The sequence below is a fragment of the Clupea harengus genome, chromosome 21, assembly GCF_900700415.2.
Source record: "Clupea harengus chromosome 21, Ch_v2.0.2, whole genome shotgun sequence".
Classification (NCBI taxonomy): domain Eukaryota; kingdom Metazoa; phylum Chordata; class Actinopteri; order Clupeiformes; family Clupeidae; genus Clupea; species Clupea harengus.
In genome coordinates this window covers 13,094,318-13,238,110 of record NC_045172.1, presented here as the reverse complement: position 1 = coordinate 13,238,110, position 143,793 = coordinate 13,094,318, and the positions used below count along the sequence as shown (strand labels likewise).

General features: G+C 42.8%; 7 protein-coding genes across 11 annotated transcripts; 6 read left to right on the top strand and 1 right to left on the bottom strand.

The window, feature by feature from the left end:
• Nucleotides 1-32,694: 32,694 nt before the first annotated feature.
• spryd7a (SPRY domain containing 7a) lies at nt 32,695-36,745 on the top strand. The gene is made up of 5 exons (XM_012840617.2): nt 32,695-32,955; nt 33,191-33,307; nt 34,368-34,534; nt 34,816-34,918; nt 35,629-36,745. Exons 1-5 carry the CDS (start codon nt 32,850-32,852, stop codon nt 35,724-35,726), a joined length of 591 nt encoding a protein of 196 aa, XP_012696071.1. The 5' UTR covers nt 32,695-32,849; the 3' UTR covers nt 35,727-36,745.
• A 1,138-nt stretch (nt 36,746-37,883) lies between these two features.
• kpna3 (karyopherin alpha 3 (importin alpha 4)) lies at nt 37,884-61,119 on the top strand. Its single transcript, XM_012840699.3, has 17 exons — nt 37,884-38,328; nt 43,149-43,193; nt 46,732-46,821; nt 47,081-47,110; nt 47,376-47,428; nt 49,347-49,442; nt 51,416-51,501; nt 51,764-51,850; nt 54,236-54,405; nt 55,524-55,568; nt 55,735-55,866; nt 56,082-56,210; nt 56,329-56,433; nt 57,285-57,356; nt 57,896-58,058; nt 58,339-58,433; nt 58,627-61,119. Exons 1-17 carry the CDS (start codon nt 38,260-38,262, stop codon nt 58,723-58,725), a joined length of 1,566 nt encoding a protein of 521 aa, XP_012696153.1. The 5' UTR covers nt 37,884-38,259; the 3' UTR covers nt 58,726-61,119.
• Nucleotides 61,120-62,778: 1,659 nt separating this feature from the next.
• ebpl (EBP like) lies at nt 62,779-64,746 on the top strand. The gene is made up of 4 exons (XM_012840641.3): nt 62,779-63,029; nt 63,113-63,182; nt 63,471-63,609; nt 64,011-64,746. The coding sequence occupies exons 1-4, from the start codon at nt 62,841-62,843 to the stop codon at nt 64,249-64,251; spliced, it is 639 nt and encodes a 212-aa protein (XP_012696095.1). The 5' UTR covers nt 62,779-62,840; the 3' UTR covers nt 64,252-64,746.
• arl11 (ADP-ribosylation factor-like 11) lies at nt 64,575-65,852 on the bottom strand. The gene has a single exon (XM_012840512.3). It carries the CDS (start codon nt 65,624-65,626, stop codon nt 65,096-65,098), a length of 531 nt encoding a protein of 176 aa, XP_012695966.1. The 5' UTR covers nt 65,627-65,852; the 3' UTR covers nt 64,575-65,095.
• Nucleotides 65,853-66,217: 365 nt separating this feature from the next.
• Nucleotides 66,218-81,025, top strand: rcbtb1 (regulator of chromosome condensation (RCC1) and BTB (POZ) domain containing protein 1). 5 transcript variants are annotated; one of them, XM_012840795.3, is made up of 13 exons: nt 66,646-66,772; nt 66,861-66,893; nt 68,014-68,242; nt 68,664-68,814; nt 69,207-69,373; nt 71,550-71,708; nt 72,296-72,403; nt 72,687-72,829; nt 73,974-74,164; nt 74,582-74,708; nt 77,077-77,228; nt 78,545-78,675; nt 79,625-81,025. In XM_012840795.3, the coding sequence occupies exons 2-13, from the start codon at nt 66,874-66,876 to the stop codon at nt 79,763-79,765; spliced, it is 1,719 nt and encodes a 572-aa protein (XP_012696249.1). In that variant the 5' UTR covers nt 66,646-66,772; nt 66,861-66,873; the 3' UTR covers nt 79,766-81,025. The 5 variants fall into 5 exon arrangements, with proteins under 5 accessions (XP_031414455.1, XP_012696250.2, XP_012696249.1 ...); XM_031558595.2 differs by lacking the exons at nt 66,646-66,772; nt 66,861-66,893; nt 79,625-81,025 and adding exons at nt 66,218-66,398; nt 79,552-79,597; XM_012840796.3 differs by lacking the exons at nt 66,646-66,772; nt 66,861-66,893 and adding an exon at nt 66,219-66,398.
• Nucleotides 81,026-82,823: 1,798 nt separating this feature from the next.
• Nucleotides 82,824-88,041, top strand: si:dkey-1h24.6. Its single transcript, XM_012840511.3, has 4 exons — nt 82,824-83,334; nt 85,181-85,480; nt 86,028-86,197; nt 86,761-88,041. The coding sequence occupies exons 1-4, from the start codon at nt 83,235-83,237 to the stop codon at nt 86,869-86,871; spliced, it is 681 nt and encodes a 226-aa protein (XP_012695965.2). The 5' UTR covers nt 82,824-83,234; the 3' UTR covers nt 86,872-88,041.
• Nucleotides 88,042-88,134: 93 nt separating this feature from the next.
• On the top strand, nt 88,135-114,279 carry LOC105911679 (cholecystokinin receptor-like). The gene is made up of 5 exons (XM_012840510.2): nt 88,135-88,693; nt 93,759-94,007; nt 101,708-101,969; nt 108,189-108,316; nt 112,031-114,279. Exons 1-5 carry the CDS (start codon nt 88,534-88,536, stop codon nt 112,597-112,599), a joined length of 1,368 nt encoding a protein of 455 aa, XP_012695964.1. The 5' UTR covers nt 88,135-88,533; the 3' UTR covers nt 112,600-114,279.
• Nucleotides 114,280-143,793: the final 29,514 nt, after the last annotated feature.

Sequence of the window (143,793 nt, the reverse complement as noted above, 5' to 3'; positions counted from 1 at the left end):
TGTGTGTGTATGTGTGTGTGTGTGGATAGCGAAAGAGAGAGAGAGACGTTGTGTGTGTGTGTGTGTGTGGAGTATGTGTGTGAGAGCCAGTGAGAGAGTCAGTCAGTGTGTTTGTGTGCATGTGGTAAGGGGTATACTGTATGTTAGTGGGGGCCGCACATCTAAAGGCTGTCCCCACTGAGCACAAAGAAGAGCATTTTCAGCAGCATGCCTGGAACCGCTTCAAGGGATTTCCCCCCCCTCGTTTCCACACTGCCCATTGCCACCACTTCTGTTCATCCTCTATCTCTTCTCTTTCTTTTCCATCCTCTCTCCCCCTATCTCTCTCTCCCTCTCTCTCTCTCTCTCTTTCTTTCCTTCTTGATCGCCTTCCCTATTTTCTCTCGAAACTCAACACATGCTTATTTTCTCCATTCTTATTTTTTTCTCTCCATCTTCTGTTGTTTTTTTCGCTCCTTCTTTCCCTCCCTTTTGTGCACTCCCTCTCTATCTCTCTCTGTCTTTCTCTCTCCTCCCTCCCTCCCTCCCTCCTTCTCTCTTTCCCTCTCCATTTAGAGCTCTCTATGGGCAGTCTCTCAGGCCGTAGACCTTAATCCTCACTACTGGTTCTGATCCAGTGGAGTCAAGAGCTGCAGCCTCTCCCCCTCCTCTCGCTCCCTCCCCCTCCCCCTTTTCCCTCTCTCTTTCTCCCTCCCTCTCACACCCTTTTCTCTCTCTCTCTCCCTCTCTCTCTCTCCCTCTCTCTCTCTCTCTCTCCGTCCCTCCTGTAGTTTGAGGGACTGTTCCCTGTTGCTTCCACAGGGCTGTGCTGTGTGCTGCTGTTAGCACTGCGCTAAGCTCAACCCAGGCTACCACGAGGCTCTGCAGTCTCCTCCTCAGCTCTCTCTCTCTCTCTCTCCCCCTCTTTATATCTTTTTGTCACTCCCTTCCTTTCTTTCACTCTCTCTCTCTCTCTCTCACAATCCAGCCATCGTCCAGCCACACTCATACCTTCATAGTGCTAGAGTGCTTCTCCCTCTCCAAAATCTCTGTCAACACGTGTAGCATTTATGAGCATTTTTTTGCAGATACTGGTTTTCAAAGTGTCAAACAATGCTGGACAAGGATACAGTTTATCTCTACGAGAGCCTTTTGGGAATGTAACCATTTCTGGAGACTCTTGTAGGAACAGTATCATAATGCTCACTCCCTGTCTCATTGTCTTGTTTCCAGTTGGTGGTGTTACATTGACATTATACAAAATGAATTTGTTGCTACATGTCTCACCGCCTGTATGTCAAAATACAGGACACACTTGGCATCCCTTTTAAATCAATGTTTCATAACACAGAGTCAGCTAGGTTATGCTACAGGTCCACTTTAAGAAGTGTGACAAAACATTCCTTGTTTTCATGAACCTCCTCCTGGGTCTTGTGTTGCCCTGTTGGATCTGCAACAGACCCAGTGAAGTTCTCTGGAGAGCAAATCATGCAGTTGAGAAGCCAACTGGGTCTGCATAACTATTGTTTAATATTCCATAAAAAATAGGTATGACAAATTGAAGAACCAGACTGACCTGAACAGACTTATTTTTTACCACTCTGAAGGCCTTAGTGGATTGACTCAAGCCTCCGGTTTCGAAATCTTGCACACACACACACACACCGCTTGGATCAGTGTTACTCAACCCTACCACCCACACACACCACACCTTACACCCTGGGTGAGCACATCCTCCACACAGCGCTTTCAGCTATGGCTATATCACTTTCCGGAAAATTCTCATCAGGGTTGACGTCTCCCACTGAAAGTCTTTTTAGCTTTACTTTAGCCTGTTAGCGCGCCACCGTATGATAAGAAACACGTACACATACCCTTCACATGTTCCATAGGCATTGCGGGGAAAGTCCAGATGTAATTGTTGTAATTAAAGGTCTGTTTAATGTTTAATGATTTTAATGATTTTCCCTTGCATTTCCAAAAAGTTTCATTTCCATATTACATTTGTGCATGATAGCATTTGAGAACTCATCCTCATCCACACAGGATGGCAACAAGACTTAGTTAAAATGCTGTTGTTAACCAGGTCATTTTAAAATCACATATATTTGCATAATCTATGCTGCAAATTATAGGCCCTAGTTTACAACTAAACCAGATTATTATCAAAGCAATGTCACTATGGGGGCCAGATAGGTCCTATACATTGTTTCTTTTTGTCAACATCAGCAAAACATGGTTTGGGCATACAGAATGTCCCTAGTGAAGTGAATTTGCCCTGTTTAGTGTTGCTAGCATGATTGGCTATAGTTGTAGGCTGTGTTGGCATCGTTTTCAAAAGGTTCCATAGTCGCCTGTCTACACGGTAACGTGAGGTTTGCATTTTCAAAAGATTCCACTCTGGAATCAAAAGTTTGCATTTTTGCATTTTCAGGCCCAAAAAACGCCGTTGTCACGTGGACGAAAGACCAAAACGCAACAAAACTGTTGTGTGGACGACCCCTAAGACACTATAAGCCCATTAGTGAAACTGGCCCTGTGATTCAGACCTATTAGGCTGGGCATTCACTCCGCCAAGGGTACAGCTTTGCCCCACTTGGCCCCGGCTGATAGGGAGAGGGGCGCTCGTTACCCCCTCAGCTCCAACTTCATTCCTGCATCGTCAGTATTTCTGTATTAACCCCCACACACAGATGCACAAAAGCATACACACACACAAATGAACACACACATACACACACACACCCCTCCCTGGAGCCTTGATTTGCAAGGCAGGGCCAACTGTTATGTAATCTCAGAGAAGCCATATATGATGTAATGAAAGCCACTGCAAGTCACACAGGAGAATATTTGATTGGCAAAATCTCCCTGTGACAGTTTGAATAGCACTGGAATAGAGTACACCATCCTGTCAAATGTTAAAGTTCCCTCTACTTAGTGTGAAAGGCTAAATTGCAGAGTGATTGAGACCAAATCCTGAGATGTGCTTCATTGGAGGTGTTTCCTCACTGCATCAGGGGTTTCATTCACTTATGTCTGATACTGCCCTTGCCACAGGAAGTATAGGATGCCAGTCAGGATGGTATTCAACCTGTAAGAGATGAAGCAGAGAGTGGAGGGTTCTGTTTAGGTTGAAGGTAAAGAGGAGTGTTCCTGCGTTGGGGTTGGGGTTGGGGTTGGGCAGGGTAAAAGAGTGTGCTTCACCAGAGACAGACGTCCAGTGTAGCCGTGGTGTTTCCACTTTGAGGCGGAGCATGTCAGGGCACAGGTGCGAGTGAGAACTAGACTGTCTGGCATTTTGCGCTGTGTTAACACACACTACCCTCCTGCATGCCTACCAGTGTGTCCAATGAACAGTGCCTTCTCTGTCTGTGCGCCTCAGAGAGAGAGTGAAAGAGAGATTAGAGGGAGCCTAGTGGGACAGGCAGTAATGTGGAGCTTCTCACGTCAACGCGTGTACGTTTGTAAATCAGAGGATCTTTTAGAAGTTTTACACACTGGTGCCTGGTCATCAGATAAGTATTTTCTCTTACCAAAGGCCTCTGTTCTTTGACCACCCCCCATCCCCCATCAGAGCCCACTTCTGTCTTCTACATAACTTTCGCCGCGCCGCCGTCTCGCCAGTTGTACTTGCGCTGAGCTATTTACTGTTGCAGGCCTGAATCCGTTTGTCACAGCCGCCCAGTACGTGTCTTGTGCTCTTGAAAAAAAAGAAAACATCTTCCAGTGTTCCGCAGTGCTGCGCTGGCAGCCTGCTGCCACAAGTGCACATGTTTGGGATGCCGATCGAGCGTGCCGCACCCCTCTGCCCGCGCCCCGTGAGTTGGGTGTCTGACCCGCCACGGACCCCCAGCTAGCTCAGGGAGAGGGGGTGGAGGGGGGGGGGGGGGTGGATGTTGCACAGAGAGTTGTTTTGAGAAGGGGGTTTTGAGGGTGGGGCGTGGTGCGAATGTGTGTCCGAAGTCAGAATTCCGAGCATCTGCGCCACTCTCGTTGGACATGGCACCTTTTTCATGCATGCTGGGAGCAGCTGGTGGTAGTCGCGGCGCATGAGGGAGGGAGGCAGACAGTGCCGATGGGAAGGGTGGAGGGGGTCTGTGAGGGGACGTGGGTGTCTGTCTGTCTGGAAGAGAGAGACACGCAGCTGTCCCTGCCAACAGACTAGCTTCTTTTCTATGCTGACCTATGAGGACGTGTGTGTGTGTGTGTGTGTGTGTGTGTGTGTGTGTTTGTGTGTGTGTGTGTGTGTGTGTGTGTGTGTGTGTGTGTGTGTGTGTGTGTGTGTGTGTGTGTGTGTGTGTGTCTGTGCATGCTGTGTGTAATACATGTCATACAGTCAGCAAAACTAACACCACACTACAGTAGCCACGCTATTCAGGGCAGGGGAAATATCTAATACAGTGTACAGCTGTAAGGTCATCATGAGTAATTAGAGTCCCAGGGAATAGATAGAAAGTGGGTGGGGATGGGTAATGAGATCAGGTACAGTATGTTAGTGAATGCCTTACTGTGGTGTACTGTCACAAATTAAGTGCCCCACTCTACATGGTGTATTCAAGTGGTCTGTTTTTGTACTGCAACTGTTACACTTCTTACACTTCAGCTCACTTCTCACTAATGGAGAAGTATTGTCCCCTGAAATGTTTTGTGACTCCTATTTGAAATGCTTTCTAATCTTAGTTCATCCGTTCCTCTGTCGACAGTCTACCAGGCTCTGACTGCAGTACATCCATGGCCCTGCTGTTTACCTATCTGTCTCTCCGACGCCTGGTGAATATCAGCCTAAACAAACACAATGTAGTTCCCATTATGTGTGCCCTGCAAACAGGTTCAATCGGTTCACCCACCGATAAGCGTCACATAAACATGCCAGCCTCGGCCACCAGCACTACTATTGATCTTCCCATCAGCTCAGAGCCCAGTCCAGCCCTGCCTTCCACTACCAGGGGCGCCATTCGAAACAAAACTACCGGTGCCCTCAGGGCAGGGGGCTTGTAATGTTCCCCAGTAACAGACCAGGACGTAGGTTTCTCCAAGCAGTTCACCAAAGGTTGAACAGGGAAATACACGTCACGCATCAGTACATAAAGCACACCACAATTGTAACGAACTTTACAAACCTATTTCCATATAGTGTGCGGCAGACATGTGCGAAAATAAAATAAATGGGCATAATGCCAGCTTGATGACCCCCTTAACCCCAGCCGGCACAGTAGAGAGCTTGACATGCCAGTGGAGAGTGAGCTAGGGGCAGAGCCCAGCAAACAGCTTAACAATTCAATAGACATAGACAAGCTGTCAATCTCAGTGCCTTCTGGGTGTCATTTAAATGTCTCGTTAAGTTCTGTGGCAAACCCAGAGAGAACATGATAAACCAGTGGGCCACATTACCATCGGACCCAGCATACGTATGTGCTGGTTATCCAAAAGAAATAGTGTTCCTTTCATTTTATCACAGACAATGCGTGAGACATTCGACAGACATCCAAAGCCCTACATCACTGAGATGAAATGGGTGTACACAAATACACACAAAACAGATTGAATTACTATCTGCTTTGTGGGTCTTGGGGATCCTTCAGCTTCATCATCTGTGCACAAGTGAAATGTTTGGTAACAAACATTATTTGGGTATGGGTGCCTACCTGGCATGGAATGGCGAGTATGGGTGCCTACAACAGTTTGTAGCATAACAACCCAGTTCTATAGACAATATCCTTCACCTAATCTTTGAAATAATGGATAATTCATCATTGGAAGTGTCCTCCAAATGTTGGTTAATGTTGACATTTCTTGATTCTTTCATGATGAAAGCCACAGAGCTCGTCCATTCATTCATCTCCCTTTTTGTGCATTACAGATTACTGTCTTCAGTTTCGAGGACACCTCCTTGCTACGTCAGATCAACTCCTTGCTACGTCACTGCGCTGACCAGGTGGAGAGAGGCATCAAAAAGAGAGAGAGAGGAAGAAAGAGAGAGAGAGAGAGAGGACAGTCCAGCTGAGCCTAGAGGCTCAAGGCTAGGCTGGACAGATTTTACACTTAAATTAGGAGCAGCAAACTATTTATTACAGAAGCAATGAGGTCAAAGCCAGTATCTAATTATCATTCCGGCAAGAATCAGAGAGAGGAGAGAAAGAGGGAAGGACAGAGAAAAGAAAAGGAGACTGAAAGGAAGCGAGTGAGAGGAAGAGACAAATGATGGAATGGTGTATGGGGGGTTCAATGAAAGGTGTGAAATAGAAAGAGATCAAAGAAACCAAAAAGGAAGCATGAAGAGAGACACGGGGAATGGGTGAGCGAGAGAGAGAGAGAGAGAGAGAGAGAGAGGTAAAAGAGAGAGAGGGTTCTGTAGTTGAACACTGTTCCAACTCACCAACCCCTGTCTACAGATGACCTACTTCTGAGTAGTCAACAGGAGGCAGCTGCCTAGTGAGGAGACGGCTTTATCATTAACTTACTGAAACTAATCCACACACACACACACACACACACACACACACCCACACACACACACACACAGCACCCTCATCATTATCTTATTGTAAGTACAGGTAGAGCATATAAAAACATACAAAACTCACTTGTCATCAAGTTACAAAAGCTACGGTAAAATACATACATGCACACACACACACACACACACACACACACACACACACACACACACACACACACACACACACACACACACACACACAACACACACACACACACACACAAACAATATCTTATTGATATTGAAACATAATGTGAGCAGTATTCCAAAAGCGTAAGATTTGTTGCTTAGTCAGATTGTCTGTTTGCTTCCTGTCCATTTCAGGAAGTGGTGTTCTATTTGGAGAACAAGGGTCATACAGGGCCTTACGTGTTCTTACACAAGCTGAGAAATACAGTGTGCTACCCATGCAAGTACATACTGTTGCACATTACTGACCTTCATCTTAATCCTGAAAACTAGAAAACATAGCATAAGAACACACCCCTACGCATTTCCATCATCAATTTACACTCGAAACAAAAAACACACTATCATGTCATCAAATGCAGAATAACCTTTTATTATACAGGCCTAGTTTTGTGTCCCTTTTTCACTTTCACGTCAACAGGATTTACTCTCCACCACTTTCCACGCACAAATGCATGGCGTCTTTAGATATATATTCTGCACTGAACTGTACAGTAAAATCAGGCCCTGTACATAACTAACTGCTAGTGCCTAGTAGAGAGAGTGTGTTTCGGTTCTTCTCCCTGAACAATGCTGAGGGAGGGACCCATGGGATACTTTCTCTCTCCTTTAATGGAGTCCACTTCCTCCTCTGGTTCCGTCTAAACAACACTATCAATGAATTCAGATTTAGCTCCAGATTTAGCTACTCCAGCAACAGCAGGACAATCATGAAAACGAAAGGAAAGGGAAAACACTGTTTAAAATGGGTGGATACCATGGACGGCAGACAGAGGGCAGGGGTGTGTGTGCGTGTGTGTGTGCGTGTGTGCGTGTGTGTGTCTGGGGGGGGTCTATGTGACACATTCAGCTACTCTGCTCTGAGCTGGGCCTCTGTTGTCCTCCTTAAGAGTTGACGACAACTCAGTCTTGTTTTATTTCTGTGATAACATTTCCCCCCCATTTATTTCTCCTGTATGGAGTGAGTGGCAGTGCGGGGGGCCTGTTGGGTGTGTTTCAGGTTGCTCAGGGAGGTGTCAGGTGGGGTGTCCGGGTGCCTGGATACTGCCTGCGCCCCCTGGGCCTGTGGTGGAGTGTGACCCTGTGTAATCGTAGAGGGTAGCAACTTCTTTATAAATAGGAGGGAAGCACACACTTGGGATGATTTCTCAGAAATGCCGGCAACCATTTAACTTGACGGGACATGAAGCGGGGATATACATAGCCCCAGGGTGAGAGACGAGCGGACAAGAGACACCTCGGCCCTCTGTTATCTGTAAGAGTGTCTGGTTGCTCAGGTCGCCAGTGGCAAAGCAAGGGGCAGCAGCCGAGGAGATAGCAAAGCAGCAACGTTTCCTGTCGTGAGGTCTATTGAGAAGGAAAATGTGAGACGTTCATTTCATCCTCAAAATTACTTTACTGCTGCTTAATATGACTGATCTTCTTGCTCATATATGCACCCTATTACTCAGTCTCTCTCTGTCCCTTATCTAGCTTTCCTACTCTTTGCACTGTCCTCTGTCTTTTTAGAATACCTTTTTGTATGTTACAAAGTTAAACCAACTTCCTCATAAAACTCCACCTCTCTATATTTTGTATATGGTAATAAATTGCACATGCAACTCACAAAAAAAAACATGTCTGGCATGAATCAGCTGATTCATGTTATGACCTTTGAGTAACCCCAGAATTCAGTAATTTCCCGACTGCCAGAGTATATATCACAGTGGTACAAAATAAGCCGATTCTACATTTAATTGATGACAAATGAAATGAATCATATTGCATTACTTTAACTTTGTCTGTTTATCCAAAGTACAAGTATTTCAGACCTAAAAATGAGTTCGACCTGCGCACAACCTATTGTAGGCCTGTACAGGTTTTCAGTTTTGTCAGAATGCAGGTCGACAAAATCGTTTTTATAGGTAAATACCTTTGTTTAAAATGTATCACTAGAAGTAGCCTATTCCAGCCAACTCATAGTTTATGCTTGACAATAAGGAGTCGTAGCCTGCTATCTAATTGGATACTTTAAATGACGACATGAGTTAATAAGTTAACCCTAATTCTTACATGAAAAGTGAACGTACTCTTCTTTCACCATATACCAAACTAGGATACATTAAAATAACCTCCAAAACAAGCTCTGGGTCGAGCGTTATGAACGGCTGATTAGCCTAAACAGCATGAATCGGAGCCAAAGTGGAACGCAAGGATGATGTGTCGAGAAGCAATACCTGCGTCTACATTTTTGGCATGGTTGCCTTGAAAAGGTAATTACTGTCCGAATTGGGTTACTTACGACCCATTCAACTCGAGACTGAGAGGGTGACTCATGCATATAGCTACTCTACATGGTGACGTCAGACAAGGATTTATTTTGTCTTGTTCGTTCCAAGACGTTTTATTTGATGAAGTTGAGCTAAATAAAAGCAGTGCCACACTGTTTACAATTAAAACATGATGTTTTTTTCATATGTGTTGGTGTCCATTGTTTGAGAAAAACTTTTCTCCGCATAGGTCCTTTGAAGAGATTGCATCACGGGGGCTTCTGATATTGCAGGTAGGCTCTGTCAAATTTGTTCGCGTGAATGAGTCGTTGTGAGATGTGTCTCTGTGACCGTTAAAATATTTCTTATATTTATTGTGTTTTATAGGGATTACCATCTGTGATCTTTTGATTTACATATTTTAACAGACATAGGTTAAATCTCGTCGTTCAGATGAGCAGCATGCCCCCTTTTAATCGAATTGGGAAAAAAATGTGTTGTCTACTTAAAGGTGTAATGTTGTATTAAGTGGTTTCATTGTTTTAGAGAGAGGATAATTCTTTTTGAGTTCATCTGTTTTAAACTTTGGTTAGAATGTTCTGTACATGTATGTTTTGTAGCATTGGCTGTCAGAGAGGTGCAATAATCTTGCAGGGAAGTAAAAAATATTTTATGAGTCTTAACGCAGGAAATAAGATGTGTTGTGGCGTATTTATGGTCTAACAAATTGTCTTGCCTTTGTGTACGTGTTTGTTAATTGGTTCCGTGCCGCGTTTTGGGTTTTTTGAATGGTCGTGGCTGTTCTTTATGAATTCGTTTACTGAGATGATAAATACATTTCTGGCAGGTCCACGATGTCTCTGCGCTACTGCTTTTGTTTCTTCTAAAGCAACATGTGCATATTCTATTGCTCTTTTGTAATGAATGTAAAGCGCTCAATTAATGTCAATTTGCAGGCATGCATGGATGCCCACGAGTAAAGCCTACAAGTTTTAATTTGTCTGAAATGTTATAAAACCAAAGCTTACAGAATTCTCCAAGTTCTCGAAAGATGGAGACTTGGATTGTGACTATTTTCTTACAATAATCCTCAATTCACCATAGTTTACAAAATTAGGTTTGTGTGCAAACTCGGAAAAGAAATCCATGTTTTGTATGTCACAAACGTGGGATATAGACTTTTAATAATAATAAAAAAAACAGAACTGATGCTCCACTCTTTCACTATGAGTGCGTCCGTAACACTTTTATATAGTCCGACAGTCCGCTTAGAGAGACTTAACAGATGATTTGTTGAGATTCAAGTTCAGTCTTTCTAATTGTTCACTGAACATCACCTTAACCGAACCCAAACCTTAACCATTAACATAGTTTCAACCGATTTGTTTATAATCTGAGCATCTGTATATAGTCTATAGAGGACTATCCAAATGCAATGTGACCACTGTGACTCTTAGACAAAAAAACTTTTGGATTAGAAAACAGCCATACCCTTCAATTACGTATTTTGTTGTATTTAAATCTAGGCGCACGTCACAGATTTTAGAAATTTCGTCTCCGTCAGTAATATGAATATAACCTATCATACTGTGAGTTTTACTAATTTTGATCGCTGTGACAGGAGCTGTTGAAGAGTCCACCTCTGTTATCAAATGAGTCAGAGTGGCCAAATGAGTCACTTGCTATACAAAGGGCACTGGATGACCTCCAGAGAAGTTTGATGCGAGGTGTTGCAGCAGGCCGTCAGTTCGGTGAATCATCATTCATTTTGACTCGTATTTTTGCCAGGTGTAAAACACAGAATATCTACTCAGTATCAAATGGTATAAAGCATAATTATTTGACTCTGCCTATACTTGGCTGATACTGTTCGCACACAGATCTCACGACCTCGGACACGAACAGCACGAATTAATGACAGGTGAACAATTTATGACCAGGCCCTATCAGCAAAATCCGTTGCATTGTGCACTGTGTGACAAGTCAGATGGTTACACAACAGTGAAAAGTTAATTTGTTCAGCCTTTTGTTAATTTGGATAACTTAAACCTACAACCATCCAGGCGACCTATTGACAGTGTAATGGGTCCCTGGGCATATCCAAATGGTTATCAATAAACCTACAATAAGTTGTAACTTTGGAGGTATAAAAGACAAGATGAAAAACACTAAATCACACAAACATTTCGTCTTTCGTTTTATTTTATTAACAAAGTGCTTGTAAGGGTGAAAAACATTCATTCACTCTGCATCTGGGCCTTCTGCGTCCAGTTGTCCACATTTTCGCTGCGCTAAAATAGTATATTCTTGAAACAAGTTTCTTTAGAAACAATGTATTATAAAAATAGGGCAGGACTGGTGTCAGTTTAGACCTATACATTTGACTTAAATTATGTCTTATGTGTAAGAACCTGGAGCATGGGGTGTATTTGTAAAAATAATCACAAATACCTGAGGCACAGTTGGCACGTTTGCTACTCGAAACAGGAGATCAGAAGAGCAGTGCACAAACAATACACAAACTTCGTGATGCAATTCTGTGGTAAGCGGGGCAGCGGGTGACCATAATTAAACCAACACAAAGCCGAGTATCTATTCGTGAGTCGCGGCAAGGACATCCTCAGACATACTTATAATAACTGATGTCTAGCACTGTAGAAGGAGCGGTCTCTCCCCCTCTCCTTTCTTGCTCTTTCACTCTTCCCTCATGACAGTTTTCCGACCTGCAGACTGTGCGCTGAAACACAAGCAGACTGCAGTCTATAGGAGTCCCGCGTTTCGCCCGGGCAGCGCAGTGTGGAGCAGAGAAGACTTGGCACTTGGAACTCCTTTCAGTCTCACCAATCCATATGGCCCGTCAGCACGGACCCATACTCGTACCAGCGTGCGTATCTCTCTCCAAGCGCCTGGGCACATCATTCTGTTGTTTGGTGGATAGGTTAGTTGTACGAGAACACGTGATCTAATCTGATCTGTCGATTTGGTAAGGGTGGAGGGTCTAGTTTTGTGTACATAAGGTCGTGTGCTTGCTTTTTTTCGCCAAGTGCCACCGCTCCGCCTTCTCTCCTCGCAACGTTGACGCAATGTATAAATACTGGAACAAAAGGACAACTTCCTTGAAGCTTGCCGTAATTGCAATAAAAACAGACGCGGTCCGGCATTGACAGGCTGATGGTCCTGCTACCTCACGGAATACAATTACTGTAGAGCGTTTTGTTGACGTACGCAGGGATGAACGGCGCTTTCCAGGTTTCGGAGACTCAAGTAAGTGTCATTAACCACTCGTAGTAGGCTATTTTGTAATCTCTTATCTATAGCCTACACATCGCCCATCGTCCTATATCCACTGCTCCAATTTCTGGCGAGATCACAAAGCGCGACAGCGCGATTTTGTTTTCTCCAGGCCGTTTTAATTACTGAAGATTAAAGTTGGTGTGCGCTGTTTTTCGCGGGCAAAACCAAACCGAGCTACGTTAGCCAACATTATTGACCTTTTCATAGCTGATTTCCTCGCACCATGGGGAACAAATGATCAAACCACGGTTCACTGGCTACTGAGTGTAAACTATAAAGAATGGCGCTATAGTCCATTGAATGTATTTATGTTGAGCTGCGCGTGGTGGTGCTTGAATCAAATAGGCTACAATACATTTATTTCACTTTATCATTCATATTGTAAAATAAATATAAAGCGCATTGTAGTAGCCTGTTGATAACGCGTATTTCGCTTGACTACGAATACGGAATATCTTTGCCTAACAGTGAGTCTAATATGAAATTTCCCGTCTCTCAAGGAATGCTTTGTGAAGCCCAAACACGAAGTGCCGGTTTGATGTGATTTCTTACGGCTGCAACGAGCTGTGTGATTTGTTGTCCAGGCGCAGCTCTAAATGATATAGCCTAATTATTTTGCGATATCATAAAATACACGCTCACATGTTGCTCATTTAGAACATTTACTATGATTGCGTACATTTGTAATATTGCAAGGGCAAATGTGCTGTGTGTGACTGGTTCGGTGTCGATTCCTCTACTTTGTGAACAAAGAGCCACGGAGAATTTGGTTAGGTGGAGGGCGACAGTGCAAAGCAAGCAGGCAGACTGTTTACAATAATAACAGGATAGTTATGACGTCGAGTAATAGACAGCAGTCTCAGCCAGAGGAAAAAACTTCTGAAGCATCAACAACATGCTAAATTTGGAGAGAGGTTACATCATCGGAGTAAAGCTGAGGGGCGGGACTTCCGTTTGGGTTGGAAACAGCGGGTCTGTGAAACCATGGAGGCAAGTGCCGCTACTTTCTCGTTAGCCTTACTTCACGCGGTCATGTCCTAAAGTTGAACTGAAACTGACTATCAAACTGCGATTAAACATTAGTAGGCTATGCAAATGTTTCTTTTTATGTTTCGTATTTTATTTGAAATGGTAACGGAAATATATTTGTCTGTTTTTTGTCCACAATGCCACTACAGTTGAATAGGCTATAGGTTTGAAATTGATTCAGTATATTGTGTCATCAACATAAGATCATTTTATGGATTGGAGGCCTACAAATGTCTCATAACCTCAGCCTTACAGCTTACACCACACACCACACAGCCTCAATTGAGAAGATCTAGCCGAAAACACTGTTGCATGTGATAACAGGCTTCAATTGTAGTGTGAATGTAAGGTGGCAGCATATGTAAAGGAATGAGCCAGTCAATGTGATTGACGAATAGAAAATCCAAGTTTAAGAGGTCTTTGCCATAACTCAAAAGATGTCACAAGTTAAAATCCTCTTAACCCGCCTGCCCTCAGAATCATAACACATTGCTTTAGCATGGAAATAAGCCCATCCCTCTCTGTCACATTAGGCCTTTCCATAAGTACAACAGTGTTGCATGACTATGCAAATGCAGCTAATATCTTAATGTCATGAGTGGTAAAGAGGTTTGTGTCTTCAGAAGATGTTCATCTTGCTCGGGCCCAGGGACAAAATTATCTCAAGAATCTTCTCATTGGGGATTGAACTCTGAATGGCACCACTGACGCCCCCCACCCCCACATTGCTGACTGGCCATTTGCGCACGCCAATAAACACACAACGCATGTTCAATTTCCACATGACAAAACAGCTCTCTTCTCTAACACACTATTTAATCAAAGACCTTTGCATGGGCCCCCCCTGGACTTGTGTCCGGGGTCATCTGTAACCCCCCCCATGGCAGACCTGATAAGATGCAAGGTAAAATACTCCCCCAGTGGACTGTGTCATATCAAAAATGAGCAATTTAAGTGTGCAATTTGCCATCATATTCTTTTTCTTTCTGGCGGGGGGCGTTGTTTAATAGGTGAGTAAATCAGCACGAGAGGCCAGGAGCTTATGAGACCAGCTCACTTAAGGGGTCAAAAGGTCACTGTTGTGTTTTCAGGGTGACCTCACGGCTACTGTTGGCTTTTTGATAGATGTTGTTGCCTAAGTGTGCAGGCTTTGGCCACCATAAAGGGAGAGGCGGCCCTACACACACCCCCTCACCCCTCCGCACCCGGACTGAGGCACGGGGGCCAGGGCAGCAGCTGCTACAGATGTCTGAGGGCACGGGGGAGGAGCCCCTGCCACTCCTGAATGGGAGAACAAAACCCTCTCCTCACCCCCCTCGAGTGTCCCCCTCCTCCCATGCCGCTACCCCACTTTCACACCACAACAAAACTCTTTGACAAGTGATGGGGTGCAAGCAAGTTCCCCCGGAGAATTCTTGCTCTGCAACTCTTGCTGCAACTTCTCCAGTGGGGTCATGTTCATGTGTGGATCTGGGGGTGTGAAAAAATTAGGTAATGGGAGTGAATGCAAATTTTGTTAATTTACAATATATATATGAAAAAAATAAATGTTCATATAGGCATATTCATTTTATTTTATCATGTAGCCTGATGAATCTAAATAGGCTAAGGTTTCCGGGTGTACCTCAAGAAATAAAACAATTATGTACAAAAATACAGTGACGATTGAAAGAAGAGTCTTGTCTTTACTTGTGAAGTTTGATAAAGAGCTGGCTTTTCACATTTACGTCATGTCTCCTCAAAAATGATTTCTGTTGGGGGGCTAAACAAGGAGACTGGCAATCAGTAATTAAACAGACAAATGAGTGTTTTTGTAAAAAAAACAGAGGTTAGGGTACTGTGTTAAGTAATACAAAAGTTTAAATGTATCTCTGGCATGATCATACCATGCAAATGGTGACAATAAAGGCTACATTTGTGTAGCTAGGTCAATCCACAACATTGTCATCCGGTTTGCTGTCATGGTGTGCTGGACAAAGTAGCTGGTCCCATGTGAGTGATTTCTTGGTCATTACACTTACAAATATGGTTGCTGTCAGGTCTTTTAGTTAAAGCCACATTTTGTCATCATACTTGATATTGAAGTGTATCAAGGGATGACATTTATTTATGGTAATTTATATAAATACCTCATATCTCAGAAGTATTATTATTATAAGTAACACATTAAGCAAGATAACAATAATACATAAAGGTTTACAGAGCTTAGTGATGTGTTTTAAACTGTAATGAAGACAACTCCTGAAATAACTAGCCACAGTAATGGCCTGTGACTGAATGCATTGGAATGAACACATTGCAGACCAAAAATGCAAAGCTAAGGTATGCTGAATAACCCATCAGTGATATGCACATCACACCACATACAAGTGGTTGTTCTCTTCTTTCTTAAAATCCTTTAGACATTTTAGTTATATTCTCAGTACTCACACATTCCCCATGTACCTTTTAGAATTCAACCTTAACTTGCGTATTCAGTGTGATTTGCTCTCTAAAATAAGAGTAATTTCTTTATTAGACTTTTGTGCAGACTGAAGTTGAATTGTCTGACTCAACACTTCCTGTAGTGAGCCAGTCGGTGTGTTCTTAAACAGAACTCATTGTTCCCTCTGTCCTCAACTCCAAGTGCAGTGTGCAGTGATGCAGCCTCTCCAGGAGAGTCTCCAGCAACCTTCACCTCTCTCCATTCTCTGCTGCAAGAAATCCATGATATTCAAAATATCCTCTAGCCATAACTAACTGTAACTAGCTCCTTTAGTGTAACACTTTTCTGAATGGACTTAAGAGTATAGAGTGGGATATTCTTGTCAGAACCACACATTTAGATGTTTAGATATCTTGTAATATTACAGAAGGGCTTGTTTAAAAGCCATGTCCACATGCTGCTAGGTCACTTGGATTTTACAGCAAAATAAAGCGACATCTTTCATGTAATGCCACAGAAGTGTTGAAGAATTTTGACATTTTGATTGTTAATTCTGAGTGTCCCACAAAGACAGAAGGGAGCATTACAATAGTGGGTGAGACAGGAGAGGGGAAAGGTTTTGCAGTTTGTAATTTCCTTATTTTTGATCAGGTTCATGTCAGTATTGACTGTGTAATGTGGTAGGGCTGAGGCAGTACCATCTGTGGAGGCTTAGCCCACATGGTGTAAAATGAAAATGTACTTTTGTATATGTAAAGGTAGGCCTGTACACCTAAGAGCACTGTGATCATAAGAAGCTCAGGGGTGATGTTAATCATATCCAGATATCATGAGTTAAATTGTGTAAATGTGAATTCTGGCCCACAAAGTGTGTCACATGGCACCTCTGTTAAATCAGGTCAGCTTCCTCTGTCTAGAATGTCCATTTCAAAGTACTGCTGACTGAGGCCAACCAGTTTGTACGGGTGTACTGTTAGAATAGTGTACTGTTTTGTACTAGTTTAGCCCCAAAGTACTGAAGATTTGCTTCTGGTTGGGACATGGGATACGTGTAGTCGTATCGTTACCTTACGGGGCTTAAGTTATCATAAAATTAGACGCAACATTTTGACTGTAACTCATTTGGGTTCAAACCTATCCTACTTGTCAAAAATTAAGGACTACGAGTCTAACTGAACGTCACATTTACATCGAAGAAGAAATTGTGTCGTGCTGTATCCAAATTCATCCACAAGTTTCAAGTGTACTATTCTGTAGAGTATGTTCTTCTCTGTTAAGAAAAAAATTCCCTCCTGTTTTTCATTTGCTTTAAATCATAATAATTTTGCCACCGTTTCTTGTCCACTAGAAACGTCCGTGTATGTTGCTAGCGGTGTTCTCCAATCCCCATCGCTTTTCGTGTTCCCGGCATGCTCACGCTGGGAGGGGGCGTCTCTAAGCGGTTTGAATGAGGAGAGTCACTTTCGGCGCCATTTTCGAGAGTGAACAGCGATATTATCAACAGCAGCTGCGAACCGACAAACAGAGCTCAGGAAGGTTAGATACGATTAAATAAAACTAGAAAAATATATTATCATACAAAATAGTTGCGGTTTACACAAAGTTAATCAAATGTATTGTCGAATGAGCGATTGACGCGAACTTAGAGTGGATGAAAGAAGCGGAGGAGGAAGGTTCCTGTATTTCACCCTCCGCGAATATTTTTCAAAAAAATATAAAAAAATCTAGGTCGATCTTATACATTTTTTTAAAAATAATCAAAAATTAGTGCACATCATTGCGATTGAGCGAAAGTGCAGGTCATCTTTGACGGTCTTTGTCGTGTATCTTTATACAGTGTTTTTTGAGCGGGAGTAACGTTACAGCTGGAGCTCCAGTCTGTCTGCTGCCTCTTGTACAAGTCTGACAGCGGTGCTGCATAGACGTGCTTACAGCTGGTCTCTCTACGTCTTTAGACTTTTCAACCGAGTTGTTTGTTCGTAATTATAGCAGCGTTGTAGTAACATGTATAACTGCAGTGTACATCGAGTATTTCACGCTCGTTCGATTATTTGGCGTATTCTGAGATTTGCGCCATTTTAGCTCCGTATAGTTGCGTCTTCAGGAATGGGCTAGTTGTCGTTAGCCAGCTGCTGTTAGCATTATGTAAAGTTCCCAAGCTAACCAGCTAGCCATTTGACTCACAGTATTAAGTTTTAGAAATAACGGCCATTGCTTTTGTGACAACTAGTTTTCAAATTTGTGTAACATCTACCGTCTGAAGAAAAGAAAATAAGAACTTGAGCTGTGCGTCATTTTCGGAAAAGGTATGGGACATTTTATTTCCTCATGTTGTTTGTCATTGTTCATGCAAGTAATGTTAACGTTAAGTTGGCTGTATAGTGCTGAATGTGCAATATTTCATTTGTCTAACTGTTACTTCTGGTTATTTGCACTGCTCTGGCGTGTGTGGTGGCGCTATGTTAATTTCCATGCACTTCTTGAAAAAGTAGTATTAGTTTTCCTGTTTTCCATTAGGGTCATTTTGGAAATTGTACGTTATTCTATTTCTGAGAGTCTGCAAAACGCTAGATGTGTATTGCATTTTCTTCGAACAAGATGGCTAACTTAACAGATGGGGAAACTTGGTGGCAACGTGCATTAAGTAACTATCACGCATGGAGTCCAACCATAGCTTTTCATGAGTTATGCATATGGAATGAGACACTTTGTAGTCTGATCAATATCAGTGCGCAGTGATCTTATTATGAATGGAGTTGTTCTAGACCCGTGAGGATTTTTATAGCTAGCCAGCTAACTTGGTTGGCCTAATTTCTGCGCACACTCGTAATTTAACCTCCTTGTCTCCCTCCTCTCACACCCACGCTCATTGTGGCCTGTCTTATGTTGAGTCATTCACCATAGCAAGATCAATAAGTAATGCTTCAAGAGTCAACTTTTTCAGATTGGTTGCTTTTAAATTTCAACATGACCGCTTGTTTCTGCAAACGTTCACGGCATCTACATGCAAGTTAGGCCCAGAAGTTCCAGCTAGCGACTGTATTAAAAAAGGCTATAGAGAAATAGTAGAACACTCAGCGACTGTTACAAAATATGTGCAGAATATGGACATTGTTAGAAATTGACATGTATGTGTGGGGATTCCAATACGCGTTTGATTTGAAGATTTAGTTGAGATGTACCCGGGTAGCCTGTGCCGTGAAGTGGGCCCGGGGTCGGATGGCCTGTGCGAGCTGGATGCTCCGGAGGGCGTGCCGTACCTGGTGCTTCGCGTAGGAGAGCCGAGCAGTGTTGTCCGGGCATGGCTAAACTCGTGCTTCACATTAGCGAGGCTTTCTTCCAGCTGACTGTTTCATAAAAGGGCCCTCTTAATCGTTTTCTACTGCATCGTGTGGGCTTCTGTAGCGTCTGCCGTTTTCCCCTCGGGCTGAGAATATTGATGTGACATGAGTTAAGAGTAACCACATTCGGTTCAGTTTTTGCTGGAGTGCGACAGAAGTAGTAATATGAAATCTTGCTGCAACTCCCAGTATCAGTTGTCTGATCATAATTACCCAGTTTTAGTACTTTTCAGTACTCGAGTTAGCCTACATAAGCAACTCCTATTCAATGGATGCCATATTACATCTTAGGTCTAGCTGTTGGATCGAATGGTTAGAAAATTCTGGAATATGTGCTGACCATATTCTCTATTAAATTATCCTCATGCCTAAGTTTTAGTTGAATTATGAGCATCACTAGATAAATGAGTAGAGTGGAAGTGGGAAAAATGAACCCTATCTAGAAATGGACACGTATGCACTTTTGATCTTTAGATGCATATATTTAGTCCTATTTCTTATCCTGAAGGAGTTTCAGTTAAAACTTACCATGTGTGTTGTATGTAAGTTTTGTATGTGTATTAGGAAAACTGGTAGATGATGACTGCACAGTAGCTTGATTTCTTTTATTAAATATTTTATGTACAATAAGGAGTGCAGTAGAATAGGCCTCAAAAGGTTGTGTACAGGAGAGAAATGAAGAATGAAAATTATATTCCTAATAATTCATGATTTATTCAGGAGTATATGCAAGTGTACTTTATTCTTGTAGACAATGAAAGTGATGACTGAATCTCTAAAAGCAGAGCCTGTAGAACAACAAAACACACACACACACACACACACACACACACACACACACACACACAGAGTGGATTAAAATGTCTGTTCTTTGGCTTTGGGTCCTCTATACCAGCTGCATGTTAAGTATCACAAAATGTACAGCATTGTTTGGACAGTTATAGGCTACTTGTATATGTATTAGTACATGCATGAATATCATTGCTCAGCCCATAGTCATCTCCAGGCATAAATTGGAATGGTTCCAGGTGTCCTAATCGATATATGGAGAAATGTTAACAATGGTTTCTGTTATGACTGACTAACCACTCCCCACACTTCTCATCAAACCCTAGTAGAAATGTTGAAAGAATAAGAACCTCAAAGAAGTGTTTATGTACACTAGTGTAGGGCAGGGTCTTAAAGTGTCCAGGACAAAAGTGCAAAATACACTAGTGTAGACTAGTTTTGTCCTTAAAACAATGAAAACGAAGGTAAATAAATTATGTATAAATGTATATCTAGTGAAAATAAGTGTATGGAATTGTTCCACATATTCCCACTTTCCATATACATTTTTGTAATATTCTATGGAGTTGAAGTGGGTAATGCCAATAGATCCATGATCTAGCTTTTTTCTTTTCTTCCATCTTATTTGTTAGAAATTCTTCCTTGTTTTCTTTCTTTTATACTTAAGTAGAAGTATCCAGTGGTTATGATGGGAGTTTGTGTTAACCAAGACATTTCTGTAGCAAACGCCTCTGCAATAGACAGGAAGCATTCTGTCTGAGTGTTGTAGAGTGTCTTATCATCTACAGAAATTTTCTCTTGAAATGTGTGACTGTGCAACAAGTAACATGTATAAATCACAGGAATGTGCAAAAAATTCTCTGGAAAAAAAGTATACTATAAAAGTTATAGGTATCTTTTCTTTGAGTGTGTGTGTACGCTGTAGAATTGTGCAGTAGGTGTTTTTGGAGTGTAAATGTTTGATTCCAGTGGACTAGAAGCATTTCTCTGAAATACACACTCACTATTTAAAAAATAAATAAAAAATACACTCACTCACACACACATTAGATCTGAGTGCAGTATGGTGGCAAGAACACCTGTTCACCTCTGGTAGTGGAGTTTACTTTGAGGTTATTTAAAAACTAAATAAATTCATGCTTACTTATGGGCAGCTTTGTGTAAGTTGCTGAACAAAACGAACCAAAAAAAGGGAGAATTGGCTCCCATCAATGTGCTGCTGAGGTGATGTGGGGTTGTGTTGGGCTTTTGCCTCTTCTTGCCTCTCTCCCCCCTTGTGCTGTACATCTAACACTAGAGGTGAGAGGGCAGGGCAGAAGTGGGTGGATTCTGAATGAAATCCAGAAGTGAAAGTTTCTGTGTGAGTTCCTGAGTGGAACGTCAACTTGGGATTGCCTAGTACAGACCTGGGCAAAGTGCGGCCCAAGGGCAATTTGCGGCCCGGCGGCTGTCCCTGTGCGGCCCGCGGAGATCAATTGTAAATTAGGAATCAAACGTAAATACCTGTACTTATTATACGGCTCTTCAGAATGTTCCAAAAAGTTCCGTTGATTTGAATGGGCCATCCCAACGTTCGCAGGTCTGTAATTTCTTTATATTCACTGCTGCGAAAAATGTATGACTGGTGTCATTGGCAACGGGTTTTGTGCTTTTAATTCACATCTTTCATATCATTCCGCAACGCAAGTAGTCCAGTCATTTCACGTAACTGAAAGTCATTGAAACTTGAAGTCAGAAGGTGGGTTGCTCGCATTTGCGTGAAGAACTAAACGGCAACAAAATCATTAAAAAGAGGTATTTTGGAGAAATGTCTTCTATTATTTTGGCAAGTAATCGTATAATAAGCGGGATATTTTTTTATTTCCGTAGGCCTACATTCGTGCGTGTGGGCGTGCGTGTGGGCGTGCCTGCGACCATTTGCGCTGATAAATAGTTATATTACTATTAATTTGTATACTTATACTATTGCATTGCAAGCTTGCTCTCGTGTGCGTGTGTGTGCCATGTGTATTGGTCGTCTGGGAACACCTTTAATACTACAAACGTGCTCATTTTCAAAATCGTTTTGGTGAATGTTGATTACATGTTGATTAAATAATGTTGGCGTTTTTACTATGCCTGCACCAAATTTTTTTGATAGCCTAAATGCAACATCTACTCTTACCAGTAGCAGTTAATCAAAACTATACATTTTTTTTAAATTTTTTTTTTATAAAGAGATACAACTTATATTGAGCAGAATTGAGTTCAGCCTATTGGTCCGGCCCTCCACAACAGTCCCACTATCTCATGTGGCCCCTTGGGGAAAATAATTGCCCACCCCTGGCCTAGTAGGTGCAAGAGTTTCACTCTACACACTCACATTCACACACACACACACACACACACACACACACACACACACACACACACACACACACACACAGTCAGTGTCACACACACTCACTCACTCACACACATTCTCACATTCACACACACTCACTCACTCACTCACTCACATACACTCACAGTCTCACACATACAGTTACACACACTTCATCACAGTCTCACTGCACTCTCACACAGAGTGCATAAATGTCCTTCTTACTACAAATACACTCTACTCTACATGCCTGGTGGAGGGAGGTGAACATCTACTAGGCTCTTCCTGGTGACTCGTAAGAATATTGAGTTATCATGACCTTTTACTTATTTCTCTCCCTTTCTTTATTTCTTTCTTTTTTTAAATAACGATTTGCTGCAGGATTAGCCCTTTCATAGTTATTTTTGGTACTTCTGTTTTTTCCCTCCTAAATTGTGTGTGTTGGGGACGGAGTGTTGGTCCCTTGTTTTTGCTGATAAAATCAAGTAATTGTCTGTAATTTTGTTTGTCTGGGTAGTTGCTTGTTTTCCAAATATTTAATTAAGGTGGTCACATAGCCAAAAAGACAGAAATAATTTGTGTACTTTTTGCTTACAAACTGCATATGTTGACATTCGCTATATCAATGTGATGTAGTAGTATTATTATTATTATTATTTTTTTTTGTCTGTATTTATGTGTGTCTAAATTGTACCTGTGTGCGTGAATGTGTATATTTCCATCAGTCAAATGTATACATTTTCAATGGTCATTTTAAGTAGATGTAGAACTGCTTGTACACACAGAGTATTTTTTTTTTGCCCAAGCATATGAAAATTTGGTAGGAATTAAAATAATTTAGCAAATAGTTAAATGATATTATATATATATATATATAATTAGTTTGATTTTCATTGTCCACTTATTTTATCATTGCTTTTGGGTCTAGATTATGTTTGCTGCCTGATGGGCTACTTCAGATTGACTTAAGTCTGTGTTTTAAAAAGAAAAAGAGATATATTTTTGCTTGGAATTACTTGGTTGAGTGTGCACTAACTTAATCAGTGTCTTATCCTAGTTATTTCACACAGAAGGAGGACAAGCACATGCACAAATGCACACAGCATGTAGTTAGTGAGGCATCGTGTGTGTGTGTGTGTGTGTGTGTGTGTGTGTGTGTGTGTGTGTGTGTGTGTGTCCACTGCTGCCGGACAAGGAGCTTACAGCCCTCTGTCCAAGAACTACAGTGGTTTTGACTTGACCAAAATGTTGGTAATCAGGATGATGGAAATTAATAAGTGACCCATGATCCTCAAATGGATAGTTTTACTTTTTTAAATGATTGAAGGGCTACATTTATGCAGCTTGTAGAAATACATCGTCACATGGTTGACCTTTGGTGTAAACTCATCAGCTGTCATATAGTGCTCAGGTGAGGTTTTATTTCACGAGTATTTTCATGAAATAAAAGCTGTTGACGATGACCTATGGTGTCAACAACACACACAGGGAGCTTGCCAACTTAATAAAAGTACTTTTTTAAACCTGTATTTTCTATTAGAGGGTATTTTATCTTCCTGTCTGTTTAAGTCTGATGTGGGAACATACCCACTTGAAGACAGTCCAGAATCTGTATCAATAAAATGTGTGTTGGTTTCCACGCAAGAGGAGTGTAACTTTGACATTCTTGGGTAGGAGGTTTTGTTTACTGTCCTCCTGAGAAGCATTCAGTTCGCAGTTCCTGTTGGCAGCCAGTTTTGTAGGACAGCAGTGTTGATGCCACAATTTGTAAGATGGTCTGAACATTTATGTATGTGTGTTGATAGCTGAATATTTTATCAAAGTCTGATGGTTAAGTGGTGACTTTTGGCTACAAAAAATGATTTTAATTAACAACAAGGTATTTTCTTTTCCACGTGGGGATTGTAATTCATGGGGCTGTTTAGCTGACTCCTCATATTCACTGCATCCTTAGAGCACGCTGAACTTAAGTCATGTGGGCTACAAGGAGGAAACCTGCCATTTGGTGGATCAAGCTAAAATGTATCGTCAGTAATCCTTTAGGCAGTTGTTAACGCACAGTCAAACACCAATATTCAGGTTTTTATGCATTTTGACTGACAATTCACCTTTCTCACTTTGTCATTTTGGTGTGGTTGTTGAGCACTATGTTGAAGTCGGAATTTGAGGTACCTAACCAAATGTTATAGTTGGTACGTAATTACTTCTGTAAGGAATTTGCTGCCCTGATCTTTAAAATGCCATTGTATGCAGCTTACTTATTTTGGTGATTGATAACCTAATTATTTTCTTTTTATGATTCCCCCCCCCCTTTTTTTTTTTTGATAGTAGCTGAAGAATAGAGCATGTCACCCCTTGTTTAGAGTTTTGTGGTGCCTCACCTCTAGTAAATTGACAAGTGACCCCCCTCCCAAAAAACAGACCTGAGGTCAGATGTTGGCTTTGTGACCTTTTAACCTCTGGCTTTTATACTAAGGGTTCCCGCAAACTGAGGTCACCTAATACCCAGCTGCCTTCCTCCCTGAGCCCAGACCTTTCTTGCTGTCTCTCTCTCCCTCACTCACTCTCTCTCTCACACACACACACACACACACACACACACACACACACACACACACACACACACTAGCCTCCGGCTGCAACACACCAGAGGGAGGAGAGATGTGTGTAATTAAGGACTGTCCAATGACCTTTTGTGATCTAAATGGTGTCTCAAATATAATATATATTTAAAATATTTATTAGGAAAGTAGAAAATATACCTCGGTTTCTCGAAGCATACTCATGCATATTCACTATCCACAGCTTGACTCAACTGACCCATCTTCTGTGCTACCTAAACAGACACTTTGCCATGTTAAAGTTTAGTTTTGTATTTAATATTGCCAGCCATTTTTTACCAATTGCTGAGAAACTGCACATGGGTACACACACAAACACACCTCTTTCGAACCTTTCAGCATTTCTCCTCTAATTTTGCTTCTTGCTCTTTTTCTACCAGTCGTCCTGCCACAGGAAAGAGTGAAAGAAGCTGGGCTTTCAAGCAGAAAATGATCCGGGTAAGAACAGGAGTTTAAAGCGGTCATGTATTAACCTAGGTATTTAATTGAATATAATTTCTGTAGATGTGTGTAATGATGGGGATTGCTCAACAGGTGTGTTATTACCGCAATAGCCCTAGTTCACAATTAATAATAAATAAACAATGCTGCATTAAAAAGTGATGTGATACCTGAATCACAAAACTGATTGTTCCACAGTATCAGTACACAATAAAGTGATGTATTACAGTGTGCGGTCTCTTTTATATTTATAAATACCGTAGCTATATAATTTCTGGCGAATTAAAGGTCAGATATATTGGTGTTCAGGAAAACTAAAAATCAAGTAAAAAGCTGAATGTGCCCAAACTCAATGTTTGTATCTTGGTATCACCTGAGATCTTCTGGCAAAAAGTACAATTTTGTAATGGAAATGTAGTAATTTAGGAATGTAATGTTGGATGAGAACCTTCAGACTGAACGCACACATGTCACATATAAGCATTTAGCAGAAAGGACTGGTTGTCTGCAGAGACTAAGTACAATTAGAACTTTTGGGCAGCTATTAAACAAAAAAAATTTGAGCTTTACCTCACTGTACACCTTGCTCTCTTGCGATTTAAGCCATTTGGTCAGATGGGATGACTGGAAATCCGTGTTATCTTCCTGCAGCCTTTTAAGATTTCCGTAATGAATATTAAGGCCTTGTTGATCCGTAAGCTGTTTTTCAAGCCTTTTTTTTTTTTTTTTAAACCTGCCTTTCCCGCCTGTCTCTCCTCTGCTGGTGTGGATGCAGAGCTGAGGAACCTGTTTGTGTTGACCTGCCTTAAGCTAATGTCAGACGCCGCGACTTCATGAAGTTTTCATTACTAGTCTTATTAGACTCTTGCCTTTTTAATTTTCTTACAATTTTCAGTTACACCTCATGCTTGGGGAAGCTGCAACGACTGCAAGAAAATCATACCTTCGTTTTTTCACTCAACATAACTAACCCTGTGACAGAGAGTTCTGCTAATTGGTGAAGTGTATGGGCACTATACAAGCTCGCAGCTTAAAGTATGAATTCACAGAGATATGAGTAGAAGCAGGGTCATTCTCGTACTCCCATGTCTTCGTCTCCCTAGTTATGTTGAATAAATAGGTTAATAGACGTGTGGTGGGGAGATGTACTGCTCGTAGTTTTTTTTTTTTTTTTTAATGCATGTGCTATAGGTTTGTGCTCATTAAATGTGGATCTTACGAGAGTAGGAACACCCACAACTGACCATTGTGAACCCATGCCGGTTCTTATGTGTCCGAGGCCAATTTCACACATACAGCCTTTACGTGTGACATTTCACCGTTTTTGAGTTTGGAGAGTTGGGGCGTTGCTGTTTCTCAGAAGCTCTGCGAAAGCAAAGCAGCATCTAGAGTTTCCGCGCTGAGCCTGTTTTCTGGCCGTGGTGCTTTGAGAAGCACACTGCCACTGCTCCTATTTACTCGCAGTGAGTGTGACGCGCCGCGTCTGGGCCAGGTCACAGCCAGAGCCGTTTCAAACTCGGCCACACAGTGGCAAGCGTTACATGCTGAGTTGAAGGCGGATGTGTAAACCCCACCAGAGCCCTTGATAGGTGACTGGTTGTGGGAACTTATCCCACCCTTCTCCTAACCCACCAGAGGTACGAGCCACACAGGAGAGCCTGTGACTCCTTCATCATTAGGTCGGACATGTCCAGAGTTTTGTATCTCAAAGGTTCTTTCAGTATAACAGTGAGCCCTTTTCTCTTTACTCTCTTTTTATTTGTTTCCCGCTGCCCTTCTCTGTCTTCTCCTGATCCCTGGCTTGCCTGCTCACATCTGATCAGCTGATTCAGTGTCCTTGTCTTCTGTCATTTTGGACTGCTCTCTAAAGCATTTACTTGAATCTACCTGTGTGCGACCTACACACACTGTAGCTGTCGGTCACGCAAGCATCAGGGGAGTTGAGAGGTGTGCAGGAAGTGCCCCAACTGAATCACCTATTCGAAGGGTCAGGCATGCAAGGCCTATCAACTGCTGAATGCCACAGCATCCTGTGAATTATGAAAATGCAAAAATAAAAAAACAAGTTCCACTGTCAGTCAAAAAACCAAAGCTTTGCCTATTTCAATCGTACCAAACCGTCTATTTTCAGAAGACATGCAGATTTTACATGAAGTTTCAATGAGCTCGACTGTTATTCTGGTAGACATTGCAAGTTCAGAGATAAGAATGCAGCTTTACATTTTTATAACCAACACTGTTTGAATCTCTTGAATTTGTTGATGAAGATTCTTCCTGTATGTTTAATCTCTATTTGTGATTTTCTGTGATGCTTTTTCTATTCTTTTTTTTCTGTCCAGGAGCATGAAGATGATGGACTGGTCGTGTGTGTGTCAGGGTGAGAGGCATGCATCTGACAATGCTGCAATCAGAATGAAAGTGAGCGAGTTTGTGTGGCCTGCGGTGCTGTAGCAGCACAGAATGGTTTGTGGGTTTTAAGGGGATGCAGGCCGTACTGTGCTGCGGCAGTAACGTCTGGAATAAGGTGTGTTCCTCTGTGTGTGTGAGTGAGGAGGGGGGGTTTTCTTGTTTGTCTTTGTCTCTCTGTGTGTGTGTGTGTGTGTACAGGCTTGGAAGATGAACTTTTGTTCGAGGCTGACTTACGAACATGTAAAGCAGGTGAGTGTCTGACCTGAAAGTATGACTATAAAGACAGAGTGTGTGCGCGAGAGTGTGTCCTTTCATGTTCTCTTGCAAGTGTGTAATCTAAGGATGCCTGTATGCTGATTTTGGCGGCCTTGCTTTAGCAGCACGTAAATATTGGAGTTAATCCTGTACCGAAGCCTCCAGTATTGATCGTGCTGCTGTAGTAAGGCAGGCCTCTCTCCACACTCCTGCTCCAACACAGACTCAGTGCCCCGCTGCGCAGTGAACAACACCAACGTGACCCACTCAGGTCTCCTGGTAGTTCACATAACATCAAGCTAATTACACTACATTTATCCTGATTGCATGACCTGCGATATTTAGGTGTCGTCCAGGAATTGGCATTACTGAATTTGGGAATACAAAAAAATGTTTATGATCTTTTTTTGAATGTGGATGTAATGCACGTTTTTGGCAAGGTTTTGAATTGTACAGTTTAAGAAATAAAAGTTGAAAACTATTGTATGCAAGCGTTTGACATTCCCTCCCTCCCTCTGATTCATGTTACTTGTTATTAATACTAAATAGGAACATGGCATTTACATATTCAAACTGCATTGTTTAAATATGTATAAAGTAGTCCTTTAAGCATGTCGGACAGATCGCAGCGCTTGGCTCGTCTTAAATTTTCTACTCAGAACAACACTTCATCGCCATCTTCTGGGGAGCTTTAAATCGCCTGCAGTCTAAATGTAATTCTCCCTCACAAAACGAGTTCGGGCGGTTTTGTATTTCGCTCTGTTGCCTGCTGCAGCATATTGTTTAGGTGTGTCGACTAGTTTACTTAAATTAACAAGAAAACAATTGAAGTCTATTGCTCACGTAACTTCTACAGAAACATTTCTTGCGATTACAGATTAAAATATCAGCGATGCTCATCTAACTGCACGCTGAAGTCCAACTAAAGTGTCTTGCCTAGCCTATATTTCCAAGGGTGGCCTTTTTCTTTTAACCTAGTTTATATTTCCATGGGTGGTCAATCTGATATATATTATTCATCACAGTTTGTTAAACTGACAATTGTACGGCTGTATGTCGACAAAGTGCATATTAGCCGGTCTGATTTCTTTATTTTTAGGTCTAACTCAACATTAGGCCCTCATAGCATTCGCAAACGGCTTGCTTAATGGGTTAAATTAAGCGCATTTCCTTATTTATCGTTTTCCTTTTAAACGATCAAGCTGGAATTTCTAAAGGAGTTTGAGCTCACTCCTTAATCACATCAACTTGTTTTCTGAGGTGAGTTACATCCACAGCATCACCCCAGTTAGTATCAGTCACTTAAACGGTGACCTTGTGAACAAGAGCATGTGAGATTATTTTTGAATTGACAATTATTTTAAACTGCTGAATCTGTCTATTTAAGGAAATTTTCAGTTTTTAAACAGGCCTCAACCAACCCGTCACAATGGCTCGTGTTTTTTGCAAGAGTGTGTCGCAGACGCAACACTGATCATGTTCGTTCTTTATAAAAGTTACAAGAACTTAGAGAATTTGACCAGAAAAAGTGAAAGTTTTTAGGCGTATCCTAATTATTCAACATTAATATCACCGGCTGTTTAATGTTGATTAGGTCGAAGTGCGTGTCTTGAAAACAAAGTTTTTAAGATGGAGCATGAATTCCAAGGACGACTTGATTAATTTTACATTCAATTGTTTCACATAAATTATGTTTACACTTCAACAGAAAAAAAATAATTTCTACAACCAAGTCTGCTGTTTTTAGCAAGAAGACAAGCACAACACTTGAATGTCAAGCGGATAATGTTTTTCCTTAAATGCACACTGCGCTTAAATACCCACACAAAGATTCGATGAAAGCTAAATTCAAATTATTCAATGCTACCACAGGACAATTCACAGAACATGCAGCAAAAATATGCTTTGGAAACTTCAGGTGAAGATGAAATTCTGTTGGATTTCCAAATGCACCACTCTGAGATGCCCCTAGGCTTGTAGGCTACCTATGAGCGGAATGATATGCGCTCCTAGGATACCTACTTTAGGAATGAGATTAAACACTCAATGAATTGTCATCACACTCCAAGCACTGTCAATGGACAGGTTATACGCTTTTTGATTTTCTGAGATTAAGCAAGTATTTAGGATAAATGGCTTCATTGGAGATAACAGTCCAACCCTCACCAAGCGCTAACAGTTATTTAGGGAGTCACAGGTAAACTAGCGATATTTGAATAAAATCTAGGCAAAACTGAAAATCGCGCTAGCCAAGCTTACCAAGTCGCGTCGATTTGCGCTGAAAACCTGGAAAATAACGATGCGATGCAAAATAAATGGAGAGAAAGTGTCTTCACACAAGTACCCTGTAATTGGACCAAAAACCAAGCGCGCAAGCGACTGACGCGCACAGTTAAGTGCGATCGTGGCTCTTGTTGCTGTGCAGATTTCACACTGGAAAAAAATAATAACAAAATATTAAAAAGTCTTAAATTTGGACCAGAAACAGAGCCTTCTGCTGTTATTAAGAATGTAAAAAGGTTCATATTATCCTATTTAGAACAGAAATAACGACCGGGTTCACCAACTTCATTCGCAAGATTTCGTTTTTCTCTTAGTCACAGAAGATATAGAGGGTCCCTTAAAGAATATGTCAGGAAGCGCTGTTGCCATGTGAAAGAAGACAGTTTCCTAAATTGACCGCCACAGTGTCAACCGACCCAGGTACCGCTGCACACAGCGGAATACTGCTTATTACGAACATACGGTTACTTTGGTTTGACATTCGAATGACCGTACACGGAGATGCACCACACACGTGTGAATCCCGCAATGCAAGTTCAGCATGGTGAAAGGATTGGAACATCGGAGCTTCATGTTGTCAATGTATGTCCTCCCATAGTCTTGCACACCCCTTGTCTGTAAAGAGACGTATATATCAGTGTACCACAAGAGCAGAGCAGTGCCTGACAATATAACAACATTTAAGATGCGTAGTTAAATATTGTCAGAGGCAGAAATGTTGCGTAGCCTACTCTAGACAGCATAGTTTTGGATAGTTTACTCCTCAAATTGACGCAGTCTGAGGAGTCTATTACAAAGTCATCAGGGGCAGTTGTAAGCTCAGTGATGTGATTTTGTCTAAACCAAACGAGTCTATAATCCCTATTGTCTTCTGGAGGGCTAATCTTGAACATGACCCTGACCTTGACCTCTGCCCATGTCAAATTAATAAAAGTAAATGCACAGTTGGCTGTTACAGTCCCAAATGGCAGCAGCCACTGAATAGGTATTGTACCACCAGTACTTCAAAATATGTGTATTAACCTGATTTGACTTTATGAGGTTCTTGGGTATGTAAAGCATTTAATGAGATCCCAATAGCAGGTGGAATCAACACAGCTCTTACTTTATACCTGAAGTGTGCATCCTAGTGGTAAACTTTGGACATTCTGGGTATAAGTGGTAGGTAATTCATCTGGTTATCCTGGATTATACTGTGAAACGGAAACCTTAATATCGTGGAATTTTCTAGGTCGGGCCTATATTGAGTTGGCCTACATGTACATGGATTCAGTGATAATTAGCGGGTTAGTTTCCACAAACCGAAAAATAAGGGGAATTCACAGACCCATACTCATTATAGAGTGTTTAATGGGGAAATATAAGTGATTTGACTATGTTTTAAGCTCTTTCAAATGCTTGTGTCCAGAGCTGGTAGCGAACGATACGTGCAATACATTTAAGAGGTTCTAGATGGCGCGTGTGAGCGTTTCTGAAGGACGGGGTGAAATAGTGTATGGGAGTCGACCGGAAGTTTGTAGTTTTTAGTGTTAGCATTTTAACACTTTTTGGTTCCAAAGAAAAAAATCCTATGGAAACATGAATGGGCTTTTGCAAAGTTGGCAAAAATGAGTTGTGAGCGTTCAAATCAGCAGAGGACAGTTCAAATCAGTCGGTCTTTTGTAACGAACTGTTGTCTTGTCTCGTTAAAATAAAGCAGAAAAATAATGAACTACATTGTGTCACTAGAGTGGTATCCATGGTTACCGACAACTCTTAACTCACACCCCGTGGTTTCTTATTAAACTAAACGTTACAGCTCTAGCGCCTAACACGTCTGATTTATTTTATTCACCAAATTGTCGCTTAGGTAATTGATGTGTTTACTTAAACTGACATCGTGGTTGTTGCGAGATAACTTGCCACCCCTGATCAGCCTTCTCACTAGCTTTAAGTGATTTGTCTTATAGGCTATTCTGTTATTTTTCACTGGTAGCACAGGGATAGCAACAGCCATATTTTAGATATATAATTGGTCTATGGTCTATACAGAGACGACATACACGTGCATTTTAATGAACACAATCGAATTCGGGGTCTATCAAGCAGTTATTGAACTGCCATGGGTGTTATCTTGTCGATTTTCCAAACCCCCATTAATTCTCTCAGGGATTTTCATTTTGAAATCGGAATGTGCAAGACTGTTAATCCGCCGCATACAAAATGCTGACGGTCACTCCCACACTCTGTAGAGCCAAAATGATTAAAATCGTGTCCAGAATGTTGAAATACTGTGTCTATTAAGCTAGAGTTGAACATAAACACCGGCACATATTAAAATAAAGTGTTAATTTGGGATTTATGAGGGGCCTTCTATTATTTGCGCAGATTAGGGAGCAAGATCTGCACTGTAGTTTATACTTGGACGATACGGGTCGTAGGCCTATTTCTTTCAAGGCTCTCACGTTAGTCTAAGCGTAGATGTACGTACTAACAATTTCAGCAGGTGGCGCCGATGGTCGTTTTTCATATCCCTGTCTCCAATGTGGAAGTCCCATCATGATGTCATATCCTGACTGTTGTGAAGCTACTGTCACATGAGAAACACTGACAATGTAACGTTACATGTGTAACTAGAAGCTTGGCCCAGTTGATAGTCCGGTGATATTTCGGGTATTGAAGAGGCTTTTTGTAAAGAAGTTAAAATGACGTCTTTGCTCTCCTGTTGTATGGGATGGTGCGGTGATTCGGCTTCTGGACACGTAACCCTCAAGGAGATGCCAACTGTCCAGTTGGACACCCATCACATGGGTAAATATTTACGATACCTATCGAACGCTTAGCTGCCTCGATAGTTGCAGTTGCTGACTAGTCTGAACGTGAAGTGTGGCAACCTTTTAGATTCCGTTATATACGCCAGTCTGTGCATTGTAGCTTAGTGACTTCAGTTGTTTTTAATGGTGCTCAGCTGGCTGTGGAGTATTTTGTAACAGGTCTGACTCCACAGACTGATTACATTGAGTCTAAACACTTTTTGATGCCACAGGCACAGATGTTGTCATCGTTAAAAGTGGAAGGAGGATATGTGGAACCGGTGGTTGCCTTGCCAACGCACCTCTGCATCAAAATAAGAGCTACTTCGAGTTAAAAATTCAATCCTCAGGTAAGTGAATACCCGTATGACACCACATTGATGCTGACTTCACTTGATGCTGGTTCTCTTTGAGCACCTTGCCCTGCATGTATTCTCCCCACCACTGCTCCAAGCAACACCTGATTGAAATCCTTGGGATTTAAAACTTTCCTCCTGGTTAGCTTAACATGGTGTGTTCAGTTTATCAAATATGCCACTGACAAAGTCAGGTATGCAGTTTGGCTGGGGGGGCAGAGCCAGGATTGAGAGCTATTGGCCTAAGGGATTGGTTGTGTGTGGTTTTAGGATTTGCATAGTAGACATTGTGAGCAGGTCACAACCCCCATGAAGATGCAACTACATTCCCAGTAAAGAGTGCTGTATCGTCATCATAACCTGAAAGGCTGTTCCCCAAGGAGGAAGCCACAGCTCCAAAACCGGTATAAAAGAAGACTTAAATTGAGCACTGATGCAGATGAGCACTGCGACCAAGCTCTGACCTTTTGGAAGAATGTTCTATGGTCAGATGAGACATAAATAGAACTGTTTGGCCATAATGGTTTTAATAATTATTGGCAATAATCTTTCAGTATGCCGTTGATCGTAAGCATACCTCCAAAAAAAAAAAGCCTTGTCCTTAATCCAATAGCCAGTTTGTGGGCTGAACTGTAAAAGCAGGTTTTCACAAGGTGGCCCACAAACTTAATTCAGTTGCACGAAGGCCAGTAGGAATGTGCCAAGTGTTGTGCAAAGCTTGTGGAAGGCTAGCCCAAGTGTTTAATTCAAGGTACACAATTTAAAGGCAGTGCCACTAAATATTAACAAAGTGGATGTAAACTTTTAACCCTCTGAGAATGTGATAAAATATATAAAAGCTGAAAGTAAAAATCCCCTCTACTATTATTCATCAAAATAAATTAGTTGGATTAACTGAACTAATAGAGGGAATAACTAATAACTAATTGTGAAAAACTGAGTTAGAATGTATTTAGCCAAGGTGTATGTAAACTTCTGACCTCAACTGTAGCTGTTCATGTTGATGATGAGAAGAATGTATTAACTTAACTGTAAGGGTGTTGTGTATTTACAGGGGTGTGGGGGGTTGGGGTTGCCACTCAGAAAGCAAATCTAAACCAAATGCCCATGGGAAGGGATATCCATAGTTTGATCCTCCGGCACGATGGCACCATATACCACAATGATGAGGAGAAGAACCGACTGCCTGCCAATAGTCTGCCACAGGAGGGAGATATAGTGGTGAGTGTGTGTGTCTTTGAGAGAAAATATTTTAATGTCTTAGGAAATGTGGTTTTAAGTTGTATTTGTGTGAGTGAGATGGGAGCTGGTTGGAGGAGATAGAATTGGTCTGAAGAAACTTTGTCAGAATATTTTAGTTTACTTCTTTCACCACCCTAAATATATAGTTTATAATATAAGTCAGTTATTGTCGCATTTTGTCTTCTGGTGCATTGTGAGTTGCCATAACCTGTTTTGTCATATGCTATAATAATGCTTACAAAGTTCTGGGCTTGTTTTAGGGTATCACATATGATCATGTGGAAATGAATATTTATCTGAATGGGAAGAATATGAACTGCCCTGCCTCTGGAATACGAGGGACAGTCTACCCTGTTGTCTGCGGTGAGCTAATGGCCTTTTTTATTTTTTCATGAACTGTGACAGTGGTGTGAGAATATATGTGTATTCTTTAGGAAAGGAAACATCCTTTATTTAACCAGGTAAGCTCAGGGGGTGGGTGGGGGTTGATGGGCACCAATGATAGGGCATTATTTCCCCTAGATGGCGACATTTTCCCAGTAATAAAACGTTTGCTCCAGTGATTTGCCAGTCTGGTCAGAGAGACCTAAAAAAGATTCAGGACTTTTCAGAAAACTTTAGGGGCTTGAGCTCCTAACCCCATCCCCCCGCTGTGCCCCTGGGTAAGCCTCTATTTCTACATAACCAAAGCATTACTGCGTCTATTCACATATTATAATCAATGTGTGTCACCAGTAGGAGGCAGAATACAATTTAACAGAGAGGGTTATAAATGTGCTATGATGAAAACAGGTCACTTGTGTTAAAATGTTAACCAAATGTTAAATGTTATCTATAGAACATTTAATCAAAAGAAAGTAAAAGTCACACCGTCTACTTTAATTTGGTTTATATTTTGTATTAAGTTTAATTTGGTTATTAAAGGCTTACTTAAAATAAGTTTATATTTCGAAAACAGAATAACCCTTTACTTATTAAGTTGTTACCTCTTAAATTCCACCAGTCAGTCATGCAAACACTTTCCTATATTTGCCTTGATATTAATCATAGCCACTCCCTACTCCTTTCCTCAGTGGATGACAGTGCAATCCTTGACTGCCAGTTCTGTGACTTCTATCACACTCCTGCAACTGGCTTCCAGAAGATTCTGTTTGAGCAGCAGATCTTCTGATGTTCCATGCTGCATCATGTGGAATCCGTCCATCAAGTGTTTCGTCATTCATGAGGGAAAGCTGAGATTCCAGGATATAAAAGCCATGTGTTCCAGTGTTGCTCAATCCAATTACAAATTTCCATTTCAAGAATACTACAGTAGATATTTTGTTCTTCCTTTTCTTCCAACACTGGAGGTACTGTGATTCTAAGACACAACCTTCATATTCTGTGTGCTGCAGAACATTATGAAGGTCCTTTTGTGTTCCAAAGGTTAACCTCCTCCTTTGTTTTGCTTTAAAACAAACAAACACACATATATATACATATACTCACACTCCCCCTCTCTTTTTCTTTTTGCAATGAATGTTTGTGACACAGTGTCATTTTGTTTGGAGACAACATAATGTGTGGCGGTTGTTATGCTCGTGATGCCTCATGTGTGACAGAGCTTGCAGCATTAGCTGCTGATGGCAGCATTAGCTGCTGATGTCATCATCTGTGACAATGTTAACCACTGGTGTAATCAAGAACATGCCATGGGAAGTGACACCTACTGTCAAGTGTGACTGGAAAGGTGGAAAATGAAGAGATAAATTAAACATCAAATTCCAGCTTTGATGGGCAAATATTGGTAAATAAAACAAGTCCTGAAAGGAAAACATCTGGATTTTGTAACCTGGGCCCTATTTTCCTAACTTTTCTAGGTCCAAGTTTTTGCTAGTGACAAACGATCAAAATCGGTGCAGTATTGAGTTAGAACGCTATAGCCGGCACCCGCAAAACGGTTGTACAATGTAATCCCATGGGGCAAGCATATGTGTCAAAGTAAACCACTTGTTTTCGCCACTTAAAGGCTCATAATGTTATTATAAGTGTCTTAACAAAATGGAAAGGATCCCTACAGAGATAGACCTGTGTCTGTTTACCTCAATAACTATATAAAAAAAGCTGCGTTAAAATTTAAACCGTGAAAGATGGGGAAATAGGGCCTAGGTTAAAAAATCCCAGAATTTTTCTTTAATTTTAAGAAAAGGTTGAATTGTTTTCCCCAAGTGGTGTGAATTGGCAGTGTCTTACATATATTTTCTGTGGTTTATGTTTGGATTTAAAATCATATCTTAAATCTGTTTGTGTTAAGATGTTTGGTCATAGCTGAGGGTAGCTATTCAACAACACAAAGGAATCATCTCAGATCATGTTCATTAATGATTGAGATGGATATACAGTATTCTTTGCTTAAGATGTGTATCTGTGTGTTTTGATCATACAGAGGTGTTTAAAAATCTCATGTGCTTTCTGGCACAGATATTTTACTGTATTCTTGATAATGTTTGGTATGTAATCAACACTAAATATTTATGTATTACTATATGTATTCTTGGCTTAATAAACTATTGTAACCATCATTGTAAGTATTTTATTTTGGTAAGTCTTAGAGATATTAGAGACGAAAATGTTTTATGTAAAATTTATTATAACCCTTCACTAAAGCACATGCCAAACACCTTGTCCTAAAGTAGGCTATAGCCTAGGATTAGTGTGACAAGTTAAATGTACCTTAGGCTGCATTAGATTTAGGTAGTCTAGAGACCACAGGACCTGTCTAGTCTCGTATTTAGCCATTTAAAAAGGAATACCTGAAAAATGGATAGCCTAGCTGATACCTCAGATTTATGTTGGAATTTAAGTAAAGATTATATATACCAAAACCTCTATAAAATGTTTCCCCTGTGGTTCTTTAAATGGAGCAAAAGGGTTACAGTTGCTCAGTTGATTTATGACAAAATGCTGCCGTTACATAAATCCAGGCATCGCTGGGGGCCTTACGTTCAGGGGCGCAGATAGCACTGGGGACGGGGGGGACATGTCCCCCCCCAGATTCATAGTGACCCCGATCCGTCCCCACCACTCTCCCTACGTAAGGCGACAATCATCAGTTAATAACTCTGCACAGCTGATTAGGCGATGTTAGGGTCCCCCCCAGTTCAAAAATCCCATCTGCACCGCTGCTTACGTTATCTGCCCCGATTACTGTGACAGTAGTTTTTTGGAGCTGTGTCCTTTGGCGCAGCAGCACGTTGAGTTTTTAGCGTATGATGTATCTCTGTATGGGTGGGTCAGTGGATCATGCGCAAGTTTACGTAGACTGACGTAAATACACTTAGCAAAGAACTCCTCCTTTCCCTTTGGTGCAAATTAGCGTCGTGGCTAATAGCATTTGTTTCAGATCTACAGTAGTGAAACAGTCTGTGTTAGTGTAGGTATAGCCGAGTAACAGTGATAGGGCTTGACATGGGTCTTATCGCCTGCAACTGTGTTATGGGCGATGATTGTGTCACGGATGTACCTAAAATGTAATGAGTGCTAACCAGCTAGCTTAGGTCTTGGGTCTTCCCCCAGATTGAGCTCCGTCGCTTGACTCCTCCTACTGGTTGCTCCTGCCCCACCACGCTCTGTCACGTTTGGTCGTCCACCTCTCGGCTTCACAGCAGAGCTTCTCCCTTCCCTCGCCGGAGCTCTGAGCGTCGGAATAGACACAGAACACAGCCATGGCAGAAAACGCCGGCTTGGAAAACCACCGCATTAAGAGCTTTAAAAATAAGGGGCGAGATGTTGAGGTGGGTGAAGACAATATACAGTTTGTAGCCATGTGAAACTGCTTTACTTCGGTAGACTTAAGGAGATATAATTCACTATTTGTAACAAGTGTGTATCGGATGCTATCTGTCTACGATATGAGAAACCCTGATTCCGGAACACCCGCCACCATCATGCGGAGCGGGTGCGGCCTACCTGGAGGCCTTTAATCGGAGTAAAATAACGTTTGGCTTAGTTCACTCTCTTTTCCAAGTCGGGTTGCTATGTATCTAGCAAGCAATCGTCGGTCATAACCAACACCGTGTTCTCCGAATGAGAGAACTCGGATGTGTTCAAGATAATCAGTTGCGGTGTTTTAACTCAAACCGTTCAGCTTCTCGGACTGTTAGCTAGAGCCGTTAGCTATCTAGCTAGTTAACTATAGTATTCGCAAGGTCGCTTGCTTGGTTAGCGATATGGTCTGGGTACCTTCAGAGTATTTAAGTCATTGGTAGTAGCCAGTTTGATGACGTTAGTGTTATGGAACCTAGTTGCTGGATGTGTAATGCACGATGCCATCTGTAATTTCTATGTTCGCATCACGTTTTTATTGATGGGCAGCTAACACTAGTTAGCTAACTTGGCTTATAACAGTGTAGCGTTAGCATAGATGTGTGTAGCTAAATAACCTCCTTTATCATTAACTAACGTTAACTGTCTGACAAGCCTAGATTAAAAGTAGCATCATAAACGCAGCCGAACATTTTTAAAGTGTGGAATACCCTTCAGTATTGATGGCTGCACAAAGTGGTTCTGGAAACTACTGTCTGTCTTTATCCAGGTTACGATTATCTGGGTTAGTTTAGCTAGCCAACATCTAAAAATGTAATCGCAGTCTTGCTATGGAACGTTAGCTAATGCCACTTCGCAAACCACTTTGCTAGCTATCTGACACATTTAACGTAAGGACGTTGGTTACGTTTGCTAAAGCTAGCTAGTTGTACATACGTAACGCTAGTCAGGTTCTTGCTGTTACACAAACAATCTCAGTTTGTAGGTCGTGAGAGAAAATGTCAGTGTGCATAGTGCACAACTAACCTTACCTTATGATTGTAACGATAGTTTAATTTAGCTATCACCGACATCTTAAGTAGCCACTTGCCTATTTTCGACAATAGCTAACGTTAGCTTGTCATATAAACGTAATATTAGCCTGTAAGCTCTTATAAAGATGCATTCAAATAATGTAACATACGGTCACATTGCTAACTTACATTTGCCATAGTTCATGGAAATACATACTGAGTATCAACACGGAGTTGGCGTTAGCAAACATACTGTTATTCTTGACATACTATAGTCATGTAACGTTAGCAAGCACAATCCATCTTTAGCATTAGCTCTTATAGCAAGAGCTAACGTCATAGCAGCTTGTTAAATAAGCTCCAACCGACCAATCTTTTGCCAAATTGATCAGGTTCTGGCCAGACTAATAATACTTGGCAGGTTAACTTCATTCATGTATCTTTTTCCCAAGCTACCGCGTCCCACGAAATATAAGCACGTTGCTAGTGCAATTTAGGAGGTGCTTTTTTCTTCTTTTTAGATTGATGCGTGATGGAAGCAGTCGGTATGTCTTGAGTGTAGAAACTCAACTCGAATTCTGACCATTTCAACTTCATTTGGACGGGCATGTGTTTTGATTAAGTAAAAAGTTAGTTTCGTACTCGAACATACAAGCGGTGTTTCCTTTTTTTGAGGCGCTGGATATCTTAGTTTAGGGCCCTTCATGGGAAAGTACAGAAATTAATTTCTCCTAGGCATCACACACTCAATATAATTGATCATTGACACTTCCGAATGGAAAGTAAGACTTGAGGTGAAGCTTCTGTTGTTCCTGGTGCATCCCCTTTCAGCTGCTGAATCTTGATGCAAATGTGGCCTAATATTACACATCTCTTGCCATGGATGTAATGGCGCCTTCTTATAGGTCTGGATTTGCTTTTTTTCATCTTAAAGGTGTGTTTTGAGTGAGGACACGGTTAAGACCTGACTGATGAACCCTCTGACAATTCATCAGGTTGATGGCTGAGTCTAAGCTTCACAAATTGTTGCCCTGAGTATCAATTGAAAATCCAAAAGCCATTCAGCAGTTAAGAGCCTTTTGTGGGTGTCCTTTGATTGCTGTTCATTCAGATAACAGAACGTAGGTTGGCCTAAAGTGGGTGAGACCTTTGATAACATAAGTAATGGCTGACTGCAAGGGTTAGTTAGATTGGCTGTCTGGAACTGCTGCCTTGTGGGAATGTTAGCCGGTCATAGAAAGTAAACAAAGCCAAAATGTTAAGGAATACCATTACACTTCATCCTACAATATATGTAATGCTACTGTAATTGGATGCACAGGGTATTATGTGTTTTCAGGTTGTACTAGCCATCCAGGTAGATTTCTAAAAGCATTGTGGCTGTAGTCTTAAATTGCTGTGGTGCTTTGTCAAACTCTGCACCCGAGTTCCATATCCTGAAGTCTGTCCCCTTTCCTGGGTGGATGGGGGGTGGGAAAAAGGGATGGAGTTTGTTTGGTGTGCGCTATCTTGGGCAATGTTGATGAGGAGGCGTCTAGATTTTCATGTTGGTTGTTTTGGAGCAGAGGGGCAGTGTGACTTGCACATGGCCTGGGACACACATGGCATCAGACGGAGCCAGCAGTGCTGCAGCAAGTTATTCCAGGAATCTTAAGGGGCCAGACTCAGGTTTCTGGCCCAGTCACAGGCCTCCGGGCTGGGATAGCGCTCCCGGCAGCTCATCCGGCTTACGGAGCTCTGCCTCGAGGGTGTCTGGCCCTCTGGAAGGACTTTAGTCCGTCAGGACTGAGCTTAACACAGTTGGCGAGAGGGCTAGCTGCAGCCCTAAAGTGGGATTGCCGCACTATTTGGGATTACCAAAATCTCACTTGCAGTCAGATAGTAGTCTTGATCTACTTAATCTAGAGTAAATGCTAACATTCAATTACATTTTATTTATATAGCGCCATAACAATACTATTGTCTCACATCAGTGCTGCTGTGAGGCGTTCAGTCTCTGCATGTTGTGATTACTGAGGTGTTGAATCATTGGGTATCAGAGCCTTGCTGTGGAGGAAATGTATCTGATACCGGTTTGACAACCTGATGATTGAACTCATCCTACGTGCGAATACAGACACCATTATTGCACATGATTAGCACTCATTCATGTGGTCACACACACACAGTCACACACACAGTCACACACACAGTCACACACACAGTCACACAGTTGTCTTCTCAGCAGTGCCAAGCTGTTGTCCCCATGTGCTTGCTGTGATGTGATCTCCCTCCTTAAGGCGCGGTGATGCTTGACTCATTGGTTGCCTGAACTTTGACGTCAACACAAGGCCATATCCTTTTATACTTGTGCTAGAGACACGTTTCACTATCTGCACTCTTCTAATAGATATGTGTCGCTGCTGAGAAAAATAATATCTAAACCGCTGGAAGCAGCAAAAAAGAAGAGGCAGTGCTGAATAAGGAGCACAGTGAAATTGGGACAACTGTTTAATTGCATCACCAAAATGTATTTGTGAATAAGCTGGCTGGGTCTTAAAAGTTTCTGGTTATTGTTTGTGATTATTGCCAGTCACCAGCAAAACTAGCCCGTTTCGTAACATTAACTCTATCTTAACATATGGTAACAAACATAACATCATTGTTATGGTAACAAAACTGCATTGTAGTCTGCTACCAGCCGAAACGACACTAAAGCGCATCGAGCGCCAGCCCCAAGATTATGAAGACGCATGCCCCTCAGATTAATATGTTTATAAACACCATGAAATGCTAACACTGCACATTCTTACAGAGGGTTTCTCCATTCACTGTTCTGAGCTGCATAATCTCAGTCTACACTTAGGGGATTTGCTGTGAAGCAAATGCCTTAGAGAGTCATTAGCCATAACACTTAAAACACACCTCCGTGATCCAAGGGAACATCCTATAATTCAAGACTTTGATGGAGGCGTTGTCATGGTGGTGCCCCCCGCCCCCAATGTAAACCCAGCGGCTGCCCCTTCCCCAACCCCCACCCTCCCCTGGCCTAGGCGATATTTCTCTCTAACCTCTGGTTGCGTAAAGGCTGTTTGCAGCTCCTGCTGAAATGCGAACCCAGCCGCTCCATCACAAGGTCTAATCCGATCCAGCCACTGGGCGCCCCGCTATGTCCAGCTCCTGTTGAAAGCTCTGGATGCAGGGAACTTGTGTTTGTGTGTGCCCAGGTTCTGGTTGCCTATGTGTTGTGTAGTTTCAAAGGCTGACTAAAACACATGACCGCATTTAGCCGTTACAGAGTTTTTGCCCTGTTGAGTGTGTACCAGCCCACCCCCCCCCCCCCCCCCTCACGCACAAACGCACGCGTTCACACACACACATACACATAGGAAGGCATGCGCATTGCGTACTCTCCAGCAATCTGTGTCTTGTCACTGTTATGTAACTCCTCATCCCATAAAATGCATACACACTCCTCAGTAACTAGTCACTGTGCTGTGTAATCCTGTGTGAATACATGATCACAACATGCACATTCTGTGGTTGCCTTAACGACAGCCGTGTGGTGTCTTTGTTTTCGGTGGTAGCCAAGTATTCCTGGTGCTAACCATTTGTTCCTGCTGGTTCTTGGTTCTTCTGTAGGACCTGGTTCCAATAGGGAGTTTGGAAGGACACGCCAGAGGGGTTTTGACTAGTTTCCCCGTGTTATGAATATGTGTGTGTGAAAGAGTGCATCTGTGTGTGTAATTATTGTACAGGGATTTGTGGGTTAACTTATTGTGTCTTTCTCTTCTCAGACGATGCGAAGACACCGTAATGAAGTGACAGTAGAATTGAGAAAGGTAAGTGGCCAAAGTGTGTATGCGTGTGTGTGAGAGAGATGTCTGTACCCAAGTGCTATGATATGTATGTATGTATGTATGTGTGTGTGTGTGTGTGTGTAATTAAATGTGAAATGAGTTGTCTGCCAGTCTGTCAATCTCTCTGTTCACTTCACCCTACAACACTCCAATTCTGTTAAAAGACTAATATACAAACTGCACTTTGCGATTCTGGTGGCAATTTGCAGTTTGATGCCCAAGTATAGATATTCTGTGAGAAACCAGCCAGATGCTTCATTAGCTTCCTGCCTAATCCAAAATGTGTTGAACCTTTGTGTTGCAATAAGAGAGATAGTGAAATAAGAGAGAAGTGCTAATAAACAGTTTATTACTACAGCTTTTGTTGATGCACAGAGCTCATGCGTGAAGTGTGGATGGGGAGGTTCATTTGACTGTGTGAATCGGAAACTCAAACTTTCCAGTTTGAATGAAACGCACCATCTGTCACCCTCCCCTCCTCCTTTAGTATCAACCCTATCACACCTTCCCCTCTCAGTTTCAGGCCATCAGTACCTGACCAGATAAGTCTTCCTCCTGCTTTTTATGTGATGGGCAGTGACACAGGTTCCATTTCAGAGTACCTCCTTTGTCCAGGAGGTTCCACTGGTTTCTCTGTGTAGCCACGTTCTCCGAGACAGCAGTACCCTGTTTTCTGTCTGGTGGCCCAACGACTGAGCTGCTTTGGAAAATAGTGTTGAAGTGAACTGATGTAGCACCACTACTTGAACACAATAGTAACACGTTTACAGTTGCTTCACCACATTCTCTGTGTCTGTCTGGTCTCAACCTGTGGATGACATGGCATGGTGATGTTGAGCTTGCCCCTAAGATGGGAAGCAGATTAGGTGTTCGAGAAATGTGGTGATTTGTGTGTGCAAGTAAGGATGTGTAAATCAGTGGCTGCTAGTGGGAGAGAGAGAGATAGATATGGATAGAGAGATAGGCGGCTTGTTGTACAGTTGCTTGGCTCTCTGATGGTATCAGGGCTGCGGCGTGTGGGCGGCTGGGTGTGCGGGCGTGGGAGGGAAGAGCAGGATTCTAGGACTGTGGAGGACCAAGCAGGGGCAAAAGCTTTTTAATCTCACCCCTTGCTATTTGCTTACAGCACCGCAGGAAGCCGCGGCTCAAGAGCAGTTAGCATAACATGTCGCTTACATCAAATGCCAGCGGCGGGAATGATAGCAGATGGGAAAAGCAGAAGCGTGCTGCAGCCAAACACACACACACACACACACACAACACACGGCCCTCTAAGCATATTGAGTCGCTTTCTCTCAAATGGTTGCTGTTGCCATGTCAGTTCCTCTTTTGCATGCGAGTCATTCCCACTGGCGTCTGAACTGACCCCAGCACAGTGTTTGTTACTGGTATCCATCCTCTTTTCTCTCCTTTACACCCCCCCATCTGTGTCATCCGCTCACCCTTGACCCCCTGGCCACATTTAGACACTAAATGTCACCTTTGAACTTTGCACTTGGTGCCCTCCCCCAGCTTCCATTGCAGACGGGTATAGGCATGTGTAGGCATAGTACTTGTCAGAACATGACATTTGACAAGTGACTGAGATGCTATCTATTCTACATAGAAGCCATGATCAAAGCCATGATCTGGTCCGTATTCAGTTAAGTGTGAATGTAGAGTGTGTTTATTTGAAGATTATCATTGTGATATGGTAACTAAACTGCAAGCTCCCCTCAAGCCAGCAAGTAGACCGTCTGGATGTGCTTTGCCGTGTTGTTCTGCAAGTCTTTCAACTTGTTTTGAAAATGCACATGAGTCTCTAGTGCTAATCTGCCACTGTGGTCAGTATCACCCAGGAATACTCATCCACCAAACCCAGCTCATTATGCCTACATCACGTGGTCATCATAGAAAGCTCAGATCAGGCTGGTACTATCACAAACCACATCACACTGGCACAACTCAATGGCCACACCAGGAAAAGCTGACAGTGCCCAAATCTCATCTCAGAAATGCATGACCTCAACCTAAAATTGCCTTGTCTTCGCCTAGCTTTCAGACTAGCTTAGCCAGCTAATTCAGACTAGCGGCGCTTCACTGAATCCCCTGCTCTGTGTTGCTCCTCAGCTGCTGGCCTTGTGTGATCTTTTCTGTCGTTAAAGGTGAAGGAGAAGGTGAAAGTTTTGATGGGCCCCAGTCAGGTTGAAGCCCAGCTCTCACTGTCATCCTGGTGGGTCCCCAGCCCTGAGTTCTGAAGCCTGATGTGAGACATGAGGCAGTTTCTCCTACTGAATGGGCCCTGTAGTGACACAGTTCAGTGAGGCTGTGATGGGATTGCAGAGTGTGTTGGCTCCGTAAACAATGCAACACACACACACACGCATACCCTCGCACTTGTGGAGGGGCTGGTTCTGACGCACACAGCCAGAGTGTTTTACTGCAGGGGGAGTTCGGCCAGTGCTGGCTGTATTTGGGTCACCCCCTCTGCCCCCCTAGCCCCTTTCAGAAGGGCTCTGGCTGTACCCCAGCAGAGTGGTAGCCGAAGGGTTTCCCACCTCCCTCCCCCGGGCCGAGCACTGGCTCCCAGCCAAGCAGGTCACCTCCTCCACAAGGCAACACAGGCCGCCACCAGGGGCTGCACCCAACCACCCAGGTACGCCTCTGCCACACCACTCCAGCTGTCACTCACAGTCCCTCAACCATTCAGGAGCCTTGAGCTGGTCAGGTGGTCACACTCTGGCATGTTGAGCGATGAAGGAACTTTGGCTCTGGTCCAAATTATGCATTGCTCTAGTTTGGCTTGTGTGGTTCAGTAGGGGCCTGCATTGGAGAGGGAACTTGTGCTGGAGATACAGGGATCTTGGGGTATTAGTTAGTGACACAGCCGTGCTGGCCTTATTTGGCTCTCAGACACATGCTGGCTTAGATGAGCAGAGAAGTTGGGATGGGGGCTGGGGGGAGAGGGGGGAAAAATAGACAGACAGAACAGCACATTCTTGCCTGCGTACATTCCTCTCGAGTCAGTCGTCCCGCATTCATTTTCAGCATCTTTTTTTCCCCCCCAACATTGTTCTCTCTGTCCCTCCAAGCTGACTCATGCTCTGTGTGTGTCTAAATCCATCCTACACACACACGCACACACACACACGCACACAGATACAGACACAGTTACAGACACAGTAGAGTTCTCATTTCCAGTCTTGACATTTAGCAGCAGTTAGTCTGCTTTAGAGGTGGGCTTGTTTAGCCTGTCTGACATCAGTGTGACATCACTGCATTGGGTTGTTTCCGGGACCCCCCCCCCCCCACCCCCTACCCCACTAACTCTGAGAGAGCATCTCTGTATCCTCCCCACTTTACTGCGTGTCTGCTGTTGGGATGTCAGACTTAGAGTTCACCACCAAGACGAAAGCAGAAGTCCTGCTCTCTTCATCTTCTCTCCTGGAACAGTTGGAGCCTGAAGTTTCTAAGTAGGGTTACGGTGGTAGTTGTGGTTTGGTGCGTGTGTGTTTTAATGTAAAGTGTGTTTTCTCTGCAGAACAAGCGAGACGAGCACCTGCTGAAGAAGCGCAATGTTCCTCAGGAGGAAAGCCTTGAGGACTCGGACGTCGACTCGGACTTCAAAGGGGTGGGTGAACGCACACACACACACTCCCCATATATGCACAAACACACAAACACACAAACACACACTCTCCCATACACACCCTGGCTGTGACATAGAGAGGGATCCGGTATGTGTTTGTTTCCATTTCCTGTTTTTACCCCTGTGTGCATGTGGGTAGAACGTGATGTCTGACGTTTATATGTGGGGCTGCAACGTACATCTGTGATGGAAATGCTCTGTATAGTTTAAACTCACCTCTTCTCTTTTTGTTCCATTTCAGCAAAATGTAACACTAGACGCCATCCTACAGGTAAGCAAAGCTTTCCCACTCGTTCTCACTCTAGATCTGTCTGTCTGTCTCTGTCTGTCTGTCTGTCTGTCTGTCTGTGTGTTTGAGAATTTGTGGATGGAGAGTTGGGGATGCCCAGTTGAGTGTGAAGGGCATTGTATAATGACCACTGTAGGGCAGATATGTGTGTGTGTTTTTTTTTTTTCTTCTCCAGTTGCATTTGCTATGTGCACTTGTTAATCCCCCCCCCCCCCCCCCCCCCCCCCCCGCTCTCTTTGGATTCTAGAATGCCACCAGTGATAATGCAGTAGTACAGCTCAGTGCCGTGCAGGCAGCCAGGTAAGAGCCTCTCCCTACCCCTAACCTGCCCAGAGCAGCACAGCTTTCACCGCAAGTGTCCATTAGGGGGGGTGACCCACATGTTTTCTAAGTAAAGATGTCTCTTATGTGAATGTATGTTTGACATTACTGACTGACTGCAAGTGCTGTACCGATGCACAGACATTATCTGCTCAAAGTGAAATCAGACTGTGTGTTTTCAACTCACTGCAACTCTTCTCTAGCCTGGATGCCAGACGAACTTAGCCCCGCCCACAATAATTTAAATCGGGAAGTTCGGTCTGGCATCGCTCCATTGGGGAGAAACTATCTCCTCACAAAAATCTGTGAGGAGATAGATAGACCAATCAAATTGTCAGGGCGGGCTTTATACGATGATGGACAGATGATCAACCGTAACGTAATCAACCACGTCACCAAAGAGCGCTTGGGTTGAATTTGTTTTCATAAAACATGGCTGCCGCTGGAGAACTGAAATGTGGAGATTCGAGTCTGTTTTAGAAGACATTGACAGCACCTTCATTTTGAAAGAGGAACAGAGAAACGTGATCAAGGCATTTGTCAATCGAAAAGATGTTTTTGCCGTCCTTCCTACAGGATCCGGTAAAAGTTTAATGTATCAGCTGGCCCAGATGGTCTACGTTATGGTCATACGACGTTACTCTGATTGGTTGTAGGTAGGGATGCACCGATACCACTTTTTTACAAACCGATACGAGTATGAGTATTTTTATTCGTGTACTTGCCGATACCGAGTACCGATACCGATACTTCTTAGATTTGGTTTCCATGAAAGTGCAATTAATTTGGAGGCAGATTTTATTTTATCCTCTGCAGATTATGTCAAGCCTATAGTACAAAATTAACAGAAGGCTATCCCAAGCCAAAAATAAACAGAGCTTTCTGGTTTTAACACACAAAAAAAGCCTTCAAACAGATAATATCATCACATGAGACAAAATGCAAATATAACCAGATAAAGGCAATTCAATTTGCTGCATAGTTAACAACACAGTCTGCTTAACAAAAAGTGAACAGAACTATTACTGGATTAGCACAAGAGCACATTTCAGTTACAAAAGGATCAGAAGAATCTCCTGCTCAAGTACACAAACAATCACTTAACCTATGTGGCACAGTCTTTCTCTCTACCTCTCTCTCTGTGTGTGCGTGCGCGTTTTTTTCTTTTGCAAGACGTCAGTTAAGATTGGTTGCTTCGGTCTTGCGCCACTAGCATCAGTGAACTCTGTGTACTTAGCACTATGGTGTGTCTTCAGATGTTTAATCAAATTGCTTGTGTTAAACAAAGTACTTTCCTTCCCGCCCCTCCACACCGTAGCAGTGCAGATCTTACACTGTGCCTTACTCCTGTCGTCGTCATTTATCTTAAAATGAGCCCAAATTGCCGTTAAGGCAGCTCAACGGAATTGCTAATCGCTAACGAGATGCTAGCAGCTAAATTTAGCGAAACCTGTATACTGAAATACTTTGACACTATGACAAACTTTCCTAACAAAGTCAAACATCAAGCAAATGCAACACAAGACGGCAAATAAGCTACTTACTAGTCTGGCAGAGAGTGGTAGGACAGGTAGGACAATAAATCACATTTTGTGTCAGCATAGCCCGGCCAGTTTGATGCAGTGAAATACTGATGAGTGGTATCGGTGCTTGGTATCGGCAATTCAAAACGAGTACGAGTACGAGTATTTTAACGAAGTATCGGCACCGATACCGGTATCGGTATCGGTGCATCCCTAGTTGTAGGTATATCCAATTGAGCGAAGATGCATTTTTTTTCTTGGTTCGGTTGAAACACGCCCCATAATCACAGCCCAATGGAGCAGTATCAGACTCATATTCTGACTAGAATTATGAGTATGACATCGTCAGGCTAACTCTTCTCCTTCCTCTGCAGAAAATTACTCTCCAGTGATAGAAACCCACCCATCGATGACTTGATAAAATCTGGAATCCTCCCCATTCTAGTGAAATGCCTGGAAAGGGATGACAAGTAAGTGTACTGAATATGATCAACCTGGCTTTACTGTGTGTGTGTGTGTGTGTGTGTGTGTGTGTGTGTGTGTGTGTGTGTGTGGTGGTTAGAGTGAATGGAGATGGAGGGAGATTATGGGAGAATGAGAGTGAAAGGGAGAAAGGAGCAAGGAACCCCCTTAAAGCAACACTATGCAACGATTTGGTGCTTTTTGAGGTATGTTTTTATGAGCAACTATTTTAACCATCATCTGAAAATGAATCATCAAATTAATTTCATGGTCATGCGAAGGACAGATAAACATACCCATCGTTCCCACTAGCTGTCAAGGCTATGCTCTATGGAGTGTTCGAGTCAGAACACCGCGCGAAAATGTAAGAAAAGCCTTAACAGCACGACATTGCCAAATGTCGCTAGTTAGCATGTCGGTTAGCATTCTCAGTGGCAACGGGGCTGCTGCTGGTGTTTTGAAAGGTGTTTGCATGGTTTCCCTAGGTTTAGACCAAAACTGCATGATGCTCTTTTAAGTGGCAGTTCATCCTCCTGCAGGCCTGGTACTCTGTCTATCTTTCTCCCTACCCCTCACTCAAACTATCTTTCTTGCCCTCCCTCCCTCCCTCCTTCCTTCCTACTCTCTCTCCTACTCTCCCCCCCCCCGGTGTCCTCCTCTGCATGACTGCTTCAGTGAGAGTGCGCGAGCTGTGGTTCTGCCCTGCTGCTTTGCTAGCCCTGCAGCCAGTCCCTTACACTGACAGACAGTGATGGAGAGCGAGCGAGTGAAGGATAGAGGCAAAGAGAATGAGCGAGAGAAAGGAAAGGGGCTGGTGGTGGAGAGGGAAGGGTGAGGGAGAGGGGGAAGGGACTCCCGTGGTCAGAGCCAGGCCCAGTGACGTGAGGAGGGGGAGATTTCTGTTGACGCAGTTGCCAAAGGCCCATGTGACTAATCCAGCAACGAGGAGGAGGAGGAGGCAGGACGTATCTGCAGAAATGGGGTCGAGCGCCAGGAACAGCAGACTTGAGCTCTCAGACATCGCTGAAATGCCTCATTCCTCAACAAAATGAAAAAAAATGGCTTCAACGTTTAACAAGCTCCTGCTTATATAAAGCTGCCTCTTGTTTATTATGAGAAGAAGCTGTTGGCCACTTAAGGAAGTTTCAGTCTGGCTCACACGAAAATCTGGATTAAAAATGTCAGCCGTTCACCGTGCCTTATGTCCATATCTGAGTCAGAAAGACGAGTGTGGAAAAGCCCTGTCCAGCACTTCAGTGTTTGTTTTGTCTAGCACTTACAGGTCCAGTCCTTGAGTCCTCAGGTCTCCGTCTACCTTACTCTACCTTTCTCTGGTGTAGTTGTGAGGCATCGGCCTTGAATTGAAACTGCTCTGATTTTTAGGATTTTTAAGATAATGCTGGTCTTGGTTTACCCCACTTTGGTCTTAGCTCAAATACCACAAGTCTGTGTCAACACTTACTCAGCCTAATCAGATTATGAAGAGCGAAAGGCCCGTTTTTGAGAATAGTTTTGAATATACCTGTCCAGCTTTCATTAGCATAGGTTTGGCTGGTGTGGTTACGGTTGGAATGGGAGGAAGTCTTATATTAACAGAGTAATCATGATCACTAGTCACATGTTTATGAGATCGGAGCTGTAAGAGGCTGGGCTGAGGTTGGCTTAGGTGTGGTGCAGACTAGTCTGTGTGTGTTCGTGACTTCAGCGAACCGTCAAACACATACGTAGTGCTTGGAAGCAGAGCCAAGGCTGTCAGAGGCTTTATCGCACAGCGCCCCAGTGCACCTTGGGAAGGACTCAGACATGGCAGTCAGCCAGGAGAGGATGAAGGAAGGATTTGATGGTGGTGTTACACCAATATTGATCCTGGCGGGAGACTAATTTGTGTGTGTGTGTGTGTTTGTGGGGTGGTTGGTTATTGGTTTTTGCTCCGGTGGGAGTCTGGTATGAAACCCTCTCTGACCTCCTCCCCTCTCTGCAGTCCTTCATTGCAGTTTGAAGCAGCTTGGGCCCTGACCAACATTGCATCCGGCACCTCCGCACAGACCCAGGCAGTGGTCAAATCCAGTAAGTGTGTGTGTGTATGTGTGTATAACTGAGAGGGATGATAGGGAAGACGTGGATGTTGAGTTACTCATGGGGAGTCAATAAGAGAGAGAATGTGCCTGAACTGTACTGATAACAGGCCACTTATACATTCATTTACCACTATACTTCATTTACTTCTTTTTTTTTTTTTTTTAGTGTTGTGCCTACTATGTCTATCATCTTACCATCCTATCATTCTTTTGTGTGTGTGTTTGTGTGTTTCGTGTGTGCACGTGCACAGATGCTGTCCCCCTGTTCCTGCGGCTGCTCCACTCCCCCCACCAGAATGTGTGTGAACAGGCTGTGTGGGCGCTCGGCAACATTATTGGTGAGTAGTGACTACAAATGAGTCATCCAGCTCCGCACCATGCAGCTGTGTGTGTGTGTGTGTGTGTGTGTGTGTGTGTGTGTGTGTGTGTGTGTGTGTGTGTGTGTGTGTGTGTGTGTGTGTGTGTGTGTGTGTGCTCCACTAAGAGAGATTATACAGAGCTGGCTGATTTCAAAACCTGGTTCAACAAGAACCAGCGCCGTCTAGTTTTATTCTGTATCTAGGTTCTGATGCAGATTGCTGTTTGCAGTTGTCAGTTGTGATTATGCACCAAAATCAAGAACATTTAGTACATTGACGTTGCTTTCATAGGCTGGGCAATGATGCACCTTCCCATAGGCACCGAAACATGCCATCAGAATTGTGTGGCTATGAGGCCACCTGTTCCAGACCTTGGGAAGAAACACTCATGTGACTCCATGTGACTTCCTGTCCTCATAAGTAGTGTTTTTAGTATAGAATAGAGCAGGGGTGCCCAACCTTTTTTTAACCAAGATCTACTTTTAAAGTTGATAGTGTATCGAGATCTACCAAGCCATATCGAAAGCCGTAGCATAGCCACAATTTATTGTGCAACTGTTTTCTGACACATAGATACAGTTTTAACAATAATAATACATGTATTGAAGTAAATGTGAATGTGCGTGGTGCAAAGAATAAGCACAAGTAGGCCTAGGACTGGCCCATAACAACACAACAGACAAACAACTCAAATAATACAATGCCTAATTCAAGTTGGAAAAGTGGTATTTCTCTACCTTAGTGGGATTTCTGGCACTGAGAGGAAGAAGCTAGTCTTTCATAGACTGGACAGTAGGAGCTGAGTGCCAGCCGTAAGCTGACCGCAAGGTGGTCATCAGTCATGGTGGATCTGTATTTTGACTTGATGATTTTAATATGTGAAAAGGCAGACTCACAAATATGTTGATTCAAAAAGTGCAGTCAAATTCCCTGCAGTTTGTCTGAGGTTGGGGTACTTCTCTTTCTGCATTATATTACAGAATTCTCATTCTCAATAGCACAGCTATCCAGGTTGAAGAGTGATGCCACTTTGGACGTTATACAATCCACATCTATATTTTCCCCAAATGGAAAACAGAGATAACTGACAACAGGCTCAATGGATGCAAAGTCAGTAAAGCGCCTGTCAAATTCTGACACTTGATCCTCATAACGTGCACTTTTAAGCTCCGCACAGTTTTTGCCCTGACGCTTAAGTTCTGTGTCCATGTGTGGAAAGTTCCGCAGATCACACTGTTGCAACCGGATGATAGCAGGTGTAACTTGCTTTTAAAAGTGTTCACGGAGCTGATCATGTTCATGACGTGTTTCTCCTTACCCTGCAGCTCTAGATTCAAGTTATTGAACTTGTCAGTCAGATCGGTAAGAAAGGCTAAATCCAAGAATGATTTAGCTGGGAAGTTTGTATCGTAGCTCTTGTGGACCGTCTTGAAATGCTGCTCCAAATTCCCTTTCTTTGGTAAAGCCACGTTTGCATTGCAGATAAGACAGATGGACTTTGCATTCGAATACACGAAAAAATAATCCTCCTCCCACTCTGAATGAAAATTATAAGTTTTAGATTTGTTAGCTTCTGCCATGGTAGTAGCCTATCCACTTACTCTAGTCTAGGTTCTCGTGCCCTTTCGAGTCCTTAGTTACAACCTAGCAACCATACCCTGCATGCGTAGATAGAAAGAAGCGCGTGAGATTTTTTTTTCATTATGCCTGATATAGCCTACTATTGTAGGCTACAAATCTACACACTGCTTCACGCGATCGGCAATTCTTTGTGCCTATTTAAGATGTTTTAAGTTGGAAGTTTTAATGTATTTTACACAACAGTAGGATTAGGCTACAGAAAATACACGAGTGACACAATATTTCTCACGATCGACTGCAACTCAGCCCGCGATCGACTGGTAGACCGCGATCGACTGGTTGGGCACCCCTGGAATAGAGTATAGAGTATTTAGGCCCATCACAACTATTTCTGCCAGTTTAGTGCCACAGTTTTGCAGTGTTCATAATGTACCTTACAGGTACAGGAGTAATGACCACACATACATAGTGGGAGAAGCTGACTTCTAGTTCACACAGGTTAAAACAGCCTGTGGGCATACCTCTTCTGTACTGATAATAAATAGAGGGTCTGGGCTGGTTGAGCATATCTGCCCAGGCTGGTGATGCTGTACAGATGCTGTGTGAATGTCTGATTCTCTGGTTTTCTCCTGCTTTGCCTGGAGCTGATGCAACTGTACAATAATCAGCCTTTGGAATAATGCTGGCTCATTTCAGCCCGGTTCTGCTCTAACCAATGAAATCTCTTTTCTTTCTTTCTTTCTTTCTTTCTTTCTTTCCTTCCTCCCTCCCTCCCTTCATCAGGTGATGGACCTCAGTGTAGAGATTACGTCATCTCTTTGGGCGTGGTCAAGCCACTGCTGTCGTTCATTAATCCCTCGATTCCCATCACCTTCCTGCGGAATGTCACTTGGGTCATCGTCAACCTGTGCAGGAACAAGGACCCTCCCCCACCCATGGAGACCGTCCAGGAGGTGTGTGTGTGTGTGTGTGTGTGTGTGTGTGTGTGTGTTTTTGTGAGCACATGCTTTTCTGTTTGCACATAGATGCTTACATACCTGTTTATGTGTGCAAGATGTTTGTATGGATGTGTGTGTTTGCATTTTTCTCTCTACATAGATGCTTACCTGCCTACCAACCCTGTGCTGTTGTGTTTTGCAAACCTGTGTGTGTGTGTGTGTGTGTGTGTGTGTGTGTGCGCACATGCACCTATAGTATGGTCCAGTGAAACAGCCCCTTGTCTGTTTGCCTCAGTAATACAGTAATGCCAATTCCTTGCTGACTGACTAATGTGTCAGTGGGTTTGAACCTCCTGGCGTTTTGCGTACTTAAAGCTATTAGTTATGGCTGTGTTCAGATGAGAAATCTGCTGCAGGAGACTTAAGAGCTCATACTCTCACAGCTCTTGCTGATGCTGTCGACGGGGAAACACACACCAGAGCCTGTGCTCAGTCTGCGTCATTGCTGTCTGCTGCTGTTACTGGTCACACACACACACTGCCTCGGCTTGCTCTTCGGCGTTGGGAAGGCGTGCACACGCTCTCAAACCCAGAGGTCTATGCACCTGCTGGGTAATTATTAAACTCTGGCCAGCAAACAACAGTGTGGCTTATGCTGTCAGACCAATGGAATTAGTGTTGGGCTGGTTAACACTGTGAGTACACTATGTGGCCACCAAGTTGAGGGTGTGGGGGTGTGTGTGTGTGTGTGTGCGGTAATGAGTCAGTCAGTGAATGCGAGTGGCAAACTGGAAAAGTATGTACATAAGGGTGTGTGTGAGAGAGAGCGAGAGCGAGAGACAGGCTCCATAATTCTGCTTTGTCATACCTGCCTCTCGCCTCTGCTTGTTGGCATGCTGTCCGTCAGCAGTGTTGCTTGATGGGATAGCTCCCTGAGGAGCATGCACAGTGTAATGCTGGGAATGGGGCTCAAATTGTGTGTCCATTTACGAAGCAGATGGCTGTTCCCTAAATCTGAAAAAAGATTTGTGTTTGTTGGGAAGTCATTAAAAAAAGAAGTTCTGCCCGTCTCCCTACATACATGAATTGACCTTAATCTCATCGTCTCTGTTTCTCTTTTCTGTCTCTTTCAGATCCTGCCAGCCCTTTGTGTCCTAATATACCACACGGATATAAATGCAAGTTCACCTTTGACAACACATCAGAATAATAATCTATTTGTCAATCATGTTGTGTGTGCTTAGCACAATTATCTCATGTAAGTAGGTAGTAAGTTGTCAATATTTCTCTTAGTCTGCCTGCCTAACACTGTGTGTGTGTGTGTGTGTGTCTGTCCTCATGCAGATCCTGGTGGACACAGTGTGGGCGCTCTCCTACCTGACAGACGGTGGCAATGAGCAAATTCAGATGGTCATTGACTCGGGGGTCGTGCCCTTCCTGGTCCCACTGCTTAGCCACCAGGAGGTCAAAGTTCAGGTAGGATAGTAGCCCAGGTCTGTCTTGTCTTCAAGTGTTGAAGGGCATGGCCACCTCACTTGACACAGAAGAACTACAGAAAGGTTTCAAATACTACATCTTGAATGCCTTGTCTGTGGTGTTTTGTCAGTTTCTTGTCTCTCATTTCTGTCATGGCACACATCTCACCCCCATTAATTGATCCTCCGCCTTTACCCTCGTGTCATATACTGTAGACGGCCGCACTTAGGGCGGTGGGCAACATCGTCACAGGAACAGACGAGCAGACACAGGTGGTTCTGAATTGTGACGTCCTCTCCCATTTCCCCAACCTACTCACACACCCCAAAGAGAAGATCAACAAGGTGAGTGTTCAGATGAGGGCATTTCTCACATCAACACACAATATATAGAATCCCAGTGATGCTTTTTTGAAATGAGAAACCTTCACCCATTCACTTTGTGCGTGTTTGTGATCTGCAGGAGGCGGTGTGGTTCCTCTCCAACATCACTGCAGGTAACCAGCAGCAGGTGCAGGCAGTGATTGACGCCGGCCTCATCCCCATGATCATTCATCAGCTGGCCAAGGTGAGGCGCTCTCGCTCCCTCTGCCCCGCCTGTCCTACACACCCCATCCTTCTGCCCCTACAGCTGCCATCACACTGGAAATAAGGCCACAATGCCATGCTGTGACAGGTCTCAGTGATGATGCACATTTCTGCTGTGTAATTGTCAGTGGACTGGTAGGCACTTCGGGTGTTCAGGTTGGATTTTTTCAGAATGCCTGATGTACTACTAGAGTACACTACACTGATATTCAGAAGTGTTGCATTGTGTTCTAGAGGTTAAACCTATGATCAACTCGAATCAATGTGTTGCCCTCAAGTGGCTAGCATAACATTAGCAGTAACCCTCACTAACCATAGCAAACAAAAGAAATGCCTCTGCTTCTGCCATTAATACTCACGCTTATTGTATCTAACCCCTCAGGCTTACTGTATCTAGCCCCACCCCTCATTCTCAACTGTGCTCTCTGCCTGTGCAACCTCTTCTGTTAAGCGCTCATGCCTGTTCCTCTCACCTCTGCACTTGTGTTTTTGCACTTGTTCTCTCTCTCTCTCTCTCTCTGTGTGTGTGTGCCTCCTTTGCTTCCTTCCCCATGGTTCTCTCCTCACCACTCTTGCTCTCAGCATTCCTCGTGCCCACTCCTCTTGCCACCTGAGTGAGGCGGACACGCCAGAGCATGCCAGTGTCCCCCCCCCCCACACTTTTTCACACTTCTGCCGTGGGCCAGCCCCTCATGTCAGCTGCTCACGCTGGCGGCTGCTCACGCTATCTGGTGTGATCGAGAGAGAGGGGATGCTGTGTGTGTGTGTGTGTGTGTGTGTGTGTGTGAGTGAGAGAGAGAGTATTCATTTTGTGTGGGTGTCTCTGAACAGGGTGACTTTGGCACACAGAAGGAAGCTGCCTGGGCTATCAGCAACCTGACAATAAGCGGCAGGAAGGACCAGGTGCGAGACATGCTTTTTCCTGACACTTTCTATGTCTCTCTACAGTCACATGTTGCCCATTGGCTGTGAATGTTCCAAGATTTTCCTTAAAATGGTTTAAAACAATTTCACAAACAATTTCAACTGATTGCAGTTCTTACACTAAATAAGTTTTTTTTAAAAGGCCTTGTGCTGTCAACACAATTTAGCCTGTTGGATGATGGCAGTTATTTTAAGGGCTCGTGTAACAGACTTTTTCCCAAACTGCCTGAAGGCCATTCTCTGCGCTGTTACCACATTGTGGGCAACAGTGTCCTGCTACTCAAAGCAGACAGTCCTGCAACTAGGCATCAATTAACAAACAATTGCATACATTTGCGAACCAAAATGGGCTTAAAAGGTGTCCATGTCAGTTGCAGAGACATTATTGATGCAATGCCCAACAACCTGGAATACTATGCTGCCAACTCTGGACCTTTACATCACTTGTACTTATATTTTGTTCTTTGATGAGTGGTTTGATCTGACTTGGCATTGGTGTTGTGCACTGTGTTTGGCAGGTGGAGTACCTTGTCCAGCAGAACGTGATCCCGCCCTTCTGTAACCTTCTGTCAGTGAAGGACTCTCAGGTGGTGCAGGTGGTGCTGGACGGCCTCAAGAACATTCTCATAATGGCTGGAGATGAGGCCAGCACCATCGCAGAGATCATCGAGGAGTGTGGAGGTAACAACACAGAACCACTTCCAGGCTACAGAACCTTGACTGAGCCAATTGAGGGGTCAATAGAACCTCAACAGAAAGTCCAGAGGGTCACAGAGCTTCAGCAGAGGAACAGAACAATGTTTTTTTATTTCCGCCATGGCTGAGGTTTCTGTTCTCTGTGTTGAATGTCTCTGTCTGGCTCGTCAGGTTTAATTTGTTCTTGATTTTTCAGGCAGCTCATTTGGTTCTGGGTTGCTGAAAAAATCTTTAAAAATTGATTATCCTGTTGTTTGTGGCTCAGGTCTGGAGAAGATTGAAAATCTCCAGCAGCATGAAAACGAGGACATCTACAAACTGGCGTTTGAGATCATCGATCAGTACTTCTCAGGAGACGATGTGAGTAGCTCTGCCCTGGACCCTGGAAGTAGCATTGCCCTGTCCATCAGAATGACTACTGCTCACAATATAGAAAATGTTATAGGAAGTCTGGTAAATAAATATGGCTCAATATAGGCTTGATAGGTAGAACAGGATTATTGGAAGCAGATAGATTCCCCTTCCACTGATTGGTGTTCTTGTCTCCGTCCAGATCGATGAAGACCCAAGCCTCATCCCTGAAGCTACTCAGGGTGGAACCTTCAACTTTGACCCTGCCCCTAACCTGCAGACCAAGGAGTTCAAGTTCTAGGTGAGCAAGTGTGTGTGTGGGCGTGGCCTGCTCCTCACTCCGGCCCCGAGACATCGCTCCAACGCAACAGATCTACTGGACACACACACACACACACACACACACACACACACGCACTGAAGGATCAGCCTCTCCACCCACCCTCTCTGATGCTTCTGAACGTATGAACGTATGAACGCAAAAAAAACAAAAACAAACGGAAACCAACACAGACTGAAAATGATCACCACCCGCCTCCCCTGTCACTCTGCAGTTGCCAAAAAGTTGCTATTTTTTTTTTTTTTTCTTCACTGTTCCCCTCTCTTTCAAACACACACACTTGTTCACATAGACTGGATATAGTAAAAGAGTCAAACAATGTGCATGAAAGTTAACACACACACACACACACACATCAGACACTTGTGATCAAACCAGGCATCGTGTTCTTGAAGGACGGACTCCTGTGGAATACTCACTATGAAGAAGGCAGGCATTCTCTTTCTTCTCGCCAGGCAGTCACCTTCCTTGAAGTTCTTCACCCCAACCCAACCCACGAAACCTAAGCGCACAGTGTACCATGACATGACCACCTCCACCCTCCAACCCCCAGACATCCATCAAAGCCATGACAGATCCGGGCCCAGACTTCCCAGAATTCCCTTGGGGCTTTACTCCCAGGCTAGGGGTGGAGGATCTGTCCACTGAAGCTCTCCACACCTCTCGTCTAGGACACCAGGTTTTTTTTTTTTTTTTTTTTTTTTTTTCTGAATCTATTGAAGTCATCATGAGAAAAATCAACAGTGGATGTTGCGTTCAAAAGGAAAATAATGAAAGAAAAAGACAAGACGGCACACTTGAACAGAGGATAATTTACTTTTTAAGCGTCGTCATCTGTTCTGATTTCAGCACACCAACATTGAAACAAACAACCCGACTCGTGTGCATGCGCACGCACAGGAAGTGAACTCTGTGAGATCAACGTCTGGTGTTAGCCCAGGGGTAGCTGGCACCCCCTGTCTCTGCCTCTGGGGCCAGGGGACCCCCCCCCCCCCCCCCACACACACACCAAATCCAACCCACTGCTCCGCCCCTACAACTGCTGAGTCCGCTGGAGCACCTCCCCAACCCCCCCAGCCCTTTGGAACACCCCCCCTTACCACACCCACCCTTCCTGTCTGGACCTGCACTGAAACAGACCCTCAGCTGAAGACTGACCTTCCTTCTCACAGCCACATACACACCACTCAGCTGTTGTTTTTTTTGGTTTTCCTTTTGGGGTTATTGGCTTTAGAGGGAGCTCAACTCTCCGCTGTTCTATGTAAGGGCAAAAGAGCGAGAGAACGGCACAAACACAAGGGTTTGCCGCAGCAGTTGGATTGGTCTGAATTATTTATAATTTAGTTTTATTAACGATTTTCCTAATTTTTTTTTGTTTTTAGTCTGGAGCGGCAACAGTGACCGCTCTCTCTCCCCTGTATCTCTATACCAATCACGGATCCTCTGCACACCCCTTCCACTCACCCCTCTAACCCCCTCTCACCCCCCCTCTGTTGGCCGTGGCAAGTGGAACTTCGGTGTCACTGCGCTGTGGAGGAACCCATTCCTGACAGCAGGGTTCCACTTTTTTTTTTCTTTGGCTTTTTTAATTTTGAATTCTGACATTTTATTTGCTACAAACCTACTTGTACAAAAAAAAAAAAAAAAAAAAAAAAAACGTAAACATAACTATCCAACTTTCTGCTCATGTAAGGTCTTTTATGAAGCCGCTGCTGCATCTACTAGTCTTTTGGTTGGGACACTTGCAGGCGCTAACCTTGTATTACTGATGTCTGCAATCACCAGGAACTCTGGTGTAACATGCGTATTTGTGATGACAGAACGCCTTTCTTTGGACATGGGCTTTCTCACTGTTTGTGACTGGACATTTTCTTTGTTTTCCCTGTGCATTCACTTTGTAAAGGGATTTGGAAAAAAAAAAAAAAATCTATATATGAATATATACATATACATTTGGACTAATGTAGTAATGTTTTGGCTGTGAACTACTGAACGAGAGCTGGAGCAACAGCCAGAGCCTCTTGGAATAGCCATTTCTAATTGATGAACAAAAAACTCCTAGCAGGTGTACCTTCCTGACAAATATCTAGACACATAGAAAAGAGCCACTTTAAAGGTAAGAATTTTTCTTTTTTGTCTTGTATCAGAAACGGATACAAGCTTATGCTTGTTGCAAGATTTTACTTGCTTAAGAGAAAAAAAAAAAAACATAAATATGAAAAAGCGACAGATAGCATTTTGGCCTCTGATTGTTTATATCTTTTTATAAATTTTAGAATCAATTTCTCTTTAAGGTGGCTCATTGTCTCTTTTCAACTCTTGTGCATATTAAAGAAAAGAATGAGTTGAAATTCATTGTGCCTTTTGTTTTTCATTTCCGAGCAAAGACCTACCAAGATGTCTCTTAGTTAACCACTCGAGCTTAGCAGTGCTTCGAGACCCCGTTTGGGTGTGGCGTCTCCTTGGTGATCAAGTATGGGGGGCTGCTCACAGCTACTCTTCCAGGCTTTACTATGTGCTATGGAGTTTTACTCTATTCTCATTCTATTGGCTGATTTGTATTTGCCTCCTTCCATTTTATCACCCTGCCCTCTCGCTCATTGCCACGCCCTTCGTACCATCGCTCAGTTTCTCAACCTGAAACTGTTTCTCACATTCTCACAACCTTCCCTTCCCATAGCCATCACTGCCATCTTCACCACCTTCAAGGTCTCCATAGTAACCAGCCATCCCTCCCATCTCCCCCCCTCAGGACGCACTCTGTATCGATGATCCTAACCAAAATAAACTTGCTGTTAGCCATCGGCTCTGGACCGTTCTCCTCTGATTGACATTTTAATATTATTATTCTTTCTCTTTCTCTCTGTCTCTCTCTTTCTTCCTGCAGTTGACCTCTGTCTGTTCCCTCAGTCTCTGATTTCTCTTGCTCTGTATTTTTCTTCCTCCCTCTGGAGTTTTCTTTTCTGTCCCTCAGACCTTTTCAGAGATGTTTTGCGTTTGTCTCTTTTAGATTTTGTGGTCCGTCTTGGTCCGAACATTCTCTATTTCCTGTGTGTGAGAGTGAGTGAATGGGAATTATGTCTTGATGTGCAGAAATGCGCAATTTAATTTTTAAACTTTTCTCAGTAAGACTCTTAGTATTTACACATTACCATAGTGTTATTACTTAGAGAAACCCTTCAATACTTTCAGTTGGAATGTGCCCAGCCCTACAGTTGTTAACTTAGCTAGATAAAAATGGAAGGAATTCTGTCTCTAAACAAGTCAACATTAGTGCACCCTGTTACACTTCCTGGACCGCAAAAGGCCTGTGGACCACTGTCGGCCCACTGGTGAGTTACAGACAATCGTCCGTTGTTTTGCCACTTGCTTGATACATTATTTTTACTTTTTTTACTTAATTTATACATCATTAATGTTCACCAACCCTTAACATTTTTATAAATTTTACCAGTGCGTAACATATATCTATAATTGACCAAGTCATTTTTCACCTTGAGAGCCTTCTAGTGCCACAAACAACTTCTGTTTAGCAGCTGACATTTTAAATAAACTATGCCAAGGATATGATTTAGACATTACAGGATTTGCAAACATTTTATGTTATTTTGTTAATATCCACGCCAAGTTAAACTAAAGATGATGCTTGTCCAGGGCGGACCAGGAGTGGCACTCCACCAGTGATTTGGCAACCAATATCCCCTGGTGGACCAATGTGTGCTTGTTTTCTGGCACCTACTAGCATACTATGTTGGATCCTGGGATATAGATCTTCAGTTGCTGGGATTCTACTTTCAGCAACTCTGTACAAGACTTGAAGTAGGCCATAGTAGTGTGACGAAATACCATGAGTGTCAAAGCTCCTTGGCGCCAAATGTTGAACACTGCCCTTGGTGTTTGGATTGGAGACGTGTGCTCATGGGCGGGACCAGAAGTGGAGAGATTTTGCTGGCAGCCAATCGCTGCTGGCAGGCGCCACTGGAGGAGGTAAGGCCACCATTGTAAAACATAACCGGGTAAAGTCCACGATCAAACGTTTTCCTGCAGCTTCCAACTGCAAATGCTTAGACACCACAATGACTGAACCGATACAGTCAGACTCCCCTGCGCTATTTACGCAAGTCACTGTTTATTCTCTCTTGGCATGTGCTGCGCAGTTTGCTGCAGGATACCTATTTGCACAAATATGGGGCAAAAAGTGTTCGGCCACTGACCGATGGGTCCTTGTGTGGCTCTTCTACGACGCAATTGTCCACATCACTTTGGTAAGTTCGCGGAATACACAGTAATAGTTTGTTAACGTACAGTTTTTGCGGCCATTAAAGTTCAACGTTTCGCTTTCACTCAGGAGGGACCCTTTGTGTACATGTCCCTTGTCGGAACCGTTGCAACCTCTGACAACATCTTCGCTGAATTGTGTGAGTAGGCCACAACAAGTTGACAGACAGTGCGAACATATCAGTAGAATATGCGGCATCTGGCGTTGATGCAACTGATCACCAACTGGAGTGGAGAACGTCCAATTAATCTTGGTGCTGTAGGGACACCTAGTGGACATAATTGGAATGGTCCAAAGCTAACTGGATGCTATATTTTTTCAACGGGGACAATTGCACTTTTTTCATCTGAAGAGAATAGATAATGCATGGTTGTGTGATAGAATAGGCATTTTCAATGATAAGTATTTTATGTTGCCCTCGTTAAAGGGAAAGAATATGGGAAGGCAGATTCACGCTGGCTGCATTCAGACCCCACTATCGTGTCTCTGGAGCTGCTTACGGTGGTGCTGGACGGCTTTCTAGCTCTGCTGTTGATATTCGCTATAGTGAAGGATAAGCACTATCGGTAAGCAGTCCCGCACTAGATCCTTTTGAATGTACACAGACACACACACACACACACGTGAGTTGCCTGTATCACTGCAGAGGCATAGTCAAGGGTCCGTATCAGCCTACTCCATAGTATGATTCTCGGCAGGCAGAAGATGATCACCGGTCTTCTGCACCAGTTCTGCGTCTCCTTAAAAAGACCTACTGAATGTCTGACGTTTGCGATGTCACTTTATAATTGATCTCACATCTACTTGGCAGATATGTACCACTGTCCTCAGTCAACGAAAATCTGTGATATGTTCTTACTTCTTGCATAGTTGTAGAATATGATCAAGTATTAGCTTTTACCTATGAACCTTGATAAAATATAAATTAACCTCTGAAGCCTGCATTTGTTTTATTCCTGGTAAACAGGCACTTTCTCCAGATCACCCTGTGCGTGTGTGAGCTTTATGGTGGCTGGATGACATTTTGTCCCGACTGGTTAACGGGAAGCCCCAGCTTGAACACCAGTAACTGGCTTTACCTGTGGGTGTACCTAGTGTTCTTTAATGGCGTGTGGGTAGTGGTGCCAGGACTCTTGCTCTGGCAGTCATGGCACATGCTCAAGAGTGCCCACCACATCCAGAGAGATGACTTCAGGAAGAAGAGATGACCGCTTCAGTCAACCACATTCAATTTTGTCTCCAGACATCAAATGTGTTATGCTGTATTGCTTGTGGGATAAGTGATCGTGTATGACAACCACCATTAGATGTGAGGTATTTTGAGTGTTTATACTGCAACCACCTTTTTTTTGGATTGGATAACAACCAATCTTAAGCACATTTTAGCAGATACTGACAAGTCTTTGTTCACTCATTCAATACTATTCTAGTGGATAATGAAAGGGTTGAATTGTATTTTCAGTTATTCATTCTTATGGGAAATAATTACACTTCTGCGTTGAAGATGGTAAAAGACAAACACACCAAGTTCTGTTGTCTAAGGGCAGACCTTAATCACACATGCCAGAAACATTACAGTTTCATGTTACATTGTGTAGGTCAGGTTTTTTTATTTGTAACTTTTATCAAACACACTGTGAATTCGTAAGGTACTAGTACTACATACATTCTTCCAATAAATAAAAATGAATTTTCCTTCAAAATCCTTTTTTTCTTAGCTTCTTTTACTCTTGAAGAAAGAATAATTCCACAACGTCTGTTTAAACCAAGGCACACCCACAACACCAGTTAAGTTAAAGGTCATAGCGTTTCCCTTAACAGGAAAAGAGCACTTTGTCAGTCATCAAGAGGTAATCTTTATCTGCTTAGCAGGTGGCATACTTCACAGTGTAGAAAATCCATAAAAGTCAAATTGAGATATATTTGTGTTCTTCCCTGTACCTTTTCGGTCCAATGGGAAATGGCACTCACCTTCAGATTTTGGAGGCATAGCCCTCTCTGCCACGACCCTAACCCAACAGTCTGATCTGCCCTGCTGTGTCTGTAACCAGCTCAGTTCTTCCTGATAAGTTTGGCCACCGAGAGAAAAGCCTGCTGTAGCCCCAGACCCTTCAGAGCGCTGCAGCCCTGGATCTCCCAGGTCCGGTCTGTGTAGCTGTTTAGGTCCAGCTGGTTGGACACCTCTCGGATGGTCATAGTGTTGGGCAGGTCCTTCTTGTTGGCCAAAACCATGAGCGGCACCCCTTTCATGTTCTCATCCGCCAGAACCTTTTTGAGAGCCTTCTGGGCCTCTCCCATACGCTCCCGGTTGCTGCTGTCCACTACAAACACCAGAGCCTTACATCCTTCCAGGTAGTACTTCCAGTTGGGCCGCATGGTACGCTGTCCCCCTACGTCCCACACCGTCAGGGATGTGTTTTTGTCCAACTCCAGGGTCCCAACGTTAAAACCCACTGTGGGGGAGGTATCCATGATCACCCCCTGCTGGAGCCGCGACAGCAGGGTAGACTTCCCCCCTGAGTCCAGACCCATTAGCAATACTTGGGCTGGCTTTTGTTGGTTCTTGGTGAGGTATGGGCCCATGATGAGCTCCTCTTGATTATGACAAAGTGGCTTCCTCTCTTGACAGGAACAGCTATGACCTCTCACACACAGAAAGCTAAAAACTAGAAAGCTTTGCCTTGCTTAGCTTGGTTGTCGAGTGCTGATAACCAAGCGCAACTGTTTGTTATTCAAATACCAGGCAAAGCAGGAGAGAGGAAGAGAAGCTGTTTTGCAGGGCTGCTCTGCTATCCACACATAGAAGTGAAACTCTGGGGCTGGTCTTTTCCCCTCTACAAATCGTCATGTGACGTACAAACTCGTCCTTCCACATTCCTTACACAGGAGTGTCAACTTTTGAAAAGGTTTGAAGGTAACCTTCCTCTTCATTTCTGAATCATTTTAAAGGATCAGATAATTGTGCTGCAAAACATTAACTCTAAGCTTTATGCAACTATAAGTAATTGGCCCTGTATTTTGTCAGCAGGGTGGCTTTTCAATTAAATATAATAGTCAAGCCCTGGTAGAAAACATGCAGTTTAAATATTAACTTCTGTCACAAGACTGGAGACTGAACTTCAATATACAAACATGACCTGTCCAGTGTTGGTTAGGAGAACAGAATAAGTCATGCATGCGGCAGGGAACAACAACATAGCTCTGTAGTAGTGGTATTTCTCCATTTTGTCAGTATACATTGATCTGTGTACATGGACTTAATTCAGATGGGTCATGAATATGATTACAGGACTAGTTGGCTACTGAGTGACTGTTATTATGGGTTGCTGGGGACAGCTGATTTAAACTTCAACAGGTAAGTAAACAAGGTAGACGGTTAAGCCACACTGACTTCACCACATAGTATCACATAACACCACACCTATTATTTTGGGTGGCATGTAATTATCCAAGTCTTTGTCCATATACTTTAAATCATAGACATATATCATATATCATATATATATATCATATATATCATATATCATATATGTCTATGCTTTAAATATCCAAACTGTCCTGCAAAATATTTGCATTTCGATGACGTTGAACGTATATCCCACTTGGCAGTGACGTCTGTACGTCGTCTAACTTATCACGTGGTTGGTAAAAGCATCAGTACCTCTCAGCTGTGTAGTCTGAGACGCTGCGGATAGCTGCAAGTTGTCAACAAACGGGAGCTCCGCATCGGTAATATAGCTCACTGGCAACTGTAACTTGGGTATGTTCATCGGTAGTTACCCTTTGTAAAACTGTTAACTGTCTCTTTTTCTCTCAGTCTTCCCTGTGTCATGATGGAGCCGTGCTCTAGGTCAGTAAAGTTAACATTAGCTGTAACGTTAACCTATGCTAGCTAGCTTGCTAACTTACATCTAAATGTAAGCAGATGTAAGTTATCCACATAGCTAGCTCGCTGAGATTCCTTAGTAAGCTGAGCTAGCCACTTAGCTAGCCAGGTAGTATTAACGTTAACCTGCTAGACGGTGTTGTATACCTTCATTTGTGTCACGGCTACATTGTAGTTGGCTGTCTGGTTTGCAAGCTTTTGTAATTTGTTAAAAGTGTTAGCAAACGTCTAACACGTTCACAGCTCTTTTTTTGTTGTCTTTATACATGCATCTCAATATAACCCAGCCTTAACGTTATTATCTCATTAACAAATCCTGCTAGCCAAGTTCCTAGCCAACTTAATGTCTCCGTTCGTCAATTGGCCAGATCTCCCTGAAAATATATAGCGACTGCTAACTAAATGATCATAATTAATACCCATATGAGTTTTTGGATAGTAAGCTAACATCAGTCTTGGAAAACCATAGTACCAGACATTAATTATCGCCAAAACTGTTAACTATCTATTAGCTAGCATGACTGTCACAATGCAGCATTGACAGCTGGCGTCAGATGCAGTCTGACGACCACAATACTGTTTTGAGAGCTTTCTGGAGCGACAGGTCAGCAGATGCTTCTGTCTGTGTGCTATGAGCCGTTCCAGCATTCATTTCAATCATCTGCCCACGTTTATGTTTTTTTTGTACTGCAGCAAGCATGCTTGTTTTCTGAAAACTCAAAACAAATGCATATCAACCTTTATCAATGATTTGATTTTGTGACTCGTGACAAGTGTGTGGATAGATTAGCCAAGGAAGATGCCAAGTAGTTTAAAATCCTAGTCATTACTAATGACTTGCCTGGTTTTCTATGCGGCAGTTACACGATTAAAAGACAATTGTGATCTGACTTGTTAAAGTGTTCTTGATGTATGGTAAGGTCATGCTAAAAGTCAGGCAAAGTCCTTCTGATTCCCCCTCACGCTGAGCTTTCTGCCTCCCTCTGACAGTTCTTGACCAGAGGTTTATGCATGTGTATGTGTGTGTGTCTTGTTTGTGTTGTTGCTGGGATTGTTTGGGGGGGTTGTTGTTTGTCATGTCCAGCGTCAGTAGCAGGAGCAGCAGCTGCGGAGCCCCCCCCATCCCCAGCCCGCCTCCGTCTCCTCCCTCTGGTCCGTCTGCCTGGCAGACCCTGAAGATCCCAGTCATGGTGGACGTCAGCAAATGGCCACTCTTCACGCTGATGTCTGCTCAGGAGCTCGTCTCTATCCGGCAGGCCTGTGTCTTTGGCACCTCGGCCAATGAGGCCATCTACATCACCCACGACGACGAGGTCAGTTACCTCCATGCTGCTGTGAAAAGAGATGGGGGGGGTTTTGGTTTGTTGAGGTTGCTTCTTGTGTGGGTGGCTTGATGTGTTTCTTTGGTTCAGTGTAAATAGCATAAACAATATCTGGACACAAAAGATGTGGACACAGGTTAAGTTCTGTGCTGCCCTGTACAGTTTCACCACCAACTCCAATCTTAGGACTCACCTTTTACCCTGTCAACCAAGCCAGAAAGAGCTTTTACACAAACGTTTAATCCACTTCTCCCCATTTCTGCAGCTCATGGCTAGATGCTATAGTGACAAGCTGGCCTGAGTCAGAGTTTTTCATCTATCTTGTGAGGTGTTCATGGGTTCAATAAGCTTGGCCAAGTATACTTCATCTGACATCATTAACTCCCATCTCTGGTCGTTTTGACTTGTACAGGTGTACGTGTTTGGGCTGAACTGCAGTAATTGCCTGGGTACAGGGGACAGCCAGAGCACCATCGTGCCCAAGAAGCTGGACTGCCTCAGCGGGAAGAAGGTGGTCAGCCTGAGCTACGGCAGTGGACCTCATGTATTACTGTCCACCGTGGGTAAGAGCCCCATCCAGCCATCAGTCCCTCCTCTCCTCTCCTCTCCCCTCCTCTCCTCTCCTCTCTTCCCCCTTCATTGACTCCTCCAGCCTCACCTGGCACCTCTGCTCAGCCTCCAGTCAGCTGTAATGTGTAATGTAATGTGTGCCTAAGCCCAGATCATCTGTTCCTTTGACCTCAGGTTGCCTCTGTTGCAACAAATCCACACACCTTAACTGTCTGTCTACTCCTTGCCTGATAACATCCTATGAGTATCTACTGTCAACTCTCACCACTGTTACACAAACACTCACACTCCCCTTCAGTATGATTACAGTCACACTAGTGTCACCTGCTGAGCTGAAGTGTTCTGTGCCTCACTCTCTGTTTGATGTAATTGTCTCGTACCTCAGATGGAGATCTGTATGCCTGGGGCCACAATGGCTACAGCCAGCTGGGCAATGGAACAACTAATCAGGGCGTGGCACCAGTGCTGGTAGTCACCAACCTGCAGAACAAACGCATCACAGAGGTCGCCTGTGGCTCGCACCATTCCATGGCTCTTACGTCTGAAGGGGAGGTAAGGGGTGTGTGTGTGTGTGTCTGTCAGCTCAGGCTCAGCTTAGATCACTTTGTGTGAAAATGCAGATGAGCTCAAATATTTATATCATACTGGGTCATCCTTGCTCAGTTTCCTGAGTGTAAAAAGACTCTATGGACCGTGTCAGTAGGTGGTAGCTGGTGTTTGGTTAGCTTATCACTGGAATGTCTGATCCAGCCCATATCAGATCATCACCAACACACATTAGCCATATGCTTCTCTGTCACACTGAGTGTCAGACTAAACCACAGTCTGCTTTCTGACGCCCCACAGGCTTGAGCTTGGTGTGTGTCTGGACTCAATAAAGTAAAGTAACCAACATGTTCTGGGATTTGTTTGCAGGTCACTGGTTTTGGCGTTGGCGTTAGGCTATCTTATGGGGTTATTTATATCTCACTGAAGGCTTTAGATGTGCACAGACCAGTTGGATTAGGGCAGTCTTTGCCCCAGATGGCTGCAGTGAAAGTGTTTTCTGTGGTAAAGCCACGCAATAGGCCTGGGGACACCTGGTGCTTGCTGCCTGGGGACGTAAGACATTTGATTTTCCCCCTGCTGCAATGTAGTGGAAGTTGCAGGTCCAGCCGGCTTGTGTTATATCTGGCCTTTGGGCTGGGAGATGGTAAGATTGTGAGCCTGTGCACCATTGCATCAAATGCACACCCAGGATGCTGCGCTCTTCTAGTGAGCCTCGTTTGGCACTGCCGTCTGTGCAAGTACGGCAGTCCAGACTATTCTCATTTGTAGTTCCACGTTGGTGGAATGAACTACCTAGCACTACCAGAGCAGGGGCGTCCCTCTCTAACTTTAAGAAGCTTTTGAAGACCCAACTCTTCAGAGAGCACTTCCCGTCCTAACTGGCACTTCGACTAGTGCGTAACTTGCAATTACAGCAGTTACATTTCTGCACTTCTTTTTCTTTTTCTTTCATTTTGTTATATTTCTTATGTAAAGTAGTATTTATTGTTACACCAGGTTCTATTGCTCGTAGCTTGACTATTCTCTCCCTTGTACGTTGCTTTGGACAAAAGCGTCTGCTAAATGACTAAATGTAAGTGTAAATGCACACACGTGCACATTTGCAGGAAAACCACACCGCGGCTCCACTGCTTGTTGTAGATGGTGGAGACTTTGTGCATTGTGTGAAATAAGCTGCACTGACTTTGCAGCTTTGAGCTGTAGTTGAAATAAAAGCGCAACAAAAATAGTCACATGGTCCACTGAAGTCAGCAAGTCATGTAATTGTTTATATCTGATGAACTGTGGTCAACGATCCTTCTTCTTGCTATTATATACCAGGGTTGTTGGGTTGAAGAAGTAGGCCTTGTATGCGTGTTGAATATGAAACTCAGTTGCACAGCTGAGCTTTCAGAGGGAATGAAGGACTTCCTGGAACCCGTTTGAAAGCACCCACTTCCACTCCTGCTCCACTTTCGGCGGCTTCTGAAGTGTTGCAAAATGGAGGCAGTAATGTAGGTTAGGTGCATAGTAAGTGGCTTGAGGTGGATTGGGACTGGTGTGGCGCTTTAGCTTCTTAGCGTGGCAGCGGGCAGCATGTGACCAGCTGTGCTAATCCGCCACCATTGTTCTTTCCCCCACCGATAAAAACCAGCTCACCCGATAAAGACCCGCATTCTTCTGCCTCATGTCGACCAGCGCTGATGACGCACAGGATGGAGGAATTATTACTGGTCTAATTTAAGGAGCTCTCCCAGAAGGTTATGGTTACATGCACTGGAGTTATAGTTAAATGCAATAGCATATGTGTGAGAATTGTCTTTTTTTTTATTTGCAAGGTTTTTGCAAGAGGAGAATGACATGACCTGATTGCAGTGTGATCATGCAGTGCATAGTGCATACACTAAGACATTTCAACACTACATGCACATAGTCATTCTGTAAGGACTGGGTGATTGCACAGAAGTCAATTCATTCACCCCAGTGGGTATTTTTATTTTTTATTTATACATTCTATGTATTTGTATGCTACCAGGGTTGTAGCTGGTTGTGTTTTTTTGTTACAAATGTTTAAGTAACTAATGTCTGGTTGTGTAGCACTTGCTGTGTGTGTGTGTCTGAGAGAGAGTGGTTTATTTACAACTAGTTGTTCAGCTGGTTTGCTTATCTCTCTGACGGATTGGTGTTGCTGCTCTTCCAGGTGTTTGCGTGGGGCTACAACAACTGTGGTCAGGTGGGCTCCGGCTCCACGGCCAATCAGCCAACGCCGCGGAAGGTGTCCCACTGCCTGCAGAACAAGCAGGTGGTCAGCATCACCTGCGGCCAGACGTCCTCCATGGCAGTGGTGGATAACGGAGAGGTGAGCAGCTTGAGGAGGTGACAGATGTCACCTGTCTTCAAGGAGCCGGGGGTTTAGACTGGGACGCCGGGGGTTTAGGCCTGCGTGCGTGCGTGCGTGCGTGCGTGCGTGCGTGCCTGCCTGGCCTGGTCTGAATGAGAGACTAAGGTTTTGGGGCTGGGGGGATCCCCATGCCCCAGTGCACTGATGGAGTCACTGCACAGTGCTCTGCAGTTGGGTCCAATGTTTGGAAGAGGTGTGAGACCAATTGCCCAGACTGATTTTACCATCTTGGGATCTTTTACAGAGTATTATTGCTTTGACCATAATTTCCCAAATTACCCCAATGCCACATTGTTTGTTAATTGGTTCTGTCTGCTCACTAGCCCGTCACAGCAAGTGGGTACTGAACTTGCATGCACATGGCACCCTTCTGTATGTTATTCAGATGAGCTGTATTCATTGGTGATGTGATGAGTCCTGTTTGATCAATGGAAGGTGGGTGTCTAGATAAGTGTTATGTGCTGATGGTGAAGAATAGGGGTTCTAATCTAATATTTTGTAGTTTGCACTGTAAACATTAATTTGTACATTCTGTCCCGTCCCAGGTGTACGGCTGGGGTTACAATGGGAATGGGCAGCTGGGGTTAGGGAACAACGGCAACCAGTTGACCCCTTGTCGGCTGGCTGCTCTACAGGGCTTCTGCGTACTGCAGGTGAGAATCATCTCCCAAATCCCCCTTCCACAGCAGTGCTCACTTCGTCACCCCACTTCAACAGACTCATTTCAATCATCTGTTCACTCACTTGTTCGCACTCACTCCTTTTTGCATCACATCTCTTTTAAGAAGTGGCCTTTGTGTCCGTGCGGAGATCAGCAGGGCGATATGATCCAGCTTCTGTTTGGCAGAAAAAAATGTGTTTGTTGTGTCATGTAAAGAGGAACAGATCTCTTCCAGGTACTTTCTCATCTGTGTATTGTCTGTGTTGCTTCCCTAGATTGCCTCTGGGTACGCCCACACGATTGCTCTGACTGATGAGGGGCTGCTGTATGCCTGGGGGGCCAACACCTATGGGCAGCTGGGCACCGGCAACAAGAGCAACCAGCTCAGCCCTGTGCAGATCATGACTGAGAAGGAGAGGTGAGGGGTCATTAGGGGGTCATCAGAGGCCCTTTTAGGGGTCAAAGTTCATGTGAGGTGGGAGAAATGTTGTGAATGCCTTGCTAGAGAACCTACCACTGCTGCCATACCCGTCTTAAGGTTTTAGAACAGGACAATCTTGTTTTAGGTGTAGTTTTAAGTAGATGTTTCACAAACGTGGAGTTTGACACCATGGGTATAGTTGAAATGTGCTTCACTGACAAGAAAACCTGAATTTCCCTGAGCAAACCACAGGCCCCAGTGAGTGGGAGAGACTGCCCACTAGAGGAAGAAACTTTGAGTGAGAGGAGGAGCAAAGAGTGAGGATGTTTAGAAGGCAGGAGAGAAGAGAAAGGAGATGAAATTGGATTCTGTCATTCTCACATAGGCCAACATTTCAGAAAAGAGAACTTAACTCCTTTAATTGTATTAATATAGTGCCAAAACAATACAATATTCTTGTGGAAGAAAGAAGGGGAGGGGAAACATTCAGGAACATAGCAGAAGAAATCATGCATGTATCATGATGAGCATGCTACTATACATATGAAAAATGTACATAATACATACAAACATAGTATGGTGTATATACATGATGCATACAAACTTGCTATTGGAAAAGGTGGTGAGAGAGCAAGTATTGTAGAACAGCTTAGTGGGTATACAGTGTTCGTAAGGTTACTAGTAAAAGGGTAAGTAGAGTAGAGATGTGTGTGTTTGTCTGTGTGTTTATGTGACCTGATGAACTGCGGTAGCTCTGTATTGTTTTGTGCCAGCGACCACTTCCTGTTAGTAGTGCGGCGTTTCCTGTTCAGCAGCTTCCTGTTTTGGGGAAGATGGGTATTGGAATAGCCTAGTGTGACATAGGTGTGTCGAGTCAGTTGAAACACATGATATGATTTTTTTTTTTTTGACACACACACACACACACAGACATACATACATATGCGCACAACCCAAGTTTTTTTTCTGTCTCTCTGCAGTTGGGTTGTAAGTGTGGCATCCTACTCCACATTAACATGTACATCCCTTCTATCCACACACACACACACACACACACGTCGTGCCACCCCCAATGATCACGTGAATGCTCTGTTTACATGCTCTCTCCTCCTATCCCCCCTGACGTCTGTGCTGTTTCCAGAATTGTAGAGATTGCGGCGTGCCACTCCACACACACGTCTGCGGCGAAGACCCAGAGCGGTCAGGTGTACATGTGGGGGCAGTGCCGGGGCCAGGCCATCGTCCTACCCTACCTCACGCACTTCTCCTGCACCGACGACGTCTTCGCCTGCTTTGCCACCCCCTCTGTCATGTGGAGGCTGCTTGCCATGGGTAAGAGTGTGTGTGCGTGTTTTAAGGGGGGGAGGAGTAAGTCCATTTTTGTGTGTGTGTGTGTGTTTGAGGAAAAGGGGATAGCTTATTTGTTTTCGCTGTGTGGGACACACGCTCCGTGGATTCTCAATTACACTGTTTTATTTACAGTATTACCTAAACTCACTACGTCGTTCAGCCAGTCTTCCGGCTTTAGCGGATGGACCTATTCACTTCCAAAAACTGTCTTTCTTGGCAGTACCACCACTGTCTCGTGAAGACAGTTGTAACACCTCAGTGTCCTTAATTGACCATACTGGAACTGAGGACACAGTCTGAGTTACCAGCCTGCTCCATGCTGGTGGTCAGTGCCAGAGACCGCTGTCTCAAGGTTGGAGGGCTGTTGGGAGTGACCACTTCCTGTTTGTGTGTCCATAGAGCACGATGACTTCCTGACCGTTGCCGAGTCCCTGAAGAAGGAGTTTGACAGCCCTGAGACGTCTGATCTCAAGTTCAGTGTGGACGGGAAATACATTCATGTGCACAAAGCTGTCCTGAAGATCAGGTGACTGCAAGCACATGTGAACACACACACACACACACACACACACACTATCATGTGCAAGAAGGTGCCCCGAAGATCAGGTGACTGTTCATCCATACATTACCATAAAACTTCCAATAAATGCAAGTGTCTAATAAACGATTAAGAAATGAAGTGCGGAGAGGGAGGCCAAGCTGATCGAGTACCTGGGTCTTGAGTACAAGGACAGCCAACTGCGTGTCTTGAGGAAAATGATCCGACTGAAAGCTAAAGAAACACATGCCTATTAAAGGGTCTGACCAATATGCAGCTAGTTGTGGATGCATTTGCTGTGAGGAGGCACACCACTGTGGCTCAGAAAGATGCTAGGCACTTCATGGAGAAACCTGTTTCTGATGTAGACTTTGTGAACAAGACCGTGGCTTATAAAAAAAAGAAATTGCAAAACATCATAGCCATGGATGAGACGGCCGTCGGATTCGACATGGCCGGACCTACAACTGTGGATAAGCGAGACATACAGTGTTTCCCCCTGAAATCTACTGGCCACAAGAAAGAGTCCTCTAACTGGGGCTTTTGGCTGCAAAAGCAGATGGAAGGAAAGTTGTTTCAGGGGTGCTGTTAGAGATGTTAAAGCAACGACGGACATAAGTGGAATTGTTGTAAACTCCTCTTCAGCGATGCCCCAGAAGCAGAAAGCTACAAAATGACTCATTCCTGCTGGGTACACAAAGGCCTACACATCGAGGCCCCGGACGTTGTTTGGTAGAAAAGTAAACCACTCAAAGCAAGCTTCCACGAATCATTCGACAGCTGGATTTCAGTTAACGAAGACAAAGAGTACACGACTGGGGACAGCAACATGCGAGCTGCCTGCGTGTGGACTGAGAAGGCAGAGCTTGGGCTAGGCTAAACGTGGAGCTGGTTAAAATGTCTTTTCGAGGTTTGTGACCTGACTGTCGCTGCCTATTAAAACGAGGACCACCTCGCCCACTGCTTCAAAGGAGTGTGGGAGAACCCTGCACATCTGGGAGAGTGCCAGTCATGCAAGCTAGACAGTGACATAGAATTGCAACAGTGATAAGCCAGTGCAGTGAAGATGAAGAAGAGCTTGCTAATAATGAAATGGTGGTGGGTGATGATGAGGACGAGGAGGAGACAGTAAGCTAGTGTTTACTGGTAGGCAGACCTGTTGTCGTTAATTTGGCTTACATGCATGGCACCATATTACATGTCTTGGCCTATTTCACGTGTTGGAGCTACTATTTAACCTTTAACTACAAACTCGAATTATTCTTAACTTAACTCCTGAGAGCCTCAAGATTAGTTAGGATTAGGTAACTTTTGTGAAGCACTGTGTTTGGTTGGGCTGTTTTAATATGCTCTACTGTAGCCTATTCTGCCTATTGAATTTTCATCTCGGCAGAGAATAAGATAGGCTTATTTTAACATTGCGGCTTTTCAAAAAACTATTAAATATTAAATGGAATTTTTTATTTTTTTTATTAAATCGTTTTGAAAGCATACTTTTAGCCAGAGTGTTTCCTGGTCCTTGTTAGGGATAGTACAGGCCTATTTTTTAATGGCTTTGCAGCACAACAAAATAATGTTTTCTACATTAGGCTAAATGAGTTTTTTTTTTTTTTTTATTGAATTAAATTTGCCTCGTGTGAGTTCATCTGTTCTCGAATTAGATTAAACATGAAAAACAAGCTGTCTCTTGGGTTATGCTAGGCGAAATTCACAGCGAGACTGCTGTGCTTACAGACTGTGCTCCTCAATCATATGTTGCCATGACGATGTTTAAATTGCTTCATTAGTGATGCCTGCTTGAGTTGCCACCAAAGGGCATTGTATAATGTTTGCTAAGTAGGCTATATTGGAGAAAGAAACATGGTGAATATCCTGGTCAGTTGAGTTATAGTTCAACAATAACTTGGAGAAGCCTGAGGGCTTTAAGTTTACATCAATGCAGGTATCTTATCACTGAGTCTCCCATAAACACTGATAGAGTTTATTGGAAGTTTTACGACATGTCTACACAGACACACTAACATATTCACCACACACACAGACACAAAATGTGGACATAGACACACTTGCTCATTCATGTACATACTTCAGTGTTGACAAAACAAAAATTGCCACCAGAACACCAGAACACGCAAACAATACAACTTTTCCTGTTAATTGTGATATGTGTGTGTAATCCATTACTTTTAATACAGTATAATTTTCTCATACTGGAATTCAGATCAGCATAACTTAATATGCATCATCAGTCAGCAGTTGTAGAATGTAGAATTATTATGTTTTGAAGAGTCCCTGCAGTTCCGATTAAGCTCTGAAGTGAAGTCTGCAGCACTGATCTCTGTTTGGCCGTCTGCAGGTGTGAGCACTTCAGGTCGATGTTTCAGTCGCACTGGAACGAGGACATGAAGGAGGTGATTGAGATCGACCAGTTCTCCTACCCTGTGTACCGCTCCTTCCTGGAGTTCCTCTACACCGATAATGTGGACCTACCACCGGAGGACGCCATTGGTGAGTTCTCTGTGTGTGTCTGTGTCTGTGTCTGTGTCTGTGTGTGTGTGTGTCTGTGTGTGTATTTGCATGCGAGAAAGATTCTCTAGAGATACAGAATGAAGGAAATTGATAGCTTGCTCTGTGGGGGTGTGTGTGTGCGTGTGAGAGAAGGATAGATTCTCTAGAGATACAGAATGAAGGTAATTGAGAGACTGAAGGAGGGTGAGGTCTTGCTGGCGGTGGGGAGTGTGTGTAATGCTCAGTGATCCAGCAGCCTCTGAGAAGAGGAAGTAATCATGTCTGATTTAAACTGTACCGTCTTGGGAATGAATGCACTTCACTCATCCATCATCTGTGTTCTCAGTCCAACAAGTTGTTTTACGTCACCCAACCTGAAAACAGTCATAAAGGCAGTTGGCTGTGGGTGGATTAAGAGACTGTGGTTGACAGTGAAGCTTGTGTCTCACGCCTTGTTTTGCTAATGAAGGCACTTTGTGTAACATTTGTTCCTCAGAGCAGCTGTCTGCTAGGCTAATGAAGAAGCTTGACGTTCACTTCATGTACTCCAGTGCACAGGTGTAGGTGTGTTTGGTAACCAAGGCACTACTGGCTAATTTTAATGAGCATGTTTCCCCCCCCAGTTTAGGAACTTTTGTTAGATCCACTTTAGTCATAGGCAGTGTGCTTCTGTACACACTTTCATCCTGCAAAATATGTTCTGGTGAAAAAACACACACATATAACTTTGGCACAGATCCTATTCATATTTGCACTGTAAGCTTTCGCAAACAACTTGGTTGAAAAGGACTGTTGCTACATTTGTCAACCATTTTTATTATCATGAACAAGTTGTTGACATTTGGCACTAGATGGCAGGGTAGCAGCTGTCGGTTTTTAGTAAATCAGCATAGAGACCTTATTAACCTCATCGTTGCAACATAATTGCATCATCTGCTGGATGGATCTGCTTCATAATAACTTCCTAGTAAGCCAAGTATTTCATCAGAAAATCCCAAATGAGTGTGAAATGAGACCACGGTTGCGGGTGGTGCCAAGATAAATGACCTCACATGCCAAGCTGTCACGCTTGCCTTGGGCTTCTGACCTGTGTGAAATTAAGGAATTTGTCTATGAGTGAGGATGTAAATGAGAGTCTCTGTCTCTCGCTCTTTCATGTTTCTGCCTCTTGTAAGCTCAAACAGGCGTCTCTCAAGGGTGAGCCCTGCTTATCATGAAAACAGAAAAAGTCAGAGTGGGTCTGTTGAAGACGAATAAAGCGAATAAAGTTGTGTGAAATGTGTGTGTATGTGTGTAAAGCCTGTTTTTGTATGCAGGGCTGCTGGACCTGGCCACCTCGTACTGTGAGAACCGTCTGAAGAGGCTGTGCCAACACCTCATTAAGAGAGGCATCACCGTGGAGAACGCCTTCTCCCTGCTCTCCGCTGCCATCCGCTATGATGCAGAGGTGAGTCCACACACCTAGCAGATCTAGAGTAGACTGAGAACACTTGAACCATTTTAGAACCCGATTAGACCTGTACCTCTGGAAAATGTACTGCTAGATCCAGAATGATTTAGATTACACAGTATACACTACTATTCAAAGGTTTCCGGGAGGGTCACTTTTTTCCCCTTGTTTTTCATGAAATAATGATTTTTAATTGAAATAATGCTGTCCTCTTAACCTCGCTTTCGTCAAAGAATCCTCTATTAGAGCCTTGCAGACCTTTGGCATTCTAGTTGTCAGTTTATTGAGGTAATCTGATAACCTTTCAACACATCCTTCCTTAAGCACCTCCGCCAAGTTGGATTGGTTTGGTACATGCAGTTAAGCTGCTCCCCCAGCAGCTCAATAGTGTTGCGATCCGGCGACTGCGCTGGCCACTCTATTATAGACAGAATACCAGCTGACTGCTTCTTCCCTCAGTAGTTTTTGCATAGTTTGGAGCTGTGTTTTAGGTCAGGCCATTGGCTTCCTTTATGGCGTCTTTTATCAGTTTTCAGCTGTATTAACAGAATTGCAGAAGGGTTTACTAGATCAATGAGCCTTTTAAAATGAGACCCTTGCATTAGCTTACACATAATAATGGGCCTCTGAAGGCTTATTAGATATTCCATAAAAAATCTGCTGTTTCCAGCTACGATAGTCAGCAACGACATTCACAATGTCTACACTGTGTCTCTGATCAATTTGATGGTATTTTAATGGACAAAAGCTTTTCTTTTTAAGAGACCTGGTGATCAGATCAAACAAGTTGATTCTTATTGATAACTACCCATTCATATTGGTACCTTTAGTGTACCTTGCAATGAAAATTTTGTTGATGGTTAACTGCAGCAGAGTGTGTCTGTCTGATTTCTCCTGTGTATGTGTGTGTGTATATGTCTGCGCATCTGTGTGTGTGTATGTGGAGGACCTGGAGGAATTCTGCTTCAAGTTCTGCGTGAACCACCTGACGGAGGTGACGCAGACGGCCGCCTTCTGGCAGATTGACGGACACATGCTCAAGGAGTTCATCAGCCGCGCCAGCCGCTGCGGAGCCTTCAAGAACTAGGGCCCACTCGCCATGGCAACACCACCATGGTGCCATGGTAACACCATTGGCGGTGCCACACACTTTTAGAACCCTGCCGTCAAACAAACCCTGCCGTCAACAAACCCTGCCGTCAACATCCTCCAGTCACTGGCTCCAATCTCCTCAACACACATATACACAAAACAGGGAAGGGCATGAAGCTCTCGCCCTCAGCCAATCCCAATTCTGTCCCAGGGCAGGGCTGGGCACGAAGTCACAGGCGTAGCCCCAGAGCCAAGCTGCTGAGCCAGGCAAGCAAAGCGGGGCAGAGAGCCTGGACTGGACCTGTATGGATGTTTAAGGTGTGGCTGGTGAAGGCACTTATTTTGTGATGACCACTGTAGGTTTTTCTTTTCTGATTAAGAAGGTGCTCATGCATACTAGCGGTGTGTGTGTTTTGTGGGTGCATGAGAGAAAGAGAGAAAGAGAAAGAAAGAAAGAAAGAAAGATCATAGCTTTCAGCTTTGCTACAGTTGTTACAAAGACCATGCTTTAGCTTGGAGCACTATGAACCTGTAGCTGCTCAGTAGCTTTTCTGCTCTGGCGGGTTTTGGCGGAATGGTTTTGTGATGTGATGTGATTAGAATGATGGTGATGATTCTCTCATGACCACTTTAGAGGAAGTCACTTGCCTACAGTAGTGCTTTCCGAGCCTTTTGACTTAAAAAAACAAAAAAAGAGACCAAAAAGGAGTTGGAGCCACTGCTTTACAGCCTGAGTGGAATATTGTTTGTGTTTCTATCTGACTTGGATTTGGACACAGATAACGCGGACCATTTTCTGGCTTTGAGCAACAAACGTGGCCAGCTGGAAGTTGCTTTCAGCTAATCCAATTATTGAAAACCAACCAAGTAGGTTGCACCACTTGCTTTCACCTTTACAGCAAATCAAAAGAATGTCCACTTGAAATGGTTATATTATTTTCATATTAATAACATGGTTTTTAAGAAAAAAAATCCCAGCGGCATTTGGTGTGAACATTTAAATGAATTTTTTTGTTGCATATAAATGCCAACATGTTGCGCCATTCTGTTACAGAGTTGACTGCTGCAGTGGAGAGCACTTGTGTTAAGAAATAAAATAGTGTACAGTTGCTTTTTGAAAAGGAAAAAAAAATGTATATACTGTATAGTTTTTGCATTACTTTGAGAATATAATCTATTTTACAAACGTATGAAGTTTTATGTTATCAAGGACCTCTTATAAAAGAAAAAAAAAATAAAGTTTTTGTTCTTCTCATGTATTGTGCGTGCTTCTTTAGCTTCTGCTGTTGTCTTTGCCAGTTCCATATCCTTCAGCTTGTCAACAAATACACGTGTACACTGTCCATCAGGGGGTCTCAAAGAGTGATTTGTATTTACCACAGTGGTGTAAAAGTGAACTACACTCTGCAACTTTAGGGGAAGCTCGGTACCAAAAATTTTTATTTCTCGCAAAATTGGGCTTTAAGTTCATTCATAGGAAAATGTTGAGTTTTAAACATGAAAAGTGAATGGAATATCAAGCGTATGCTTCACATTTCAGGAGTCGTTTACAGTAACTTGAGTTGTTGACGGAGAGGAACAGGAAATCCATTTTCACATGTTTGTGGTTAGATCTGAAAATAAACTCAGGGGGCGTGAAGGGTCTCCCAACCGCAGCTGAATACAACCATCCTGTGCGACTGCACTTCTGTGGCAGAAATCACAACTCTTTAACTTCCCCTCATCTCTCACATTTCCCCTGCATTCATTATTAGGTCAGGCAGGAAGCCTGATCAGCTGAAGGCTACTTGGCAGTCATTTCTGTTGATAGCCGTGCTGCTATTCACACAAAATGATGTAAACGGGATTTTTTATTTTGAATAATTCTACTTTTTGTTCTCCCATGTGGTTAGAAACCTTGACCTCAAAGGTCAGGTGCTACACACAACTGCAGGTTGAATGAAAAACAGGAAATGATGGTGACTTACTTAGTCAGCACCCCAATTCTTATGTTTTTCTTATGCATGTGTCTTGTTACGGGAAACATCCCTGTTTCAAAACGGTTGGTTGGTTGGTGTATGCAGGCTTTTGCTGGACCCTTTGAACTGCATGGAGACCAGACCTCCTGACCAATGTGTTCCAGGAAGTTTGAAACGCAAACAGAAGTCTAACCTTGGCCATGGGCAGTGGTGTTCATTAAACTATTTGAAATCTGTCTGCCCTGATGTCCTTATTTGGGCCGAAACCGTGCAGATCGTGCAGCAATTGTGTTTGAAATGGCTGCGCTTTTTCACCCAAATAAGACTGAACATAGCCTGACTGGATGAGGTTGGTTTCCTAGCATAAACCTGCACAAACCAACATGGTCAACCATAAACCAACAAATTGACCACCAAATACAGCTTAGAGCCCACCTCCAATCCCCTTAGTATTTCCGGCTGTCTGTCTCTCGGGGCACATACAAACTCAGTTATCACACCAAAAAAGTTTTTACACCTCTCACATTACCATGCAGAAAGGCCAAACTTAGAACTGGAAATGTAAGAGGAGGCAGGAGCTTAGACAGAAAGCACTGTGCATTGCATGATGTGCACTGTGCCTCTGTGTGTTTTAAGGCATAATCTGTGTGGTTACAGTTGCAGTCTGATAGCTATCAGCTGCTGACATCTGACTGGATTCTTTGATGCTTCTGTCTCTCAGTGTTCAGTTTTCCACAGAGGCCATGATGTGCAGATGCAACAGCACTGGTGCCTAGCTGACAAAAACTGATTGATTCCAAGTGTGTGTGTGTCTGTGTGTGTCTGTGTGTGTGTGTGTGTCTGAGTTGCTTTTCTGCATCATACCTGTGCAGAGGATACAACTTTATTGCAATTTTCTTAGATATACGAAATGAGTGGAAAGGTATACTGCAATTGTGTTACCTGGCACATCTTGTCCCAAAGGAAAACGTTGTCAAAATTAATTGGATAATTATTTTAATCTGTTTAATTATTTTGTTAGTTTCATTATTAGGAATACCTACTACTCGACTGATTCTGCCATTTAAGTGGGTGTTCATTTCAGTGAGGGGGGTAGGTAATGTTTTTTGGCCATATGCAGGAACACTGTTGTATTTGAAGACGTTAAATGAAGATATGGCTTTCAGAAGTGCTTGCACAAGGGAAGACGTGAGCAAGCTTCCTGTTTAGCACCTGGAGCAGATGCCTTCACTCTTCCGTTTCTTGAAGTAGGTGGAGGTGGAGCGAAACAATCGAGCAGACTCTGCACAATCTGCTACTGTTCACCGCACCCAACCTGTCATGTGGCGCTCCTCGGCATTCGACCGCACAGATCTCCGTGCACGTTTGTGTGCGCCGTTTTGTTATTGCATGTTGTAGTCGGTTGCTGGTACAGTTGGAGATTGGCGCGTGGACTGCCGCGTGTTTTATCTCTAGTCAGAGCCACTCGAGTGAGTCTGACGGTGCTCAGGCCCTTTGCTGTGCCACATGGATAGAATGTCTAGCGGGATGCTATGGGTTCTCGGTGTCCTCCTGTGTCTGTGTGTGTTTTGCCAAGGTCGAGCAGAGACTTCCGTTGGCTGTACAGGTTAGTGCCCTCCTCAGCTTCTCCTTATCATTTAAGGATGCTCAGGTGATTTTAAGCAAGTTGGTCAACAAGTAAAACAAACTATAGAGACTAGGGCTGTCAAGCGATTCAAAAAATAAATATAATTAATTACTTGGTGTGTGATTAATTCATCTAAATTAATAGCAGCTATCAATTTGCCGTGAGAAGCATTTAAAAATCTATCAGATTTACCAGTGACGTGAATTGACAGTGAGCAAGCCTTGGCAGTGTAATGTTTACCACACATTGATGACAAACAACAGATACGCCAATCAACTTTATTTAATGAAGAACACATTTTTAGTATATCTCCTAGTTTGTCTAGTCTAAATCTAACTTAGGTAAAGTCAGATTTCACCAACTACAGTAAGCACTGATCAAATCTTGCTAGTTCGCGAATTTATCTCACCAAAAAAAGCAAAGGTTTTTTTGGATAAAAGTTTTCTTACAGCTATGATTTGAAATGTTTTACAAACTAACTTCGTGTATTTCCAGCGATTTTTGAGCGAGCGTTTCTTAAATTCTAAATCTTGAACTCGAAAACAAGCTGATGTACACTTGAAACATCCAAACCCACACACCCCGAAAAATTGACGATAGCTCCACATCATGGGAGAAATGCGAACTATTACCGCAACGTAGACTGGTCATTGTTTTTCTAGAGGTCTCTATTGAAATCCAGCAAATGTGGCAAAATTATTTAACTTTATTATAATCTGTGGGACTGGTGTGACCTTCAGTCCAGATTTCCATATTAGGTGTATCCCTGAACATACCCAAAACAGTTAATTGGAAGTGTGCGCAGCTGGTTGAAGAGCCAGTATATAAATGACGTGTAGGCTACTCCTTAACCTCTCATCCAGAATATACCTAGATTTGACATTTACCAAATCCAGTTTTAACTCAATAGATTTTATATGCAGTGTTGTAGGGCTGGATCCAATTGCGTAATTGTACAATTAAAAATTAAAAATGAACAGTTTTGTCATTTAGTAAAAAATCTACTATTGCTTCTTTTTTGGATAAAGCCTCTTCATCTTGTTTGCGACTTCAAAGGAGCCTGATGATTCAGGTTTTCCTTCTGTAATGGGAGACAGTTCAGAGAACTGAACAAAAGCTAAATCAAAAGAACGCATCATAGTGGGTTATAGTTCAATGGAAAGCTTTGTTCTGCATCTTCAGTTTCAAAGGGGAAGGTGATTGGTGAGAGAACTTTCACATTAAAACAAACCCATATGTGTGCCAATGCAAATGCCAGCGAAGAGAACACAGAATCAGCAGCACACACATGCTTCTTCTCCACTGTAAACTGGCCCTAAGTTTCAAATAATGCTGCATTGCATTACTATAATACATGCTCATCTGTTGTACATGGAGTTGAGTCCTGAAATCTAAATACATTGCAGGGTCGCCATAATTAAACTGAATTTACTTCCTCAAGTCGATCCTCCTAGACTTTCACAGAAACTTCACTTTAGGAACAGTGAAGAAATGTTGCTTCATCAGTACTGTAGCATTGTCCCATGGATTTTTGAACCCCAGAATTATGAATGAGTTATTAATGTCTGCAGGGTTTGTCTCCTGGACTTACTCTTCCTTTGAGATTGGCCAGCATGTTTCAAACTGCATTTTAATTTGAGGGCACTAGTAGTACACTCATGAATGAATTGTAGGGTGCCTTTACGAATGACAAATCTTCATCATCATCATATATGGTCAAAATTCATGTTCATTTCATAATCCCGTCACAGCGTGAACTTCCTAATATGTTTGGTTATGATCCTGGTCATACCTAATATGTTTGGTTTCTGGCCCATGTGTTCAGTCTGTGTGAAAGCGTCGGTGCTGTGCCCCACCATGAAGCGTGAGGAGAAGACTCATAAACTCCTGAAGAATGGACAGCAGCTGCATTTGGTGAACTACCACAGCAAACAGAACCAGTCCCGGAAGGTCCTCGACAACAGCGAGGTTAGCCAGCATTATATGAACCAATCGGATAAGAGCTCTTACTTTGAGATCTCCCAGCTGAACCTCAACTCTTCTGGGCTGTATACCTGCGAGGTCTGCGCCATCTACCCACCACCGATCTCTTGTAAAGAGAACTCAACAGCTGTCGTGTTCACTGGTATGTCCACCAGAAAGCTCACCATATCTACAGCCACATCTCTGCACACAATACTAAAATTCTCACTGAGAAATTAAAAACATCTATCAGCGGGTCTGGGCTGTTATTTCACTTGGCTGACAGAATTATGTCCATTTAAATTTGGGATGAGGCATTTTTACTTTTAGACATAAACTAAAACTAGTGAACTTATTCAGTACCCTGTGAGGTCAGAGCTCAAAGTACTGTTGTCATGTTTAAAGGTTTGGTTTAAAAGGATATCCTTCAAACCACCAGAATTTGTCTCCATATACAGTATATCTGTCTTCCCAAACTGGCCAAATTTGAGGATTTTAGAGTCTAACTCTTTAGCTCATATTTTCATGAAGGGTGTTTGGTTTGAATCTTAAACACATGCTTTAGTGCATAAAAGAAATATCACTTTAATAATAACTAATACTTAATCTCTCATTGACACTATCATTTACACAGCTTTGTGTATATCACACAGTCGCTCTCCGACAATTTTTCTGACTCTTTCTCCCCCCACTGTCTGGCTGCTTCATAGAGCACACCTGTCCTGCCGAGGACCCCCCCTGTCCGGGGAACGCCAGCTCCCCCACCTCCCCACCCAAGATCAGGTCTTTCACTGACCAAACCAGCATCCCTCTACTGGTGGCATTCGGGTTGGTTACCCTCTATGGTCTCGTCCTCACCCCTGTCACCATCAAATTCTGGGTGAGTGCAACACACCCCTCACCCAAAACTCCTTGTAGGCCACCTTCTGTTGCTTTGATGAAACAGCTGTACACACATGAGCGAAGTCATAACTCGGTCATACCTCTGCTGTTCATGTTGTCAGTGTAATCTTGTAATTGGAGACGCCTCCATGTAATCAGGCCTGTGACAAAAACAGGATCATCTGAGTAATTGATCGTGTCACTTTTGTACGTTTTAAAATACGTAAGTGAATGCAATAACTGAGGGAACTTAAGGTAAAAAAGAACATAGGGCTTAAGGAACATAGAACTGAGGGAAATGAGGGCCAGTAGGAATATTCGATTGAGAGAATATAAACACACTCCCTAGAACCCAGATAGGGTTTGTTCTTTGGAGTTGTTACATACCAGCTACTCTCCCAGCTTGTTAAATATAAAAAATACTCAAATGTCGGAAAGAAGGGCTGTAACTTGAGTGTGTGTGTGTGTGCGTGTGTGAGTGTGTTGCAAACCAAAACAAACCTAACTAAGATGGTCTGGCACCTCCTCCTCGTTTGTCTTTCTCTTTCACTTTTTAAACAGAGAACATCGAGGAAGTCACAATATGAAGATCACGACTACATAAACATGAGACTGTTCGGCCGACGGAAGTTCAACGGAGTCCAGCACCCAGTCCACCTAGGAAAACATTAATGTGCAACGTCAGCATGGAAATGCTTGCGGAAGGCCATTCCTCCACCCTTAGGGAAGCATCAGTAACCTGTACAAGCCTCATGTCATGCACAAACTGACAAAAATCTAGTTTGGCTCCTGGGGAGTATGTGGTCTAGTGACAAACCAGGGTAAGTTAACGCAGAATACGTGGTAAACCTCCTAATAGAGGAGCCCTATGCCTTTGTTTTGCTTGGAATATGAAGCTTCTATTGGAAGGTTTAGGCTACCTACTCTGAGTTACTCTGAGGTTTGTCACTAAACCACGTTCTTGGAATACCCGCCTGGTGCGACTGTGGTGTGTTGATATGATTCTGTGGGCGAGTCTGCTCCATTAGAGTCATCAAAAATGGCCTTAACAATCCACTGAGCTCACTTACCTGTGAATCAAGTATGGGTTCTGATTCAAAATAATGACTGTTCCTGAGAATAAAAGCCTAATGTGTAGGTAAGGAATAGGCCTAATTGTCAAGTAGGCCTACCTTTGTGTGTATATTTATCTGTGTATTTTATCCATGTGTTTGTGTAAAATCATTTATTTCCATTTTAGAAATAGTTTCTGATAGGTTTATGTCTCAACATGGTTTGTATGTATTTGCATTTTTGCGATTTTCTGGAAGCAACCAACACATGCTAATTTAACAAGTTCTGACTATGTCATTTGACAGTCTAACAATGTGGTTAAAAGTGAAAACATTTTACACAGACTTGTTATCTATGTGTTTGCCACGAAAGGAAGTCTGTGGGGAGGTTTTCTCGACGCAGTGAGACCCCTCTTCTGCTTAGTTTGTCAGCCACCCCCAAAGCCCCAACCAATAATACATGTCAAACTGCAACCAGAGGGCTATTCCATCCAATCGTGGCTTATTTTAAAGTCTCAATAATTGAAGTGAGAGTTCCGTTCCATTACTGTGGCTTAGAGGATTCCGTGAGCAGTAACCAAGGTAATTTATATCGCTAAACTAGCCTGCTGCTTGTTAATTCAGCTGTGTTTCAGGGGTTAAATCGGGGCCCATGACTCATAATCACATTTCAGGGCTTGAACAAATGGGACTCAATGCTACTCTTTGCCTGTATAGGCCTACTTGATTAAAGCTTATTGATGAAGGCCAATTACATTTCTGTTATTAAAAATGGTTCATGACTGATCAAGACTGTCAATTCAAATGTGTACTGTGATGCCAAGATTATACAGAATTGAACATTGTTAGCTTTATCTAATAACTTGGCAAACACCGTTCTTCCACTGGGGGGCGGCGGAGTTCCCTAAGAAGACCCCAAGCGAAAAAGAACAGGAGTTTTAAAGCCCTTCTTGCGCTCCTGACTGCCAGATTGACTAGACCCTTGGTTTCGACCAGTGTGACTGCAGACGCTTGCATACTTCAGCAGGACAGCGTTTCTGATACAAAACGCAAGAGCCAAAGCTTGGGCTCTTTATAAGTACTGAGCTTGCTCGAGGGGTAGCAATTTACTACTGAGAAGCTTATTTGTTTCTTTCCCCTCTGAATGAGCAATGTTATGAGATCCTGATGCTCTGTTTTTTCTGCACCACGCAGCTTTCTTGGGCTGCATCCTTCTCCAAGATGATAGGTCACTCTTTTTGCTCAATGTAATATCCCGAGGTCATCCGGGGAATATAATAGGATGGATTTTCAGCAGCTAAACGAAACTTCATCCACACTACTGGAGTTTATCAAAACCCAAATGAATGCCTCTGAACATGCAATAAACGCATCAATGGACGTTAACAACGCCACCTGTTGCAATGCGCCTGCCATCTCGCCTCCCCGAGCACGACAGAAAGGTGAGCCGTTTTGTTATGATGGATACAGTGTGTGAATTACTTAGGTATGTGGATTTTATAATACTTTTTCTTCTTTTCGGTTTGGTCATGCGTTGACAAAGAACTGGTCTATGGTTGCGGATACTCAGCGCGATGGATGCGTGGAATCCTGCAGTCAAATTGAGCTCAGGGGCATTGTGAAGAGAATAGCATCCTTGTTGCCTTCTTAAATCTCCTTTTATTGTGTACTCATAACACATATTTTATGTTAGATAGAGTAAATTAATGCTTCCCCAGACACGTTTTATGCAAGTGTGAGGAATTTAAAGTGTTCCATGGACAGAGTCGATGCCTTGCCGAAACAAACCTTTTTCCCTCGTTAGAGAGGTCAATACAATTGTCACCGTACAATGCTGTGAACATAAAAAATGGTGCATTATGCATTTATCATGTAAAACCCTTTCTCTTATTTATAAACCAGGGTAATAATATAAGATACCAGACTCTATCTACCCATTTGGTTGCTGGAATGTGGCCATAATTAAGGCTAATTCCCGGTATTAATCGACCTGTGGTTGTTAAGTCTAGGTCCTTGCTGAACACGATGTGGTAGATGTTAGGACATTGAGTACAGAGTAAATGGTTGAAACCAAGAACGCCAGCACGTTGAGTGTTCCTTGACACTTCAGGAGCCATGTAGTAGTAAAAACATAAATTATCAAATTTAAAGAGTCTATAAGGAATGAAATCACACATATTGTTTCATTATTAATAAAGAAAGAGAACAACACACCATTATACAACTTACTCCCACTGGATTGAAGGCAACGCAATTACTGGATGTTAAATAGCGTCAGTGCTTGTATTATCAGATCATCTGAAAAAGATATTTGAACCGAAGTCGGTAATACTTGAGGGGGAATATGTGTTTTTAATTTCTGTATGAAGCCGAGTGATATGGAATGCGTTTAACTTTGTTCAGCTCGTAGACAACTGTGTTTACACACACACACATGCGTGGTCTTTCCATTCAATACATTAAAAGAATAATAAACACTTCCGTGTGAGGTTTATAAGCTGATATTTCTAAGCTACTAAAACTACTAACTTCTCTTTCAGGTTAACCTCAGATAGCCTACATCATAAGTGGCTTCCCCTTTCGGCTGTGGGTGAATTGAGATAGGTCTTACGCACGGGTTTACTTATATATGATCTACAGTTATAGGATTTTTTTTTCATCAAACTTCTCTCCACTCAGTTTTTTTAGTATGACTTCAGCTTTCGTTTCCATGACAAGACTCGTAAATGAATCGTCTACCTTGGCCAAATGGATGAGCTCAAATGTGTGGTCTGAACAATCTTTGAGACCAGCATAAAAAATATTTGAAGTTCGCTTAAGACGTGGCAAAGTGAGATTAAACTTTATCTCTAAATGAATCTATACTCTCTGGAGTTAATCTTAAAAGCTTTTCTCCCCTGTGATTATACTGTGGCGAGCGCTCTGCAGCTGCCTCAGAGCTCTGACGCGCAGCGTTTTAGTGACTAGAATGCAAATCCCGCGCGCAGTGGGAATTGAATAGGCTGCTCTATCGCAAACTCCATAACCTCGGTCTCCTGTTGCAGTTTTGCACCAAGTGATGCAAAACGAAACGGCTCACCAAGGACTGTGGTCCAGTGCCAGTGTTTCCCCTTCAGATTTTTGCAGATCCCCTTCGGTAACACATGTTGCCCGATCTGGTTAAGGACACAGACACAAGAGGAAGTTAGCATATTGTATGCCTATGTCAGTAAAAAAATTAATAAAAAGAAGAAAAAAACGACTATCACCAGTACTCTAAATATGTTTATTATGTTTCAAATGTCCACATTCCTCAATTGATTCTGGTCTGGTTTCTTTGTATTGTTGTAGGGGGTTATGGGACAGGGGATGTGATTAAGCCATTAGTTACGACCCAGGCTTGTCAGCCTAAGGCTCTGTGACTCACGGAGAAAAATGAACTAGACTCTTTCGCGAGAAGGGACATCTCCATGAGTAATCAAGGTCCGTCTTTGTCCCCTTAAACCAGAAGTGGCCAATCTCGGTTCCCCCATCAATCCATCTCTTTTTGCCCTCGATTTATTTCTCTCCCTCTTCATTCTCCCTCTATATCACTTCCGTTCTTTCCTTATTTCTCTCTCTCCCTCTGCAGTGCTGTGTAAAACACAGCTTTGGGAGGTGTGTAACCATTGTGTATGTAGAATTCTACATCTATGCTGTCCCTATGCTGATCCTGCGGTCAGAGTTGTAGCAAGCCATGGTAATATCCATGCCACATCTGCACATTCCAAATGACACATGTGTTGATCAGAGTGCACGTAATCATCCCCAGGGTATGGTGCATGCTCATTTACCTATACTGATACACTCTGGCAATGGCATACCATAGATGATTTCACCTGCTGTGTGACTTGGTTTAAAATCACACAGGCGTCCTGCTGGCCTTGCCTTTTCTTTCACTGGGGGGTGTAATTTTGACCCTCCTGTATGGGTTCAGGCAGTAGGCAGACCATTTTTACCATGAAAAGTGTGACTGATGGTATCCACAGGTTGTTTGATACATGCTAGGAGGAAAGATGTCTCCTAAAACCCACACCCAATGAAAACATTTTGTTTTTTAAATACTTAATAGTGTGTTGCAAATTAATATAAAAAAATGTCAAATATACCAGCACATCTATATGGCAGTTTGTTGCTGATCTAGAATTTATATTAAATTAACTGGAAGTATATTGTGCAACCTAAACAAGACTTAATCAATGAGACACAATCAAAGAACAGCTCCTACTTGCATTCTACCCACCGTCAGAATTAAGCTACTAAAAGAAAGTAGTATTTAATTGGCTCAGACTCTCTTTTTGTTGAGGTCACTGTCACCTGTCACATGATAGGAATGGGGATCCGTAAACAAATCAGCTTAGATTAATGAGGCCGCTTGCCGGTGTAGTCTCTGAAACCAGTCGGACCCGGCTCTCATTTGTTTTGGTGAGAACAGAGACACGGCCATTAATCACAGCCACGGTGTGTTGGTGTCTGGGAGGCGGGCCTGTCAGGCATCATAGGCTTGATTGACAGCTATGTTGGCCTGCACCTGGGCTATGAGTGACATTGTGTGTATGTTCATGTGTGAATTTGCTTTTGTGTCTCTGTGTCTGTATGAGGATATTTATGGTGTCTGTTTGAGATATGGCTGCTACAGTTTATATTGTATGTGTGTGTAGGTGAGGAGTAGCAGTGTATGGGTGGTTGTGCATGTGTGTATGTGTGTGTTTTGTGTTTGGGTGGTTGTGCGTTTGTGTGTGTGTGTGTGTGTGTGTGTGTGTGTGTGTGTCTGTGTGTATGTTCTCTGTTTCACCCTCAGGTAGGAACAAGAATTGATAACAAAGGGAGATTTTAGTCCACCTGCTGTCAAGATGGCTTAAGTTTATTCACAAACACCCATCCACACACACACATAGTGAGGGTGTATGTATGGATGGATGAATGTATGTGTTTATCAGTGTTTATTTTCCAGGTTATGAAAAACATCTTTTGTCGATTATACATTTTTTTCATATGCTTGTGAGGTGCTCTGCTGGTCTGTTGTGTTGGTGTCTCATTAAGGGGAATACTGTATATAGTCCAGGCGACAAGTGTCGCTCGACTAGTGTCTGGTGATGGTGCAGCACCTGGGGGCTGTCATAGTCCGTCTTTGACGAGAAACTGGCTCAGAACAGCTCAGTCTCAGTCATTTCTATGGCAACTCAGCTATGTAAGTAACTCACATGAGTTAACTAGATCAAGTCGTATTGACCATGGAAGACAGGTAGCACAATCATGAACAGCAGATTTTGCGTCTTCAAACCTTATGATCCAATCATTAATATAGAAATGATGTCTCCCCGACCATTATGCAAGTCAATGTTTTATCAAATATGAACTTTAGACCTGGCACTGCTAGCTACACAGGATACTGAAAACATTAACGAGGCAGATGGCTGTATCCATATCAAGAATGTAAAACATCCATTGAATGAAAAACTTTCAACTTCGGCACCCTTTCAAAATTTTCAAGACCTTTTAAAAAGGTCTGTGACGGCCTAGCAGGCACAATTTTTTATTTCATTTTTTGTTGAGCGACACTTGCCTCGGACTATAAATTCTCCTTCAGACTCTGTGATGCAAGCTGCTCACTGAGATGTTGACCTTTCACCCTCATTCCAGTGCTGTGATAAGCATCCACTTACATCCACTATACCTCCATAACGTCGCAGACAGCGCTTTAGCAAGCTTAATGAGTCTAAATGCATTGTGAAAGCTGCTCACGCCTGCCATGCTGATTGCTGCAGCGGAGAATGCTTTCAGTGAGTACAGGGCTGAAGATAGCTTGGTGTCAGTAGGTGATCTGTGCCATATTACTAAGGGTTTGAAGAGTTGTCCAGAACTGCACTGAGATAGACAGATTACAATGCACCACAGGTGTACAAGCAGTCTTGAAAATTATGCACAAGCTTTCCTGCAACTGAAACTTTGACATTGATTTATCTAATGAAAAAGTGACAGCGATTTTGTATTGATTTCACGCAGGTCCTCCAAATCAATATTAATCTCCGAGTAGATACATGGTTGTTAGCCACTGTGACTGAGACTAATTGGAGTGAAGCTATGAGGACCCCCCCCCCCCCCTCCAGCTGATAGGCGTATCAATTAAACAAGATTTATTTTGTAAATAGAGGGTGTTCATCAATAATTGCAACTGATTTTCTCCCTCTCTCCCTCTCTTGCCTTCCATCCTCTCCTCCTCTGTGCTGCTTGCTCTTACTCTTTCTGCTCTACTGTGTCCTTCTCTCTTTCTCTGCTTTTTCTGCTTTTCTGTGTCCTTCTCTCTTTCTCTCACTCCTCATTTTTGTACCCCATTCCTCCTGTTTCTTCTTTTTGCCCTGTTATTCTTCTCCCTCCCTGTCCTGTCTCCACTCATTTCCCACCTCCATCCGACTCCTTCTCTCCCCTCTCCCTATATCGCCCCCTTCTCCTTGTCCCCCTTTTCCCATCCTCCCTCCTCCTCCTCAGAGATGGACTCGGTGCGCATCCTGCTCTACACTCTCATCTTCCTGCTCAGCGTGTTGGGGAACCTGCTCATCATCGCCGTGCTGACGCTGAACAAGCGCATGCGCACCGTCACCAACTCCTTCCTGCTCTCGCTGGCCGTCAGCGACCTCATGCTGGCCGTCTTCTGCATGCCCTTCACCCTCATCCCAAACCTGCTCCAGGACTTCATCTTCGGCGCCGCCATGTGCAAGATCGTCACCTACTTCATGGGTATGGATGCGTTACTCGTTACCAGTTATCAGCACAACGTTAAGCTTTATCAGTTTCACCTTTCTTCATCTGTAATGTGCATCACTGGCCCTATTGATAGCTGACATAACCAGTTGTCTAGAGAGATTCACAAACCTGTTCTGGAAACCTCCCTGCCCTGTCTATTTTCTCTGTACCCCTGCTCTAAGCAAAGCTGGTTGACATCAGTGGAATTATCATTCTCTTGATGAGCTCAATCATGTGTGTTGAGCCTATCACAAACACCTCTGATGACCAAAATCATGTGTGTTCAGCCTATCACAAACACCTCTGATGACCAAAATCATGTGTGTTCAGCCTATCCCGAACACTTCTGATGAGCTCAGTCAGGTATGTAGAACTGAGAGAGCTAGAAAGTGTGCAGAGCAAGAAAGGGAGGCGCTTGAGGCAGGGGTAAGAATCAATAGTCTTGTTAGGGGGGCATAAATCAGAGGGAGGGCTCTTTTCAATGTCCAGTTATCTCCTTGCTCTACAAGAACAAAAACACAAGAACACAGTGGTGTTAATATTTTGTTTATTTTAATTATTTATATATTATAATTAGAGCCAATCTTTGAGGCCCAGGTCGTCTGGTGAGTCATGGTTAATTGGGCGAACCTGTCACTGTCTACTTTATAGTTGTGGGGGGTTAGACTAACACCATCATCACTGATGTGCATTGCTTGTAGATTCTTCCCACAGGCAAAATAGAGCTTGTCTAGAGCTTGCATGTGTATAAAGTTCATATAACGAGTTTAGGCAGGTCTCTTTGGGTTTGTGGAAATTAGCAAGCTCTTGTTGGGTGTCAGAGGCATCACAGAGCAGTGTGGTAACAATGACTCAGAGGAAAAGCTTTCCTCCTCCACAAGTACAAAATGCTTCATTTCTCGGAGCCCTGTTGGTGTGTGAGACACACACACACACACACACCGGTGAGCACACACTTTCTTTCACACAGGCACATTGTATCGCAAGCACTTTCGTAGGCACACAGACATCCACATCCACGCAGTTTCAAACACACACCCACGTGCTCTTTCACACACGTTCTCCTACAGGCAGTCACCACTCACTCATGTCTAAAGCTTTCATTTCCTGTAGATAATGCAAAAACAATGGCAGTTACAAGCCATACTATGAGCCATTACTCCCCTGTCTTGTGTGTGCGTGTGTGTGTGTGTGTGTGTGTGTGTGTGTGTGTGTGTGTGTGTGTGTGTGTGTGTGTGTGTGTGTGTGTGTGCGCGTGAATATATGCGAGTGAGCTGAAACCTAGCTATTGGCTTACAGGTACACGTACCTCATATAGGATTGTAGCAGATGCATATTGTACGCATGTTTGAATCAGCAGTCTTAATGGTAGCAGCCAAAGCTCTATGTATAGCCTATCTCAGTATAGACCTCCTTTCAACTTCAGTCTTTTTATTTTCCCCAGCTCTCTCTTTTCTCGCCCCTCTCTTTCTCTGTCTTTTTTTTCTCTCCCCAAATCCTTTTTTTTCCTTCTGAAAGAGTTCTGAAATTTTTCTTTTTTATTAGAAAGGTCACCAGCCAATAATGCCTAGGTTCCTTCACATTCTCATGAAAAAGAATGCAGTGTTCTTCTAATCTTGAAATTTACAATAAATAATATTCTTCATCAAGCACACTAAGACTTTACACTGTGTAATATCATCATAAGAACAGGGACTACATTCAGTGGTTAGTTTTGTTTTACATCTTTTTTCTTTTCTCTGGTTGATCTGGACTGTTCCCTCTTTTTTCTACTTTTGCTATAGTCTTTTTTCTCTTTTGAGTGCTTTCGCCTTTCTCTTATCTCCCATAACTGCTGGCTCCCTTGGCCAGCCATTTCTGTAGTTGATGGGCACTCTCCAAGATGCGGGCTCCATGGCAAGTAAGATTACAGGTGAAGCAGTGTTTCACGAAAGAAAAAATCTTACAACAATGCCGCTTTTCCTTTTGTTGAAACATAGACATGTGGCCATTATCCTGCCACAGACATGAGGTAGTTTTTCTGAATTCAACTTCTTACTTGCATTACAATCTGTGAAACAGCGCCACCCTCAAACAAGGTGAAAAGATGAACTTCAGTGAAGCGCCGGCGGGGTTAGGACTGACAGGCCCATTATTTTTAAGGAGGTTCCCCCGAAATCAGCAAGTTAGGATCCACTTTTAGCCTTAAGATGCGTTGTGAATACGAGCCCTGAACCCTAATCAGATATTTAGTCACTAACTCGATCCTCACTAAGACATACTCACGGCAGAGTGTACTAGCCTGGTCTGTCTTTCCACAGAGGCCTGTGACAGAGAGGATGGGGTTTCATAGGATGTGATGTAAGCTGTGCAAATGCATGTTACATGTCATGGTTCAATGAAAATAATCTTATCACCTAAAATCACATCAATCACACAACAGGGCTCAGCTTGACACCGACAGCCTTTGTGACGCATGGTTTCCAAAAAGTGGATATAAGTAATGTAAGTGATTTATAATAGAACCTGTGCTGGATGGAGAGGGTTATTTCTCAGGCTGAGGATTCTGTGATTCACCATACACAGGTGGATGGTGGGGAGGACAGCCGAGGGAAGGCTGACTCCAGATCAGGGCCCGTATTCACAAAGCATTTTATCTTACCACTAAGAAACTCGAAACAACTTTTACTGAGGAAAAGCAACAACTCCTTAGCAAAGAGAAAGACTCCAATGCTAAGGCTGACATTAGGTCTCATACATGAGCTCAATTTCAATAACCTTGTTGATTGGTTGATGGGTGACAGGACTGTGCCGGTGAGTAGGCATATGCTATATGATGATAAGCTACAAATGAAATAATAACAGCATACGCTACCCATAGATCGAGTATCTTTATAAAGTTTTCAAAATGCATCTGTAAGATGACATGTTTGTGTAGACAGGAAATAGTTTAATTTACAGTAAAACGTTACGTTCATGTTACACACTACATATGGTTCTGTACACCAGTATGTGTGATGTGGTTTCTGCTGTGTGGGTGTTACTGAGAATGTTAATGTTAACGTGTTGCTCCACGTTTGAATGCACTTGTGTTTCCCTGCTTGTGTCAATGTCGGCATGTCTTTCTGTTATCACTTTGAGTCTGTGTTATGTGTAATTGCCTAAATGTAGTCAGAGTGTCCGCCTAGCGTATATGTCCACCCTTACCCATTGTGTGATGTAGAGATTAGACCCCCTGGCATTTCAGTCCATTTGTGGTCAGTGATTTCCCTGTGGAGTGATTTCCCTTTCCCTAAATGGAAAAGAGCCAAACAGAAGCCTGTGCATTGCTCAATATTGACAACAATTCACCACCTATTAATATTTTATCTCTTTTCACTCTCTGTTTTGCCTGTTTAGAGTGTTTACTCAGAAGATATGGTTGTACACAAGCAAGATATTAATATTTAAAAAATATATCGGATATTGTGAATAATTTAAGTCGAGGCCCACAGGCTGATGCAACGTTAAGCCAAATCAGGATGGAATGTTCAACCTAGCTTAGCGAAAGACTCTACAAGAAAAAAAACAGTTACAGTTACAGTTTTTCTCAAAAGTGTGAATGCAGTGAGGTGAAGCTTCACTGAGGACTGAAGTACTGGAAATACATTTGAGTACATAACCTTAAAATGTATACCTTAGCTACTATAAGCTCAAACTATAGATTTGTTCCCTCATGTTGAAAAAAAGCTGTCTGGTTACTTTGGCTGGGTAATGAGTTAATCCACATCCTGTGCTTTTGTCTAATGAGCAAAATCAGGTGGTTTATCATGATCTATGTATTTCTTGCGGTTTTAACTTCATGGCCAGCTGTGAGAAAGCACCCTGTTGTGCCGGTCAGTCTTGGTTGTGCCGGTAAGTCTTAGTGGTTTGTCTTGTCTTGTACTTTTATGTATGCTGTGGGTGAGCAGGAGAACATAAGCAAGATCATGGTCACCCACACAATTCACGAGGTGGCTGTTAGCCTAGCACAGCCACTAGATGTGTTTGTAGTGCTCCCAGGCTACTTGCCCACGCATTCAATGAAACAGAAGGTAGACAATAACTGAAGTTGACTGAACTACAATTAATGTACAGTTGTGTGCGGTTGTTTCTTAAATGCAGCCTACATCTTTCAGAATGAAGGGCGATTATGTCAATCACAAGTCACTTCACAGCATCAGCGTTCAGGTAGGTTTGTGGATAAGTAAGGATACTTGTTGCTTGGTCATATTGACACATGCAACCAGCCTGCATGGACACAAGCCCAATTCATAGCCCAGGCCAAAATAATTTAGTTAGTCAATAAAGTTAGTCAATATAGTAATGTCGGTTCAAAGATTTAGAGGAGGAGGAAATATTATCATTAATGTTAATAGGAGGAGGAAAATCAGAAGGTGGAGTGTGAGACTGCTAAATATGTCAAGGGTAGATAGTGGGGAATAGCTTGTTCACCAGATGAGGGAGACGGAAGGGGCACACCACGACAACACTCCAGAATGTAGAACTTTTCAGTTGTTCTCTAATCAGAGTGCGTGACAACAAATCCTTTTACATTTTTGGATGTACGCGACAAACTCAGTGACTCCCTAGCACCCCAACACCCTTTGCCATTATTTTTTGTCGAGCAACAATTGTCGCCTGGACTATGAATTGGGCTTAGGATTTGCAGACAATGCAGTAGCCTGGGATAATTAAAGGTAATTCCTTTTTAGCACATATATAGACCTATTCACATAGCTCGGGGGTCAATATCTTTGTGCAATTGAAAGGACTTCATGCTGGAAACATTGATGCTACATTTAGCAAGGCATTCTTGCGGAAAGATTGTTAACCCCAGATGCTTTTGCAGAAGACTTGTGACCATCAGTGAATTGTCACCAGTGTTGATGCAAAGTGGCCTGGTTCATTTCCGGTTCATGACTCTTAGATGTTTAGGGAGTCTGCGCTGTGCCACAGATTTGAGCAAGGTATGGCAACTATCCATTACTTCTCATTTTATGTTCTGATATTTGAAATCCATTTTGTGATACTGATTATGGCAATGTTCTCCCTCATCCACTTATTTTCAATGGATTGTTACTGGGAGATGGGGGATGCACATCACCACCCTATACTGACCCAAATGCAGGGCCCCAACCTAGATTCAACATGGCCCTTTTTAAATGGTCAGGACAGAAATGTTATTTGGAATCCTGAAAGCCCACTTCAGGTGCCTAGGTGGGCTCAGACCCCAGAGCAGGCTTGCAGTGGCAGAATGTGCTGTGCTTCACATCATGGCCTCATCAAGGAAGGAGAGAGCCCCTCCTGTCAGCCAACCACCTCCTAATGTTGTTGACCCCATCATCGTAGACCACACTACTGGCAGGGCTTTGAGGGAGGCTATAATGCAGCAATATTTTGCCTAAAGCAAACAACAAAGAACAGGCCTTTACAATTTTTTATTTGTCAATTACTTTGTTCTTCTCGCCCCTAGGAACAAAGAAACAGATATTTTAGTTGAATTGTTACCCATGCCTGGGAATAAATTACATTATTGAAATACCTCCTCCACCTCAAGCTGTGTAATTTCTTGTTTGCCCTGACATTGTCCGATTCAACCTGAAACAAATTAAGCAGTTGCAGTTGTTAACCATTGTTCAGGATTCACTTGAAGAAAGATGCAAATGTCCCTTTCACTACCCTAGATACAGGCTAATTATTTACCACGTGTGATCATCTCCTTGGCATAGAAGTGGAGGAAGACTTCCTGGTTCCAAAATGATCATAGCAATGGAAGCAATAGATTAATTTCTAGATAGAGAACACTTGAAGCAGTTAGTGGCTACCATCATTACTTTGTAATTAAACATACAGCAATTACAGCCATACTCTCACCATTTGCGTTAAGATGGGCAAATTGAAAACTGGATACAATTGTAAACAAAACCCCCAAAGCTCACTCTGAAAATACAGACATAGTTTTTTGGTCATCAGGCGGCCCTAATGTTTGGAGAGCTCCTGCTTCCAGTAAAAAAAAAAAAAATTCAATTTCAAAACAATTTCCTTGTTTTATTGGCCTTTGTATGGTGATATGAGCCTCATACAGCGACTGATTAAAGCACTAAAGCCTTGTACTTGTTGACCTCATAAGATTTGTAAGTAACCATACTTACAGGTTTGAATGATGTTTCGTACTTTTGTGCTCCCAAGACCGCTTAACACCGCCATAGGTTGGAGCTGAAAGAATGGCGCTTATATTGACTTACACGCCATATGAATACATCTAAGCAACCTATTCATTTAATGGAATACACAAATGAATTTACACATTCAACGTGAGTGCACTCATAACTAGACCTGGGTTGATTGAACGAGTTGATAACCACCACTGTGCCATCCCTTATGCGTGGCTGCGGTTGTTTGTCCAGCCAGCTAATTAAACGATACCCTGGGTATGTTAACAGGTCCTCTATTTATGACCGATGAGCTAATCCAGATTCTCTGCTTTTGGCTAGTAGGCAAACCCAGATAGTTTGGGTGTAAGGAACCTGGACATCTCCTTGGTGCAAGCAACAGGGAAGAGTGATGACCCCTTAGTGAGGGCCCTCACATGCCTGGTGAGGTCATCAAAAGGCAGCCATAGGAGGATATTATTCTCTTTGGTTTTGGTTGGGTCAGTTAACCTCTGAATAGACCAGAGAGGCACCCTAACAAAAGTCAGCAGTAAATATTTCTAGATGTTTTTTCACAGTTCAGGTAACCCCTGTGGCCACATAACACATAACAAATGCAGTTTTATGTTCGTAGGAATGCACAGGTAAGACATTAAAAGTTAAATTACACACTTTGACTCATGGCCACAGGCAATCTCATAAAAGTTCCAGAACTAGATAAAATGTCACACCTAGGAGAGGAAGTGTGCTACTCAACAGCAACTAACTACAAAAGTGTGGGGAAAAGCATGGGAGAGAAGTTTCTAGAAGGAACCGAACCTCCTAGAATAGCAGAATCCTGTTTAAATAATTCATCAGAGGAGTTTGAGGATGTTGGTGCACCGTATGCTATTTCCGAATGCCAAGCAGTGTTTTGGGGTGGTGTTTTTGGATATCACTAAGGGGAAAGGATTAAAAGGAGCGTTGTTAGTCTTGAACGTGGCTACTGTACATAATTGGTAAAGTTGGGAATATTTCCATTTTTTTTTCTTTTTTTGCAATCAATTCTGTTTGTTTTTCATGCAAAAACAGCCACTGCATTGAATACATATTCATGTATGCAAACAATGCCACAATTGCTATTTGGAGTTGGTCCTTCATGAATTTTACATTTGATTAATTTCTCCCTGTCTGATCCCTCTAACGCTCATTCTCACAACACTCTTCTCTAGTATTGTCTTCCCCCCCAAACCCCTCCCTTTCTCCCCTCTCCTCTGTCTACACATCACTCGACTCCTCAGTCTGTAACAATGCATCTCATTCTTCTTTGTTCATTCTCTCCATCCATCTTGGAGCACCTCGTGCTCATCAGGCTGCAGTTTCTCTAATAAAAGGGGTTGCAGCAGCTTTTTTAAAATCTAAATTCATTAATTATTCTTAAAGCATTTTGAAATCCACTTACCCTCTCCTTCTCACCCTCTCACTGATCCTTTCTTTCTCTCTCTCTCTCTCTCTCTCTCTCTCTCTCTCTCTGTCTCTCTCTCTCTCTCTCTCTCTCTTTAGGCATCTCAGTCAGCATCTCTACCTTCAGCCTGGTCGCCATTGCGATCGAGAGATACAGTGCCATCTGCAACCCGCTGAAGTCGCGCTCCTGGCAGACCCGCTCCCATGCCTATAAGGTCATTGCGGCAACCTGGGTTGTGTCCGTGATCATCATGGTCCCGTACCCAGTGTTCAGTCGGCTGGTGCCAATCAACAAAGCAAACAACATCACGGGACACATGTGCCGACTGGACTGGCCCCGAGGGCCTGTGGAGCAGACATGGTAAGCATCGTTCTAAGAGAACCTTAACCTTACACTTAAAAAGTCTGCCATTCTGGCCAAAAGGTCATTGATGTTTGATCAATTAAATGACACCCCTCCCTTCCATGCTCCTGAAGCAATGTGTTAATAGGCTGGAATTGTTAATGGCTTGGTCCGAGCCACTACCGTTCCCATTTACAGAGCCAGAACTGTGCCAGAACACTGAAGTGTTTTTGAACGCACACCCTGAACCGACAGGTAGAAGACAGTGAGGAGCAATTTGCTGAATTTGACAAAAAAGGGCCAATTTTATGCATCTAACTTTGCTAATCACACGATGATCAGGTGTGAAACATTAAGCCCCAAATCATGAAGGGTGATTATCCAAGAGGTGTTTACATGTTAGTCACCTGTGATTAAATGTCAATGGAAAAGTTAAGATGATTGTGTGGGTTTAAAAACACAATAACACAATGTAGAATTTTGAAGGAATCACTTTGCTGGCTTCTAAACCTTCTACAAATTGTATCAAGCCAACGGTGAAACGGTGCCTTCGGCCATGATGCCAATCTCCAAATGCTGCCAGGATGTGGTGTAGGCACTTGTGTTGAAGCACAACTGAATATTATCAAAATACGCTTTCACTAATGTCTTCTTCTTCTTTGGGTTCAATGGCAGATCAGGCACCTTTTCTTTTGGCATATTACTGCCACCTACAGTGTACAATCATTCAATTCAGTTTGACTAATGTCTAAGCCTGAAACAATTGTTAAACATTGCTTCTACATGTCCAGCTAAACAGGGATGATGACTACAAATGATGTACGATGTACAGACTGGCCACGTATAACTTGGGTTATCACACGATGATCAGTGTTCCAAATGAATCACCTGCTGCATGGGTCCTCATTCTATTGGCTGAGCCAGACCTCTGCGTTACGGCCTTTCAAATGCACCACATTGTGTGCGTACAGTTTGAAGCCTAGATTGCTGTTGAGACGTTGCCAACAAGTCTTAAAAGAGAGATAATTTTCACTTAAGAAATTGTATAATTTCATTATTTATACATTGTATACATTTTATAATTAAAAAAGGTTCAGAAGACAGTGAAATACATTTTTGGAAATTCTATGTCGCGTTGTGAAATTTTAGTCATCAAAGACTTCAAGAGGATTGCTCCTATCAGCGAACATTTGCAATCCCTGTCGACGATGTTCTTGTATCTCCTCTTGAGCAACCTTGAGTATTAGCAGTGTCTACTATTTTCCCATTGGTTTTTAGTCACAGGTGAGGTGACATTTATTTATTTGGATAATCGCCTTTGTGATTTGGGCCTTTTTTTATTCACCCCTGATAGTCGTGCGATAAGCCAAGATCAACGTGGATGCTGGACAGCTAAACAGGTGATGACCATTGCATTCGTCACTGCTGTTTAGCAGCGCACATACAAGCTGTACAAGACTTTAAGACTTAGACGTTTGACCAGTGAAACACAGGCTAAACACCCTTAGTAAAGATGGTCCAAAATGTGTTGGACTGAACCTTAAACGTTAACCTTCAAGACATTTTCAGCAAGTGTCCAAAGACGAATTTAAATGTTTGTGTCCGTTGATGAAGGGTTCATTGGCTATCAGCTATAGAGGCATTTGAGGCGTTAGAATCCGTATACATTTTCAGTACAATCTCTGACAACTTTTTTTTAATTATTTGTTTCATGGATGGAATAGGCTATTCACAGAGGGAAATGATTTGTTTGTACACTTTAATGAGGGTTTGAAGAACCCTCAAAGATTTTACTTATAAAGAGCCTTAAAAATCAGTTTCAGATGATTAAAGGAGGCTAAATTGTTCAAAAAACTCAATTTAGTTTATAGCAACAGAGAAGCCCCTTAAGAGAGAGAGAGTGCATAATGTCTCTGCTATGGTGAAGCCAGCTGCCTCCTTAGAATAACTGAATACAAACCATGGTTGTAAATAACCCTTTGAAATGCAGACAGCCATTTTCAAAGACAACTTCAATCAGCCCTTTGGAAGTATTCATTTCTCATCAGACTTTTTCTGCTTTAACACTCACCCCAGAGCAGAGACAAATAAGAAGCAAATGGGTGACATGCATTATCATGCTATAACTGCACAGCCTTGAGCAGTCTATTGTCCATATGAGCTTCATATATACACTTACTGAGCAACTTTATGAGGAACAATGTACTTATAATAATAATAACAATTCATTTTATTTGTAACGCACTCTTCATTGAAAAGAATGCTGGGTAGGGCCTCCTTTTGCTCTCATAATAGCCTCAATTTTCCGTGGCATGGATTCTGCAAGGTCTTGGAAACATTCCTTTGAAATTCTGGTCCATGTTGACATGATTGCATCACACAATTTCTGCACATTCATGCTGCAAATTTCAGTTCCATCACACCCCAAAGGTGTTCTGGGCTCAAGACTTGGTACAAGTGCTTTGTTGTATAACTTTCTTCTAGTTCAGTTAGAGCTTTTGAACCATGCTGTCATACAGTTAGAATCCTGAACTAACACTGTTGTGTAATTGGCTTGACTTAGCGCTTCTCCCCAGACTGAAAAAAGCCCAGGTGGTTGGTCAGTTCTGCCGGCTTTTCAGAGTTTATTAGCCGCAGTAGATGAATAGAGCAATTAAACCAACCCTGTGGATGTGCTGTGGACTTCAGAAAAGAAGCATCGCTGTCAGATTAGGCACAGGAGACGAGTGTGTAGGTCTCTTGCAGTTGTGTGTGTGTGTGTGTGTGTGTGTGTGTGTGTGTGTGTGTGTGTGAGTGTGTGTGTGTGAGAGCAAGGTGGCAGGGAGCTTGTTTGGTTTCTATACTATGAATTGAACAGAGATGCTTACACACACTCACAAACTTGTATGCACATCATCATACAACCATTTGCAATGTGCTCATACATACTATACATGGTCAACCTTTTCCCAAGGATGGAGACAGCGGAGGCCGGAGGTAGATGTTTTGGGGGTTTATTGCCTATTGGATATTGGATTACAGCCTAAGCAATGGGCAGTAGGAGGTGTTTTTTAATAAAACAACAAACCCCTGAACACTACTTCAAATAAACTCAAATAAATAAGTTAAATAAATACACTCGCTCTAAGTTCCACACGCCTTACTCTCAAATGTACTCTTTTCAGCTCTGACAAAAATTAAACACACGCCTTAGAACTCACTCCCACAGACTGGGCCTCATAAAGTACAGGGAGCTAGCATGGAGGTCTCTGGCAGTAGTGTGTTTGTGAGCAATGTGCAATGTGCTCATACATACTGTACATGGTCACACAATAATCCTATCCACAACACACACACACACACAAACAAACACACACACACAAACACACAACAAACACACACACGCACACACGCACGCACGCACGCACACGCACACGCACACGCACACGCACACACACACAGGAACAGCTGATTCTATCTCTAGTTGAACATGAATTGTAACTGTTGTGAAGGGAAGATGTGAGCTGAATTTCTCTGATTCACTAGGCTCCTTGCAACTGTTACTGATAGGCAACATTTAGTTTTCTCTCCTGAAACACATTAGAGTGACGTTAAGCAGGCTGTGGAAATGGTGCCTATGCCAGAGGCCAGGCTGGTTATTGTTTACAGGTACCTACTACTGCAATGAGACGGGTGATGGGAACTTTGACAGACACAGTCTTTCTCTAGAAAGCAGGATATATTGTGGTGTCATTTTGCTTTGTAGTTTTTTTTTAACTTATTTTAAATAAACTCCTAAAGAACCACCAATTTGTATTTACACATGTCATATTGGAACTTAAACACGCTAAGAGAGACCACTTAAGCTTCGAAAGAGCTACATACATCCAGGTTAATTTTGTATCCTTTTCTCTTGTCTCTGCACAGTATCCTTAGGTCTGGGTAGAAGTTATTATTTGCTATGTCATGCATGGTGACGGCTTTGCCCTTAGAACAATGGAATACAAACTGAGGTTAGAAGTTAAGCCTTTCAATGTCAGACAGACAGCCCTTTGAAAGAATCCTTCAATCAACGTCAGAGTACTCAGACATCACTCTTTGACTGCTCAAATGTTAACCCACAGCAGTGACACACGACAAGTCGTTCTCCCAAAGTCAGAGAAGAAGAACTGATTGGTTTGTTAAGGTTGTTTCGGTGGCACCTGAAGCAAGGCTTTTGAAAGTACATGGACTCAAGAGGAAGAACAGAACAATTAAGGAAATCCTCCAGACAGGCTCTCGTGTTCAGGAGACCTCATCCCTGACTGTCAAACTGTACTGCAGCAGGGTGTGTGTGTGTGTGTGTGTGAGTGTGAGTGTGAGTGTGAGTGTGTGAGTGTGTGAGTGAGTGAGTGAGTCAGTGTGTGTGTGAGTGACTGCCCGTTGTGTGCTGGGTTAAGTAAGGAGAATGGGGATCTCAGTGGTTTCTATTTAAATAGAGTTATGGGTAATTAAACTGGTGGCATACTTACAAACACACTGGAGGGCACACACACACACACTCACGCTCACACACACTTCCACAAATTAACCTCCATGCTCTGGGCTGACATTACTGGATATTTGTGCGCAGTAGTTTCTGTCTCGCGTGGCCTTTCACAGACAGAGAGAACGAGAAACGGCAACCGAGAGAAAGAACAAGGGAAAGGGAGAAATCTGTGTGTGTATCTGTTTAGTGATGGTTTGAACACAGACACACACACACACACATAGAGGGCTTATCACAGACTGCTGTAGACACAGACCTAGACATAGACATAGACTTCAGTGTTTGAGTTCTCCGCCAGTAGTTAGGGTGTGCACACAGACTAATTGGGTCCTGTGAAGGACCCTTGAGGCAGCTGCAAGGTGTGTCAGAGGTGCCGCTCACGTTGCCGGAAGCGCTCGGGCTGGTGACGGGCACCTTTGCTTTGATCTGCGTTCTAGCGTGGCGGAGGTGGGAGCGCCGGTGACAGTGGTGCAGCGGCAGTATGATGCTCTGAAGTGATAAACAGGCAGCAAAGGGAATCTGAGAGCTTCTCTATAGTACTAATACACCTCAACACGCTGCACTACAGAGCTTCTCTATAGTACCAACGCACCTTAACATGCTGCACTACACACACAAAAAATGAGCTGGTGTTGAAGGTAAATAGGAACAAACCACAGAGAGAGAGAGACCCCAGTGTCTCTGTGTGTGTCAGGTCTCATTAACTGTTTCTCTCTTTTTTTCTTTCTCTTTCCTCTCCCTTTCTCTCTCTCTCTCTCTCTCTCTCTCTCTCTCTTTGGCCCCAGCTGTCTCCCTTGGGTATCTATGCCGTAGCTTTGATTGGCTTCCCCTTTTTGTCAGGCACGAACTTGAAAGCCATAAAAGATGCCGAAGATGAAAAGGTTTAATACGCATGCATACTCTCCCCCATCTCATGCCTCACAGGCCGTAGAGGACGGCTGCAGAGGGGGGAAAAAAGACAGAGAGAGAGAGAGAGAGAGAGAGAGGGGAAGATGAAAAAGAGGTCACTTAGGGAGGTGGGATGCAGGGGGGTGTCAGTGTCAGAGGGGACAGAGACATCCCTTTTAGTGGGCACACACACACACACCCACACACCCCCACACCCCCACACACCCACACACCCCCACACACACACACACACACACACACACACACACACACGCGCCCCATTAGGGTGGCATCAGGGGCGAGGAAAACAATGAGCCTGATGTGTGATGAACGCTCCCAGCGGATGTGCGGGGCCCACGTCACCCACATGCCGCACTCCTCACTCACACCAGCACAAGGGCCATTCAGGGAGAGTGCTCTGGGTGTGTGTGTGTGTATGTGAGTGAGTTTGTGTATCTGTGTAGGTCTGTGTGTAATATTTTCATGCATGTTCTTTATTGAGCTTATTTTAATCTGTAAGGGTTGTTTGTCTGTCTGTTCCTATTTTAGCTTTTAGTAAAGATGAAAGTGTGTGTAAGAAGGAAATATACATAAACTTTCAGCGGATGTTCTCCAAATGTTCTTGTTTTTGTTTTTGTTTATTTTGTGCGTGTTCCCAAAGCTTTTCAAAGAAAAACATCATGAAATCATTTATATGTGACTCTCATTCCTTCTCTGTTTCATTAAAATAAAATAAAAACATTCCAAGCGTGAAGTTCATGAAATTGCTCTTTAATTTGAAATGAAAAGTATAATTCTCATTAAGTGACTAATAAAACGGTCCTCCTCTCATGTTCTGTCAGGTACATCCTGCTGCTGCTGGTTCTGTTCCTGATTCCAGGTGTGGTGATGATCGTTGCGTATGGCCTCATCTCGAGGGAGCTCTACCGCGGCATCCAGTTTGAGCTGGACCAGAAGAAGGAGGCCTCTGGTGAGTTATGAAATCTCATCAGTACCAATGAAGTATACATTTAACTTCTTGGAAGGACTCTTAGATAACAATCACAATCATTGATTGACACAGAAAAGTATTCTCGAGGACTAAAGTAGAAAAACATGGTTTAATAGAAGGAGTGGCTAGGGGGACATCATTTTCTGTCATAAAAGTCAAATCTATTGATAATTCTGATGATCAGTCTATACATTGATTTGGTAATAAACTGGTGAACCACACAAACCATGTGACCTGCGGGACCACTAGTGATTACCACTGTCTAATCAACAATAGGAGGCAGCAGAAGGACCAAACTGGCAGTCCCCAGGGTGCAATTTGTTGGGGGGGGATTTACCCCCCCCCCCCCCCCCCACTCTGGTTTAAAATGTCATGTATTTTATATATTTTAGTTTGCATTAAATGTTCAACTTTTCAAGTTAACCGTTACGTTAACTTGAAAAGAATTAGAAAATAAATAAGTAAATAAATAAATAAGTAAATAAATAAATAAGTAAATAAATAAATCCCCCCCTGTGTTTTTTTGACAAATCACACCCTGGTCGTACCCACCCATACCATCTGCCCCCTCCTTCAGTGCCCTACTACAAAGAGGTCAAAATGAGGGCTCGCAAAATATCGTAATCCCTGGTTGCCATTTTGGTTGCCCAAAATGAATTATAAAATCGTAAAAAGGAGACCATGTTTTATATAGAAAGGTAAATATATTCGTGTACAAGACATTAAGAAATGTTTTAAAATATTCAGTAAAACAGAAATGTGATGCTGATTTATGGTGTATTGTCACATTAAGATATTTGGTTTAAGCTAAGCTATTTTGACTTTTGATAAGAAATGGGAGGACAATTTTTTGCTGTGTATGGTTGAGACATAGTTGATATGATGTGAACCTGATAAACTAGGCTAAAAAAGAATGTCCATTAAAGATTGCACTTAACAAAATTGAGCTGTGTGTTTGTTGAGTTTAGGACTGCTACAAGTCATGCTATACTTTGAGGAATGATAGATCAGTTGAGATATTAAAGTTAAATCTAAAGCAGGATAGAGCCTGATGTGTAGGCTAGCCTTTCAATGAACGGTATGTGTTAATCAGTCTTAGAATAACTAAATAAATAAATAAATAAATAGATAAATAACACTGACGAACTTAATAATACTGACCGCTAGCGTTAGCCTTTTGCCCCATACACTTGGCTCGTAACATTAAATCTTACCTGTAAGCTCTTTAGCTTTCTAACATTAGGTAGTTAAACTTGGACGGTTCTTTCCTGCTTAACATGCATTGTGTGGGCTGATGTTCCAGTATTTTAAGAATGATGTAAGACTGTAAGTTTTTTTTTCCTGCAGTTTTTTACTTTTCTCCTCTGATCCCGACTCTGGTTGCCTTTCATAAACCGTTGGCTATAGCCTTCATATGATGTGGTGTATTTTCTTTGTTATGAGATATACTGTACATATTTGTCCTCTATGTGCACCAAACAACCTTGTTCTAAGCTTTTCTGGTGCACTTTTTTTTCGTGAAATGTGTACACTTCCCAACAACAAAACTATCATGATCAAACAACTCGTTCATTCGGTGGTCAAAGTTTTTCCTCCCAATAGCAAGTCAGAAGAGCAGAAAAGGCGAATAAAGGACGGTATTTTATCTCACTTAGGGGATAATTGCTGATAGCCTGTCGGACAGGGTGTTGTGACATCTTGGTAGCCTGATGGAAAAACCTGATTGTCCCAATGATTGTCGGACTAGCGATTTAGCGAATCCTGAAAATGCTGTCTCTGCTTTCCAATTTTGTTCTGGATGTTTGGGTGGGACTAACTGTGGGGTAACCCTGATGTTGGATGGGTGGCAGGGGGGGGGGGGGGGGGGGACATCCTGTCTGGACAGGATACTTTATGTGGGGTTATGCAGGGTTATTGCCCATTGCTCTGTGGTGCCAAATGTGAGAATGGATTCCCTCTTAGAGGGCATGCAGAGCCCTGAGGACCCCATCAGTCTCTCCATCTGTGGGCAGCTCTACCACAGCGGCCCGCTCCTGGGGACACAAGCAGCATACCACAGAGTTAAAGTGCATCTGTAATGAGACCCATCTGTCTGCAACAACAGGTCCTGCAGGGCTGGATGGCTAGTTTCAGCTGTGATCATGGTGGGGTACTCCAAGGCTATCATTCTCTAGGAAGACATTTTGTGTTGGTGTGTTTGACAGGCCATTTTGATCAAGCGTGTCTGATTTGACAGGAAGTTTAGCTAAGAATGTTTGACTTTTATGTGGTGTACCACAGGCTATTTGACTAGTTGAGTGGCAAGTTTAATTTAGAAAACAACAAGCATAACACTGCCAGAAAAAAAGAAACGTATGTGGCTGATGTCAGTATCAAATGTGTCAGTTGGTTCATATTACTCTGTTCCCACTACAGGCTGTCTAACTCTTTAGACAAAGACCATCAGCTCATATTTCTAAGATGTCAGAATAGGATTTGATGCCTTTCTGGTCTGTTATTCATGTCTGTCTCATTTCAAGAAAAGACATGCTGTCTTGAGAGCATCAATACAATCAGAGCACTGTCAATCTCAACACCTATAAAAAAGTGGGATAGATACATTTTGGACAACTTTTAACATTTTTTAAATTGGGGTCTGAAATTAATTGTTATTGTGATTGTGGTACAAACAGTTATTGCTAAGTTATTGTGTTTTTCGCAGTGTCTGACAAATTGCATTTGTCTAGTGAAAAGTGACTGAAGAAGTATTCCTTACTGAATAGATGTTGAGTGAACGACTGAATAGATCTCTCAGACCTGCAGAAGCACGGCAGACTATGCATTATATATGTTTGGAGCCTCTAGAAATTCCCCTAGAACATCAGAATATCATCAGAGGGGAGCTGACTCTCAGGACCCACCAAGCCCTTCTGATTGGCTATCGTGCTAGTTCACATGCGGAAGAGCAGGACCCCTGCCAGTATGCATGTGTGTATAGTTGAGTGAATGAGGCTATGTGTGTGTCTGTGAGCGGGAGAGAGAGATCTGTGTGAGAGGGAGAACAAGAGAAGGAGCGAGAGAAAGACATACTCTAGAGACTGTCCCCTTTGGCTCTCCAGTCTGATTTGCACATGACTTTACACTTCCCCTCTCTGTCCTGAGGGAGATGTACACTGGCCTGAGATTGGCCTTAAGGGTCACAGTGGTCAGGACATGTCCTGGGTGGAGCATGCAGAGGTGGGGGTCGGGGTTCATGCTGTGGGGCCAGGTCAAGGTGGGGGGTATGTTTTTACATAACCCACTCCTCTCCAGTGGGTGAGTGAGAAGCTGCAGCTTAGTGCAGAGGATAAAATAAAGGATGTCGGAAGAAGTGCTCTGATAGTAGCTTTGATACAAGCTTCGACAAGGATAAGGGCACTGCTAGGCGGTTGGTCTTGTATCTATAGCACAAAAGATAATTATATTTAAATGAATAAAAATTACATTTGAACAGATCTAACGGTGCAAGAGGATATTTCCCATTAAACACACTGGTCATACACTCATTTCTTCTTCTTTCCTTTTCACACACACACACACACACACACACACACACACACACACACACACACACACACACACTGGCCACATTATATTTGTATTAAATATCAGTCCATGCTCTGTTCTTGTCAGACACACAACAACTCTCCCTCTTCTCTCTCCCTCTTTTCTTAGGGGCGAAAAACGGCGTTGTGTCTCCGAGCGGCGGCAGTGACGAATGCGACGGCTGCTACATCCAGGTGCCCAAGAAGGGTGCGGCGGGCTCCTCCTCAATGAAGCTCTCGGCCCTGCCGGCGCCGGCGGCCCGCTCCGAGCGTCCGCGCTCCAACACCTCAGAGGCCAAGCTGCTGGCCAAGAAGCGCGTCATCCGCATGCTGCTGGTCATCGTGGCCATGTTCTTCATCTGCTGGATGCCGCTGTACTCGGCCAACACGTGGAAGGCGTTCGACCCGCCCTCGGCTCACCGTGCTCTCTCCGGCGCGCCCATCTCCCTCATCCACCTGCTCTCCTACACCTCGGCCTGCGTCAACCCCATCATCTACTGCTTCATGAACAAGCGCTTCCGCAAGGCGCTGCTCAGCACCTGCGCCGGGTGGTGCCTGTGCCGACGCGCGCTGCCCTGCCGACGCGCCGCCAACAGGAAGGGCCGGGGGCGAGACGGGGCCGATGACGATGTCACTGCCATGACAACGGGCGTGTCCAAGATTAGCTACATGTCCGTCAGCACAGTTGTTCCACCCTGAGGTGGATGGGGCAGGCAGATAAACAAATAAAACCACCCCACCTCGGGTTTGCCCCCGTTGACTACTCAAGGGTGGTTTGTTTGTTTATTTGTTTGTTTGTTTATATGTTTGGCTATCACTGCATCTTCTAGTCAGCGCTCCTCCTGTCAGGCTTCTGTTAAAATGATTGCCTGTGGTTTTGGCTGTGTTTTCTTCAATGTGTTTGTAAAAGAATGTGTTTAATGTTTGTTGATTAATGTTACGAACGGTCCTCTTTGGGATCTTCTCTGTGTATTTTTGCTGCTAGTGCTCTTGTGTTTTGTTATGACGATCCAACCGGAGGAGAGTTGGCTTTTGGTCATCTCCCCGTCTCCGGTGTTCAGTTTTTCTGGTTTTAATGTTGTGATCACTTCGCCAAAACTAACAGCTACATGACAAATAATATAGAAAAATTTTGTGGATTATTGTGCACTTTTCAGTTTATTTCTGAAATAGCCATGTTTAATCCATCAAGTAACAAAAAAAAAATTATTCTGACACGTCATCAAGAACATATTTCCATTAATACAGGTTTTCAATCCCTATGTGTATACTCTTACATATTAAGCTGTGTAAGTCTTAACGGTTTCACTACTTCGTGACCATTTTGCATGGAGAAGCTTAACCGACCACACAGAGGATGTCTGGAAGTCACGCACACTCTCCCTGTGATATGGCTACAGATGGTGCTGCTGGCGAGGGCGGTGCTGTTGTTTCATTCGTTCTGATTTCATTTGTCCTGCTTCTGTGGTTTCGGTGAAGGTTCACAAGATTTCCGCATAGCTAATGTCAATGTGCACAGTCCCTTTGGAAACACTGCACAGCAGGAGACTGGACTGGACTTTTTTTTCTTTACCATATGTGACACGCATCACAGAATTTAATTTCATTTTGTTATCAGATGTTCCTGCTCCTGCCGATCTATCGGCTGTTCTTTTTCACTTTGTTCTCTGTCTGATCAGTCATCTACCTCTGCTTCAGCCTTAAGTATATTCCCTCTCTCTCGTAATGACCTGCACATCAGTAGCTGCTTTGCTATTCAAGCTCATTTTCTTAGCCTCAGAGAGATCCATGTTAAAGGTGCTTTAATGGTATGTGTTATATCAAGTATATTAGTGTAAAAAGGACTTCAAGATCTTGACAAAATACTCTAACTCTCCATCTCTGGAACTGATGACAGCAGCAGACACAGTCAATAAGGCCACTTCACACTGGGCATTTGTCCAACATTTCAGTTTCATAAAATTAACGTCTCTCCAACATCACAGTGCATTCTGCTGGCTTCTGTGGTGTAACAGAATAGCGGTGAATGAATCAGGTGTAAAATGAAGTGGCAACCAGAGCAGAAGTGAGAGGACAGATGTGAATTGATAGTGTTTTGTTGTCGTAGGAGTTATGCTTTTGGCGATCGTAGATGGAGCCAGCAAAAGTATAGTGTTAGCTACATCACAAGATGGATGGCTATAATCTGTTAGCTGAACAGTCATGCAGTTTTAATGGGGTATTGCTGCTGGTGGTTCCTGTGCTGTGTACACCGCTGATGTGTGTTGTGGAGAGAAACGGTAGCCCCAAACACACAGCTGTCAGATACACAGATACTATTAGGATTCCCACCCCCACCTATAAGTCAACATTCCCCTGAGGCCCGTAAACTGTGAATGTGTTGGTATGTATGTTTATATATATATATATATATATATGTGTGTGTGTGTGTGTGTGTATATGTGTGTGTTTTATACTGTATATATATATGTGTGTGTGTGTGTGTGTGTGTGTGTGTGTGTGTGTTCCTTCTTATGATTATTTTTCTTCTCTCCTCATCTGTCTGAAAACACCACTAATGTCTCACTTCATACACGAGCAACTGCATAACACACACACACACACACACACACACACACACACACACACACACACACACACACAAACCTTTAAATTCGTTTTCTCACCTTTTACGCTTGTGGGTGTGTGTGTGCATGTGTTTGTGTATCGGTCTGTCTGTCCGTCTTTCAGGTCACTCTCATGAAGTAATTGCATTCTCACAGTCTGGACAAACCTTATCTTTTTTTGTGAATGATTAAAGTGAATTTCCATACTCCTTCACACAGTGAACCTTAAATTGAATCCAAGCCCGCCAATAATCCCTGCACTCCATCTTTTACAGCCAGGGATGAGAGGACACACAGACTGTGTGAGACACAAGAGTTTCTAGGGACACTTTTAACAAGGCCTGTACCCGCTCCATCCAATCATCCTCTGCTTTGAACCATGAGCCTATCAGCTTGGGTGGCTATTACGTTTAATTGAAATTTCTGTCAACAACCAAAGACGGTATGAATTACAAGTGGATCCTTGTTCCTCTGCATTGATCTCAAGCATCAACAGTAAACGATGTATTCTTGTTTTGCACCTCCATAATTATCTGCTGGCCACAAAAGGCTTGTGTCTTCCATTTAATTGTGTTCAAACAGGCTTTTTTTAGACCCACCTATGGATTAAGCAATGGATGGGTTGACCTCTCCCAGGAGGCCAATGCACTGCAGGCTGTGTTATTAGATCGAGGAAATGTCTCAGAGATACCTTAGGCGTGTCCTATAGACTCTGTAGTTCAGAAGGCAGTCATAAAAATTCAAAACCTGCAAGGAATATGTTGAAACTGTATTTAACTGTAAAATATAGATTTATGTTTAAATGTATTCTAATATATTGTTCTGCTAAGCATACTGTGCTGTGCTCTGGTATATTGCTGAAACCATTTTTGAGTGGCAGGTATTGGGGAAATCATATGCTGTGCTGTGCTGTGTTGTGGGATACAGTGAGTCTCCTGTGTGTCTGTGTGGACATTGTGGATATTCATTTCCAACCCTCATCTTCCAAAGACAAAAGAAAATGTGCACAGAATTCATAGTTTGTTTTAACCATTTCTGATAGCTCCCACAGAATACACCAACTAGAGAATGTGAAAGGACGAACTTGTGAACTTGATCACAGTCTCAAGGCCACCATAGCCTTAACAGAGAGAGAGAGAGAGTGTGTTAGTAGTCTACACTGTGTTTGTGTGTGTGAGTGTGTATAGTCATGTGTGGGATTTCTGATTACAGCCCCTGAGCTGGCTGTTCTGGGGAAACTGTTTATTGCTTCAGAGATCTGTGATAACCTGTGTTTAATCACTTTACAAAAAATGGGTTGCTTTATCATTTCGTATTTGTCTTTAATATACGCAGGTCGAGCAGAGCCTCATTTACCAGGCATCTTGTTCCAAGAGCCCAGATTTTTGTTATTTATAATTTAATAACCACGTGGGTGAAAGCTTTATGAAAGCCTATCATTCAGCTGAGAAATGGCTGTTAGCAAGCCGAATGAAACATGTCTATGTGGCCGAGCTGATTTTCCTCATCGTCCTCTGAGCTGGTTTAGTTCTTATCTGCGTAAGCACCCACCCAGTGGTCACTGTGAACCTTTTAAACGCCGCTTGTGAGATTATTTAGGTGTGTGTGCGTGACTGCGATAAAGTGTCTGTGAGAGTCATCAGCAGTGCTCGCAATAACAAGTACTCGTATGGCGTCATAAACAGTAGGTAAGCGCACCTTTTACAACTCCTTTCTCTCCCGCTTTGACTAAAAGGAGGATTGTGTGCCTTTATCGTGTCCTGGTACATTTACGATTACAGCCTGTTGACAGATATTGTGATTTATAACTAGGTATTAAAGGCAATGACACAAACATTTACATTTGCCTCTTGTAACCGAGTAGAAATTGGAATGGTGTCTCGGTGAGTGCGCAATTTATGGTTTATCTTGCCGGCACACACCAGAGGTGTGCTGGAGATTGTAATGTATACAGGTATGAAGGCTTACTCGCAGTGCGTGTACATACAGTAGTTCGGGGGAATGCATGTTGTCTCTTTGCCATACATGTAAATATATGTGAAACTGTGTCTGTGGAGGTCTGCGCGGTAGACCAGCAAGGTTCACACTGAATAAAGCTTTTTTTGTGACATGGACATGTGTTGTGTGGTATTGCTTATTATCTTTGAGAGGACACTGGGTTAAACAAGAAAGTGCAATACCATAATGTGTGCACAGGAAACATCTGAAAGTAACTCCATTAGGCTTAGCTGCAACATGAAAAAACACTTGTCACCCAAAACACTTTCTGCTCATGAAGAAATTGGATGAGCATACCAACATCATTCAAGTTATTTCATCTAATGGTTGTCTTCGGGGAGGATAAGAGTGCCAGTTTTAAGATGGCTGAGTCTGCAAGAGTTCAGAAAGCAGAGAGAGAGAGAGAATCCCCACAACTCCCATTAGGCTATATGCCTGTAAATCTCTTCCAGAACATTCAGATCCCAGTCCCGGATCCCTCCATGGCCTGTCCTCAAACACTCTCCTTCCCATTCCATCCATCATCAGATAATGGAACATAAAGTTACAGAGCGTTGAACCTCGACAAAGTAAGACTTCCGTAAGCACACAGCTAATACCTTTGCGTCCATCTGTGTGTGGAGGTGTACACTTAGAGCTGCATCATTGCTCACAGAGCTGTTGACAGGGACTCGGGAGGTTTGGACCCCTTTCTGCCATATTGGAGTGGAGCTGATTGAGAGAAGTCTCGGATTTTAAGTGTCTGTGTGTGCGTGTTTGTGTGTGTGTGTGTGTGTGTGTATGTGTGTGTGTGTGTGTGTGTGCGTGTGTGTGTGTGTGTGTGTGTTTATGTGTATGTGTGTGTGTGGGTGGCCTCTGCACTATATGATGGTCCAGAAATCTCTCTGTTCTCTCTTTCACTAAAATAGCCAGTGTTTCATCAGGCTGGCTTTGAGCTTCGAGCATACGACTAAGACTATAATTATTGAAATGATAAACGAGAACCTATGACGATCAAGTAGGTACCAAGGATCCTAAGCCAAATTGGGAGCATAGTCTAAGGCTCTAACAGAAGCATTTTTAATTAAAATTCAGAACTAATCATGAATCAGTTTTAGTTACCTGTCTGGGATTGACATTATCAAGACCATGCTATTCACTGTGGTTTATTGATTGATGAGTGTACTTGATGAGTGCCTTGTTTTATTTCTGTGTCCATCTTATAAATTGTTCAAAGTGGCTGCCCAGGGAACACAGTTAACAGTGAAAGTGAAGGTAATGAGTGCTGAATGGAACATGATTCTTCTTCATGAAATGTCAGTACAGGCTGCAACATCTTCATGAGCTGAAATAACAAACAGCCATAACAAACTGATCTACCTAAGCTTAGGAGCACTAGACAGGTCAAGCCATGTTTGTGTTGTTCACTGTTTGCATCAGTATTCCCTCATGTCCCTCCATTAGATAAGAACACAGACCTGTCTCGCCCTCCAAACTTTGCTTTGTGAACCATTTCAAGGTTAAATGATAATGACGTTAAAGGGTTCTACTAGGCAGACAGCTGGTACACACATAACACACATGTAGTCTCTATAATTCTAATGTGTAAGTCTGACTCATCGCTACATGCCATGCGGTATTAGATGTGGATCTTACTAGAAGTGTCTCACAGTGTTCTGATATAAACTGATGCACCATCGAAGCTGTAGGGCTTTTTTTGTGGTAAACTCTGTCCACCGGTTTTGAGTGTCAGTTTTTTCTCATAGATTTAATGAGGCTATTTTAGCTCCCTCGAAGGCCATTGATGTCATTGCCTTCAAACAACACTCTCTCAAATATACATACACACAGATATGTACACATAAATGCTCAGCTTTTAAGTTATTTACACATCCCTTGTCAATGCTCTATTTGTCCTCAGACATGTCCTGTCTCTCACTTTTCTCTAACACATTGGTGTTTGCCAATAATAACAGGCAAAGAATGTGGTGAAGGCGACTTCTGTTCTCTTTCTTTGGGCAGATTTTACACAGGGTGAATATTTGGGCAGCATCGCCCAACGGGTACTTGGGGTGACACATAACCGTTATCAAGGTCTATGGTGTCCTGTAATGTTGGATGATAACTCTGTAATGACATTGTAAAAGAGACAGCCAAATGAGAAAAAGTGTTGAGCGTTTGTATTTTGTTGGCCAGTGCTGAGTATGGTGGAAGTGGTATTTTTTATTTGTTTGTAGTAAACAGATTGTTTATGAGTTTTAAGGAAAATTGTCCCTCTCTTCATTTTATTGTTTTGACTATAGAAATGTTGTACATGCATCACCCCTTATGGTCCTTATGATCTTTGTCATGGCTGAGATGGCGCCCAGATGCCACCAAATTGGCACAGAGAGGCTGAGATGAGAGATCAACAGCACTGAAAGCCGTTTTCTACTGTCCGTCTGTATTGCTCTGAACACAGTGAATAACAATGAGACCATCTCAGCTAAAGATGACCATCTATAGAACATCTGCACCTGAGTGGGGTTTGTGTGGACCAACTCAAACTGTGCCCAGCCTTTTTTCTCGCCGTAGTTAGAGAGCCGGGCACAATGCATCAGAGCCATTCTGGTGGGATAGCTCATGATGGAGGTATTCACTGATGGTCACACTTCCTCGTTTGGTTCATGCTGTCAGCTCCTCAGTTCAAGCAAAGGTAGTCTAAAAAAAATCCGAAAAATGTACACCACTCCAAATCTTCCATATAATCAGTCAACAACATAGGGGGAGGAATGGCAGCTGTTGCATATTTATCAGCCTCTCTTTATGTGATACATCCTAGCACACACCTAGAGATTTAGTTTTTATATAATTTTGGGTTAAGATAAAGTGTAGGGTTATAGTGCAGTAATTACATGGAATTAGTGCTCTATTGCATACTGATAATGAATTCTCACTTTTCACGACAAATTACACTTGGGGGGCAGCTGCTCGCAAGACTTCCAATGGCAAAATGATAAGGAACTGTCATATCACAATAAAAGGATAATAATATATATATATTTTTTTTTATATAGCGCTTTTCGAAATACTCAAAGACGCTTTGGATGGTGGCGTACTTCCACCTGGCTAACCTTGGGTACTCTTAATGACACAAAAACATGCTCTCTTTCTTGATAATGAGACCGGCCTCCTCTGCGGCACCAATTGGCCTCTCTGCCCGTTCATTAGGACCACACCAGCTCTGCACGGATGTCTGTGTGAGCTCACATGCTGATTGTCACTGGGTTGTCACATTCGGCTTCATTACAGGGCCATTATGCTTAATTCAGTGCAACGGTCTGAATCTTTCTCCAACATTAGTGGCTGCCCTCGAATTGGACCCATAAGCTCAAAGTAGATGAGAGATGGTGGGGAAGGTTCTCTCACTAGAAGTCTATTAGTATATCTCCACTTTATGTGATCCAGTTTTGATTAGGCAGGATTATTAAAATAAATTAATTATCAACAAGAAGTATTACAGTCAATGTGTCTAATTCACAAAATTGCAGACAGATAACATTTCCCTCATCAGAAATTACAACTTTACAAATGTTGTGCTCTGTAATGTTCACAATATTTTGAAAACTTTGAATTGCTTTATAATATACATTTTTCAAAGTGATCAACACTTTGAGATCCTATTAAATATGATCTTTGATCTTTAGAAAACCTTGATTGCATTTTTTTTTTTACATGTAGGCTACTTGATTCAAGTGTAATCAAGAGACTTTGAGACTATAACCTGAATAATAAAAATCAATATCAGTGTATACAATACTGAGGATTGCTTAGACATACATACACAGCACTAGTGTTGCATGGCATAGGTTATTGCGGTCATAAATGATATGTAATTGTATCATCATATTATTAATGGATGTGGTATGGTGATACAGATTGCTGGATAAACACAGCTGTGTGAAAGAGGCCTCTAATATGGGGGGGTCAGCTCTCAGTTCCCGAGGAAAGTTTCATGGAGAAGCTGAACTCCCAGGTATGTTTCTTTCTTGGCTGGAAGAGAAGGCAAACCTTATTATTTCTTCCAGGAGACAAGACTCCTAGTCTGCAAACCAGAAAGAGCTGTTCAGTCTTCTCCACATTGCCCTGTATTGTTGTGTTTCTACTACATTGCCCTGGTCCCCTCGGGCTGTGTGTGAGAGTATGTTAGATTGTGTGTACGTGTGTACGTGTGTGTGTGTGGGGGTGGGGGGGGTGGACTGAATGGCATATTTTCTCTCTCACTACACATATTAGTAAACACACGAAAACAAATCAATATGGCACACACTGAAATCATCATCACGCAGACTTTCACCCACTCATTCACTCGTACAGAAACACACGTACAAATGCACTAGCATTCATGCACACATGCACAAAAAAAAAACACACACACACACACACACACACACACGCACACACCGTAAAATGCCTTAATGCAATACAATATCCTAATATTCCTAATATCTGATGCACGTGCATTATTAACCTTTTGTACCTTACCTTTAAGAGAGTGGAATACATACAGACTTTTGCCACCTGTTCATGGGAGATAATGTCATACAATCATGATTACCACAGATAATATGAGGACACACAGGACCCCACCATTACCTCGACCAACAGTCTACATTGCCAATCAAATCACAGCATTAAACGTGGGGTCCTTGATTATTATCCATAATGTCTGCCCTAGATGTCTGATGTTTGTGCATAGTCCTGGCTTGGTACACAGGAAATGAACAAACGTGGCTTGAACTTTGCCATACACTATTTCACCTGTTGCTTCAGGAACACGGAAGGGAGGGCAGTAATTTGATTGGCTGTTGAGTGATGCCGCTATGAGTATTTTTTGCCATCCATCGTATAGCAGTGATGCTGTAGCAAGGGGAGGAAGGTGAGGGAGGAACTCAAAGGCAAATGTGAGGGACAAACAAACTCAAAAGAGAATGTCTCAAATGTCTCAAGTCAGCCACAGCAGGTCCATGCGCCCTCTCTCAGACACGTGCTGTATCTCTGCTGGCCTGACAGCTGTGAATCCTCCCAGTCAGCACTCCAGCAGCCCTTGCCCCACACACCACCCCCCCTCCCCCCGGAGAGATGTGCAGAGGACAGATTAAACATCCCGAGGCACTCCAGAGATTGAGCTGAGGCGGCAGATTGCCCCCAGATGTAGGGTACAGGCCCCCAGATGGGCGGCGGAAGCCCTCAGACAACAGGGGATGCATCTGCCCCATCAGAGATCAGACTCCTGCAACAGGAATAAAGATGAGGATCTTCAGGTTACTTGTGTATTCTCCAGGTCTCTCTCTCTCTCTCTCTCTCTCTCTCTCTCTCTCTCTTTCTCTCTCTAGTCTATGTGTTCATCTGCTTGTTTTGATGAGATCAAATTCCAGCATCAGGAGAAAAAAAGACATCAGTTGTAAATTAAGTTTTAAAACGTTTAAACCTTACAAAAAGTGTGTCTCCCTATATGCATGTACACATGCAGACATAGATATCAACACACACATACCCATATGAACACACATCTGTGTTGAATGTTGGATGAAGTGCAAACATCTATCTGCACCTCCAAACAAGACAGTCAAAGAAAAAACATGACATATTTTCCTCACTGACACACACACATACACATACACACACGCACACGCACACGCACACGCACACGCACACGCACACGCACACGCACACGCACACGCACACGCACACACATGCACCCCCCCACCACACACATACACTCTCTCCTCACTTTATTCCTCTTTTTCTCTTTTTCCCTCTTTTGCTCCCTCTCTTTCTCCCTCTCTATTTCTCTGTCTCATTCCCTTCCTCTTCTCTGTTCTCTCTCTCCTTCATGCTCCCTTGCTCGGGCCAAACCCAAAGGGTTGATAATGTGCTGAAATTATGTGTTTTTACCTTAATGGCTTTTCCTGTTCATATGAACACTTTCACCCACACATTTAGGTTGAAGCAAAGCTATTTGTAGACATCAGACAGAGAGAGATTGAGAGAGAAAGAGAGAGGTGGATAGAGAGAGCAAGAACAAAGCAGAGAGAGAGAGAGGGAGAGATAAACAAAGACAAAAGAAAATGAAGCCCGAGTTCCCGTACTTTAGGAGGTAATGGCTGGCCGTAATACCTGCCAGACAGACACCATGTTTACACTCACTCTGAAGGGGACACAACTGTCTGGAAACTTTCTCTTGGAGATTGTTCAGATTGTACAAGGGGGAAATGACTGAATGCATCGGCGTATGATCTAGTGCTCTTTCTGACCTCGGTGGATGGATGGGGGGGGGGATACAAAGTGTCAGTTACAGTTTTTCTTGATTGCTTACACACATTTAGCAAATCATGGCTCAACTTATTCTAATGCTCACACCTTCTTTGCACAGCAAGAGTCTTCTCTGGCGAATGGGTTAACTATTTCTCATAGCTTTCACACAATTTTCTTTGAGTTTTAACACATTTTTCAAAAGAGTTAACACACTTCTCAGAGAGAGACACGAAACCTAATTGAATAACCATGTCAACACATTGCAGACACATTGCAACACATTGCAGCCTACTGAAACTGCTCTCTATCTTCTAAATACCTTCAGCACCTGTGTGAACTCTCTGTGCACAATGAATCAAGTAGTTCTCAACCTCTAAAAGAAGTCAATGGTTTGAAGTTGATACCAAGCATGGATCGAGGAGGTCGCCACCAACAACCTCAGCAAGGAATAGGACGAGGACAAGGAAAAGGCCGTGGTAGAGGTAGAGGGGCCCCTGTCAGGGGACGTGGCGTTCGTGTAAGATGCTCTAATGAAATTAGTGCAACAGTCATTGATCACGTAGTCAATCATGACCTCTCCATGAGAGAGGCTGGGCAAAGGGTTCAGCCAAACCTGAGCCGTCATACTGTGGCATCAATTGTTCGTACGTTCCGCAATGAAAATTACACTTTGCTGGCCTTTACAGTCAATTTACTGTACTGTGTTTCACTGTATTTGCACTCTTGGCAACAACCATTTCTATACTTTTGTAAAGTGTGTTGCCACAATACAATGCAGTACTGTAGTTTCGCTTAAGTAATTTACAAAATATACAGTAGAATTCTGATTACTGTATATTTACAGTATTTACAGCCTATTGCATTGATCAATTTTTCAGTGATCAATTTTTACAGAATCAACACACTGGCCCACAATTGTGGCAGGGGGATAATGTTCACTGCAGAACAGATTTGATCTTTTTACTGTATATTGAAGCCTGTCATTTTGAGTTCTTACAGTATATACATTATATACATTTACAGTTTTCTCATTTATTTAACAATTTGAACTACAGCTATCAATATCAACCTTTTGTGCATCACCCTCACAGTATTGACTGTTTTACCACTGACAACGTACTACAATTTGGGTTTTGTACTGAGCACTCTAACTTAGGGAATATACTGTCAGAAAGTATTTGAAATCTGAAAATTTGTATACAATAAAATATTGTAGTTCTGTTTTTGTACTGCTAAATACTGTAAAAGATATTCTAAACAAGGACCTGTCAACAACATTGATTTACATTTGTTCTACTGTGTACAAAATGGCAAAGATTCTGACACAAAAATATTTACAGTTTTTCTCGATTGCTTACACACATTTAGCGAATCATGGGTCAACTTAATCTAAGGCTCACACCTTCTTTGCACAGCAAGAGTCTTCTCTGGCGAATGGGTTAACTATTTCTCATTGCTTTCGCACAAATTTCTTTTAACACACTTTTCAAAACAGTTAACACACTTCTTAGAGAAAATTGTTTGAATAGTTTGAATTGTTAATTGTTAATTGTTAAATAAATGAGAAAACATACATTTTCAATTAAGCACAAATTGTAGGTTTTGATGGAAATGTTTGGTTTTGATGGGTGTGTGACAAGTTTTGAGAAGGTGGTGTCATTCTGCAAACATCATATGGTGTTTTGGTCATTTCATCTTCTGTTAAGGGCTGTGTGTGAGCTGTTTTGAAAGAGTAAACTGTGAATGGAAAAATGTGCAAAAGGAATCGAGAAAAGCTGTAATAGAACATCAACTAATCATAAATGCAATGACTTAAATATGCACTGAACTCTGCTTTTTAAAAGATTGTACCATTGGCTCCAAACTCAGGTAATCTGTATTGTGCCATGTCTGCCTTTTGCTATTTGCCATTTCAAGGCTCTCTGTCCATACACCTGTATTGTCTTCTATGAATCTTACAAATAAAAAGCCTTTCTTTTGGGGACAAAAGTCAAAAAGGTGAAAGAATGTTCCTCTCTGAAAGCATCTGTCCTTGTAAAGTAGAGAATGACTTAACCTTGGTGGATGCGTGTCTCTGTGTGTGTATGGGCTAAGAAGTCAGCCGTTTATGAAGGACGATTTTAATGCACTGTGGCCTCAGTCAGAACATTTCTATGGAATCAAAGGAGGTTTGCACCTCTGTGCTGTGAAGGTAAGCTGTGAAGGTAAACTGTCCAAACATGCAGAAATGTTCTCCAGCAAAGAGTGTATGTAATGTATTCTATTTGTTTTCTGTTTTGGCTGTGTGTTATCTATACAGTATACTAGGCACTTGTTTGTCCCACCACTCAAAGAGCAGACACCTCAGGGGAATGGCGGTTATTAACTCTCACGCAGTAGCTGCGTATGTTTTCGCCAGACTGCCTTATGAGGGTTTGGGGATGGGTGATGTCCCTACACAGCTCTCTAACTAGCGTCCTCCTGTGAAATATGAATATGTTCTCACCAGACTGCCTTATGAGGGTTTGAGGATTGGTGATTCCTCTACACAGCTCTCTAACTAGCTTGCTCCCGTGAAATATGAATATGTTTTCACCACACTGCCTTATGAGGGTTTGAGGATTGGTGATTCCTTTACACAGCTCTCTAACTAGCGTGCTCCTGTGAAATATGTGAGGACACTGGGGTGTTGTCACTCGGTTGGGCATGTGGATGTGTCTTGTTCCTTTTCATGTGGGATCTCTGGAACAATTACCGACAACTGTGCAGTTGGTATAGCAACAGTGTGCTGCTGGATTGTGAGTGCCAAGTGGCAAGCCTTCCAGTCCCAGTCAAAATCATGCAGCACATTTTGTGAACATTACACTGGCACATGGAGAAATTGTTGTAAATATCAGAATGATTTCCACTTTGCAATACTGCATGATTCTTCATAAAATCAGTATAAAAGACATGTGACAAATTGGCATATAGTCAATGAGATGATGTGTCAGGTTGACTAAGCACTCACACTTCCTTTTACACCAGCCTGTGAGGTCACTTCCTATGTGATCTGCCCGTTATGAAGAGGAAGCAGGAACATCTATGCAATGGACAACACAAGTGTGTGTTTGTGTGTGTTTGTGTGTGTGGGTGTGTGTGTGGGTGTGGGTGTGGGTGTGGGTGTGGGTGTGGGTGTGAGTGTGTGTGTGTGTGTGTGTGTGTGTGTGTGTGTGTGTGCTGAGCTGCCAAGTGGAGAGATGTGTGTGTGTATGTGTGTGGCCATGTGTGTGTGTGTGTGTGTGTGTGTGTGTGTGTGTGTGTGGCCATGTGTGTGTGTGTGTGTGTGTGTGTGGCCATGTGTGTGTGAGGGGTAGGAGGAGGATAACCTGTTGAAGATGATGAGAGTCGTGCTGCTAGGCAATACCTAAGGGGGCCGCTGGTGAACGGTAATGTCTCTGTGTGCATTTGTGTGTGTGTGTGTGTGTGTGTGTGTGTGTGTGTGTGTGTGTGTGTGTGTGTTTGTTGTGTCATATTGTTTAGAGATTCCCACAGAGAGCTCACACTCATCTCAGGCAGGATCCTGGTGTCATCTCTCAGCAGACACACAACAGATGAGAACAATAAATTCCCAGGGGACTCATTTCCATCGTCATCTCACACACACAGTGGACTACAAGGTGTGTGTGTGTGTGTGTGTGTGTGTTTGTGTGTGTGTGTGTGTGTTTGTGTGTATGTGTGTGTGTGTGTGCGTGTGTGTGTGTGTGTGTGAAAGAGAGAGAGAGAGAGGGCTGAGAGGAGTTTTAGAATGTCTTTCATCTCTTTGTGTCTAGATGAATGATGCTTTGGGTGTTTATGTGTAAAACTCCTAACTGCCTATGAGTGGGTGTGAGTTTGTGTGTGTGTGTGCGTGAGTTTGTACTGCTGGATTGACACGTTTTCAAGTGTTATTCAGTTTCAGTTTATCTTGTTCATCAAGCATCTACAGCTTATGCAGTGTTTTGTGTCTGATTAAATGCCTTGACAATCCTGCCAAAGGCCCTAGTCTACAGTAGGCCAAAGCCAGTCTGGTTCACTATTTACGGAAGACACGGATAACGTGGTGGTATTTGGCATGGCACCAACCTGGCACGAAATGTGCATACCGCAAAAGATTTCTCAGGGAAAGGTCACTCGTGTTTGAGTCTATTTGTGGAAGGAAGTGCTTGGTTAATTCATTTATCCGTCCTCCTCCCCTTTCCTCTGAACACATTCATCATACCCTTCCATGTCCTTCCTCCCACCTCTTGGCTTGTAGAGACGCTGGCATCTGCCATGGCGCTTCCATATCTTCATTGTTGATGATTTAATAGCCCAGACTCTGCAGAGGGAGAGGAATCCCGGTCCCCTTGTTTATACTAACCGCTTTGTGATGACTGATCGCTGGAGACACGGTTTTATTTTTGGGACTGGCAGGGGGGAACAGATGGCCCACAGGGGGTCCTCCTGATGGGGATGCACCACAGCTGATGGGCGCCCGAGTGGGGGCGGTGAGTGCAAGAACGTCCTGGTCACAGCCGGCGTTCATTCAGAAGTTCCTTTGCAATGATACTGAATAGAGACCCTGGCTGTTGCTTCAAACTCTTATATAGTGCTCTAGCTTAGAATAATCTCATTCAGCTATTAGATATATTTACTGTTGTCAAAGTTACCATTGTCCAGAGCACTGATGCAGAACGGTGACTGAACTCTTGACTGGATATATTTGTTGGGTGTAGATGTCTACACAATTATACAACAGTTAGAGCAGATGTATCAATTTATTAGTTTCTGATTGGACAATAAGCATTCCATTAGTGTGGATATCCTGGAACAACCTGACTCGGACTCTTCAGCGCTAGTAATCACTGTGCCTTAACTGTTGAATTGTATGATGGCAACATTCCATTCACACAATGAGAGAGAGCAGAATGGCGTTTGAGCAGAACGTTTGTTACGCCCCTCTGCACCCCCACTGGCTTTGCAGTGGCAGTGCAACAGCCTGTGAGTGGTAAATGGGCATAATATGCTTGATTGTCCTCACCTGAGGAGATTAAAAGCCAAGCTGTTGGCTTTTAGAAGGGGGCCTTGCATTCTCACCATGCTTTTGATGCTGCCGCACACTATGGTTTTGTGCTTTTCATTTACTATTTTATTCCCTACTTTTGTTTTATTGAAATAAACCCCTATTTTTGTATTCTCTGTGATCTGTCTCCAATGTATGTTGCGGCTCACGGGCTGGGTTGTACCAACGTTACATTTGACATTTTTTGTGCGAGGAAAGGGAGCAGGGGTGTGCGTCTCCATTACTGAGGCCGATGTGATGCACATCTCCATGCACACTGTGGATACCTATCCCCTAGATACAGCACTTTGATTTTGTGAACCGTGAACAAAGCTCACAAAAAGAGCTCGATTTTCACCATGGGATATAAATTGTTCAATCTCCAGGAAGAATTTAGGTCCCTGACAACGTATGTGTAGATGAGTGAGTGTACTTGAGAAACTATTTAGAGGAGGAATCAATCTTAATATAAAGTTACTGGTCACAAATGATTTGACATATTGAAATAATAAAGGCATAAGGCCTCTGCTTACATTGTAGTATATAAACATCAGATTTTACTAATGCGAATATTTTAGAGACGATGCATCTGGAATTCACACCAGATAGTTTCCGGTGCACACCTATTCATTTGTAAAATCGCATCGTGAATTTTGGTGAACTTTAGCATCCCTAAAAGGGAGCAAATGGCGTAGGGGGGATGTACAAATGAACATGTAATGTGAAGACAGGTGAGTGTACAAATTAATGTGCACAAATAGCCTTTCTGACTCAACATGGCTGCAGCGTGACAGCATTCATTGCTTGGCAACGCTTGATGCTGAAAACTCAGGTTGGAACATGTTTTTTGGGTGGAGAATGAATAGACTGTTATAACCTTATAAAAAGCAATATGACACCTGGTCAAAGTGTATCCTGATGGCTGTGATTGCCTGCAGCTCTTGGCCTCTGACCTTGTGTCTACGGCCAAATCACAACCGTGAGGATATCCTTTACCATCGCATATTGTATAAATATTTAACTCTTGCCAGCCAATCAGGAAAAAAAAAACATTTTAACATACATTGTATGTATCACTTTGCTGTATCCTTATATACCTGGCGATTTCGAGTGTGATAACAACACAGTGAAAGTTGTTGCCACTGCATGTCTAAAGAAGGATTTGATTGTAAGCGTCAAAAGCTGCATAAAAAGAAATGTTGCCACAGCGCATTACAGGCACACAAGTGGCTCATTTGTTCTGTAGAGTGGCAACGCTGATGGCGAGGGTAGCATACTCACCGCAGCCCACAGCCCACTGCTCTCCTCAGCTCTGAGTGAAAGAGGGAACATACCTGTGGCTCCAGTATACTTCGTGTGCAGCCTGCATACTCAAACACACAGCCGGAGCCCAGCCTTACAGAGACCCTTCACCTCCCCCTGCACCTCTGTATTCTCTGGTGAGTTGCTGGAGCCCTGAAGCGTTGTTGGACATGGCTGGAGTGCAGTGGCCATTTTTTCTGTGGGGCTGTTTTCAGATATCTCTGTCTCGCCTCCTGCTGTTAAAAGGGTTATAGACGACAACTCATCCATGTGCTAAATTAGACAGTGAGAGGTTTTGTGCTGGAGAGACCTGCTGGCTACAAACAGCACTCAGTGGACACACAAACACTGACACTCAAACAGAAACACACACGCACACATGTACACACTGAAACACTCACAGTGAGACACACACACACACACACACACACACCCCCACACACACATGCACACGTGCATGCACGCACACACACACACACACACACACACACACACACACACACACACACACAATTCCGCACACATAAAGAGAAAGGCTGCAGGTTTTTGTCATACACAGTTCATTACATACCTACCCTTAGCTGACAGGATGAAATAGGAAACTAATCAGAATTAAACTAAATGAATTATGCAAACACCGTACATTTACCAAGTGTGAGCATGAGGCTAGTCATCAGACCAAAATATGAATGACAACCTTGGAGATCCCCTTTCCCTTCTATATGCCCCCCCAGCCCCCCACCCCCTCCAATTGCACCACCACCTCAGCTGATGCCATTAAAGCACCCCCACCCTCCCTAATCTGTTGCCGTTTCCAGCCTGCCAGTCATCGCCCACTAACCGGGATCCCAAACTGCTCTGGCAAACAGAAGGCACGGGCCGAGGAGGAGGATGATGTCATCTTCCTGTTTGCACCCTTTTTCTCACTTTAGAAAAAAAACGAGACCTTCTCTGTGCCCGTTCATATGCTGCCGCAACGTCTGCCAGCAGCGATGGTCCTCAGGACTGCACTTAAGATATCAGAGCTAACGGTGTCAAAATGAGAACTCGTATCCTGGCTGAATGCGGTGGTAAAAGGGCTACAGAGAAACAGAGAGAGAGAGAGAGAGAGACAGACAGACAGACAGAGAGATTGTTCAGATGACGTCAATTAAAGGCTAGATGTGTAAGTCCGTCTGTACTGTGTTTCAGGCTCAAATGTAAAAAAAAAACCTATTCATTTTTCTCATATATTGAAGCAGAGGCAGTTGGAAGATGAAACATGTTGCCCTTGGATGTGGTTTACTGCAAATGACTTGGAGAAAAACACTTCACAAGTGGACTGGGCGTTGAGAAATGACTAACTGTTGTTGGCTCCCAGCCTCTAGAAGCCATTCTGTTGATTAGTGTGTGACTGGTTCAGTCCATGGATCAGAAAGCTGGAGGACATATCTGGGAAAGCAACATGCTTTCTTATCTGTGGGGTCTGTTGAGTATATTGAATGCATCACTGATCACAGATTGAAAGTAATTAAGAAGAACTTGTGATTTTAGTCATTTAGGCGTTATCATTATATTTGCCCTACTACTTTATGTGGATGGACCCCCTGTTCAAACTGGAGCACTTCTAAAGCCTGTAACGGCTTCAAAAAGGGGTGGAGGTCTTTGAAATACTCTAAAGGTCAACTCAATGAAGCTAAGGTCACTATTTTTAGATGCACTGAACATGGTTTACTTCACCACACAAAGCTATTAGAGCCAATAAATCCTATTTTCCATTCAAATTGAGGGGAAGAGAATATAATAGCAGTGTGCAGAGACCATGCCTGAATTGAAACTCTCTCACCTCCAGGTCAATGCTATTAATTAGCGTAGCTTTTGCCCACGTTTATTATTTAAGGGGAAATTGAAGAGGTGGATCCAACAAGACACAGAGCAGACTGAGGGAAGGGCAGAAAAAAATGGAGTAGGTATGATTTCATTCTTTCAGGCCCCAGGGCTGTTTTTTCTTGAACTCAAAGCTGGTCAAGTCTCTGGTCAAACAGCTTTGTTCCAGAGATCCACAGAACAGAAAGAAAGACAGTCAAAAATAATTAATATAGAAGAGTGGACGACTGTGTGAGAGTATATCTGAATAAGGTAAAGCATTTAATAATTCAGAAACCCCAGAGGTAACAGTGGGAAACTGAAACAAATTATATTGTTACAAAGATGACTGGCTAGCGGAACCCATCCATAATTAGCACGGGACTGACTAATGATGATCAATAAGAGTTGATCAGTGATTGTTTTAGAAATGTGATTGGAGAGTGATTCATGCTCAGTCACAGAATGACATGGACTCCCTCTTAGATCATTAGCTGAGACCACAAGCCAATCACTGCAACGACAGGATTTTCATTAGAGGAAATGAGAGCAGCAATGATGAATGGTCTTGGTAGAATGGATGGCTGTCTGTATACTCATTTTGTTCTTGCAACTAAGGGTGTTTGTCTACAAGGTTTTAGTTGACGTCTAGTTTTACCGAGCTACACCTTACCACAAGGACATAGATAAATAATAAGTTTTGATCGTACACGTATGCCTTTTATTTTCATCTTTTTACCTGATCGTGGATGTTTAAAGTCATGGCATCTAGATGTACTATTGCACTGAGCATATGCATTGCCCTTACAGTTTCTGGGACGAAATGGGAGCTGTTATCAGTTTGGAATGTTTAAGGGGAGTTGAGTCTGAATGAACCAAATGATCATACGAGTAGTTCTATATACTCATTATCATTTTCTGAAATTAAATCTATTTGTATCTGTGGGCTGTTGTTCACTGAGGATGTATGATCTTCATAACTTCAAATGCTTCTCATTAAAGGTGTCCTTGCAGTGCACCAAAAGTCTCGTTTTACCCACAGCAAATCGTACGTGTGACTAATGGATACAATTTACAGGCGCACTTTTGAGAGGTCAAAGATGAGATTAGCTCATTTGAAGAAGTGCACATGAAATAAAGCATATTTCAGGTCATTGCAGTCTAAAAGGAGTCCGAGGTGACTTCTTAATTTTCTTGGTTTGATTTCGAGACATAGCACATACTGAGTTGAATAAAGGTTTGCAAAAGCAGGTAGATAATGAAAGATTCATGAATTATGCTGCAAACGTCACACAGCTGAATCATGACTGCTTTCATTCCTGTCGCCCATTACATTTCACAAGCATTTTTAATTATTTGAATGTTTACAAAAGATATTTGTAATTCCAGTCTTGCATTAGACTGAACTGTCGAAAAAGCAATCTCTAATCATTAAAATAACTAATTGTTTAAGGACATGTGAGTGCTTCTGAAATCTAATAAATCCACATTAACAGGGCACTCATTCACCCTATGGATTGTAATTGACAGTGAAACAGTGCCTTTCCTGTTCTTCTGAGCAGACTGTTCCACCCTGGGTCATATCTGTGCCAGGATGTTTGTTTAGGTACTCGTCTTCCTGTGACCAGAGTCCACCCACAGCCCTTGCAGTGTTGATGGAGAACAGCATATCACAGCCAATAAACAACGCAAGACTTGTCCCCAGCTTTAGCGCCGCTTGGAAACACCTAAAGTGTATGACAGTGGACGTGTGGCCTTATACAAGCTTCTCTAGAGAGAGTGGCATCAAATGGCAGAATACTCGCTTCCCCTTCCAAAGGAACATCCTAGTAAACTGAAAATACTGCTTTATAATCAGAGTAGTTACACAATCATGTGAATTACAATTCACAGTATGTCAAACCTCATAGTATAATGGTGCAGTACAAAGTTCAAGTCCTGGGCAAATATGTTTGGCTGCCATTTTCATGTCATCTTAAAGTACATAGGATAGGCTATAGGATGTACAAATGTTTGAAGAAATGATCTTTGGCTACATAATAGATTTAATTTAAAGCTGGGGCCTTCACATAGAACCTGTTACATATAAAGAGCCTTTTGGTTGGTTCCTCACGGATTACATTCTGCAGATCCGAGAACTCTAAAAGATTCCATAACGGTCAAACACAAGACCCTTTCTTTAATGAGTGTAGTGTGTAGTTCTATGTATAAGGTCAGTCTCTGTTCCAGGGAACAAGAATCAAAAAATGAAATTAGTGACACAAAGGGCCAATTAGCCTGCCCTGGCTCTCAGCTGTCTGTAGTTCCCATTGATGGAGGTTAAATAGGAGGAAAGGGGAGCTGAAAGGAGCCCGTTCCTGTCGCGAGGAGAGAGAAGTGATGCATGCTCCTCAGAATCCATTCATTACCCTACACTCTGCATAATGCCTGTCAGCCAACTGGTCAATGACTCTCTCTCTCTCTCTCTCTCTCTCTCTCTCTCTCTGTCTGTCTCTCTCCCTCTCTCCCTCTCCCTCTCTCTCTCTGTCTGTCTGTCTGTCTCTTTCTCTCTCTGTATCTCTCTCTCTGTATATCTCTCTCTCTCTCTGTCTGTCTGTCTCTCTCTCTCCCTCTCTCTCTCTGTCTCTCTGTCTCTCTCTCACTCTCTGTCTCTCTCTCTGTCTCTCTCTCTCACTCGCTCTGTCTCTCCCTCTCCCTCTCTCTCTCTGTCTCTCTCACTCTCTCACTCTCTCTCTATCTCTCTCTCTCTCTCTCTGTCTCTCTGTGTCGGTCTCTCTCTCGGACTCTCTGTGTCGCACTCTTTCTGTCCTGTTATCTACTTTTGCGTCATCCGTCTCTCTCTGCCTCTCAAGTCATCCTCATAATTGTTTTTTCCAATTCCCTTCCTTTCCTCCCTCTCTTTCTCTCTCTCTCTTACTTCAACTATTTTTTACTTCAACTATTTCTACCTCCCCCTCTCTCTTATTTCTTGTATTCTGTCTTTTCCTTTCTGTTTCTCTCTCTCACTCCCTCCATCCAACTGTCTCCCACTCATCTTATTTTTCTTGTTCTCACTCTCACTCTCCCTTTCTCTCACTTTGCCCTCCTCTCACTGTCTATCTATCTCCCTCCCTCTTTCTACTTCTCATTTCATTTCTCTTTTTCCTCATTCTCTCTCTCTCTCCCTCTCTCTCTCTCTCTCTCCCTCTCTCTCTCTCTCTCTCTCTCTCTCTCTCCCTCTCTGCCTCTGGCTTTCAAACAATTACAGCGAAGCTGCCAAGCCTGATTGCTTGTCTCTCAGTCAGAGGCTGTTTTGCGCTGATTATTCTGAAACCAGTACTCCACTCCCCTCACTGTCCTCCATGTTGATTTAGCTGCCACACTCCATCTCCCCGCTACGCTCTCTATTCATCCAGCTGGTCCCTCTGGACACACTCATCCCATAGATGGACATTAATTCTACCAGAGCTAATGTCCCCTCCCCCGTCCCCCCCCGTCCCCCCGTCCCCGTCCCCCCCAGCACTGATGGATGTCACATCAGTGTGGTAAACTGATGAAGATACAAAGCACTTGCATGTTCTATGATATGTGTGATAGAATGTCAGCTAGATTCACTTTTAAAGTGTGTGACAGCTGCAGATCACTCCCAGCACAGACAGGGTTGGGGTGTGATTAGCGCTGGCTAAGAGGAGCTCCGGAGCTCCAGAGATCCGGAGTTCCAGAGTTCCGGAGGTCCGTAGCCCTTCAGATGCGACACCAGGGGCATTAGAATGTAACCTCCATCAAGTGGATGGTTAAAACCTGTCCATTGTGCTTCACTCAAACCTAACCAAAGTGCTTCTGTCATATCTGCTCTCGCTCGCTTGCTCTCTCCACGATCCTCTTTTGATTCTTTTAATGTTCTGAATGGAGGTGTTTCCATGGTAATCAATGGTTGTCTGACGTCCATGTTGAAAAGTGTGGAGCACAGTATAAAAATAGGCATTGACTTCAGAGCATGAAACTCATTTCTATAGATGCATTGCTCTGTCCAACACACATATTTTGACGACAGGGTAGCTGTTCCATTTTTCTCAACAAAACAAACTAAACAAGTGGCTATTTTGTAATATAATGTTCCATCTGTAATTTCCATGTTGCACTTGACTCATGAGCTCCAGTTTTTTGCTGTTCCAAGCAGGGCACCTTTTCATGAACTGGTACAATTTTTAAAGTGCAGGAAAGTTATATTAAATGGGGCTGAAGTTTTACAACTCTCAGTAATTGGCAGCCATCCATGGTGAACCTGGGGTATTTTTTAGAAAGCTGGTAATTTAGTTTGTACCAGTTCTCACCATAGACTTAATGCAGTACACACATGTTCATACATAAACTGTATATTATGTCGTATCATGCCATTGTAAATTAAATACAAGCAAAAAAACTAATGAGAAAGCTCCTTTGATTTATGGAACCATAAGTTATCTAATTGTGAGTGTTACTGTTCTCCCCCATACAGAGCTGTTAGGAATGTTCTTGAAGTATCCTCAGGGGTCTGCTGGGAGCCTGTTTATTTGACAGAAGACAGAAGCTTCTAGAAAGCCTGGTCCTCTCCATTACCTGTCCTGTCATGCCATTGGCCTCCTCTTTTGCAGCAACTGTGGACTTAGCCTGCGCTGCTGATCAATGCCCAGAACCTCTGGCCAGTAAATGTCAGACATGACAGATGTTTTGTGAGTGAAAAACAAAAAAAAAAAAACAGAGGAAAATTAAGCACGGCCCATAAGAGTGTGGGCCGCAGATGTCAAGGGCATGGAGAAGGTTTCAGGGGGGGTTTATGGGCAACATAAAAAAACAAATAAATAAAAAAAGAAAAAGTGTTCAGAAATGAGAAAAAAAAGTGTTCAGAAATGAGAAAAAAAAGACAGACGGAGGCAGACGTGATGAGAGAGTGGAAGAAAAGTATGTTTGTAAACTCTGGTTTCTCCACAGGAAAGCCAAACAGAGAGTTCCTGCGTCATTGGCTTTCTTCACTTAAATGCAGGTGTGCAGAGGTAAGTACTGTGCCATCATCACCCACTCAGAATGTTCTGGAAAGTATGCCTATGTATGTTCACACCTATAATAAGGGAGGCAAGTGGGAGCCTTCTGCCACAGACCGAGAGGAACTTATGTAAAATTATGGTGTACGGAAATAGACTGCAGGTTAAAATAGACAAATAAAGACCTATAGGACTTTTCTTTGGATTACATTTCACAGCTCTGGTGCTCTGGTAAGAATCTAGATCAAGAGATGCCCTGTACCCTGTGAACCCTGTCTCTGGGTAGATTACTAACACAGCAAAGTCAGAACCACATTGTTAGAAAGGCCAGAGACGTTAGCAAATTGCGCATGCGCAGAGATCTGTTCCTCAGCACATCTTGTGATTTAGTCAGTTTGCGGCAAAACACCACAGGAGACTGCACGGTGTTAGTTTCATTATGCCTATTCAGTTTAGTACTAAAAGTTATTACTCTTTCATATTCCTGTCAGACATGTTGTGCGTCACTGACGAACTGTAAGGCTGTTTCTTTCTATTATATAATGTACGCGAGAATTCTGTACTTTAATGACATTTGGTTTAGTTAGCAGCTAGTATGTTAGTGTTGTTAGTATGTGGAGATGATAGCTGTATGTCTGGCTAGTCTAAACGTAATTTAGTTGAACTGTTATTAATGTTAGGGAATATGCCTGAGTCCTGTGTATTACTGTGCTGCCTACATTAGCCACCCATATCCCCAATCCCATAAAACTGCATTCCGACTTCAGAGGTGTTCTTACAGACACACCAGGGCGGCATCACCATACCGGAACCATCAAACTATACAGTCCTTTACTCAGTTAGTCAGTTTTACACACATACCCAAGCTATCCTGCCCTGAAACAGATTCAGTGTTAGAGACTGAGGGCCAGATTTACTAACAGAATTGCGCCCATTTTAGGCGTAATTTCTACGCAAAATACGGGTAAAGGCACGGAACCGTATTTACAAACGCGGCGCACCTGGGAGGGTATAAGGTAAAGTGGGGTTTCAGCGCAAAAAGATGGGAGGAGTGCGCCTATGTATTCCGTGGTATTTACTAAAACGGCCTGACGAAAGTGAGTCTCTAATTTGCTTGAGAATTCTCTGTCTCATAAAAGCATGTCTAAACCAGTCTGTTCCATTTGTAATGAAACAAGAGGTGTTTTAGCATGACATATCAGCGGCTAAATGAAAACGCGTGACCCCCCCCAAAAATTAAAACAAACGTTTTTTTTATTTTTTTCAATTTGAATTACATGGGATGCACACTATGGTCTTATTGTCTTGTCTGTGTTTCCAGAGTTGATATAGAAATAAAGAAAAATATATTTAATTGTGCTTTCTTTGTTAGGTAGCCTAGTGACGTGACGACATAGGTCAGAAGGTCACAGACCGGCGCGCCAACAGTAAATAGGGAGCTTGAGTTTTGATATCTTGCCTATAGTTCCGTTCTGCTAGCAACGATAACCCACAATAACCCCAGGAAGTAAAACGAAACGAGGAAGTAAAATGAGTTTGTTGTATCAAATGAAAGGTTTTTACAACAAACAACCCTGTTAATCGACTGGGTAATATAAAAACCTTTTATGTGCAACGAGTTTTATTGTTCCATTTGTCCTAATGATCGGGAAAATAGTTAAAAGCGTGTTTGAAAGTTATAGTTGCCTATTTGTCATTATAAAGTCCTAATCTGTCTACTCGCTAGATCAGACTTTATAATGGTATTTTGTTAACTGTGCATTATATTAACTTGCTTTAAAACAAGGTAAGATATATTGAGTTAATTTTAAGGATACTTTGATAATGACTAAGATGTAGCTGAAAATTGACAATTAATATTACTTTCATAGTAACATCAAAATGGGTTAAAAACGATTCACTGATGTTACAAAAGTATGATTTTCTTGTTTAAATATAGGGAACACTGACTAAACAGGCATCATTGCAAATATTGTAGTAAGAAACCGTAAAACACACAACAATCTGCTGATAAAAGGATTATGTCTTCAATAAAGTTGGTTGAACATGTTCAGAACACTGTAAAGACAGGGTAAAAAATGTTTAGCAGTAATTAATCTGGCCATTCACTGTGAAAAAACACTTGACACACAGATCACACAGGTGAAAAGGGATTATCTCCAATGCCAGGGTATTGCCATGTGACACGTATCAAACTTTGCTGATGAAACTAAAGATTGTGTCTCAATGAAAGGGGGGTGGAATATGTTTAGGACATTCCAAACATTAAATAAAATGTGTGAAGTAGTTGAGATTTACGTCCCTGAATGCTACACAATACTTTAAACATAGGTGATCAGACAGGCGAAAATGCATTATCTTCAATGGCAGGGCCATGTGACATGTATCACTCTTTGCTGAAAAAACTAAAGATTGTGTCTCAATGAAAGGGGGGTGGAATATGTTCAGGACACTCCAAACATTAAATAAAATGTGTGAAGTAGTTGAGATTTACGTCCCTGAATGCTCCACAATACTTTAAACATAGGTGATCAGACAGGCGAAAATGCATTATCTTCAATGGCAGGGCCATGTGACATGTATCACTCTTTGCTGAAAAAACTAAAGATTGTGTCTCAATGAAAGGGGGGTGGAATATGTTCAGGACACTCCAAACATTAAATAAAATGTGTGAAGTAGTTGAGATTTACGTCCCTGAATGCTCCACAATACTTTAAACATAGGTGATCAGACAGGCGAAAATGCATTATCTTCAATGGCAGGGCCATGTGACATGTATCACTCTTTGCTGAAAAAACTAAAGATTGTGTCTCAATGAAAGGGGGGTGGAATATGTTCAGGACACTCCAAACATTAAATAAAATGTGTGAAGTAGTTGAGATTTACGTCCCTGAATGCTCCACAATACTTTAAACATAGGTGATCAGACAGGCGAAAATGCATTATCTTCAACGGCAGGGCCATGTGACATGTATCACTCTTTGCTGAAAAAACTAAAGATTGTGTCTCAATGAAAGGGGGGTGGAATATGTTCAGGACACTCCAAACATTAAATAAAATGTAATAAATAAAATCCACAATACTTTAAACGTACGTGTCACATGGCCCTGCCATTGAACATAATGCATTTTCGCCTGTCTGATCACCTATGCTTAAAGTATTGTGGAGCATTCAGGGACGTAAATCTCAACTACTTCACACATTTTATCTAATGTTTGGAGTGTCCTGAACATATTCCACCCCCCTTTCATTGAGACACAATCTTTAGTTTAATCAGCAAAGTGTCATACGTATCACATGGCCCTGCCATTGAAGGTAATGCATTTTCGCCTGTGTGTAGGCCTATGTTTAAAGTATTGTGGAGCATTCAGGGACGTAAATCTCAACTACTTCACACATTTTATTTAATGTTTGGAGTGTCCTGAACATATTCCACCCCCCTTTCATTGAGACACAATCTTTAGTTTTTTCAGCAAAGAGTGATACATGTCACATGGCCCTGCCATTGAAGATAATGCATTTTCGCCTGTGTGTAGGCCTATGTTTAAAGTATTGTGGAGCATTCAGGGACGTAAATCTCAACTACTTCACACATTTTATTTAATGTTTGGAGTGTCCTGAACATATTCCACCCCCCTTTCATTGAGACACAATCTTTAGTTTTTTCAGCAAAGAGTGATACATGTCACATGGCCCTGCCATTGAAGTTAATGCATTTTCGCCTGTGTGTAGGCCTATGTTTAAAGTATTGTGGAGCCTTCAGGGACGTAAATCTGAACTACTTCACACATTTTATTTAATGTTTGGAGTGTCCTGAACATATTCCACCCCCCTTTCATTGAGACACAATCTTTAGTTTTTTTAGCAAAGAGTGATACATGTCACATGGCCCTACCATTGAAGACAATGCATTATCGCCTGTCTGATCACCTATGTTTAAAGTATTGTGGAGCATTCAGGGACGTAAATCTCAACTACTTCACACATTTTATTTAATGTTTGGAGTGTCCTGAACATATTCCACCCCCCTTTCATTGAGACACAATCTTTAGTTTTTTCAGCAAAGAGCGATACATGTCACATGGCCCTGCCATTGAAGTTAATGCATTTTTCGCCTGTCTGATCACCTATGTTTAAAGTATTGTGGAGCCTTCAGGGACGTAAATCTGAACTACTTCACACATTTTATTTAATGTTTGGAGTGTCCTGAACATATTCCACCCCCCTTTCACTGAGACACAATCTTTAGTTTTTTCAGCAAAAAGTGATACATGTCACATGGCCCTGCCATTGAAGACAATGCATTTTCGCCTGTGTGTAGGCCTATGTTTAAAGTATTGTGGAGCATTCAGGGACGTAAATCTCAACTACTTCACACATTTTATTTAATGTTTGGAGTGTCCTGAAACATATTCCACCCCCCTTTCATTGAGACACAATCTTTAGTTTTTTCAGCAAAGGAGTGATACATGTCACATGGCCCTACCATTGAAGATAATGCATTTTCGCCTGTCTGATCACCTATGTTTAAGTATTGTGGAGCATTCAGGGACGTAAATCTCAACTACTTCACACATTTTATTTAATGTTTGGAATGTCCTAAACATATTCCACCCCCCTTTCATTGAGACACAATCTTTAGTTTCATCAGCAAAGAGTGATACATGTCACATGGCAATACCCTGCCATTGAAGATAATGCATTTTCGCCTGTGTGATCTGTGTGTCAAGTGTTTTTTTCACAGTGAATGACCAGAATAATGACTGCTAAACATATTTTACCCTTTCTTTACAGTGTTCTGAACATGTTCAACCAACTTTATTGAAGACATAATCCTTTTATCAGCAGATTGTTGTGTGTTTTACTGTTTCTTACTACAATATTTACAATGATGCCTGTTTAGTCAGTGTTCCCTATATTTAAACAAGAAAATCATACTTTTGTAACATCAGTGAATCGTTTTTAACCCATTTTGATGTTACTATGAAAGTAATATTAATTGTCAATTTTCAGCTACATCTTAGTCATTATCAAAGTATCCTGTACGCTTAAAATTAACTCACTATATCTTACCTTGTTTTAAAGCAAGTTAATATAATGCACAGTTAACAAAATACCATTATAAAGTCTGATCTAGCGAGTAGACAGATTAGGACTTTATAATGACAAATAGGCTACTATAACTTTCAAACACGCTTTTAACTATTTTCCCGATCATTAGGACAAATGGAACAATAAAACTCGTTGCATATAAAAGGTTTTTATATTACCCAAGTCGATTAACAGGGTTGTTTGTTGTAAAAACCTTTCATTTGATACAACAAACTCATTTTACTTCCTCGTTTCGTTTTACTTCCTGGGGTTATTGTGGGTTATCGTTGCTAGCAGAACGGAACTTCACTGAACGCTGCTCTCACCTATCTAGTAGCATGCTAAACTGAGATGCAAGCTAAAGGAAGTTACTTAAAGGGGCAATACAAGGTCACGTTCAGTGTGTTCAAATAACAAGATTAAATATAAACAAATCAGGATTTGGTGAAATTTCATGAAATAAATGCAACAATTTTTGACTCTTACATATTTGATCCTGATTTGTATATACTAAATCTTGTTATTTGAACACACTGAGTACAACTTGCATTGCCCCTTTAAGAAACTCGGTTTTGTTGGCATCTCTCCTTTTAGTCTTCAGTTTGAAGTTGCTGATCTGAAGAGAGGTATGTCAAAGAAACTAAACGTATATTTATAAGTGATAAACCCTCAAAGTCATGGTATAATGATGACATAACGGTGTATATACTAAAAGATTGTGAACTGCAACATGTGATGCATACGATGTGATATTTAATGCATTTATCTTGTTTTGTCTTATGCCATAAGGTTCCTAGCATACGTTTTCCCTCTGCTAACAGGCTAATATCCAGTGTGTTTGACGACTGCATGTTACAGACTGTCTCGTTGTAAGTTCCGTTCTGCTAGCAACGATAACCCACAATAACCCCAGGAAGTAAAACGAAACGAGGAAGTAAAATGAGTTTGTTGTATCAAATGAAAGGTTTTTACAACAAACAACCCTGTTAATCGACTGGGTAATATAAAAACCTTTTATATGCAACGAGTTTTATTGTTCCATTTGTCCTAATGATCGGGAAAATAGTTAAAAGCGTGTTTGAAGTTATAGTAGCCTATTTGTCATTATAAAGTCCTAATCTGTCTACTCGCTAGATCAGACTTTATAATGGTATTTTGTTAACTGTGCATTATATTAACTTGATTTAAAACAAGGTAAGATATAGTGAGTTAATTTTAAGCGTACAGGATACTTTGATAATGACTAAGATGTAGCTGAAAATTGACAATTAATATTACTTTTCATAGTAACATCAAAATGGGTTAAAAACGATTCACTGATGTTACAAAAGTATGATTTTCTTGTTTAAATATAGGGAACACTGACTAAACAGGCATCATTGTAAATATTGTAGTAAGAAACAGTAAAACACACAACAATCTGCTGATAAAAGGATTATGTCTTCAATAAAGTTGGTTGAACATGTTCAGAACACTGTAAAGAAAGGGTAAAATATGTTTAGCAGTCATTATTCTGGTCATTCACTGTGAAAAAACACTTGACACACAGATCACACAGGCGAAAATGCATTATCTTCAATGGCAGGGTATTGCCATGTGACATGTATCACTCTTTGCTGATGAAACTAAAGATTGTGTCTCAATGAAAGGGGGGTGGAATATGTTTAGGACATTCCAAACATTAAATAAAATGTGTGAAGTAGTTGAGATTTACGTCCCTGAATGCTCCACAATACTTTAAACATAGGTGATCAGACAGGCGAAAATGCATTATCTTCAATGGTAGGGCCATGTGACATGTATCACTCTTTGCTGAAAAAACTAAAGATTGTGTCTCAATGAAAGGGGGGTGGAATATGTTCAGGACACTCCAAACATTAAATAAAATGTGTGAAGTAGTTCAGATTTACGTCCCTGAAGGCTCCACAATACTTTAAACATAGGTGATCAGACAGGCGAAAATGCATTAACTTCAATGGCAGGGCCATGTGACATGTATCATTCTTTGCTGAAAAAACTAAAGATTGTGTCTCAATGAAAGGGGGGTGGAATATGTTCAGGACACTCCAAACATTAAATAAAATGTGTGAAGTAGTTGAGATTTACGTCCCTGAAGGCTCCACAATACTTTAAACATAGGCCTACACAAAGGCGAAAATGCATTATCTTCAATGGCAGGGCCATGTGACATGTATCACTCTTTGCTGAAAAAACTAAAGATTGTGTCTCAATGAAAGGGGGGTGGAATATGTTCAGGACACTCCAAACATTAAATAAAATGTGTGAAGTAGTTGAGATTTACGTCCCTGAATGCTCCACAATACTTTAAACATAGGCCTACACACAGGCGAAAATGCATTGTCTTCAATGGCAGGGCCATGTGACATGTATCACTCTTTGCTGAAAAAACTAAAGATTGTGTCTCAATGAAAGGGGGGTGGAATATGTTCAGGACACTCCAAACATTAAATAAAATGTGTGAAGTAGTTGAGATTTACGTCCCTGAATGCTCCACAATACTTTAAACATAGGCCTACACACAGGCGAAAATGCATTGTCTTCAATTGCAGGGCCATGTGACATGTATCACTCTTTGCTGAAAAAACTAAAGATTGTGTCTCAGTGAAAGGGGGGTGGAATATGTTCAGGACACTCCAAACATTAAATAAAATGTGTGAAGTAGTTCAGATTTACGTCCCTGAATGCTCCACAATACTTTAAACATAGGTGATCA

Excerpts from the sequence above, each read along its gene's own strand:
- spryd7a (XM_012840617.2), top strand. The coding sequence starts at position 32,850 with ATGACGTCTTTGCTCTCCTGTTGTATGGGATGGTGCGGTGATTCGGCT. Across the intron at positions 34,535-34,815 it reads CACAGGAGGGAGATATAGTG|GGTATCACATATGATCATGT; the intron begins GTGAGTGTGTGT and ends GGCTTGTTTTAG. Across the intron at positions 34,919-35,628 it reads AGTCTACCCTGTTGTCTGCG|TGGATGACAGTGCAATCCTT; the intron begins GTGAGCTAATGG and ends TCCTTTCCTCAG.
- kpna3 (XM_012840699.3), top strand. The coding sequence starts at position 38,260 with ATGGCAGAAAACGCCGGCTTGGAAAACCACCGCATTAAGAGCTTTAAA. Across the intron at positions 47,429-49,346 it reads AGTGCCGTGCAGGCAGCCAG|AAAATTACTCTCCAGTGATA; the intron begins GTAAGAGCCTCT and ends CTTCCTCTGCAG. Across the intron at positions 51,502-51,763 it reads CCAGGCAGTGGTCAAATCCA|ATGCTGTCCCCCTGTTCCTG; the intron begins GTAAGTGTGTGT and ends GCACGTGCACAG.
- ebpl (XM_012840641.3), top strand. The coding sequence starts at position 62,841 with ATGACTGAACCGATACAGTCAGACTCCCCTGCGCTATTTACGCAAGTC. Across the intron at positions 63,030-63,112 it reads CAATTGTCCACATCACTTTG|GAGGGACCCTTTGTGTACAT; the intron begins GTAAGTTCGCGG and ends GCTTTCACTCAG. Across the intron at positions 63,610-64,010 it reads GTGAAGGATAAGCACTATCG|GCACTTTCTCCAGATCACCC; the intron begins GTAAGCAGTCCC and ends CCTGGTAAACAG.
- arl11 (XM_012840512.3), bottom strand. The coding sequence starts at position 65,626 with ATGGGCCCATACCTCACCAAGAACCAACAAAAGCCAGCCCAAGTATTG.
- rcbtb1 (XM_012840796.3), top strand. The coding sequence starts at position 66,295 with ATGGACTTAATTCAGATGGGTCATGAATATGATTACAGGACTAGTTGG. Across the intron at positions 72,830-73,973 it reads ATCATGACTGAGAAGGAGAG|AATTGTAGAGATTGCGGCGT; the intron begins GTGAGGGGTCAT and ends TGCTGTTTCCAG. Across the intron at positions 77,229-78,544 it reads ACCACCGGAGGACGCCATTG|GGCTGCTGGACCTGGCCACC; the intron begins GTGAGTTCTCTG and ends TTTTGTATGCAG.
- si:dkey-1h24.6 (XM_012840511.3), top strand. The coding sequence starts at position 83,235 with ATGGATAGAATGTCTAGCGGGATGCTATGGGTTCTCGGTGTCCTCCTG. Across the intron at positions 83,335-85,180 it reads GACTTCCGTTGGCTGTACAG|TCTGTGTGAAAGCGTCGGTG; the intron begins GTTAGTGCCCTC and ends CCATGTGTTCAG. Across the intron at positions 86,198-86,760 it reads CTGTCACCATCAAATTCTGG|AGAACATCGAGGAAGTCACA; the intron begins GTGAGTGCAACA and ends CTTTTTAAACAG.
- LOC105911679 (XM_012840510.2), top strand. The coding sequence starts at position 88,534 with ATGGATTTTCAGCAGCTAAACGAAACTTCATCCACACTACTGGAGTTT. Across the intron at positions 94,008-101,707 it reads GATCGTCACCTACTTCATGG|GCATCTCAGTCAGCATCTCT; the intron begins GTATGGATGCGT and ends CTCTCTCTTTAG. Across the intron at positions 108,317-112,030 it reads CCAGAAGAAGGAGGCCTCTG|GGGCGAAAAACGGCGTTGTG; the intron begins GTGAGTTATGAA and ends CTCTTTTCTTAG.